This window comes from Callithrix jacchus, chromosome 2, assembly GCF_049354715.1.
Source record: "Callithrix jacchus isolate 240 chromosome 2, calJac240_pri, whole genome shotgun sequence".
Taxonomy (NCBI): domain Eukaryota; kingdom Metazoa; phylum Chordata; class Mammalia; order Primates; family Cebidae; genus Callithrix; species Callithrix jacchus.
In genome coordinates this window covers 73741766-73884969 of record NC_133503.1, presented here as the reverse complement: position 1 = coordinate 73884969, position 143204 = coordinate 73741766, and the positions used below count along the sequence as shown (strand labels likewise).

At 49.0% G+C, this 143204-nt stretch overlaps 1 long non-coding RNA gene and 1 pseudogene across 3 annotated transcripts; both read left to right on the top strand.

Moving 5' to 3' along the window:
- The first annotated feature begins 26279 nt into the window (after window positions 1-26279).
- On the top strand, window positions 26280-68665 carry LOC100399321 (potassium/sodium hyperpolarization-activated cyclic nucleotide-gated channel 4-like; annotated as a pseudogene). The gene is made up of 8 exons (XR_013532072.1): window positions 26280-27250; window positions 47948-48371; window positions 59226-59386; window positions 61678-61895; window positions 65746-65889; window positions 65996-66235; window positions 66928-67101; window positions 67242-68665. The product of XR_013532072.1 is annotated as a potassium/sodium hyperpolarization-activated cyclic nucleotide-gated channel 4-like (transcript).
- A 21373-nt stretch (window positions 68666-90038) lies between these two features.
- LOC108590080 (uncharacterized) lies at window positions 90039-133772 on the top strand. 2 transcript variants are annotated; one of them, XR_008479527.2, is made up of 6 exons: window positions 90039-90496; window positions 93364-93443; window positions 98855-98969; window positions 104405-104568; window positions 125745-125852; window positions 133438-133772. It is a non-coding gene; the product is annotated as an uncharacterized LOC108590080 (long non-coding RNA). The 2 variants fall into 2 exon arrangements; XR_004735793.3 differs by having other exon boundaries at window positions 98852-98969; window positions 133438-133560.
- The last annotated feature ends 9432 nt before the right edge of the window (window positions 133773-143204 follow it).

Here is a 143204-nt window from a genome sequence, read left to right as displayed (position 1 = left end):
CCTCCCTGGGTTTTTTTGAGCTGCTACTGAGATAGAGTCCATTTCTCATTAGGAGCTGAGGCTGTGAGGGGTGAAGTCCAGGAGGCATCTGAAGCTGATCTACAGTCAGAGAGGAGCAGAGACGGGATGTAGATGGAAGGAGGAAGACAGGTTCCTGGCTGCATTCAAGACTTGAGTTCAGCCAGGTGTGGTGGCTCATACCTGTAATCCCAGAACTTTTGGAGGCCTAGGCAGGTGGGTCACTTGATGTCAGGAGTTTGAGACCAGCCTGGCCTAAATGGTGAAACCCTATCTCTACTAATATACAAAAATTAGCCAGGCATGGTGGCGCACGTCTGTAATCCTAGCTACTAGGGAGGCTGAAGCAGGAGAATTGCTGGAACCTGAGAGGCAGATGTTGCAGTGAGCTGAGATCATGCCACTGCACTTCAGCCTGAGCAACAGAGCAAGACTCCATCTCAGAAAAAATAAATATGGGCTGCAGTGGCTCACACCTATAATCCCAGCACTTTGGGAGGCTGAGGCAGGCAGATCATGAGGTCAAGAGATCGAGACCATCCTGACCAACATGGTGAAACCTCATCTCTACTAAAAATACAAAAATCAGCTTAGCATGGTAGTCCCAGCTACTCAGGAGGCTGAGGCAGGAGAATCACTTGAACTGAGAGGTGTAGATTGCAGTGAGTCGAGATCATGCCACCACACTCCAGCCTGGCAACAGAGCAAGATTCCATCTCAACAAATAAAATTTAAAAAAAGAGAGAAAGTCTTGAGTTCAGATGTTCCTGGGGTCCAGCAGCAGCCCTGCTCTTCCCTATGTTGACTGTTCGACACTTCTAGTGGGATGTGCTGGTCAATATCCCATACTGACTCTGGCTGGCTCCTCAAAAAGGACAACCTGGTACAGCCACACCTACCAATAAGATTGTTTTTTGTACCCATAATTGGGTTCTGTCCCTTGCCACCAAGAGACCTAATCAATCCAGTCTGTCATCCATCACTGCTCCATGAGGGCAGACACAGCCAACATATTCCAGAAAGCTGGGGCAGTCAAGCCAACCAGAGGGGCCCAGGTGCCTGATGGTGACATGAGTCCACGTGTCGGGGAGGCTCAGGCCTGGAGCAGCTGGCCCCAGTTCTGGACTGCAGAGCCCTAGTCAGAAGACAATCTTCTGGCCAGGGCCAGGCTGGCTCCTGGTACCCAAAACAGAAGCCAAAGCGGTTGGGCTCAGAGGTGGCTACTCTAAATTTGTCATCACTCAGATGCCTGAGCCAGAAATGTTGCCTTTCCTCTGACCCTCAGGGAATCACTGAGGCTTTTCCTGGAAGTCCAGGGCCTGGTCAGATCATTCCAGAAACCAGCCAGATGTCCCTCCGAGCCATCATGGATTAGGGAGGGAAGAAAAGGTGAGAGGTAGAGGGACAGGGGAGGAGGGGGTGTGTAGGGAAATGGTGAAGAGGAACCTGCAGAAAAATCCGTCTTTTTATCTTTGTCAGCAGTTCCTACAGGGTGCTTCCCCCACCTCTTTCCTTCCTCCAGCAGAGATCTGGACTTTATTCTCCTTTCAAGAAAGATTTTCTGCTCCGCTGGAAGGAGTGGTCAGGAGTCCAGGGCTGATCAGCAAGATTCCACAAAGCTTCTGAGCAGCCCTTCTGGGGCTCAGCTACTCCCCAGGGGCTTCACGGTCCTGGCCAAAGATCCTAGAGGATGGTCATTTTAAGGTGGAGACAGCTGGACCCTACAACTATGCAGCTGGTCCTCCTGTCCACAGTGGAGACATGGCTGAGGACTCCAGCCCTCATTTGCTGCCCTGTTTGAGACAGGGGTGTAACTGATTAAGGTCCAACAGCGGTTGTGCTGGGAGACTCCGTTGGAGGAGGTGGGGAAGGCTGTGCCCTGCCATCTCCCCCACACTCACTACCCTACTCCCAGTGTCCTTTCCTTACTATCATCTCATGGAAGGGTCGTAAGAGTCCCTAGAGCAAGGTCAATGATAACCATCATCTCGGCATTCCTGGAAGGATGAGTACCAGAGTGGGGAGGCTCACCCACTGAGAGCCCCACAGCACACACCTGCAGAACTCGGCTCTGCTCACCGCACCACTCTGCCTTGCCCTGTAGCCTTGTTCCCTCCTCTGCACCTCTGCAGCTTGGGCTTCCATCAGCTCTTCTAGCATTTGTCCTGGGCTTTTTATACATTCTACTTCAGCCTGTTCAGGATGTCACCTAGTCGCTGTCACCATCTCTCTGTTCCACCTGCTTTCTGTCCTATCCCCGCTACTCATTCCCCTGGAGACAGCCCCTGCCTGAGAGACAAGTGGCACCCTGCAATATCAAGGGAAATGCAGGGTGACTGACAGGGCTTGCTGTGCTGTGCAAAGCTGCTTGTCCCTCCCTGCATCCCAGTCCCTCTTCCTTTCCTCTCCCAGCTTTCCCAGACACCTCTGAGGGCTCTTCAAGGCAGACCCAAAGCTGGCTAGTTCCCAGGGTGCTTGAGAGGTAGGGTGGGGAGAGGAAGCTGTTCATTAAAATTCACATCAAGAGAAATAACTAATCAGAAACGATTTGTTGCTTAATTGGTTTTAAACTTCAGGAAGATTCCTCATTAGCCTAGGGGTGACCTCTGAAGTCTGGCCCAACTGGAAAAGGAAAAATGGGAGGAGGGGAGCAGAAACCCCTTCCCATGCCAGCCTGCCCCCCACTCTCCAGCTGGGCCATCAGAGATGCTCCTATGCTTCTTGCTGTGGACTCCCAGAGCCAAGTTCTGGCTTTGTACTCCTCTTCTTCCTTCAAGCCCCCTCTTCCAGGAAGTCTACCACTATAGTCTCAATGTTTGTCCCCCAAAATTCATAAGATGAAACCAAATCCCCAGTGTGATAGTATGAGGGTGAGGCTTTGGGAAATGATTAGGTCATGAGGGCAGAGCCTTCCTGATTGGGACTGGTGTCCTTATAGAAGAAGCCCTAGGGAGTGTGCCTGCCTCTCCTGCCAGGTGAGGACACAGCTAGATGTTGGCAGTCTGCACACTGGAAAAGAGCCCTCACTGGAACTTGATCATGCTGACACTCTGATCTTGAACTTTCTAGCCTCCAGAACTGTGAAGTATGAACTGCTATTGTTTATAAGCTACCTGGTCCGTGGAAGTCTGTTGTAGCAGTAGGAACAAACTAACACACCTGCCCTGATCACCTGGGGCATGGTTCCCAGCACCACACTGGTTACCTTTCTTTTCTTTTTTGAGAGAGTATCTTGCTCTGTTGCCCAGGCTGGAGTGCAGTGGTGCCATCTTGGCTCACTGCAACCTCCATCTCCCAGGTTCAAGCAATCCTCTTGCCTCAGCTTCCTGAGTAGCTGGGACTACAGGCATGTGTCACCGTGCCCAGCTAATTTTTATATTTTTAGTAGAGATTGGGTTTCACCATATTGACTAGGCTGGTCTCAAACTCCTGACTTCAAGTGATCTGCCCACCTTGGCCTCCCAAAGTGCTGGGATTACAGGCTTGAGCCACTGCACCTGATCCACACTGGGTACCTTTTGATGTACTGATTGTGCTTTCCAGCCTGAGAGCTGAAGTTCTCTCCCCATTCCTCTCATTAACTTCCATTTCTCCCTCTTCCTCTGCCTCCCAGCTCCTCCCACTCTTCCCTCTTCTCTCCCTCCTCCACTTTCCCTTTCTCTTCCTCCCACCGACCACCACTTCTCCTTTCTCCCAAGTCAACTTCCCTGGTGGCTAAAAGAAATACCACATAAGTGGCTGCCTCCAAGGGATGCTAGAGCCCTCCATCATTTTCATCAGCATTCCAGTGATAATTCTGAAATCCAGGCCCCACTGCAACTTCTAATCACACTGCTGCCTTCTGCCCAGGAGTTTGGGGAGGGGTCACTGGAAACCCCTTGTACTCAGAGGGGAGAACTTAGCTTGGAGAAATGAAGACTGGGGAGGTTACAATGACTCTTCATATTTTGTCCTGTGCAGGCCAGAAGGACAGGGCCACGACTGGTGATAGACTGGATTTAAAGAAGAAGAGTAGTGAATAACCATTGTTTGCTCAGACTTCTAGAAACAGCATTTCTTTCTTTGGGGAACCTACCCTCCCACACTCCATGGGATTTCAACTCAGTGCATATGGTCTCCTAGCCTCAGGTCACGGGATAACACCTGGCCAGTCATAAATGCCCATGGCCCCGTCTGTGATGATTGGCTGAGAGATGGGCATGTGACCCAAGCCTGGCCTCTCTCAATCCTCCCTGAGATGTACATGTCCTCACTGGGAGTAAGAGTCACTTCTGGTTCCCCAAGCTGGGATGAGATCTGCTGGGAGTTGTTGGTGACTTTGTGCCAATTACATGGAGAAACAGAACCAGGAGTTGCAGGGAGAGAGCAGAAAAGTCCTGACAACGTTGTTTAGGTCCCTAGAGTCTTTGAGGTAACTTCTACTGCTACCCTTCCCAGTTTCTTGGGCCAATACACTACCTATTTTGGTGAGCCAGAGAGTTGAATTTCTGTCACTTCAACACAGAATTCCTGACTGACTTAAGAATTTTCTCACAGTGGGAGCTGTCCAAATGGGGCTAGACCACCTCAGGAAGTGGCAGCTTTCAGAAAGAGCTGGACAGCATCCTGCCAGGGACACTGGAGAGAAAATTTCTGGGTCCAGTTGTGCCAGATAACAGCTAATATTTATTGAATGTCTGGCATTGTATAGCCATTACCTTAATCCTCAAAAAGCCCCTGTGGGGAGACATTCACCCCATTTTGTAGACGAGGAAACAGAATCTCAGGGAGGTTCACTGACTTTTCGAGGTGGCACAGATCTAGGGTAAAGTGAAAATCTTTTTGACTCTAGAACTCCATCTCCTTAAGCCCAGAGATTCAGAGAGTTTCTCACACCCTTCCTCAAAGCCTAGATGTCTCTGGAGGGGGAAAATGTAGTCCTTGTTTCTGCTGTCAGCTCAGCAGCTCCTAAACAGGACAGTCAATAGAGGCATGGTGCTGTGTCCAGGTGAGCAGAGAAGCACATGGCCCCAGTTGGCTCTGGGGACAGGCTGCCTGCAGAAGCACAAGAGTGGAAGAAACCCAGTGGAGGGGAGGGGAGCCTCTTGGGAGGGGGCAGGTGAGCAGGAGGTGTCTTCCTCCAAAGACCTGGATGAGGGGTTCTGCACCTTTTATGTGTCATGGACACCTTTGGAAATCTGATGGAATCTGTGACCCTTCTAGAAACAAGGACATGTGCAAACATGCAATGTATTGCATACAATTTCGGGGGCTCCAGAGGCCTCCTGGAGCCATGCATGGAACCCCAGTAGCCCAGTTAAGAACTCCTCATCAAGAAGCATGAAAAGTGCCCAGGGGCTGCCCCAGGCTGATCCACAGTAGCAGTGAAATCTCAGAGAAACCAGCCTACCTTAGCTGATGATTTTAACCAGCACATCCAGTGGGGAAAGAGAGGGAGTTTCTTTGCCCCCTTTCTCTTAGGACCTTGCCCCCCAGCACCATACTGACCCACAGTTCTCTTGCTTCCATTTCCTGCAGGGTCTGACTGATACATAGGCTCCTGTCTGTATTAGCCCAACTGCTAGGACTAGGATGAGGGAGAGAAGAGGAGGATAGTGGTTGCTTCTGACTCCACCTCTGACTCTGCCTCTGTACTTCTCTAGAGGAGATTGAGTTTCAGGAGCTATCCAATGAAGGATGAAAGAAATGACTCAGGGTGGGCTGATGAGGCAAAGGGGTGAGTTGTCCATGAAGTTGTCCCATCAGCAGATGGGAGGAGGGAGGTGGAAAGGAGACCAGAAAGATGAGGGGTCTCCTAGGGAAGCTTTGGCCTCCAAACAAGACTGAGCTTCATGGTTGAAGAGCAAAACTCAACAGGCTGGAATGGCCTGCTGAGAAAACCCTGGAGGTCAGGCTTCTTCCTTTGAGTTCATACCATCCCACCACCCCCTATCCCTGTAAGTTCCTCCTTCCCGGGTCCTACCTCTGGAGCCTGACCCCCTTCTGAGGCTCCCTCTATCTGAACAGCCTGTCCTGCATATTTGTTCCCTTGGCCTCTGAGGTGTGACTTTTATCTGCAGTGCCTAGGCCTCTGGAGCCAGGCACTCCCAGGCAAATAGGAGACACATCAGCCAGGAATGCTGGGGGGCAGGGTGAGGGAACGCCTCTGAAAAGGCCCCCATGTGGAATGTCTGCTCTCCACCTCAAGCTTCTCCCACCTGACCCTTCACCCCAGGTCTGGGCTGGGCATTCCTGTTTTGCGCTCCCAAAGCTGGGTGTACTTTTCTTATTGGAATCGCCAGATTAATTGCCATCTCCTTTCCCATCAAATCAGTATCTGGTCCACCATTTTACCACCAGCATCTGACAACTTGCTTGGCATATAATAGGTACATTGTATGCAGTAGATGCCCAGCCAATATTTATTTATAAGGGAAACTAATTGCACACACCCTGCACCTGGGGAAAAGGCCCCCAGTGGCACTGTGAAAGTAGCATGAGGTGCAAGACCCTGGCAGGACTGGGAGGCAGGAGGCCTGCAGTTTGCTTAAATTCCACCAGCCGTGGCTTTGGACACTTCCTTCTCCTTCCAGGCCTGTTTTCTCATCTGAAACTTGGATTTGAATGGACTTGATAATCTGTGGTTCTAGTGCCAATGTAAGACTTTTTGTTTTTATTTGATTTTTAAAATTTAATTTTTTTTTTTTGAGACGGAGTCTTGCTCTGTCTCCCAGGCCAGAGTTCAGTGGCATAATCCTGGCCCACCACAACCTCTGCCTCCCAGGTTCAAGCAATTCCCCTGCCTCAGCCTCCCAAGCATCTGTGATTAGGTGTGCACCACCATGCCCAAGTAATTTTTGTATTTTTAGTAGAGACAGGGTTTCACCATGTTGGCCAGGATGGTCTCGAACTTCTGACCTTAGTTAATCCACCCTCCTCAGCCTCCCAAAATGCTGGGATTAAGGCATGAACCACCATGCCCGGCCCTGATATAAGACTTTTTAAAGTATCATGATTAATACATAAAAATTTTGACTCACAGTCAACAACCCTTCGCAACTTAGCCTTTCTTTTACTCATAGCCAGGTGCCATGGGTATTTTTATCTATATGTCCCTCGTCTAAAAAGAGTCTGTCTCCTCATCCAGTCATGTATTTGCCCACAGCCTCTGTGCCCACAAAATCAACTAATTACTTTGCTCTCTCATTTGTTCATTCAGCGAGTATTTATGGAATGCCTGTCATGAGTCAGAGATAATCTGTGTTTCCTTCACCATCTTTGTGAGAATCTTCAAGAGAGTGACTGGTAGGTACCAGGGAAGGCTCTTCACATAGAGAATCTTCACAGAGGCATGTGGTGGGTCGGGGGGGCCCTCCCTCTTCCCCTGCCCCACTTCACCCCTCCTGCTGTTCAGCAAAGGCCCTGCTCCTGGGCAAGATCATCCCTGTGTGCTGAGTAGAGAGGTCCAGCTGGCTAATGGGCTTTCCATGTGGCAGGTGGTGACATGTGGTGTAGGGATCTGCAGAGAGCAGAAAGGGGCTAGTGCTCAGCCAACTTCTGCACTCCACAGTGGAGACCTGTTCACACCCTCCAGCAACCCCCTTGCACACATCAGCTGAATATAGGTGGGAGGCATCGCAGGACCCCTTTCAATGACACTCAGGATGGGCCGATAGCTCCGGCCAGGACGAGTGAGCTGGCCGTGTCACTTGGGTGGATGCTGTCTAGGACTCATCATGGACTCCAGCTAGAGCTGCAAGGCCTTCCCTCTAGATGCCGGATTCTGGTCTGATTTGTGTGTTTCCCCACTGGCTGGCAGTGTCCTTGTCCTCTTCCCACCAGGGAGTGGAACAACCAAAGCTTTGTGCAGCACAGTGAACATGACAGGCATGTAACCAGAATCCCAGCCACAGCCACTGCAGTCCATTCCTTCCAGAACTCCTTGCTTATTTCAGCCTTCCTAAACCCTCATGAAAGAAAATAGATCTCACTATGCCACAGGGACAGTTAAGCTGGGGAACTGAGTCACACAAGTACTGCTTTCCTTTTGTTCCCAAACAGGCAGCTGTGATTTCACAACCCTGACAGAGTCTCATTTCCTCTGCTTCCTCCTTTCACATGTTTCCTTTCACTTATGTCAAATGCAGATTTACTCAGCACAAGATAAAGTGTCATTGACTTTTTCCTCTGCTTCCTTTCATGTATAAAATGTAAATTTACTGAGGCAAATCAGAGCCTCACAAGAACATAATCATCTGCCTCACAGCCTACCCTCGCTCCTTATTTTTTCCCTCCTGTTTGCTTTTTCCCCTTTAAATGTGAAAGTTCCCCAAAACTCCCTTTGGAAAAAGCATAGGTTACAGATGCTCCTGTGGCTTGAATTTCCCTACCCTCCCTCCCACCCTCCACCTGCAACCTCCACAGCCTATCCTTAACCTTGGCTAAACAGACCTCTACTTGATGGAAACCTACCTCAGTCACTTTTGGTTTACACCTTTATCTCTCCCATTTGGCCTTGGGTACAGATGGGCTCAGGATAGTTGTGAGCAGGATCAAGAGAAGGGGGAAGGTATAACTGATGCCATCTGTACTGAAGGTGCCAGCTCAAGGGTGGTCTATAGAACCCCAGATGCGGAATGTAGGCCATCTCTCCCCTCTAAGCGTCCCATGGGTGACCTCTGAGCAACACTGGGCTAGGTGCATAGCTAAATTTGGCCAAGTTGTTTTTCCCTTCAGTTTACACAGTCATGAGTTGTACCTGCTGAGTGCAGCTGGGGAGAGTAACCCAGGCCCAGGCACTGGCTTCTCAGCAGATTCCCCCTCCAGGCTCAGCTGGGGTCCTGTTACTGCTTGGCAATCATTTTAAAAAAGAACTTTGTTATTTAACATACTAAAAAGCCATATAAGCACCTTGTAGAAATTTAGAAAATTAAGGTAATTAAAAAGAAAAAACACTCATAATTCCACCACCCAGAAACAACCATTGCTAACAGGCATATATTCTAACAGTTTTATATCTTTCTATATATAGATCTATCACATATTCTTTTCAAAAATCAGATTATTATGTTCATACTAGTTGTTCAACCAATATTCCTGAGTATTTTTTCATGTAATCAAATGTTATTTTCCAACATATTTGAATGGCTGCATACATTCGATTATACTGAAATTGGGTTCTAAGTTAGACTAATATTTCATATCAACCATTTGTGCCTGTCTGAAGTAACAAGAAATCCAGCGCCTCTCTCTTGGGGACTTCTTCCACCCTGAACTGAAGGACTTCTTGAATCTGAAGGGCTGGTTTGTCCTTACAAAGGTACATGAGGAGAGTGCTGGAGCCTCCAACTCACTGTGGCTTTCACTGCCACCCCAAGGTGTCACAGCAGGACCTGGCCCCGGACTGTCTGAGCATACTTGGCCACCGAGACAGTGATGTTCTCACTGGTCCTGATTTCTACAGACACTGTGGTCCTTCTTCAATGGAGGAAGACCCCAATGTGCCAAAGTGCCTAGGATGGGAGAGGCTTCCAGCCCAGACACACCAGCCAGAACCCTGCCAGCTTAAAGTCTGAGCCTGGCACTGAGCTTACACCCTGGCTAGGTCCCCATCACCAGTGGATCTTATTCAGAACCATCTCAATCCATTAGAGGGAATCTAGCCATGTTAATTACTGAAGGAAAGGGGTTAAAGTCTTCTGCTCCTTTTTTTGGGGGGCTCTTTCCTCCAAAGAGATCGCCCACCTCCTCAGCAGCCATTCTTGAGACTCTATGAGTTCCTTCAAATTTCCTTTTCTGCACCTCAACTTTCTGCTGGTTTCCCATGCATTCTTTTATTTGCCTCTCTTATCCGGAACTGCCCTCTCCTTTCAGGTTAAGCCCATGTCCTCTATACACTGCTGATCTTGCCCCTGCCCTTCTCTATCTTCTCTCTGCATCGATTATCCCTTCTATATATCTTGCATCTGCTATCTCTCCCTCTTTACTAAGTCCTTAAACTCCCCCAGATGGACAAATCTCTCAAGCCTAGAAAACAGACAAGCAAATATGCCTGTCCCTTTCAACCTTAATTCCCCTCCATCTGCCACCCAACTTTCTCCTTATCTTTCAGGCCAAACTTCTACAAAGTGCAGCGTACCATCGCTGTCTTAACTCTTCAACCCACATCACCTGGGCACCTTGGGCATCCCTTCAATGAGAACCCTTTCTCAGAGGTCACCACTAACTGGGGTGGCCATGTGACTCAGTTTTCCAGGAAGCAGACTGCTTTGCCCCTGTTGTCCCAGAGTCTTCTCCAGCAGTCCCAGTTTAAACACTAAATGATAGGACCACCTCACCGCTGATCAGCCACGACCAACACAGTCATTCTGCATTCCATTGCAGTCATTCTGCACAACCTCCCTGCAACATGGCGCTCTGTCAACTGTGCTGGTCTTGGGCTTTCCTCCTCCTCTGGCTTATTTGACACCCCTCTCCTCGTGTCTCCCCTCGCCCCTCCATGTGCTTTCTCTTATCCACGTTCACAGCATTCACTTTACCCACACAAGCCAATGCTCTTCAAGCTTCAGTTCCTCTTCTTTAGCATTTAATCTCCTTCTGAATTTCACCCATGCCCTCAGCTTCACTCATCATCCCTGCCTTCACTCTCAATCCAGGGCAAATCTAAAGACTTTTGGGAATTGCCTTGGCTTAAATGCAGGTTTACAAAACTACCTCCCTGCCAAACTTCACAGAAATGAACAAAAGGAACAAAAATGAGAGAACAAGCTGCACCAGGGCTGAAGCCATGGCCCAATTCCTTCCAGACACAAAAGAAGACTTGAGTAGAGACAGACCTTCCTTTTGGAGGGGAAGAGGCAATGGCATCAAGATAATCTATTCCCTCTAAAATTCATTTATAATTCTGTAAAATCCCCAACATGTTTTTGTTTTCGTTTTTTTTTTTTTTGAGATGGAGTCTTACTCTGTCACCAGGCTGGAGTGCAGTGGTGTAATCTCTGCTCACTGTAACTTCTGCCTCCCGGGTTCAAGTGATTCTCTTACCTTGGCCTCCTGAGTAGCTGGGACTACAGGTGCATGCCACCACGTCCAACTAATTTTTGTATTTTTAGTAGAGATAAGGTTTCATAATGTTGGCCAGGATGGTCTTGAGCTCTTGACCTAGTGATCTGCCAGCCTCAGCCTCCCAAAGTGCTGGGATTATAGGCATGAGCCACCTTGCCCGGCCTATGATCTTTTAAAATATAATCAAATCATTTTAACTAGATAGTTAATCTGGTGAGAAATCCAGGAGAGAATTCTGAAAGAGATGAGTAATACAGGAGACAGACCTCTTAATATTTAAAGATAATAGAATGTTAAAGTAATTTGGGGGGTCAGAGTGCTATAGGAACAGGAATAGAGAAGTAAGTCAATGGAACAGAGATAGAATCCAGAAATAGACAACCGTGTATATACAGAAATTTAGTATATGAGAAAAGGAGGCATTGCTAATTAATGGGGGTAAGATGAATTATACATGTATATAAACATTTATTTATAGGAAGAAAATTTAAGTGAATATTTCTTGAGATGGGGAGGAGCTCTTTAAGTTTGATATCTAAGTCAGAGGTGGCAAAAGGAAAGGTTGATATACTTTACTATCAAAAGAAGGCATCATTTAATCATAAAAGTACTTTTTTACTTTTTAGTTTTATACTTTACTATAAAAAAGAAAATTTCTGCATGGCAAACACTGCATAACAAAAGTTAGAACAAATAACAAACTAGGGAAATGGGTATTTGTAGCAATACATGATAGAGAAGGGAATAGAAAGTGCTCCTTTAACTCAATAAGAAAAAGATGGAGGCTGAATGAAAACAGGGGGAGGGGATGAAAGCATCTGGACGTCGCTGTTTGCTTAATCAGCCACCTACTTGAAAAGGCAGGGAGGGAGCAGCCAGCTAAGGAGCACATCACAGAAATGTTATCAGACCCTCACAGTCTGTGGCTATAAATAAAGCTCCATTAACATTCATAACTCAAAGTTCCTCCTGTTTCTATTCTTGCGCCTGCAGGACCTCTGCCCTCTTCCTCCTCTGCCACAAGTATTTCTGGGAGTTCCAAAAAAGGGAGCACACATATGCTCAAGCATTGCTCTGTCAGCCTCGATCCCCATATAGCTTCTCTAGAATCCTTCCTCTCTGTTTCAGCTCAATGCCTACTGCCAGCAAAGCCACTGGAAGTAGCCTGAGCATGTCACTCTGACAGGGACCCATGTGTGACTACTGCTCTGAGGAGGTGTCAACTCCCGATGTTTCCAAAGCCACCATTCCCCGGAACCAGAGGGTGCCAGGCCCCAAGAACAGGTGAGGAGGATCGTCTTCTCTGCCACTGAGAGCCCAGCTACACTGCTTACCCCACAGCCTAACCCGAGGAAGTGAGGAGAGACAGAGAGGGAGGGTGGAAGGGAACTGTATTCATTTCCTATTGCTGCTGTAACAAAGTGCTGCAAACTTGGTGGCATAAAAGAACACACATTTATTATCTTATAGTTCTGGAGGCCAGAAGTCTGAATTCAGTTTCACTGGGCCAAAATCAAGGTGTTGGCAGGGCCATGCTCCCTCCAGAGGCTCCAGCACAGAATTGGTTTCCTTGCATCATCCCACTTCTAGATGTGTTCCTTTGCATTCCTTGGCTCATGACCCCTTCCCCCATCTTCAAAGCCCACAGTGTAGCATCATGCTTTCACGGTCACTTTGTCTTCTTGTTGTGGGTCAAACCCTCCCTCTGTTTTCTCCATCTTCTAAGGACACCAGTGATTGAGTTTAGGGCCTACCCATATAATCCAGGATAATCTTCCATCTCAAGATCCTTAATCACCTTGGCAAACTTTTTAATTTTATTTTATTAGTTTATTTTATTTTGTCAGGCAAAGTAACATTCATAGGTTCCAGGAATTGGGACCTGGTTCTCTTTGGGGTCCATCATTCTCCCTACCACAGGGGCAGGTAAACACCTTGTGATCATGCCCCAGCCAGCTTATCTCCATTTTTTCCAGCTCCCAGCTACCTTCCCCAGTTTAGGAAAGCAGCCTCCATGCATATTCATAGATGCAAATAAATGCTGGTACTGAGGAGGGATGTTGTCTGTATCAGAAGTGTCAGAGCCTGAGCCTGGCAACCAAATGCCCTGTGTTGGTGGTCAGACCACCGGCCCTGGATGTACATGGAAAGTTGGTGACAGGTCAGCATTTCAGAGCCAAGCCTCTGAGAAGGTCAAAGCAGCACCACCAGCTGATCACTGCTGGACTCAGTAGGACTTGGAACCAGCACCACCTGGCTGGACCTCCCAGTGGCTCCTGTCCTAGGGTCCCAAGGCAACTTTGTCTGTCTCCCCAGTGAGTGCTGATAGCAGCAGGATCTTCATGTTTATCACCATCACTGTCCCGTCACCAACATGCTGGGCTCAATTCAAGGCTGGAAAGAGATGAACGTTGGACATAGGTTCAGGCTGGTAACCAAGAGTCAGTGTGGGAGCTCGCCGGGGCCCCAAACAGAGGGCCCTAAAGCAACCCTGGATGGAGATGGGTCTGAGACGGGCATGCATAATTAACCTTCCAGGAAATAGGAGCAAGGAATATTGGTTGGATGAAGTCAGCCTCTGAAGATTGCCTTGAAAATGTGGTGGGCAGTGGTTTAAAGTTACCACTACAATCACCCACAACTAACATCTTATCGCTTCCACAGCCATGGATGACATTGCCACCATCACCACCAGCAGAAAGCCTGGGGACATGCATGAGCACACAGTGCAAGGGTCAGGAGGACACTGGTAGGAGGGAAGGCTGAGGGAGCAAGGGCAGCCAGACTATCGAGCAGCTTACTTGCCAGTGGAGTTTGGACTTTATCCTAAGGCCAGGGATGTTTATTAGGAATTTTAAGCAGATATGGCTAGATTTACCTTTGAAAAACCACTCTGGCAGCAGCATGGACAACAGGTTATAATAGAGCAAGGCTGGAGGCAGGGAGGCCAGTTAGGAAGCTATTGCCCTACCCTAGGCAGAAATCATCTGAAGTTGTGTCAGTGCATATGGTAAGAAGTGTACATAGTTGAGAGATGTTTACAAAGGAGAAATAAGACTTTTGTATTGATAGGGTGTTGGGGGCAGAGGAAGGAGTCAGGAAAATGCCAGAGTTTCTGGCTTCAACCATGGGATGGTGGTGATCTCATTCATTGAGCAGAGGGTCTTTGGAGAAGAGAGTGAATGCTTAGAGATTTGGAGTGTGTACTGCTCATAATACATCCAAGAAGCAAAATAAGCAGGTCTGGAGCCCACAGGAGAGGTCTGGACTGAAGGCATGAATGGTAACTGATGCCAAGGGCTTGAATAAGAGTGTTCAGGGAGAGAGATCCTGTGGGGGAAGAAATAAAAGAGCATACAATAGAGTCAGAAATACCATCCACATGTGCAGAGCCAGTAGAGAATGGGACACAAAGGATTCTGAGGACTGGCCAGAGATGTAGAAAGAAATCAGAAGAGTGTGTCACTGAAATCAAGGGAAGTGGGTGTTTCAAGAGGGGGAGGCATTCAGAAGCATTGCATGGTGCTTCGAGGTCAATAAGGAAAGGAGTAAAAGGACTTTGTACTCAGGAGGACATTTGTGGTCTCCTTGGGTAGTGAAGCCTGACTGCATGGCCAAGGAATGAGTGGGAGTTGAGAAAGGAAGGCAAATGAAGCCCACCCTCTTGAGAGGTTTAGATGTGATGGGAGGGAGAGAAAGAGACTGTGAAGTTCAAGGAGGACACTTTTTTTGGTAGCAGAGATTTGATCAGGTTTATATGTTGATGGGAAGGATTCTGTAGGAAGATGCTGAAATTTGGGGAGAAGTTTTAATTGGTTGCTATGGTTTGAATGTGTCCCTGTCAAGTTTGTATGTTGGAAACTTAATTGCCATTGTATTAAGAGGTGGGGCCTTTAAGAAGTGATTAGGTCATGGGAACTACTCCCTCATGAATGGATTAATGCATTATTGCAGTACTGGGCTCCTGATAAGCTTGGTCCCCTTCCTCTCTCTGTTTCACATGCTTGCCTTTGCCCTCCACCTCTCTACCACAGGATGACCATTACCAGATGCTAGTGCCATGCTCTTGGACTTCCCAGCCCCCAGAACAGTGAGCCAACTAAATCTCTTTTCTCTATAAATTTCCTAGTCTGTGGCATTCTGTCATAGTGACACTGTGCAGATTCAGACACTGATGGAACAGAAGTGAGACAAGGTAGATAAGGAAAACACAGTCAGATCACCAGGCACAGAGGCACATCAGAGACAATGAACAAATCTGTGTGGCTGTGTGATTTTCTCTGGCTGCCTCTCAGGCCTGCTGTAGCTGGTGTGCCTGCAAAGAAGGTCAGAGCTGGAGTTTCTAGGTTGACAGACAAAAAGAACCATGAGGCAAGGAAATTGAGGACACTGGCAAGATAAGGTTATGTTGGTAGATCTTGGGATCTAAACTGAGAAGGGAAAGGACTGAAGGCAGGAGGGGTGGATGCACAGAACTTGTTATTGTCAATGGTTAACAAAGCTGGCAGATTTTATTCGATGAAAACTACTGCAAGAGGGAAAAGGGTTCTGCATGAACTGAACTCAGCTTCTTCAAAACAAAAGGGAAGAGACTTTTTAAAGTGGGGTGAGCCAGGCAACAAGCACTGAAGTGCAAAAACAGGGCTTTGCTCTGTATAACCAGGCAAGCTAGGTTTTGTGACTGGCACTTAACTTTGTTTACTCCCACAGAGACTCCTGTCTCCCACGAGACTGGGAGATAGGGGCCCTCGATTGGAACAAACAGTACATTCTTTTGGTCACCTTGAGCTTTCCCAGGCAGAGACTTTAAGGGGCTGGAGTCGTCATCTAGTGATGCTGCTTTGAGCTGTTAGAAACTATGCTAGTGTTTATTTAAGTCTCTGGTTCAAGGGTTCAGAAGGAGTCCTTCTGTGCTGAGAGTTCTTTTGCGGCATTCACTGCCCTTGATGAAGAAGGGAGGGCCCAGAGAGCAGGTGGAAGGAGCAGAGGCTGAGGTCAGCCTAAATTTTAGATTTTAGAGGTAGGGCATCTCTAGGTTGAGGCCATGGGAGTGGGTGGCTGGAGTTGAGAAGAAGGCCACTGAAACCAGAAGCCAGGGCTGAGGTTCAGGTGGAGCCCCTCCATGAGGGCAGGATTCAGAAGGAAAGATGGCTAGGTGACAGCCACAAGGTGACTGGCTGTGGGAGCCTCAGAGGAGCAGGTGGGTGAAGAGGTTTTTGTTTTGTTTTGTTAGAGACTGAGTCTCAATCTGTCCCCTAGGCTGGAGAGCAATGGCTCACTGCCACCTCCTCCTCCCAGGTTCAAGTGATTCTCTGCCTCAACCTCCCAAGTAGCTGGGATTACAGGCATCCACCACCACACCCAGCTAATTTTTGTATTTTTAGTAGAGGCATGGTCTCACCATGTGTTGGCCAGGCTGGTCTCAAACTCCTGACCTCGTGATCCACCCGCCTTGGCCTCCCAAAGTGCTGGAATTACAGGCACGAGCAACTGCCCCCAACTAGGTGAAAAGTTTTATGAGACGGTAGAAGAGAGATGGTTTGGGAGGAGCCATAGGGATTTCCCACCTCACTTCCTGATCAAGGAGCATCTGGGAGAATGAGAATCCATCCCTCAAGTACAGGATGGGGCGAGGGCCTTCTCTGCCCGAAGTGAGATCCTGACCACAAGGTACAAAAACGACCACAGTTCCTGAAATCATTACAGCTATTGTGTGCTCTCTTAGGGCAGAAAATCATATCCTGCTTATCCCCAACTTAGTGCCTCAGGGAGGGCAGAAAGAAGACAGAATTCCAGAAATGCCAAAAGTGGCCGCGGACTGAAGGAACGCTTCCCTGCAGGTCCCAGCCAGTTCAAGTGCAAAGGCTCCTTTTTCAGTGAAAACATTTTTGACTTTGAAATTCAAATGTATTTGCCACAGAAGTTGTGATTCAAGAGAGTTGCTCATGGTGTGAGGATAGGAGCACAGACTGGGTTACACAGAAGCGTCTTCAGACCCTGGCTCTTCCTCTAGTCTTGGGAGCTTGGGCAACTCAGTCAGCCTCTTTAAGCCTCAGTTTAATCATCTGTAAAATGGGGAAAATACCACCTACCTGACAGAGCTCTAGCAAGGATTACAATGAGCTAATCTGTGCTAAATATTTGGTGTGGTACCTTGCACAGAGCAAGCGCTCCATAAATGTTAGTTCCCATCATGACTATGAATTCTCTTAGATTTTAAAACAGATTTGTGTTTCGTTCTTCACAAGAGCACTGCACACATGAGGGAGATGATTGTTCATATGTGTGGGAGGCGCATTACGGATTCAATCAGCCGGCTGTGTCTGGGGAGGCTCTGGAGATTCAGAGACCCCTGACAGTAACTTGGGACCCTAAGTCAGTCCATGTGTGCACTTAACACACTCTAATCTGATCTGTCCTTATAGTAAGCATTATCAAGGAAACTGAGGCCCAGAGAGGGCCAGGAACCTGCCTGTGGACACACAGGCATCCGTGGCAGAGCTGGGTGGGTGCCAGCTTCACTCACCTCCCTCTCGCTGTCTTCCTGCAGCAGCTTCAGCCTGCTGGCATCCCCATGAGTGCCTGGGCCTGGCTGGGCCTATGTGTTTGCTGTGTTGCTGCTGTCACCGCCAATTGCTCTGTCGACTGCAGTTGGGAGTGTGGGCCCAGGCTCCAGGAACTGTGGTCCCAACTCTGAGTGTGGTTCCAGACTTAGTCACATTTCTGTCCCAGTCTCCATTGCAGTGCCTGTCACTGGCCCTGCCAGAGTCTCTGTCCCCAGTCTCTGTCACAGCCCCATCACAATTCCTGTTACAGTCCTGTCAAGTCTTTGTTACAGCTCTTGTCACAGCCTCCATCACAGCCTCTATCACAGCCTCCATTACAGCCTCCATCATAGCCTCCATCACTGCCTCTGTCACGGCCTCTATCACAGCCTCCATTGCAGCCTCCATCACAGCCTCTATCACAGCCTCCATTGCAGCCTCCATCACAGCCCTCATCATGGTGTGTGTCACAGTCCACCCCACAGTCTCTATCACAGCCTCCATCACAGCCTCTATCACAGCCTCTGTCACAGCCTCCGTCACAGCCTCTATCACAGCCTCCGTCATATCCTCCATCACAGCCTCTGTCACAGCATCTTTCACAGCCTCTATCACAGCCTCTGTCACAGCCTCTATCACAGCCTCTATCATAGTCCCTGTCACAGTCTCTATCACAGCCCTCATCTCAATATGTGACACAGTCCACCCCACGGCCTCTATCACAGCCTCCATCACAGCCTGTCACAGCCTCTATCAGAGCCCTCATCACGGTGTGTGTCACAGTTCACCCAGCAGTCTCTATCACAGCCTCCATGACGGCCCCTGTCACCACGTCTGTCGTAGCATATGTGGCAATCTCCATTGCTCTCTCCCTGGCTCTGCCTCTTTTCTGGGTCCTGCAGGGTGACCTGGGGGAGCACCTCTCATTACACAGTGGAGCTGTCTCTTTTTGGAAGGCATCCAGCCAAAGGCTAATGTAATGGCAGGTTACCCTGAAGCATGGGGCTTGTGGGAGGGAGGCTGGGCCATGGAGCCTGTACAAAGATGTGCTTTGCAAGGAGCCAGAGAGAGCAGCTCTCTCAAACTCAAGCCCGGCTGTGGCTCAGTCCCTGTCCCTTTGGCAGTCAGGGGTCCAGGCCTCTGCTTCTGGCAGGATGACTTGTTTCACAGCATCACTTTCACCTCCGTTACCCCACTGTGAGCTTCCAGGGGTGGGGACTGTGTTTTATTCTTTTCTTGCTCACTCTGAGCAGGGCCGAGCACAGCACTGGGCTCCCAGGGCACAACGCAATGGTCCTCCCCAAAGTCCTGGACTGTCTGCTTCCAGAGCCGACCCACCCTGTGTCCTCGTTCTCCCCATGTCTCAGCTCCCCGGGACTGTGGTCTCCCAGAGAGCTCACCCACTTGAGGGCAGGGGCTTCCGTTGGCTGCTCTTGTGCTCACACTGGGCCCTGCACCTGGTATGCTTCACCTCCCTGCCTTCACTTCTCCAAGTCACACCTTCTTGCTCCAAGACCATTTCAGACATGAGCCTCTCCCCTGCTCCCTCCTCATGCTCGCCCTCCTCCCTGCCTGGCTCTGCAGCCTCTTGTCCACATCCTTGGCTTTCTTATGTGAAGTCTTGAGTCTGTCTTATCCTTGCCACAGCCTGGAGTTGCCTGGAGATTAGGGACTGGGTCATATAGCATCAGATAAAAGATACTTCACACATTGAACAGAGAAAAGGGATGATGTGAAATTGAGGGAGAAAGAAAGCGTAGATAAGTGGGAAGAGGACTGCAGGCATGGCAGAGAGCCTGAGCAAGGCTGGGTGGAGCGGAGAAGCCCAGTGTTAGTGAAGGACTGTGTCAAGTTCAGTCCCTGGGCCATCTCAGGGTCCCAGGAAAACCCTCCCTTCTCCTGTCCACCGCCCCTCCTTCTACTACCACACCCAGCCCCATTGGCAGAGCCTCTCCCCCTCTCACAGTCCATTCTGTCTCTTCCTTCTTTCCCTCCCTGGTGCCTCCAGCCCAAGCTGTGAAACCACCCCCAGAGGTCCCTGTGTGAATCCACTTTAGCCCTGATATATCGTGAATTCCAGACTTCGGACAGAGGAGTCTCTGGTACTTATTTCTTGGCAGCTCTGCTCAGTTGGTACCTCGGCGCATCCCCCTCTCAGTGCTCCCCTCTCTGGCCTGGCTCTGAGTCCAGGTGGCCCAGACATCCTGGAGCCCCAGCAGGACACAGAGACACAGTCCAGACCTGGCTGAGCTGTCAGCACATCTTTCTCCAGGCTCCCCAGGGTGAAATGGGGAAGAGGTACCACTCGGTGCCATGGCAGAGTTCCCAGGGAACAGCTGAGTGTGCAGGATGCTGGGGAGGAGAGAGATCAAGGGCAATGTGTCCGCGGGGCTGGCCTGGAGATGAAAGGGCTTTGGGCTGTGCTGGGGTCCAGGTGCTCAAGGGTGGAGTCCTGCACAGAGGCAGGGGATAGAGAAGAGGACAATACCATAGCTCATGCTCCTAGATCCTAAAGAAACCAGACAGAATGGAAGAGAAAGCAGATGGCAAGCACAGTAGGAAGTGGAGCCTGCAGGGGTCTCTTGTTCACTAACATCTTCATGTGATGGGCATGTGGGCTCCCAGTGCTTTTTTATGGCAAGTGTCTGGGGGTGAGGGTGCTGGGAGGGGATCAGAAGGACTGAGTACAATACAGAAGGACTTTCTCATGGGGCTAGCTTAGGGCCACAGCTTAGTGGCTCCCTAAATTGAACACCTGTTCCTAGCCCTATCCTTGATGACCCCACTATGAGAATGCTGCAGGTCTTATCCATGCCAGGCTACTCCATTCACTGTTTCCTCCATACTAAGCATGCGCCCACACACACACACACACACACACACACACACACACGTGCACACACACACATACGCACGCACACAGTAACTGCTTTCCACTTCCTCCAGGAAACCCACCTTGACTACTCAGAAGCATCATTGCCCGGGGCTTCTGAACATTCCGTCTGAACCTTGACTATAAACCTCTGGGATGGTCTTTTGCCACTTTGACCAGACCAGGCACCGCCCAAGCTAGGGCCTCTCTCTGCCTTCTTGGCCTCCATCCATGTGTAGCTGTGCAAGAGTTGGGCACCCAAGGGCTTGGTCCAGACTGGCTGGTTGGTTTGTTTCCTGGAACATCTATATCCAGTCTGTTTGCTCCCTGCATGCCCCCCTCCCCTTCCAGTTTCTTTCTTTCTCTTTCTTTCTTTCTTTCTTTCCTTCTTTCTCTCTCTCTTTCTTTCCTTCCTTCCTTCCTTCCTTCCTTCCTTCCTTCCTTCCTTCCTTCCTTCCTTTCTCTCTCTCTCTCTTTCTCTCTTTCTTCTTTCTTTTTTTCAGACAGAGTTTCACTCTTGTTGCCCAGGCTGGAGAGCAATGGCACGATCTCAGCTCACTGCAAACTCTGCTTCCTGGGTTCAAGCAATTCTCCTGCCCCAACCTCCTGAGTAGCTGGGATTACAGGCATGTGCCACCACTCCCAGCTAATTTGGTATTTTTAGTAGAGACAGAGTTTCTCCACGTTTGTCAGGCTGGTCTCGAACTCCCTACCTCAGGTGATCCACCCGCCTCTGCCTCCCAAAGTGCTGGGATTACAGGCATGAGCCACGGCACCTGGCCCCCTTCCAGTTTCTTTATCAGAAAGCCTCAGGACAGAAAACCTAAGGGCATGGTGCTGGTCCAACTATTCTTTCTTGGAGGCCTTGTCTCCAGGTCAGGACTCCCAGCAGGAAGTCTATAATCCCTGATCCCTGTCCAGCCCTACAGAGCAGATCCACATTGGGGCAGAGGAGGGCAGGACTGTATCTACACTGAACAAAAAGATGAAGTGCCATATATGTATGGATACCACTCCCCACCTCCCCCTAGACCTTCTCAGAGGGTCTTGAGCACAGGGTCAACTGTGTGGCCTCTGAGTCAGCGGCTGCCTATGCAGCAGAGGTGTCCAATCCCTTGGCTTCCCTCAGCCACACTGGAGGGAGAATAATTGTCTTGGGCCACGTATAAAATACACTAACACCACTGATAGCTGATGAGTCAAAAAAAAAATCCTCGTAATGTTTTAAGGAAGTTTACAAGTTTGTGTTGGGCCACATTCAAAGCTGCCCTGGGCTGCATGTGGTCCGCAACTGCGGGTTGAACAAGCCTGCTGTAAAGCCTGGGAACAGAGCAAGTTCCTGTCCCAGAGAGAAGGAAGTCTGCCTTCTGGAGACCCAGCAAGGGATTTTCAGGGATGGGTTCAAAGTAAGAAATCTTGTATAAAACATCCCTTTCATCCTGACAGGAAGTTTTAAGATGACAATATGACCTAAATTGGATTCCCAAGACCAGGTGCCTTCCTCTCCATTGGGCAATGCAGGTTTCATGCCATCATTTCATCATTCAGTGTTTACAGAGAACTTACTACAGATGAGATGCCAAGCTAGGTGCATTCATTTTCTCATTTAGTCTTAGCAATAACTCTTGAGGTGCATATCATTAAATCTATTTTATACATGAAGAAGATTGAGGCATACACAGGCAGTAACTGACAGAGAAGTAGTTAATCCTCCAGCTTTTTTTTTTTTTTTTTTGGTCTCATACTCTGTTGTTTACAACAGGGGTTCCCAGACTTTTGGAACTTACAGACCAATAACATTTCAATAATGATTTTTGGAAAGAAACACAGAACCCAGTGCCAACTTTTTATTTAGCCAATGACATTGAAAAAACACCATCTTCCAGCACCAGGATTTCATAAAAGGGCATTTTAACACAGAAAATGTGGCGAGGACATAAGCTTAGAATAAAGACAGCCTTCTAAGAAAGGACAGTTGGCAACCTTACCCTAAAATAGCCTATATTGTTCTCTCTCTCCCTCTCTGTTTTTTTTTTTCTTCATTTCATTTCAAGCAGAACTGGCCAAAACTTTGGCATTGCAGGGTGTGGAATCCAATGCCCTACCCCAGAGCTACCTCTTCAAGCAAGAGCAATGTCCTCTGCCCATAAGCAAATAAGCTTCCAGAATTTCCCATCCCCCTCTGCCCATCTAGCTCCTACCCAAATAAGGCCTGAGGTTGATTTACACAATCAGCTACATTCTCCACATCTACTCCCAGCAGGTCTTCTAACTTGCCCTGATATCCAGTGTTCCTTCCAGGGAAGGAAACCCATCCTCCCCAATCCCCTTCTCTCTTAGACTCAGACATTTTCTAGGTTTGCATTTCAGGAATACCCAAGCCCACTGCAGCAGGCCATCTGTCTCCAAAGTTCCCTAGTCCCCACCCATGGTGAGAGTAACAGGTCTTCTCCACATTTCAGTCCTTCCCCTTGCTGGGGTCCCCAGGTCCTGGCTACTGTGTTATCAAAGGAACCAGAGCAGACCCCAGGCCTTCTAGGCAGTGCTGGAAAGGAGAGGGTCTGAGACCCGGGTGGAGCAATAGGGGGATTACAAAATGTGGGGGTCCTATTTTTTCTCTCTCCATTCTTCACCTCTCTCCTTCTTCCTCCACCTGTGCCTGCCCCCACCCACCTGCATGAGCAGAAGGGAAGTAGAGCACAGCCTGCCCTGTGGAGCCCTTCGTTGGAATTCCAGCTTCACCATTTTCTTGCTATGGGACATTTGGCAAGTCACTTTACCTCTCATGCTTTAGTTCTCTTGCCTGCAAATGGGAGTAAGAATGTTAGGTTGACCCATGTGAAATTGCCAAAATTTGACAATTTTGGGCTCACAGAAATCAAAATTTCATGTGGTTTAACAACAATAAAAAGGTGAAAACTGTAGTGCTGGATATATATCTCTCATCAAGTCTGGTCCCCTCCTCCAGGAAGCACTCCCTAGCTATTCCATGGCCAGCAATAGCTCCCTCTGAAATCTCACCTGGTTGGGGGCATGACTTAGTACACATTTCTTTCCTGTCTTCAGTTTTCCTTCTCTGTTTTCATGCCCTATTTCTGAGAATGAGTCTGGCTTCCTCACAACTTAAAGCCCACCAAGGGCAAGAATGGGGCTCCTCCTCGTCTGTCCCCTGGAATGCTGACACACCACCAGTGTCCTCTCTTAGGGCTTCCACATAAAGGACACAGGAGAAGCCAGACCTCATCAGTTTACCAAGGGCCTGATTTATCTAATATTCATTGTTGCACCCAGAGTTGGTCCTAGATGGTCGTGAATGGGTGCCATTAATGAAATTGAGGGTGAGTGAGGTACTGGTGGGGAGAACTTGAGAGACCCTGACCCCTGGCCAGCCTGTTGCAACAGTATCCCGGGAAGCAGAATTTTGGTCTTATCCTCCATCTCCTCCAAGCTTCCCCTCCAATGCCATTAACTTCTAGGGTCCCTCACTCATTGGTAGAGTTGGCACTTATTGATCTGCTTTCTGTCCACCCTTGTGTTGGTGAGGAGGTCCCTGAGATAGGGTAGACCTGCTTTACCATCAGGGTACAGACTACACTGTGTAATCAGCGCTCAGGGTCACAGGAGCTAATGGGCCATGGGAACCAAAGGTAGGGACGTGACCAAGGTTTTGGTGATTAGGAAAGGGTTGCCAGAGGAGGAGATGTCTCTACCGTAGGTCATGGGAAGGCTGTATGGGCCTCCAGAGCGGAGTTAGGGCAGACTAATTCCCAGCTAGACAAAGCCCAAAATGGAGGTCTTCTCTCCTGTGGCTGGTGGGCCAGGGAACCCAGGCCAGGGCTGGGCTCACAGCTCTTTAAGGACACTCCTTCTCAAGAAGACCCAAGGACACTCAGGGATTAGGCCTCCAGCATCTGTGCAGAGAACTGTCAGCTCAGAGCTGCTCAAAAGTAAAAATGCCAGCTACCAGGGATGTCATCACCCTAGTCATTCCTTCCCCTGTGGGAGGTCCTGTGGTCCATTGATGGAGCAGAAGAACCCCTGCTAGGCTGCCCACCCGGCATCCTGCCTTCCAAATTCCTACTCTGCATGGAGGAGAGGGAAGTGATCACATTGGGCTAATAATGAGAGTAAAGAAATCACTTGGAAAAAAAACTTGATGTTATTTCTCAGAGAAACGGCAGAGCCAGGCGAACTTTTTGCCTCCTTCCTGTGATACTTCGCTGTGGGTCCGCTCCAGCATTAATCCCGCCTCCAGCCTTTCCTGGACAACCCCCTTCCCTTAAAGCCCAATGTATCCTCCTCCCCATTTCTGAACTACTCTGGGGTATCAGGCTGTCCTGGCTGTTGGAGAGGGCTAGGGAGCCCAAAATCTGTCCATATGTACACTTGGGAGAGACTGGGAGAGGACATACAGCTGGATCCTTGGCTAGGGGTGGGGGGCTGGGCTGCAGACTCGAACGGAGTGGGGGCTGTGCAGCTGCTTGGGGGTGGAGGTGGGGGGTCTGGGTGGAGCAGAAACCCTCCCAGCGTGGGTCCACATAGGAGGTGTCATAATTTGGATGGGAATACAGGGAGAAGGGGCTCCAAAGCCAGTTACAGAGTGCCCGGGGCGTTCGAGGAGCCGGCCAACCAGCTCCCTACTGCAGCCGGCTCCTCCCTCTCTGGGAACAGCCCCGGGAGAGGCGCGTGCGAAGATAGGCGTTCGGATCTCGCTTCCGTGACTGTTGCCGGCGCATTTCCTCGAAGTCTCACCTCGAAGGACTGGGTCCCACCCACGCGCCCTGTGCGTGTCTCCCTGTTTCCCCATGCCCTCTTTGCCTGGCGGCTGCGGGGGTTTGCCCCCAGCCCCTGTCACTGGAAAACCCTAGGAACCTCCCCGACGCAGTGCATTTCCCGGAAATCCCCTCTCCAAGCGGGTTGCGGGAAGGCCCGGACTCTGCGTGCAGACGACCAGGTAGCCTCCCAAGAGGAAGGTCGGGGTACCCAGAGGAGGAGCAAACCTGCCAGGGAAAGGCGAACCTAGAGCTTGGTGATGGAGAAATTGGGAAGCCATCCCGTCCCTTTCAATCTTGGGATGGGGAATTCTCAACTGAAGCCAGAGCTCTAGACTTGGGGCGCACTCCCGGCTTGGTCCTGGAAAGAGATTTAAGGGCGCAGGAGTGAGGAGGCCTCTCACCCCGGCCCCGAAGGTCTAGCGAGGGTCTAACCCGGGCCCCTAGCCAGGCCCGCCCCCCCGCCCCCTCCCAGCCCCCAGCCCTTGCGCAGCTGCCCCTTTAAGAAGCCCAGGTAGGCAGGCCCAGCTGCGGGAGCCGCTCCTCAGGCAACCCGCGAGCTGCGGCGGCTTCATGAATATTCCGGGGCGCGGGAGCCCGAGCGCTGCGGGAGGGCGCTCCGAGGGATGCGGCCGCTGATGTAAGCCCGGTGGGTCGCTGGGCTCCGCTTGGCTGCTGCAGTAGCCCCAGCACTGACCGGACGGGCCCGGGCGGAGGACGGGAGGCGAGCTCGCGGGTGGCCGGCCACAAAGCCCGGGCGGCGAGACAGACTGACGGCCAGCTCTCCCGCGGGACGCACGCCCGGGAGTCGCGCGGGCCTTGCGCTCTGCGCTCCGGAGAGGTTCCCCGGGCGCCGCGGCCGCAGCGCCTTTCCAGCCGGCGCTCATTGTTCCTCGCGGGGACTGGGCGCCTGGAGCCGGGCCGTTCGCCAAGCCCCTGAACGCTAGAGGGAGGGAGGAAGGGAGGGAGGGAAGGAGGGAAGGCGGGGTCACCGCGCCCAGCCCGGCCCGGGAGGAGGCGCAGCGCGGCGAACCCGGTGACTCGGAGCAGGACTGGGAGCCTCCCCGCGGCGCGCAGCCTGCCCGAAAATGGGCGCCTGAGGTGGCCCCGCGCCGGCGGCGAAGGACGCGTCCCCACTGGCGGACTGACCGGCGGGCGGATCTGGATCCCGTCCGCGGCGCCGCGCCCCCGCCCCGGGTCTGGCCCGGGTCCCGACCCCTTGCGCCATGGACAAGCTGCCGCCTTCCATGCGCAAGCGACTCTACAGCCTCCTGCAGCAGGTGGGGGCCAACGCGTGGACCATGGACTTGGAAGAGGACGCCGAGGAGGAGGGGGCGGGGGGCCACCAAGACCCCAGCCGCAGGTGCACCCGGCTGCGGCCGCTGCCCTCGCCCTTGGCGGCCGCGGGGGGCACGGAGTCCCGGAGCTCGGCCCTCGGGGTAGCGGACAGCGAAGGGCCGGCCCGTGGCGCGGTCAAGTCCAGCAGGAACGGCGACTGTAGGCGCTTCCGCGGGATCCTGGCCTCTCTGGGCAACCGGGGCGGTGGCGGCGGCGGCACGAGAAGCGGCAGCAGTCACGGACACCTTCGTGACTCCGCGGGGGAGCGGCGGCTCATCGCCTAGGGCGACGCGTTCCCCGGCGAGGACAGGACGCCCCCAGGCCTGGCGGCGGAGCCGCAGCCTCGCAGCCGCAGCCCCAGCAGCCACCGCAGCCGGCCTCCGCCTCCTTCGAGCAGCCCTAGGCAAACACCTCTATCAAAGTGGAGGGAGGCGCGGCTGCCGGCCACCAGATCCTCCCGGAGGCCAAGGTGCGCCTGGACGAGGCCAGCTTCATGCAGCGCCAGTTCGGGGCCATGTCCCAACCCTGGGTCAACAAATTCTCCCTAAGGATGTTGGCAGTCAGAAAGCCGTGGAGCGTGAGCAGGAGAGGGTCAAGTTGGCGGGATTTTGGATTATCCACCCCTACAGCGACTTCAGGGAAGGGGCCGCGGCGATGATCCTGTGGGTGCCTCCTGCTGACCCTGTCTCTCAGCCGGAGTTAACTTTCCTTCCTTGCGCTGCGAGCTCCAAGAGAAGCAGGGCGCCTCTAAGTTCTGAGACATCCCTAGACCCCCCCTGCACCTCGCTGGGAACTTTGCTCTGTGTTGGGGCACCGGTCTTCTCCGATCTGTGCTGCATTGGAGACAGACTGAAAAGGTGTTCTGAGCCTGGCCTAGCACTGCCGGCAGCCAGGATAGGGCTCTGCCACCTTAAGCCACACATTCCTCCTCCCACTTCAAGGCTGCAGTCAGGATGACCATCCTAGAGGCAGCTCCGGGTCATTCAGCCTGCAGAGCAGGGCCATGAAGAGAGACAGACCTCTTAGCAACCGACCAGCTCCTTGGGTACTGACAGCAGGCATTAATATCTACCTTCTGGTGCCTTAGGAAGCTGTGGCTGGATCTCTGGAGGACAGAGGTCGCTGGGGCCTCAGGCCAGGGTGTAAACCCCCTGCACCCACTGTAACCCTGAGCTCAGCCCCCATGCTGAGTGGTGGGCCAGGAGCAGGCACCCTGGGCAGCTGGCATCAGGAACGGCAGGGCAAAATGACCTTGCTCATAGTGATGGGTGAAGATGCCTGGTGTTCTGACTGATGAGCAGCTGTCCTGTGCCCCGTGCTTGTTCAGTGGCCTCTCCATACCCCAGAGACCCAAGCTCCAGCATCTGCTTGGTCTCTTCATGGGCCACTGGTCGGTCCCCAAACAAGGTATGACTGCCAGTCAGGGAGAGGGACCCTGCCCCCCTTCCACATCACCTGAGTCAGATGTCACTGAACAGCAGACACCACTGGGAGCTTGTGGGCATATTTGTGTAAAAAGAGGGATTGTTGGTTGTCACTACGGTTGGGATCAGGGATGCTTTTACCTAAGTCTAGGTCCTGAGGTCCCCTAGTGTCCCTCTGGGCTTACGCGATACATAAGACTGAGATGAAGGTCTGGGAAACAGTTTTCAAGCTGGGTTTATTTCTCTCATTCTCTCTTTCTCTGGGCCCTGCCTCCTACTCATCTCCATTCCTTGCCTACCTTGCTTGACTGCCTATAAAAATGAGCATTTTGCCAACCCAGAGCCCTCTTTGCAATCTCCAGGGAAGCTGGGATTGTAATGAGAGCAAAGCCTTTTTCCATTCAATAAGAGAGATTTCTTGTGCTGGGAATGACCAGTCAGACAACACTCGGTGGGTTAAAATAGGTAGTGAGCAGAACCCCTCCCCCACTTTTTCCTTTGGGAGACAGCTTTTCCTAACTCTAATACCTCCAGGGTTCCCATTCCCAGAGGATTAGGGAGACCATAGGGTAGGCTAAACAGACAGCCATAGTCATCAAATTGTGTGAGCAAATGTGGGACCCTCCCATCAGGAATGGTGACTGGGTTCCCAGTGCCAGCTTCCTAAAGAGTGGACTTGCCTCCGGGTGGTACTGGGCCCTGAGGATCCCAGGCTGAGCTAGGGAGGCATGAGCAGGAGCTCTGTTTCACCTCCCTGGGTGTCCTTGGCTTTTCCTCCTGTCTCTGAACTTTTTAGTAGTGGTGACAGGGAGTTCTAGTACCAACCACTTGGGTATTGAAGGGCCCTCGTCTCCCTTGCCCAGGTCCCTGCTGTCTTTGTTGTCAGAAAGCATCTGTTCAGGGTTCTCATCACCAAGCCCATTGCCTGGGGAGCCTATAAGAGGCCAACCCCTGGCATGCCCAGCCTCCCTCAACAGCAGGCATTGACTGAGGACCTTCTGGATGCTGGGCCTGGCCCTTCCTGTCTTCCTTACCTTGGATGGTGAAGAGTTAGGACTGGGTCAATTTCATCAAATAGGATCTTTTCCCCCTTCCTGGTCTTACTCCCACCCATTCTGGTATGTCTGTCTGCAGTCCCCATGCTGTAGAATCTCCCACTAACTGCAGGCTGCCTGGGACATGGCTGCAGGAGAGGGTAGTGGGGATAGGGAAGCAGGGATGCAGCAGGATTTTTAAATGGGCAACATGAAAGGGGTTGGAGTGGGCTTTGAATCTGGGTTTGTGCAACAAGCAACAGAGACTGGTGGCCGCAAGTGCATTTCTTCTTTGCACAGCCTTGTAACTGTCTGGAGCTACGCTGGGTGTAAAGAAAGGAATTGAACAAAGATCATCTGAGTGTGTCTGGAGGAGCTGTGGCCATGCCATTCCTGCTTTTAGGCCAGAACAGCTAGTCTCATCCTTAGAAGATCAAAGAGGCAAGAGCCTAGCTAAGTCTTCTAAGCTTAGAAAACCCACCACTCAACCCCACCTAACCCATCCCACTCCTATCAGCACCCCCAGCCCCGGTCTCTAGAGTTTCAGCCACCGGCCTTGGGCCTCTATGTATAGCCAATTGCCGTTGCCCATCTCAGGCTTCACAAGAGCTTCTGCAAGCATTGCTCAGGCTAATCGAGGATTTATTCGTCATTTTGACAGGCAGGAAGCATTGATCTAGCAGAATTGGTTTAATAAAGAATCACCAGCAAACCATGATAGACTGAGTTTGCGGTTTGGAGTTCAGGGCTGACCGTGATGGGCTGCTTCCAGCATCTCCCATTCCTGGGGGAGGAAGGCTGCATACCTTTTCCAGGGCAAGGGTGGGCTGTGCTTTGAGGGACCAGCATAACCTGGGCCATGGCTAATAATAAGCTTTTCTGGGCTGCCTCTGCTTCTCTTTACTCTCCCTCACCTTGATCCCACCCTCCAACAGAAAAGAAACCATGCCCCGGGTATCCCTATGGCTCTCCCAGGCTCTCTGGCCTTTCTGCCTTCCCCTCCCCTCCAACTCCCCATTTGCCTTTTGAAACTTGTATTTGTGGTGTGTTAAGGGAAGAGGCCAGGATGCCACAGCCCCTGAAGACACAGCTTCCTGGGTTCTTGCCCGAGGCTGGCTGGACTCTTGGGTCCTGGATGGAGCCTTCCTTCCACAGAAGCTGTGTCCTGGAGAACCTGGAACAAACAAAACATAGTACCTGGATAATCTTGTTTTTCTAAGAGGAGAGAAAGAAAATGGAACTCCGAGCGCAGGTGTAGCTGGTTGTGTTCCTGGAAGCTGGTCAGGCTTGGGGAGTCAGCCTGGGTGTGTATATCTAGGTGTCTGTCTGAGCTGGTGTCTGGGGGCTCTGTGGGTGGATGTGGAAGCTGGTGGGGACCTCCCTTTGTGGAATGTGAGTTCTGGGATTGCTGCTGTGTCCCCAAAGCTGGCTCAGCCTTGAGAATGGAGGCAGGCAGAAGCTTGGCCTTTCTCATCCATCCCCTGTCCCTATCCTGTCCTAGACCAAGCCTCCTGAAGCCTTGAGGAAGGGAAGGTACGCGGGGGTACTTAAAGTATCCTTTCCTTGGGGCAGAAACAGCTGGGCTCTGAAATCTTGGAAACTAGGCCAGTGGCCTAGCAGGTCCCAGGGGTAGCCTGAGCTGACTTCCTGCTGCTGGTCACCGGCACCCCATAGCTGCCATTAATCACCTCCCCAACCCTGACTGCTATGGACTGCGTGCATTACAAGCCTTTTTTGAGCCCCAGTTTTCCCGTTTAGACAATGAGAATCTTGTCGCCTATAGTCATGTCAAACACAAATGGTACAACTGTGGTTGCCCTGCAGAGGTGAGAAGCTGCAGTGAGCTGTCACAGGGGCAGTGATGCTGTTGTGAACTACACCTCCCCTGCCCTTACTACTTCCTCTCCTAGGTTTTGGGAAGATCACATGGGCCTCTGTCCTTGGCCTGAGCAGGGGTTCTAAACTTGCTTGGGGTCTGAGGTTTCACTTCAGAAAGATGCCCGGGCATCCAGACACATACACTGTGGCACTTAATTTCTGGTGTTTGTGGTCCCCTAAGTTGAGGACCATCGGGGGGCTCAAGGTTGTGAACCCCTCTCTAGGCCATCCCAGAAGAGAGCCTGGGCCTGGTGAGAGGCAGGCACTCACCTTCTCTGGAGCCTGGCAGTGGGGTCCCACTGCAGTCTAGGGCTTGGGCCTCCCATTGCCAGCAGAATGGAAATGAAAACAAGGCTCTGAGTTAGATAGCTGAGGAAGGAAAGGGGTTCTTCCTGGGGACTGTTTTTTTTTTTTTATTTCTTCAGTCCTTCACCCTCCCACCTCTCTCCCTTTGAGTCCTGGGAAGGACTGTTCCGGCAGGAGGTGGTGAGGAGGAAGAGGTGGCAGCCTGTCTCTGGGTCTGGGGGTTCCAAGGCCCCTTCTTTGCTGGGATTTCCTGGGACCATTGCCCAGGAATGCTGTTACAACTCTTAGTGTGCAAATCCAGGTGGAAAGGAGCCGCAGGCTGTGCTGGAGGGGGAAGGGTGCTTAGTTGCAGAGGCGAATTCCAAGGTGAGCTGCCTGGGCTGTGCTATCATCTGGCACAGTGGGCAGCAGGGCTCTCTGGGGATGAGATGTGTCCCACCTGACAAGGCAGGGGGCCCTTGGTGGCCCCAGGATGCTGGGTGCACAGAAACCTGATAGGGGCAGAGGGCCAGGACCTCTACTGCCTGGCTAGAGGTGCCTCAGCACCAGGTTCTCCCTACTGCACGGCTCAAGTCCCTGGTCTGGTGGCTACATGATAAGGCTGGGGGTTGCTTTCTCCCCATCTTGGCCCTGCCACACTGGTTCCCTTAGCTGCTGTGGGCATTCAAGATAAGACTAAGCAATACTTCGATCAGAGGTTGCCAAGCAGCATCCTTTGCACCAAATATAGCACCCAGATATGTTCTGTTTGCCCAGCATAGTGTGTCATGACAAATCTGAGCCAATGTTTTTTTAAATGGAAAGATATAACAAAAATATGGCTTTTGGGCTTCTTTTGTAAAACTGGAAACTCTGGCAGCCCTGACCCCATTTTCCCACTCCACAGCGGGGAGCTGAAGGAGACACCAGAGGCTGCTTCCTTTACGTTGGCTTTTGCTCTGCATTGCACACGGTCCCCAGCGGTTGATAAGGCCACTGTCTTACACCCAACCATGTCATTCTTGCCATTTAGCTGCCTGGACCCTGTAGGCTTCAGAGTTTACAGCCCTAGACTCAAATCAGCAGAGACTAAAGCCAGGTGGGTTCACAGATCCGTAACCACCATTTTACAAAGCATTTACCGTGTACCAGGCTGTACTAGGAGCTCTCTATCTCCCATTTAATTTATTCTTCACAATGACCCCCAAATAGTTTTATATCCCCAATTTACAGATAAGGCTTTGACGATGAAAAGAGAGAGAGAGAGAGATCCCCCAAATCATGCAGTCATGAATATCAAAACTGGAATTTGACATTCCTCTTCCTTTTATATTAGCGTTTTAAAAATTTAATTACACAAGTCATTCAAGAAAACATTCTCCTGAGAATTAAAACATTGAGGAGGGGCTCAGAAAGGGATAGTCAGAAGGCACAAGAAATCTATCAGGTGTGAGAACACAAGACCTGGAGAGGCCTCAGCAAGCCGCTGGCCTGGAGCCTTTGTTTCATAGATGGGGAGCAGAGGAGCAAAGAGGGGGAGCAACTGGCTCAAGGTCACAGAGTAAGTTCATGCCCAAGGCAAAACCAGAGACCAAGTGGGCTGTGCAGTGTCTGCCTACAAAGGTCTTTCAAGCTTAAGTCCACCCCCAGCTTCCCAGCCAGAGTGTTTACAGCGAAGGCTTTTCCGGAATGGTCCTGTCAGTTGGAGCTTTTTCTTCTCACTCTAGCTCCATACCTGCCTTTCTGGGATGATAGGTATTTTCAGGATTTCATTGTCATTTAGGCTGCTCCCATGAGAAGGAGTCTCCCCCTTTCTGAAGGTGCAGATTCTGGTGGCTGCTACATGCTGTCCTGATGTCAGCTCTGGGGTTGCTGTTCCTGGGGATGCTGGGCTGGGATGCCTGCCCACCTCCTCTTTCCGGGGCAGGTCCTGACTGCTAGAGACCTTTGGGGCTTGGGGACTATATCCAGGTGCCATTGATTCTCCTGTTCTTGGATTGGGGTGATTGGGGTCCAGAGGAGAAGGGGCCAGTGGTATATTTCTCTGATCCACCAGAGAAATGGTCATGTGATGTATTCACTATATACTTCAGAAAAGTCAGGAAGTGGAGTCGATCTGTGGTTTAGGACCCAGCGTGTGACGAGAATCAGGGCTCATTCTGTGACCATGGCTAGAACTCAGTCTCTGACAAAGGTTGGGAAGGGTTTGGTCCAGGGTCAGGAACCGGCGTCCTTGTGCAAAGCCTTTGAGCCAATTTCAAGGCTGAGAAGAGAGCAGAGCTAATTGGTCAAATAGGTATTGAGCCCTGAATCCTGACCCCATTAGCGCAAATTTAACCAGCAGGGCAGAGACAGTGCTGCCAACCAGCAGAGCTTTTGAGAATCTCCCTCCCTCTTTCTGGCTGCATCACTGAGGTCCAGCCAGGCATGATCCTGGAGTTCTGCCACTTCTGGGGGCCAGGGACATGTGAGAGATCTCTTACCTAGGGGCCTCATTTTGTGGAGGCTTTGCTGGCCCTTGTCCTGGGGAGCAGGGCTGGGGGTCTTCCTGGCATGTTGTATCATATTGGTGAGGCTTCTTGAAGGTCCTCCCTCCCTTAGGTCATGGCCCCCGTGGAGTGGAGGTCAGGCTTTCTTTTCTTTGTTTCCAAGGCATCCTTCCCAGGGAGGGATGCAGCAGGAGCTTAATGAAAATGGACTGAAATGCCTGCCTGGAAAGGGCCTCAACCATGCTCTCCTCCCAGCCTCCCCTCCTACGGAGTAGTCCGCTTCTGAAAGCCCAGACCTGGTCTCAGAAGAGCTCAGGGTGTGAGGACCCTGGTGCAGACTACAGGGCCCACTAGATGCCTGTCGGGGAGGGGACCTGTGGGACAGGCCAGCAGGATCATCAACTTTGGGATTGGCAGAGGAAGTCAACAGGAAAAGCTGTTCAACATGTCCCACAGGCTCTGGGACATCCTTATCCCATTGGGTTGTTCTGCAGCTGGGGACAGAGTCTAGGGGACAAGCCTGCGAATCTTGCCAGTAGAAGACTTAGCTCTGTGCCACCCAGCTGTATGGACTCAACTGAGGCCCCACCTCTCTGGGTCTTGCTTTCCTCCTCTGAAAATGGGACTGGAGGGGGTTGGGTGTTAGCAAGATCCCAAAGCCTAAATTGGCAGCTGCTAAAGAGTCACCTGGGCGCTTATGTGATCGCGGATGCTTGGGCTCCCTGGGTGGGGCCAGGCACGTACAGTTTTAGGAAGCACTTAGGTGATTCTGCATCCATCACTTTGGGAGCCAATGAGCTGGGCATCCCTAAGACCCCATCTGTGCTAACAGCTGCAGTTCTCTGATTGCATTGCATTTGCTTTAGTCCTTCAGTGGCTCCCCAGAGCTTGGGGTAAAATCCTGCCTTCCTAGCCCAACATCCAAGCCCATTGGTGATAGGCCTCCCTCTCCAGGGAGCTTTTACTCCCTCTTTTTCCTTGTGGGTTGAGAGGAGTCAGAATCATAAAATTCTGAGGCCAGGAGGGACCTCAGAGAACACGGCCCCTGCTCACCTTCTTGTTAGACTGTGTTTTCCTGGAGAGAAGGCAGCGTGTTCCCTCCAGCTCTTTCCCCAGATGCCCCAGTGAATCTTTGTCATTTGACTGGCACTCAAGCTCCATTCCATCAAAAGGGGGCAGTGTAGACCCTCCTGGAGTCAGTATTTAGCTACCTTTTATGGGGAAGCCTTCCTATGGCCTCCCTCATAGCCCCTTCCATGACCAGTGCTACCTGCCTTAAAAAGTTCTGGCCCAGGCCATGCACTGTGTCTCACTCCTATAATTCCAGCACTTTGGGAGGCTGAGGCACTAGGATCACTTGGGCCTAGGAGTTCAAGACTAGCCTGGGCAACATGGTGAGACCCTATCTCTTCCAAAAAAAGAAAAAGAAAAAAGTTAGCTGGGTATGGGTATGGTAGTGTGTGCCTGTAGTCCCAGCTACTCCAGAGGCTGAAGCAGAAGGATGGCTTGAGCCCAGGGAGGTCGAGGCTGCAGTGAGCCAAGATTGTGCCACCACACTCCAGCCTAGGCTACAGAGTGAAATACTATCTCAAAAAAAAAGAAAGAAAGAGAGAAGTTCTGCCCCACATCCATTTCCCGTGCTGCATGCTGCCACTCAAACCCGTTTCCTCCCACTGCTGGCAGTGCCTTCCTGCGTGAGCAGGTGAGCTCTCCCACATGTTTCCCTAGAGGGTGTGCTCCTGTGCTACTCCACAACAATGCTCTATTTTTTGTTCCAATCTCCTGAGTGGGAGGACAGAAGTTTCCTGGGGGAGTGGTGTTAAAGCCTTCTTTGATTTTTGTAAGCTGTACTGAACTCTCCAACCGCTGGTTCCCTCCCCGATTTTCCCTGGTGGTCTTGTCAGCTGGGTGAAGCACAGAGAGGTTAGGCTCTGGCCTGAGGGAAGATGTATCTGGGTGGCTTGGAGCACTATGGAGCAGATGTCCTCTGCTTTGCAGTTTGGGGGTATATGTGTGCACCTGCATGTACATGATCACTGATGTGTCTCTGCATGTATAAGCGTAGGGTCTCCAGAGGAGGAATTAGCCCATCAGATAAATAATGGGTTTCTATCTCAAAGTGTTTCTTTTGCCCAAGCCTGTCTTCACTGTGCTGTTGAGAAGGTGTGGTTGCAGTCCCTTCCTCAAGGAATTCCCTCCCTCTCTAACCTTCCCAGCCCCTCATGTACCCTGGAAAAGCTCTGAGTTCTCAAGCTGGTATGCAGGATGTCTCCCAAATTCTCTTCAGAGCTGGGAGCTGAGGTGTCAGGGTTCCCTGAGATGCACGTTCTTCCATGAGTGAGCTGATGATCTGGACGGCTGCCCTTGGCTGACCTCTTTAGCCTCTGTACTGCAGAGATTCATGGAACTCAGCATATCTTTAGAGATGTCTAGCTCCATTGTTGCATTGTGCCAATGGGGAAACTGAGGAAGGGGCAGTGAGAAGAAGGGACTTATTCAAGGTAGCACAGCAAGTTAGAGACAGAGATGGGACTAGAACTTGAGACTCTCAGGCCCCTGACCTGGACACCGTCTACTCCATAGCATGGGCCTCCTTCCTGTGACCCCTGGGCTGCAGCCACAGTGCTGTCTCCTGATCAGTGGACCTACCTGGGCACCTGCCTGCCTCCTCTTTGAGGCTTTAGTACCCAACAGGCCATGCTGTCCCCTGCTTCTTTCTGGAGCAAGCCTGGCTGAATTTCTCCTGCCCTCTGGCCATCCCCAGCCTATGGGACAGAGTCAGAGATTCTGCATCAACCCTCTTATTCCCTTCCTTTGGCTCATGGCTCCATCTGCCCATGGAGCTGGCCTGGATTTTCAGCTCCCTTGTGGGGTGGGTCTGTCCATCCTCTAGACTGAAGGCTTCTTGAGGTGGGATCAATTCGTGTCTCTCAGGGTCCTCCTAGTTCTCAGGCCAGGACCTGCATCTTAATGGCTATAGAATAATGATGATGATAATGATGATGATGATGATGATGGTGATGGCCAACTTGAATTGAGTATTTATACCATATAGCATATCGTCAATATTTATTTATTTATTTATTTAAACAGGAGAAGGAGAAAGAAAGAAACAATTAACTCTCACACTGAGTGAGAGAATCCAGAAGGATGGAATCCAGGAGAGGAAAACAGCTTCCATGCTGAGTGGAAGGGAATAGAGAGAGATGAAGTTTAGGAGGGGAAGACAGGCTTCCTCGAAGGGAGTGTTCATGGCAGGGGACTCCAGAGGGGAAATTCAGCAGAGAGAAAGATGGCTTCCATGAAGGGAGTGTTCGTGGAAGGGGATCCAAACGTGGAGTCCCGCATATCGCAAATACTATCTCATTTGATCCTCCTAGAATCCTGTGAGGTGGGGCTTAGTATCCTCATCCTGCATATTAGAAAACGGGCTCAGAGAGGTTAAGTGATTTGCCCATGGCCTCATAGCAGAGCACCTAACCACCATACGTCTGCTATAGCCTGGCCAGACAGAAATGGGGTCCCTGCACCAACAGCCTCAGCATCACCTGGGGGCTTGTTAATAGTGCAGATGTTGGTCTCACCCCATACCAACTGAAGTCCACCAAATCTGTAGCTCAGAAAGATCCCCAGGTGATGTGTGTGTACATTCCAGTGTGAGGGGCACTGCACTGTATGGCTGAAGGATTGCAGACCAAGAAGAGAAGCCCAGGTCAACTGTAGCCCTTGCACAGCTTACCTTCTCCTTGGGGAGAGGCTGAGGCCAGCTCTCACTGCATCATGAAGGCAGGACCTCAGCCCAGGATGAGGAGATACCTTAGAAAAGGCAGGGGTAAAGGGTTATCACTGGGTTTTAAGAAAACAAAACAAATAAAACCAACTTTGTTCCTCAAGTTTGATAAACGTAGAAAACTTGGAAAATAAACACACACCCAAATCCAAACCACTCACCTGTAAACTAAGCCCCGGATGCCCTTGGCTCTGAATTGGACTGTGCTGAGGCAGCCCTCGGCAGCCAAGGGAGCGGCTACCTGGAAGCCTGTGATTCTGAGTAAGGGATTTTGAGGTGGTTTAAAAATAGAGCCCTGGTGGCCAGGTGGGGGTGGGAGGAAGATGGCAATTTATCTATTGTGGTGGGAAGACCCTGGGTACAGGGAAAAGCAATGAGGGGAGGTTGGGCAGGATGGAGGCCATGGGTGGGGGTATATTTTTCTCCAGAGACCTGAGCAGCTGAGCACCCAGCCTGACTCAAGAAGGCTGTGGGAGGTGATTTCAACCTTGAGGGTATGGTGGGGAGACTAAGATGCCAGCCCCAGGACACAGGCAGGGAGAACTCCTGCTCACTCTGTGACAAAACACTCCCCACCACCACCAGAGAGGCAGCTCCTTCTAGTGTATGGGATGATGAAGGGGCTAGCAGTGGCTCTGCCTCAGAAAATGTAAAGAGGAGCTAGACAGGTATGGGTTGTGGAGGGGGAGTAATAGGTGCTTTCAAACAGTTATCAAGGTGTTGGGAGGGGAGACAGGGAAGGCATCTTCGTGTGTGTCGCATGTGTGTCATGGGCTGGCACACGTGATGTTAAGCTAGCCTCCTCTGCCTATTACACTTGCTCTTCAGATTACTGCCCTCTCTCCATCTTCATCACTGACCTCCTCCAGAATGTCTTCTCATCCTGACCTCCCAGTCACGGCAGTGACTTTGCCGCCTATTTCTGCTGATGATGTAGGAGCTGTCTGGGGACCAGGGTTGTGTCTGTCCCCTGACATATGTTAGAGGACCCCTCACAGCACAGGGTGCTGGCCATTGCTTAAAGGTAGATGAATGTTTCTGATTATAAAGATAATATCTGCCTGTTATGGGGAATGGGGGAAAAGTAGAAAGGTGGAATGGAAAAACTCAAAGTCACATAATCCCATACTTAGAAATCATCAATGTTAGTGATTTAGTGAATTCTTTTTTTGTTTTATTTTTGGCAGTCTTTTCTTCCTCTGGCAACAGGCTTCTATCCATCCAACCATCCATCTGTCTATCCATCTATCTGTCCATCCATTTATCCATCCATCCATCCATTTAACAAAAAGATAATGTTACTGAGACTCCTCCCCACACCTTGCCCAGCTGCGTGTTCCCATCTTAGAAAAGGGAAGAAAAATTATCTCTGCTCTTGGGGAGCTCACAGCACTGGGAGCCCTAAGACTCATCCTGGGTCTATCTGGTTGGGGGAAAGAAGGGGGACTCCAGGAGAGCAGTGAAGCTGCCTCCTTCATCCCTTCCCCAGGGCTTCTGGGTCTTGGTGCTAGGCCTATTTGGGAAGAAGGGAGAACCTTTAAAATACCTTGTGGTGGAGGTGGTGTGTGTGGGAGTATCAAGGAGGCATACCCATAATGCGGAGGCTTATTATGGGTGGTTGGTTCTGCCCCCACCACCTGCACAGCTCAGGCCGGAAACAGTCTCAGCCTTGGTTGCAGTCTTCAGCCACAAGGTCCCCCCACTAGCTCTCTCTCATCCCATCCTGTCAGAGACCCCAGACCCCCTGTTTCTTCTGGCCTATGTCTGTTCATCTGCCTTCTCCCCCACTTTCAATGCCTCCACTCTTTCTCTGCCACTTTTCCACCATGATCATCAGCACCAAGTGGGGCCGCCTGCTGAGGGCTGTTGCTGTGAGTATTCGGGTTTGGATCATCAGAGGCTTGTGAAAGCCTGGTGGGAAGGAGTCTGTTTCAGAGGGCTGCCTGCGTCACGTGGCTTCTGCTGGGCTCCCTGCCACTCAGCCTTTGGCACACACTCCTGAGACATAAATGGCTTGCACTCATCTGTTTACCCACCCCCATCCACTCATTCATATGTTTTCACCCGTTCACATTATTTATTAGGACCTACCATATAAAAGGTACTGTGCTGACTTCAGAGAGTCAGTGATGGCAAGTTAGACAGTCACACACACAGTTTCCTTATAACATGATGAATACTATATGAGGGCAGTGCCTGTGAGGGGCAGCTAACCAGATTTCTAGGATACAAAAGCTTCCCAGGAGAAGTGATGCCTCCTGTGAACTAAGGGGGATAGGTGGGCGCAAGTGGGAAGAAGAGTCCCAAGCAGAGATGTCAGCATGTAGGAAAACCCAGAGGCAAAGAAAGCACCATGCACTGGGGACACCAAAGGCTGCTGAGTCTGTCTGTAGCAGAGCGTACAAGGAGAGGAATGGGGAGCTTCAAGGCAGGAGAAAGAGTCAGAGTCCAGACCAGGAAAGGCCTTGGGGACGACAGTGAGGAATTTGGATTTCAGTTGGGGGATGGTGGGGAACACAGAAAGATTTGGAGCTTGGCAAAGTGTGGAGAGTGGATTGGAGGAGGGTGCTGGCCCCAGCCCTGACCCTGAAGCATGTGAGGTCCTGGGATGGCCAGGAGCTCAGCTGGGAAGCTGTTGGAATAGTCCCCATGGTGGCTTGATGGGACACATTGGATCCAATGTGATGAAGTGTTAGAAGGCAAGGGAAATGGAAGAGTTGAGAATAACTCTGAAGTTTCTATGATATGCTTTTGAGTGCCTGGTGGTACCATTTTCTGGAAGCACATGAGTGTGAAGGAAGCTGTGAAGCTCTGTCTGAATATGGCCAAGGTGAGGTTCCTGTGGGACATCCAGGTGTAGACATAGTCAGCAAGTCGATGCATGACTGTAGAGTTCAAGAGAGGGGTCTTGTTTACAAGGCAGCAGAATAACAAGGGTCTGTGAAGTCACCTGGGAAGAGTGCATAGATAGGGAAGAGATGAGGGCCCCAGGGAGCAAAAACATGGAAAGGCCATGCCAAGGAAAAGGAGACAGTTCAAGGGAAGGGAAAGGAGAGGCAGCGAGAACAGAGAAAAGCTAGTGGAGTGGGCCACCTGGGAAGCCACGGAGGAGATTGTCTGCAGGGCAGAATGATCTATGGGCCAGATGATGCTAAAGGCCAGGGAGGAAATGGACTGGAAAGTGACCATTGGATATAGCAGCAGGGTGCATATTGGTGACATGCTGAGTAGTCAATGGCAGAATCACTTCTCAGCCTTTGGCTAAGATCAAGTGGAGTGGAGAGGAGCATTGGGTGAGGGACATGAAAGCGAGAGTGTGGGGATGGTGACACCTCCTTCAAGGAGCCTGGGATGAGATAAGAGAGCAGGGGTTCAGGGAGGGATTTTTTTTTTTAAGTTTTGAGAGCTTCAAAGGAAAAGCTGATGGGAAAGGATCAGTGGAGAGGGAGAGATGGAAGAGATAGGTGAGAGAGGGAGAGATGGAAGAGATAGGCGAGAGAGGGAATTATCTGTAGATTAAGGTCTGGGGAGGAAAATGGTGATGGTATCAAGAGGGCAGGCAGGTAGAAGAGCCACTCATTCTCTTGTGACTGGGAGGAAGAGATGGGATGGGGGAGATGCTGCAAGGTGGCAGAAAGAGGAAGGGGACACTGTGGCGGCTTTTTTTTCTCTGTGGCATAGAAAGTGGTGTTACCTGCTGACACTGAGAGAAAAAGTGGTGACTTCAGAGTTTTGGGGAGAGAGGAAATAATTTGAAATAGCAGCTGTGTGGGATGGGCAGGAGTGTTTACTAGGGTCTCCTGGAAGGATGGGGGACAGAGGTGAAGGTCGATAATGAGGCCGTGATGAGGATATTGAGGTACGAGGAGCTAAGAAATTTGGATATTAGTAGGACTGCTCTGAGGCTGTGGGATTCTCTACACAGCCCCCATGTGAATGTGCAAAGGGTTGACAGTGGGCTGGGATTTCATGAAGCTGTCAGAAGGAGTGGCATGGGAGTAAAAGGCACTGGTTTTAGAGAGGCAGATGAGCTGGACTGTCGTGTCTGGGGTCAGGGGTGGTTGGAAAGATGTGGGAGGGTTCTGATGGGAGGATCAGAGGAGTTGGCAGACTAGATATTCCCAGAACACTGAAGAACAGGTGCAGCACAACTGAATAGAAGAGCCAGGAGGAAAGCAGGGCAAGGAGTACTTGAAGATGGCAGAGATGCAGCAGTCGGAGGTGGTGGCATGGTCAAGGGTGCACTTTGGAATGGACCATTGAGGTGGGATTGTTAGAATCAGGGAGGCAAGCTACCAAGAGGCCAGGGTGTTGTCTGGGTCGATGATATGGAGTAGAAGTTACCTAGGACAATAGGATTTGGAGTGGAATGGGAGGTTGTGAACCAGGTGCCAGCGTTGCCAAGGTCCTTGAGGGTGGCAGATGGATGCTGGAAGAATGGCCAACAGATGACAAGGATACCCAAAAGGTCTTGTAGACATTTCTACAACAGGTAAGAGGTAGCAGCAGTAGGGAGAGGGGAGGATGCTGACTCACCCCTTACCCTGAGGTATGAGGAATTTGGGAGAGTGAAGTCCTTAGGACACAACTAGGGTTTACTTAAGTGGGGAGGCAGAGGGGTCTGGGAGTGAAGAAGTTAAGGATGCAGGTGCCATGGGAGAGAGCACAGAGGAGAGAGCTGAGAGGGAGACAAGGAGTTGGGGGAGGCACAGAGTTCAGGAGTAATAAAATACCACCAGCCAGATTGATGTTTCTGTAGAGTGGTTAGAAAGTAGGCCTCTGGAGTTAGGCTCCTTAGGTTTGAATACTTGGCTCACCATATATAGCAAATCTCTCAACTTCTTGTAACTGTCTCCTCGTCTGTAAAATGGGCATAATCATAGTATCTACCTCATAGGGTTGTTTCTGTGGATTAAATAAAGTAATCCAGATAAGATGCTCAGATTAGTGCCTGGCAAATGGTAAGTGCCCAGCAAGTATTGACTGCCATCCTCCTTCAGGCTCACTGTCTTCACTGTCACCTTGGACAGGATCTTTGCTGGGTCTGGAAAACCTGGGGAATGGGAAAGATAACGTAGAGATCATATGAGTTGGAGGGGCAGAGAATGGAGGCTGGAGACCAGGAAGGACGTGGGGGCAAAGGTCCAGGTGATGCAGAAGCCATCACAGATGCAGCTAGACTAGACATGGTGACTTCTGGGGGTATTGCTGTAGGGGTGAGTAGGAGGTAAGAGGCAGCAGTAAGTGATGGCTGTGAGGTTTTGAGCCTAAATGATTGAAATGCAGACTGTGCCATTCAGCTTTGAGGAGGAGGATGCTTAGTTCAACTCTGGACTTGTTGGCTGTAGGAGACAGCTGGCCCTCCAGGTGGCTGCATTTTGCAGGCAGGTGAGAATGCAGGTCTGGTGCTGGGAGTGGCGCTGAATGGGAGCCATCTGCAAAATGGCACTGAGTGTGCTGCTCACCTGGGAGAAAGCATGGAGACCTACAGGCTATAGTCAGCACTGCAGGGACATGGGTGTCTGAGACAAGGCCCCTGTCCTCCAGGAGCCCATGGTGTTTTAGGAGAGCCAAAACCAAGGCTCAGGCTGTGCAGAGGCTTCAGTGGTCAGAGTTGAAAAGGTAGTTTGAAAGGTGGAAAATATTTTAATGACAAAACAATGACATTCTTCTTCTTCCAGCTGACAGGATTCCCAATGGATATAATTTGTGCCAAATGTATGCAAGAAAGTATGTATGTGTGAAAATGGATGTATGTAGGAGGGCAAAGACAAGAGTGTGTTTACAAAAAATGTATTCATGGTATTGCATGTCTGTGTGTATGTGTGTGCATGTGTGCATGCATGCTCATGTCTGTGTTTGTGCATGTGCACATGCACAAGCATGTATATATGTGCATATGTCCTCAAAGGCAAGCACTGGTGTGTGTGGACAAGAAGAGGCTGAAGGAGGTCATCCCTATGTGGGACCTCCACTTTTCCTACTTTCATTCTGTCACTGTTACCATCCTCTTTGGCCTCCAGGGAAGGAGAGGGTCCTTGGTCTAATCCTTGAGTCCCTGAGTTCAGGGTCAACCATCTCCTATCATGTATTCCTCAGCTCCCTTGAGACTATGAACTGCCTCTTACACCAAAACATGAAATTTCCAGATATCAGTGTAATGGGCTGCTTGGCTTTTTGCCATAGGGATGACTTCCTTTCTACATATGGGACCTGCCCCTCCAGTGTCAGCCTATAGGCTGCCTGTTCCTGCTGAGAGGCCACCTGCCTGGGTGGACCCACTGGTCCAGGTAAGGATTGAGAGAAGACAGGTCTGGGAGCCTGGAGCTGAGCCTGGGCTGGGGCTTGCAGAGCCTAGTTGGTGTCTTGCTGTCCAGACTCCTGTTAATTTAAAGAGCACTGGGCTGGACGATTTGGAGAGACTAGGGATTTGGAGAGACCAGGCCCCCTAATTCAGGCTTGTGCCAACTCCAGGATATCTGAGCATGGCTGTGCCTTGCTTCCCTGCTAGGGCATGACACTCACCAGCATGGATTTACACCCTGGATTGTGAGATTTATTTATGAGTGATTCTAGGGGTGTCTGGGTGATAAGGGAACATTGGACATTCAGCTTGAGGCTTTGGAAATAAGGCTTTGGAAATGTTACTCTTCCTTTCTTCTATAAGACATGTCTGACCATGACAGACTGGAGATAGCCAGGGTGCATTTAGCACTTGAGAGATGTGCTACTTCCTCTACATCAGAAAGCCCTAACATCAGGAACATAGGGACCCCAGATCTCTTTGGAGTCTTCTCTTTTTCTCTTTTGTCTCTGGGGCAGGGGCTGCATCTGCCGTGGTAGGCTGCCTTTCCATGGTGATGCAAAAGTGTCAGAAAAGCATGTCTGCCTCCCACATCCCCCTAGGGTACCCACAACTCCAATAACTCAAACTCTGGAGTCCCAGAAACTTCTCCTAATATTGCTTGTATCCCTCACTAGCTGTCTAGCCTAGGGCAGACACTTATCTCTGAGCCTCAAGATCATCATCTGTAAAATAATAGCAGCCACAGTGCTGGTGTAAAGGATAAATGAAGTAACGCATGGAAAACACAAAGTAAGTACTGTATACATGTGAAGCGTTTTGGGGTCTTTATGAATAAAGTCTTTTCAGTCACCAAGGAGCTCCCAATAAAAATGCCCAAAGATATCAAGAATCACTTGAGATGCTTCTGACAGCAGGATTAGAAATAAAGAGAGGCCAGCAAGCTGAGCATGCCAACGCAAAAGTGATTGGCGGCTTCTCCTCGCTAAACCCATTGAATGGAGCTGGCGGGCGTGCTGGGCGCTGTCTGTGGTGCTGAACGCCCCATTTGGCTCTGGCAGGCCCTGGCTTTCGGAGATCTGTGCAAGTATCTGGCAAGGAGTAAGGAAAGTTGTCCAGGAGGTAAAGGGCAGCCTCCAAAACCCAACTCCTCTCACCTCCTTCAGAAGCACTTTCCTGGGCTCACCCTTATAAGCTACTGGGATCCTGTTTTTACAGACACCTGGGCTCCTTGGGATGGTTCTTACATCATTGCCCAATTATCTTCTCTCCAAGCCTTGTCCTCTGACCAGACCATGAGTCTCTGGAGGTGAGGGCATCTGTGTGCTGAGGCAAATAGGTCTGTCATCTGATTGCTGTGGGGACTCTGTAAGCTAGCCCTTGCCTCCTGCTACCAGCTCTCCTGGGTCTATTACAGGCTCCTCTGTGAGCCCACTCTCAGCAGATGTGTTGCTTTGGCTCTTCTCTAGGAGATTTGATCTCTCTATTACCTCTTTCCTGAAAATTTATTTATTTGAATGATTTATTTACTCATTTCATAATATAGTTGGGCATAGGTCAGAGCATTTGACAGAAATCAATTGATTTCCTCTTTATGACAGTGCTGCTGGTCAGGTACTGTGGTTATCATCATTGAACAGATAAGAAAACAGGCATGGCATGGTAAAGTGACTTGCTAGTAAACAATGGAGCAGGAATTAAACCCAGGTTGGCTGGCTCCAGGGCCCACCCCTCCTCCAACCAGCTGTCTCTCCAGCAGCTCTCCGATATTCTGGGGTAGTGGTTTGTGGGGAAGAATGCTCCAGGACCCCAACCCCAGCCCAGATCAAGTGCTGGAAATATCCCTGAGCATCTGGAAGCTGAAGATTGAAACCATTAGTCAGAGTGTGAGGAAATGGGTGTTTTTGCCTTATGCAATTTAGTTTTATGAAGACCACTAAATGCAAACATTCTCCTGTTAATTACTGTCTCAAATTTGAACTGTAATTGAGGGAACTAGAGCTGGGGAGAGCATAGAAACCCATTGCAGTGATAGGCCTGCCCAAGTCAGCATTCCCAGAAGCCTTGCACCTGCTCTGTTAATTTTAGAAACTTCTCCAGCCTGGGTGTATTAGCTTTATATACAGAGGGCTACGTGGCCTTCAGTGGCCTTTCTATGCACAGTTTTAGAAATTTGTTTTCTTTTATTTTTCCCTAGAGATTAAATGAAGAGAGATGACAGCAGAGTGTATAGAGGGGTGTTTGTGCCCTGTGCATGTGAATGGGGATACCTGTGTGTGGTGTCTAATGAGTGTACACAGTTGTCTTTGAGTGAGTTTCATGTGACTGGGTAGAGCGTGCATGGCTCTAGGGTACCCCATAGATGCTGAAACCATTCTCCTGGGGTCCATGACTCATTAGCAGATGTGCTGTGTTCTTTGTAGTGAAGTGTGAAGCTGAGGGTGTGTCCTCAGGCCTTAGCTGGGTTCTCTCAGCTGGCATACAGGTACTGAGACCACAGGAAGGAGTGGTAGGACAGGGGGTAGAGAGGAGATGAAATTGGCCTCTTGGCATCTGGCCTTATCCCCCATGAGGCCCTGTCTTGAGGCCCTGAAGGGCTTGGCTTTAAGCAGAGCTGTAGGAAGCTGACTCTCTGGAAACTGCCCTTCACCATGTAGGGTGATGTAGGACAGCCGTCTCACCTACCTTCAGTGAAAGAGGCCCTACCCACTCCTTGGCTCACAGCCCCTACCCCCTCCTTGATTTACAGCCCCTCCTCGACTCACTTTTGAGTCTGGTGAACAAACAGACAATTTGCTGTGAAGTAATTTCTTTGCAAACCTGGAACTGTGTAGGCAGGGGCACTTTGGTTTACGGTGGGACCCTATGAAGACTCAAGGAAAGCTTATCTCTTTCTTTCTCACTTCCTCCTGACTTCCCTGCAGTAAAGAATCAAAGGTGGCAGAAAGGTCATTTCTCCTGGGAGAAGACATGCTTATTTCTGCCTGACTTAATACCTTTATCTGGTATTGTGTAACTGTCTAAATTAACAGCAGAAAGAAACAGCTCTGCAGTGCAAGTTCTTGGTCTTGGGGCCAGCCCTAGGATGGGTGGTACCTGGTTCCTGGGAATAATTGGCCAAGCCTTCTGGATTGGGCCTTGGCTACCTATGGTGTTTTCACACTCCAGAAGGCCCCCTGCATGGTGAGTTGGGAGAAACCCAGCATAGACCTGTGAGTTGGTGTTGTGCCTCCTTCTCATGCTGCTCAACCTCTCCGAGGATTTGCCCTGAGGCTCCCTCTGAGAAGGAGTTGAAGGTGTCTGAGGCCTTAGGAGAAATGATTCTGGAAGCCGTGGGCTGGTCTCTTTCCATTGCATTGAGTGGTACCTCACTGGTGCCTGAAATTCCCCCATTAATTCTGCTTTTGAAGTTCTCTCTCCCCCTCCACACCCCCATGTCAGGATGCAAGCCTCTGAGGGAAGGAGAGGGTTAGACATTTTCTGATTATAGGGGTTGGACTAAAGGAGGTTGCTAGAGAACCAGTGTGGGAGTGGGCCAGATCAGAATGATAGGACTAATTGCACAGTGGGGAAACTGAGACTCAGAGTAGGGGGGCCCCACCGGATGTCATGCAGCATGTTGATGACAAAGCTGTGGCTGGAGCCTGGGCCTCATGTCTCCTAGGCACCTGCTTCCTGTCTGCACCTCCCCTGCTCTTTCATCATGGTCTGTGGCATGTCTCCCTGACAGCCCATCTCAAGCCACAGCTAACCCTCAGGGAGAATAGGGCAGCCTAGCCTGAGCCTGGGGTGGTGCGGGGTGAGCTGCTTCTTTTCCTAAAGCAGCCTCTTGCTTCTCTTTGAGTGTGACTGATTGGCTTTTCAGCCTGACTCTCACCGTGGGGTGGGGACAGGAGGACGAAGCTTGTCATTGGGGGTCTGGGGAACTCACAGAAGGGCAGCACGGAGGGTATCCTTAGTGAATGAAGAGCCTCTTACTGTGTCATTCCCTGTGCCAGTCTCCATATCTTGCCCTGGTACCCTTGTGCCTATCTTCCTGTCTTGGAACCTCCCAAGACTTCTCTCTCTCAGTTGCTGTCCCTCAGACCTTCCTCCCTTAGTCTGTTACCTGTCCTCTCTCTCCTCCTGGTGACCGACCCCTGTGTCTCTGGGCAGATTTTACTGGGACCAGACCATGCTGCTGCTGATGGTGGGAAACCTGATCATCATTCCTGTGGTCATCACCTTCTTCAAGGATGAGAACACCACACCCTGGATTGTCTTCAATGTGGTGTCAGATACATTCTTCCTCATTGACTTGGTCCTCAACTTCTGCACAGGAATCGTGGTGGAGGGCAACACAGAGATCATCCTGGACCCACAGCAGATTAAGATGAAGTACCTGAAAAGCTGGTTCATGGTAGATTTCATTTCCTCCATCCCTGTGGACTACATCTTCCTCATTGTGGAGACGTGCATTGACTTGGAGTTCTACAAGACTGCCCAGGCCATTCTCATCATCTGCTTCATGAAGATCCTCAGCCTCTTACATCTCTTACACCTCTCCCGCCTCATTCGATGTATTCACCAGTGGGAAGAGGTGAGCAGTCAGTGTACATCTCTTGGGGGATGGGCCATCCCCTCCAGAGGGGTGAGGAACTGGCAGGGAACCTCAGATCATTGGGCATGGGCTGTCAGATTGTGGCAGACACACTTGCTCCAAGAGGACAAATACTAGTAATTTCTTGACCTCTTATCATGTGCTGGATACTTTACATGCAGGATCTCAATGAAGTCCATAACATCTATAGAGGGAACCATATAGGTACATGTATATACTCATTTTTCACATGAAGAAGCAGAGAGACAGAAAGCTTAAGTGACTTATACAAGGTTGCACAATTAGTAATTTGTGAACCTGGAATGTGAACTTAAGCTGATCACCTCCAGAGCCCACCTTGTTAACCACTGCATTATGTTGTGGGGTTTGTAAACCTATAAGCTTGTTGGGGACAGGCAGGGAATGGGGATGGTTTGAAAGGGCCAGTTGGGGGACAGTAGACAGTGTGGTGGATGAGAAGAACTAGAGAACATATCCTCCATCTGTATTGGGTGGCCTCTATGCAGCTCCATCCAATTTTTATCAAGTAGGAATGGGCCCAGGGGTGCTAGATCTACAGCATTATGAGAAATGGAAGTCTGGATTTTTGTACAAATTTTGTTGTCAACTATCTTAGCTTGGGGTCTTCCTGAGCAGACCCTGAGACAAAGATTGGCATGAAAGTGATTTTTTGGGGACATATTTTCGGGAAAAACTGGTAAGGGGCTGGCAGAGAGGGACATGGACAGACAGGAAGCCAAGCAATGGTTGGACATTGTTGGAGGGCATCCTGTGGAGGGCAGTTTGGCTCAACCCCATGGGGATCTGGAGATGGTGTGCACCACACCTTGGAGTTGCCCAATTAGGGCAAGGGAGTTGGGATTTTTCTATCTCCTTACCTGTCAGTGATTGGTTCAGGGCACCACCCTCCTCAGCACTCACAGCCAAAGCAGTTTCCAGCAGCCTCTGACAAAAGGTGTGGCCGGCTGGCTGTAGAGGGTAAAATCATGTGGGCAGGCTGGAGTCCTGTGCTCAGAAACTGTAAAGGATCCTGCGGGCTGTGGACACTGGCTACAGGAGGAAAATAAAACATTGAAAAAGAACTGGGTGGGCCAACTCCATTCTGAACAAACCTCACTCCATCCATGGGCTGAAGAGATAAGGGCCGCACTGGGAGGAAGAGCGGCTGACCTTGCCAAGTGCTTCGGTCTGTGTCTGCCACCCACCCAAGTTACACGACTTGGCAGCAGTGGCAGGCCAGCCTGGAGGCCCCACTGCCTCTGTCAGGCAGCCCACCTTAGGGTTGGGTGGTCTGTGGGCTGGACAAGCTTCCATGGGGGGGCCATTTCCCACCCCATCCCTGTCCCACATGACTGAATTCCCAGCCTCCAGGACCCTGGTTGCCTGGGCAGAAGTTCCCATGCTCAAGACATAAAAACCCCCACCCCCATCCCCAGCAGCAGCCTGGGCCTTGGCTGGCAGTACCCATGGCTGATGGTAGAGGCGTGGGCAGATTCAGGTTAGAGGTGTCATGAACACATGTGCCATGGGAGAAGTGTGTGCACTAGTTTGGCAGTGTCGCTCCATGGCAGAAATTCTCTTTGGCTTGGAAAATTTGCATTACTTATGCTGACAGAGAGGGGCCACAACTTCTCCAAGGTTATGCAGTTAGACCTCTGGTAGAACTGGGGCAGAATCCAGCTAGCTCTCTTGGTCCCCAGAATATAGTGTGGGCTGTCCCTGCCCAGTGAGTGGAATAGCACATTTAAGACCCCAGTTAAAATCCCACACTGACTAGCTTGTAGCTTCGGGTCCACTTTGCCTCTCTGTGCCTCTCTTTATCTGCAAAATGGATATAAATAGTACCTGATGTTTATAAAGCCTTAGCATGAAGCCTAGTGCAGGACTGTTTAATATATGTCCCTTCTGGCTGGGTGTGGTGGCTCACACCTGTAAATCTAGCACTTTGGGAGGCCAAGATGGGTGGATTGCTTGAGGCCAGGAGTTCAAAACCAGTTTAGCCAAAATGGTGAAACCCTGTCTCCACTAAAAATACAAAAAATTAGTTGGGCCTGGTGTGGGTGCTGTAATCCCAGCTACTCAGAAGGCTGAGTGAGGTGTAGGGAATTGCTTGAACCCAGGAGGTAGAGGTTGCAGTGAGCTAAGATCGCACCTGCACTCCAGCCTGGGCACAAGAGTGAAACTCCATCTCAAAAAAAAAAATGTGTGTGTGTGTGTGTGTGTGTGTGTGTGTGTGTGTGTGTATCCCTCCCCACCCAGTTGTCTTAGTAGCATTTCCTTGATTCCTCACACTTAGCTGGCAAGAGAAACAGGGCAAGATTAATTATCCCTATATATCAGAAAGGCCAGCTGTTCCAGCAGTAGGACTTTTGGCCTAGGCCTCCTGTCTCCTGGTTCCATGCACTTTCCACTTTCTCAGATGGAAGTGATTCCATTACTGGTCCCTGTCATGGCTGGGGTGCCTCCATGGGACTGGACTTCCTTCAGTCCAGCCAGTGCTTGCTGGGCACCCACCTGTGCTGTCCTGGATAGGCTCTGGAATCAAAGGACGAGGATGACTGCTGGCAGAGAGTGGGAGGCAGCGGCTGGGCAGATCTGTGTGACAAGTTGAGTTGGAGATGCCTGTGGGACAGAGAAGTACAGAGATGTGGCAGGTGTTCTGAGGTGAGAGCTGAGAGGGGACAGTGACTCTGGAGGGTGGCAACTGGGTCCACTCTGAGGGGCTGTGAAGGAAGGATTGAGGCATGTTTCCCGTCATTCCCTAACACACTTTTTTCCTTGTTTCCATCGCAGGTGGAAATGTAAGACCAGGTTGGCTCCCTTAGACCCTGAGAAACCCCCAACCTTCTGCGTATCTTGGACCCACAGCTACACCACCATGAAAAGCAGAGGCATGCCAGCCCTTTCCCTCCTCTGGCATCCATTTGTGTCTCCAGGCCTCAGCCCCTGCAGGGGCCGACCTTAGTCCTCCAGGGCCTGGGGACTGTGGGCTTTTGTAGGAGTTGGCAGAGATGCCAGTGGCTGGCAGGGTGAGTCCTGGGTGGAGCTAAGCTTGTCTTTCCTGTCCCCACATTATGCCTCCTGGGAGCTCAGGCCTGGGGCTCTTGTCCCCACTGCCACCCTGGCCTGGCAACCCTGTGGGCCACCCAGAACTGGTCAAGCACCTGTCTTGGCCTTTCTCTGGGGGAGGCAGACGCCCCAGGAGGCCTTGGGTCAGGCCTGTGAATTGGACGTGCTACCCCATCTTGTGGGCAGGAAGGAGATCCCAGGAGGCCAGATGGATGACTCTTGCCCTTCCACACACAACCTTCTCTCTCCTGCCAGCTGGGGAGAAAATTGCTTTGAGCTAGTTTCTGATGGGCATACTGCCCAGCCTAGGGCTCTCACTGGACTCCTGGGATTGGGCTGGGCCTAGGAACCCTGTCTCCAGGACCATAACAGGCCACTCCAGCCCAGGGGTTTCTCCCCCCTCTGCTAGGTCCAGAGGCAGCAGGAGAAAGACCCTTGAAGCCCCAGGTACACATAAGCACTGGGGAGAGAAGTATTTAGTACAGAAAACCCTGCCCTAATCTCCTCTTTCAAGTCCCTCTGTGAGTCTCTTTCCTCCTTTGGGCCTCAGTTTCCCCACTTGTCAGGTACATGCTGATGTCCTCTGAAGCTGTGGCTCCCTGGGGTCCAGTCTCCAGCACCCATCTCCCTTGGCAAGGTTTATGTTAGCTGATCCTGAAGACCTTGTGGTAGCTCACAGGGTGGAAGGAGCATGCCCTGGGGTGGGATTGGGGAGCTTACCTCCCACAGACTGGGGAAAGCTTACCCTAGTCTGCCTGGTGAAGCTGCAAAAAGCTAGGTTCTGACCCCAGGCTTCCACTGCCTCTCCCAGCCAGGCCTAGACTAGGTAGGCCCCCAGGAGATCTACTAAGTGCTGGTGGCAGTCAGGCAGTCTTGTGAGTCAGCATAGCTGGAGTGGTCTAGGGCAGGTATGGACCACCATCTTGGAGGATGCCAGCCTCTGCCTCCATCCTGGGTGATCTAGGTCAGCAGACTCCGTCCTCAGCCTTTCCAGCTGTGCCTCCTCCCACCCTCTGGGGTGTGAGCCTGTTCTACGCACAGAGGCTATTGTTAGAAACCATGGTTACCCCTCTTTGGATGTTACCCTGCAAGGTCCAGCGGGCCTTAATTGCCTTATCTCAGAATCTGGTGCTTGGCATCTGAGAGAAGTGGAGATGATGCAGAGGAGTGTTCCTGGGGCCTGGGTACTGGCCCTGTCTCCTGCACCCAGGAAGGGACCCAGCTTGACCCTCAGTGCAGCTGCCTTCAGGCTCCACCCAGGATGCATATGCACCAGCTGCCCTGCCAGGCCTGGGATTGCTGTCTTCAATGCAGACACTTGTTCTTGGGACACAGGTGGAAGTTTCTTGTTCTTCCATGAAGAGAAAACAAATCCATAGGAGGGGATTCAACCAGGCCCTAGGAAGAAGCCTTGGTGGAAACAGCAGCAGCCTGACCTCCAATTTCTGGTCTCTTCTCAAGACTGAGAAATCAACTCTTTGTTTGGAGGGTTGGGAAAGACAGGGAAGGAAAGGAACCAACATGTCCTGAGTGCCTACCATGTGCCATTGGTGGCTATGATCTCACCTGACCCCCATGATAGCCTTGAGAGCTGGCAATTACCGACCCATTCCACAGATGAAGAAACTGAGGTTTGGGGTGGAAAAGGCAGTATACACCCACAGTGGAAGATGTGTGGCTCTGTCCTTGCACTGCAGTTGAAAAACTGCAGAAAGACTGAGAGCAGGGCTTCCCCAAGTGCCATGTATGGCAGAGTGAGCTGCCCAGACCGCCTGCCTGGCAAGGCCTGAAGGGGCCTGGAAATGAAGGTGCTCAACCCCTGCAGTCAGAACCAACATCATAAGAGGGAGTTTTAATGAAATATAAAGAGCAAGGCAAATCTTTGCCTGGTGCAACTGACTCTCAGGTAGCCTGTGGCCACAGCCAACATTGACACACCAGTATTTAGCAGCCTCTCCCAGCAATGTCCAGCCTTGTTCTCAGCACCATGTTCTGGGTGCTGCAGAGTAGTGTAGGTGAGTTGAGTGTCCTCAAATCTAGGCACCCCCTAGCCTGAATGGATGTGCCCCCACCAGCTCTTCCCAGGCAGCTCAGATTGTGCTGTGTTGGTGCTCTAGCTTTGTGATGTCTAAAAACCATCTGTAACATGCCCCTATAGCCCTCCCACCTGCACCCACCCAGTGCCCACAGCCCTCCTCACTGCAGTCCCAGGCTTTACCACCACTATGCTCTCAGTAGGACACGGAAGTCTGTGTCCCCTGCAGGAGAAGGCACTTTTCTTCCCACAGAGACAAGGGCAGGTTCCCTGTGGACTGCATCTTCCAGAGTGGGTGCCTTTTAGTTCTTCAGATATCTACGCTAGCAGGAGCCCTGACTACCACCATTCTCTTCACTGTTATCAACTTCACTTTCATCGCAAAGCCCTTCTCAGTTCCTGAAACCTTACCACATGCTCTGTGCCACGTTCACTGCTGAGATCATGATAAAGGCAAAATTAGACAAGGATCCAATCTTGGAAGAAAAGGAGTGATGAAAAACAAAGGTGATACAGAAGGAAAGGAGGCCATTGCAGGAAAATGCGCCCCTCTCAATGCTCTGTCTTTAAGGCCCAGGGTGATCTGTCCAAAGAGCAGCCATTGTGGCCTGTGACAGTCTGGGACTCTTTCTAGCCATGGCCAGAGGCTTTCTTGAGCTCCCGTATGGTACCGACTCATTCATTTAGACATATGTGCATTTTTTCATGCAATCAGCAGATACTTCTGATGCCTGCTTGTGCTTAGTGTGGAGTAACACAGAAGTGAGAAATAGAGAAGAGCCCTGCTTTGCTCAGCAGCACACGTCAATGAATGTCATTTCAGATGGTGAGAACTCCAGGAAGGAAATACATCAGGGCAGAGTCATGGTGAGAAAGGGAAGGGAGGGCCCTTGGCTGTGTGACACACAGGGATCCAGTTTCCTTCCTTCCCATGGAAGTGGCTTTTGAGCCTAGACAGGATGACCAGAAGGAGCTGGAGGCAACACGCAGGCAGATGGAAGAGCAAGCCCAGTGCTGAGGCCCTGGGGCAAGCGTGAACTGGCCTGAGGCATTAAAGACACGAAAGAAGGCCACTGTGGCCAGAGATGGCCTGGGGCAGAGTCAGGGAGGCCAGTAGTTGGGGACCAGGATGCCGAGGGCCACAGTCAGCAGTTGGAGTGTATCCACAGGTGCAGTGGGAAGTCATTGTAAGGTTTGTGGTAAGAGGGTGATATGGTCTGATTTATGTCTCCAAGAGGTCTTTCTAGCTGCTTGGTTGAGAATGACTTAGAGGGCTGGAAAGCTTCATCAAGCAGTTGGGACCATTATCTTTGGGGTTTTTAGATTGGAGTCATATTGGGATTGGAGGGAAGTAGATGGCTTTGAGAAGTCCACTTAGGCAGCAGAGCCAAAAGGACCTGGATTGCTGGTGGGTGGGATGTGGGGAGGTGTCAGAGACTCATGGCTGGCTGGTGGGTTTTTGTTGCTCAGCCTCATGAAAGGTGACACCAGTTGTGAGATGGAAAAGGTTTTGGATGATGTGTCCACGTAGAGATAGACCGAGACAGCTGGACATGTGAGCTCATTTGTGTCACTCTTAAAGTCTACCTGTGTGTCTCAGGCATGACAGAAGCAAGGAACTGGAGGTGTCCCAGGGCTTGAAAGAGGAGCACAGAGAAGGTCGCCTCCATCAGAGGAGAAACATTGCCGATCTCCACAGCCCCTTGTGATGGGGCAACACAGTTGCATCCTGGGAGCTCCTCAGCCAAGGGGACCCCACTCAGGGTGCTTCCAGAGATGCCCTAGACTTTGATACCCTCAGCAGCTAAAGAAACCTTCAGCAGAATTCCTGCCACCCTGATGAGCCAGTGGTGGAAGGAGAACAGCATCCTTGTGGCTGTGGGCTCTACCACCAGCTGTGCTGTCCAGCCCCACAGCAACATCTAGGCTGGAGGTGCTCAGAGCCTGGACCAGCCTTTCTACTGACCTTGCCCGTGTGCCCTCTTTGCCTTCCTCTGTTGCTGGGTTTCTACGTACCCATTCCCAAGTCTCTTTTCTGGGTGTGGCTTCCTTCCCCAGCCAGACTGAGCTCTGGGCAAACAAGGGCAAGATTTTCCTCCCTGACCTCCATATGGAGGGGGGCTTTTTTGGGCACTGACACAGGCTGACTTCCAGGGGGCATGGCATAGACATTTGGGTCCCTCTGAGGGTACTGCCCCAAGACCCAGGGAAGAAGGGCCCTGCTGGCCCACACTCCAGAGGGCTCCTCTCCCCACAGTGAGGAGTCTGGGTGGGGGGGCTCTTTGCAACTCTTGACCACACTTGGGTATCCTGCATTCCTGGCACAGTCACCTCTAAGCTTGCTGCCAGGGCCTGAGCAGGCCCCTTCCCAGGCTGCATCCTGAGGGGACCATCCTGCCTCTGTGCCCACCCCTTGACCCACTTACAAGTGGCTGTTCACAGGAGTGGCATGGATGTAGCTTGGCTCTGGGCTAGGGTCCCCTGGTGGGAGCACAGTCAGGGAAGGAAAGGGAGGTGGGGTGTGCTCAGGTGTGGTTTTCTAAGATCTCTCATTTTAAGCCTGGCCCTCCAGGGCGTTATGATGGTATCTTCTGTCAAGGTAGGAGGATAGAATATATTTTCTTTAACAGTCTGTTGGCTTGACTGATGACTTATCCAAATCTGTGGCTTGTGGAACTTGATTTGCCTCTTGTCCTGGACTCTTCAATGCTGGGGCAGGCCTGCCTCATTACCCCAGCTCAGCACTGGGCCATGTGCCTCAGGGAGGCTGCCGTTCTTCCCCTACAGGCCCTCATCTGTGCCTCTAGTGCCCTTGGCCTCCTGCACTGCTTTTCCCTCTGTGGCAGACGGCTGGGTTCTGAAGGCTGGTGTCTCAGCCAGCTCAGCCTGCAACAACATAAATACCAGAGGCTGTGGGGCTGAAACAACAAACACTACTTCCCACAGCTCTGGAGGCTGGAAGTCTGGGTTGAGAGTCTCAGCACTGGGGCTTCTGGTGAGGCCTTTGTTTTCTGACTTGTAGATGGCTGTCTTCTCCCTGTGCCCTCATAGGACAGAGTGACCGTCTCTGTCTGGTATCTTTATAAGGGCATTCATCACACTCATGAGGGTGCCAATATCATGACCTGATGACTTCCAAAGGCCTCATCTCCAAATTCCATCACATCAGGGGTTAGGAATTCAACATAGGACTTTGGGAGGGACACAGATAAAGTCCCAGCAGCTGGGAAGTGAAGGAGCATAATAATAGTGACCCCACCCTTGTGTCTATGGTGGGTGTGCCCAGAGCACTTTCTTAGCTAGTTGAAGTCACAAGCAGCCTTGCAAAGCCAGGGGAAGATGTCTAGCTTGTTTGAGTTGGGGGTGCTGAGGTGGTGTGGTAGGGAGGCAGGTGCAGAGGATGGCCGGCTCTGAGACTATTAATGGTGTTGTGTTGCTTGCCTTCCCCAAACCCCTGGTGTCTTAACTCATACACCAGGGTGTTGGGTGAGCTGGGGAGCTAGTGACATCCTGGTCAGCCAAGACAGAAAGGTTAGGATTTGTCCAAGATCACAGACATGTCACGTTCACCTAAGTGTTAAGGAGGCAAAAGTGGGATCTTCCCCCAGGCTTGTGCTGGGGGCTCTGGTTCTCAGGGATCTCTGAGGAGAGCCTCAGGGCCTCAGGATCTAGATCCCTGAGTGCAGCCGCAGAGAATGGACCAGAGACCCCAGCTTCATACTCAGATCTGCTCTGCGTCCCAGCCCCAGGCCCCAGCCCAGCCACAGACCAGCCTGCTCTCCAGCACCCACCATTCCTTCCAGGCAGTGGCAGAGGATGAGTGGTGTCAATTCAGTCAGGAGCTCAAATGCTGACAGCCCCAGAGCTGCTCTGTGCCCCAGTGGTGTTGGGCTGCAGGACACACAGCACTGTCTAATCATCACACTATGTGCAGGGCCTGGGGAGGCGAGAAGCTGGGAAGTTCTCTGCCTGGCCTTGGGTACAGCTTGCTCTGTGAATCTGGGGACATCATTCAGCCACTTTAGGTTTGAGTTGTTTTATTCACAAAATGGAACTACGGAGAGCTACCCTTTCCTCACTAGGTCAATCTAATACTCTCACATGGTGGCTACAGGCCTCAGAATCCGGCAGCCCTGGCTCCAACATCTGGCCCTTCTGCTGCCACTGTCATCTTGGGCAAGTTCCTTTACTTCTCTGAGCCTTGGTATAAAATGGATGAACAAGATCTTCAGCAAAAGATTTTTGTGAGTTTAAATAGAGGGTGGCTATGGAATTTAATGTCCACAGTCAGGTGTGGCACTGTCACCAGGGCCATGGGGAAATGATGGGGCAAGTTTAAGCTACCAGACCCCATGAACCTTTTGCTGTCCACTTCATCCTGAAAAGACTACCAGATTTGCAGCTGGAAAATTCAGGGTCATGCCCTTGATGGGGGCCACAGGTAGGTATGACTGCAGGTGATGAGCTGTGGACAAAAAGTGTTCATCTTTGGTCACTAGTATGAGAATATCCGGTCACTAGCTACAGGTCTGGAGCTGGAAGACCAGTAGACAGTGGCTGACATATCTAGGCTCTGTCTCTTTGGGCCTAGTTTATACATCTGAAATGGGCTTAAACTAGGTGTCTGTGGCATTTGACTCAAGCCCCCCTCCAATAGGGCTGTCTTTGCCTGAAAATAGTATGGAGGGATCAGAATGGGGGTTAGGTGGCTAGACCCATTCCAAAGTCTCCCAGGCCACAGAAGCAAGGCCAGAACTTCCAGAGACTTTCCTCTAGACTTGCCTCCACCTCTCCATCCCCCATTGACATGTCACCAAGGAGACCCCAGCATGGTAGCTTTGGAAGTGGGTGGGGATATGCCTACTTTGGCCCTGCCCAGCTACAATGCAGCCCCCACCTGAAGCTGCAGGAGTGGAGAGGTGCTGGTGACAGCAGCTGGTGTTGAGGGTGCTGTAAAGGAGAGCATTACCCCAAATACATATTAACCAGTCATGAAGATTAATTATTAATCACAACTTAGCAATTAATAATGGTTTATAATTTATTGATCACTCTTCTACCCATTACTAAGCACTTCGTATATATAATTTAATCCTTAGACAGCCCACTCAGATGAGAATTTTTATCACCATATTCCAGATGAGAAAACATGATCAGAGAGGTTCAAGGTTACAGAGCTAGGACCTGGGAAAGACCTGGGCTTGGGATAAAGGTCTGCCTGAACTTGGGACCTGAGCCTGTGCTGCTTCCTCTGCAGTTCCATGGCTGCCCTGTGTGGGTCTTGAGAATTTAGTGATAGATTTAGGGAAATAATCGCTGGCGTGTCTGCAGACCTTGGTTCCCTGAGGAGCCTCAGGCTGGCAGGCTTTTCTCCCTGGTGTCCTCACACTCCAGGCACACTGAGGAAGTGACTTCTCTGCTCACTTCTGGGCTGCATGGAGCTCTAGGTGTCCTTCCACATGTCCCAAATGTTTAGACCTTCCAGGAAGACCCCCTCATCTGTACAGATGTCAGGAGATGTCCCTCTGGGACCCTGCAGCCTGCAGCCTTCCTCTTCTGAGGCCTGGCCTGATGCCTTTCCACCCCACCCCCAGCCTGGACTCGCACCAAGTGGGTGCCCTGCAGAATCCGTGTAGAGCAGTGTCCACCAGCAGCTGCAGGGAAGTGAAAGGGGCCACTGCCCCTCCTGGCTGATCACCTATCCCGGCCAACTTCTCCTCTGCCAGCAGATCTTCCACATGACGTACAACCTGGCCAGCACCGTGGTGCACATCATGAAACTCACTGGCATGATTCTCCTGCTCTGCTGCTAGGATGGCTGCCTGCAGGTCCTGGTGCCCTTGCTGCAGGACTTCCTGATGACTGCTTGGTGTCCATCAAAAACATGGTGGTGAGTGCGCCCTACCTGGCCCTCTCTCTGGGCCATAGCCAGGCTCTCCAGAGGTAGGGAAGCAAGATGTGGACTTGGAACTTCTGAGTTCCAGCATGTATGAGCCTGAGTGCTGCCTGGCACTGAGGGACACGTAGCTTTACCCAGTATAAGCCCAATCATGTGCGGCTAGTCCAGGAATCCATTCACAGCTCTGGGTTGGGAGCTGGTCACTTCACCTTCTCACAACCTCTATTGCAACTGGGAGCTTCAGTACTTGGCCTTGACTTTACCCAGGATGACTAAGACCTGGCAGTCTCAGGTTGTACCAAGTGTGCCAATGCTGGGCTGGCAGCTCCTGCCCTCTTGCCTCTGCCCCCTAGAAGCTAAGTCCTTAAAAGCTGAGCCTGGGGCTGGGTGCAGTGGCTCATACCAGTAATCTCAGTGCTTTGACTACTTCAGCGCAGGAGGATCACTTGAGCCCAGGAGTTGGAAACCAGCCTGAGCAACACAGAACGTGTGCCTGCTACACAGGAGGATCCCTTGAGCTCACTTGCACTCCAGCCTGGGTGACAGAGCAAGATCCTGTGTCAAAATGAATAAAAAAAAAAAAGTTGAGCCCAAGAAAACAGACACCTTCGAGGGTACTATTCGCAGCCCACGCAGACTCCCAGAACATGCGTGGCCACTTGCTACTCCAGCAGCAAAGCTGGGATGCCCCAATTCCCCAGCATATTCTGCTTTCAAGTGGAGTCCCACAGGCGACAGCAGGCTGGATGGAGCCTGACTGCAACCTATCCCTGCAGCCTTTTGAGTGGGTCAGGGTAGGGGAGAGAAGTTGGACTTGGGACCTCAGAAGCCACAGGGCAGTTTCCAGTCCTCCTGTAGATTAGGTGGGCTCCAGGCTGGATGGAGGACCCCCTGGAGCTATGAGCCTTTCTGGGTCTCTGGTGAACCCCTGCCTCTCCCAGGCTCCCTCCCAGTCAATTTGGTCTGAAGGCAAATTCCCTGGGCCCCAGGGTAGGAAGAATCAGCTTTTAAAGAGGCAAAAGAGACCCTGAGGTGTCTTTCAGCATCAAACAGGCCTTTACAAAACAGCCTTTTGATGAGCTAAGTGTAAATGAATCAGCCATATGGATTGAATTCCTTGTTCCCAGAGGCTCAGCTGTAAAGGCCAGGAGTGCTGACTGGAGGCTGCTGGGGGCCTGCTCCTGTTCCCCAAGGCTGGGAACCCAGGCTCCTTCCACCATTGGGGATCAGCCCTGCTGGCCCCCACTCCAGTCTAGACCGAGCCACCAGACCCAAGGAGCCAGCTCAACTCTGCTCAGGGCAGTCTGGTTGACTCATGGCTCGAGGCTCATGGGCTCCTGGGCCTTCCCCAGGGACTGGGCCTCCGGCAGGTGCTCTGTGGGCCTGGGTAGGTTTCTGTACTGTGGCTCAGGCATCTGCCCTATGAGCAGAAAGACACCAGGAAGGTGGCTGGTGCTGGCATCTGTCTGGTTCAACTGGCCTTCATTTGGGACAATGTTTTCTCTGTGTGAGGATGGCAGGCCCACACATGAACTAAATTCAAGAGATGGCCCTTCTCATCCCAGTGTTCCCACGTTGAGCCTTCCTTGAGACACCGGCTGGCTTTGTAGACAAAAATAGCCAAGAGCTTCCCTCCTCCTGTTCCCACTCCTTGTGTGTTCCAGAGAGTTTGCCTTGGGGGTAGTGGGAGGAGAACTGGTGGCCTCAGCCCTGGCAGAGGTGGGTAGGGTTCCTGCAGGAGGCCAGTTAGCTCATAGCTTTAACTTTTGCTCACCCGAAATCAGGACAGTGTTTTTCAGCTCAGTCTGCCAGAGCTTGTCTCCCTGGGGAAGCATATCTGGTTTTAGAATTGAGGTCAGTGGGGAAATGGGTTTCACTTGACAGCTGTTTAAGGGGTAGGAGTGGAGCTGTTTTAGCAAGGGAAGGACAGCAGGGTGGCTCAGCCCCGGGCCTTTGCTATGCAGCCAGGAAGCGCCAAGCTGCCCCATTGGGGCTGGGGGCAGGGCCGGGGCTGGCTCCCATACTTTCAGTGGCGCTTCCAGTCTGATCCCTGCCCCCATTGCAAGAGGAAGGCTCAAGTGGGAGACTAGCTGACAGCACAGGCTGCCTCTGTGGGCCTCCTGCCTCTCTCCCAAGACTTTCAGCCAACAGCAAGGTTGGGGAGCCCTGGGCCCAGCCACTGAGAAAGTTAGATTGAGGGGAGGAGTTGGCAGGGACTTTTCTTGCTAGTGAGAATGACCTTCCCTCTTGTTCGTTGCCACCACCCATCTGTCTGTCCATAGAACAATTCCTGGGGGAAGCAGTACTCCTGTGTGCTCTTCAAGGCCATGAGCCACATGCTCCACATCAGCTTTGGGCAGCAGGTGCCAGTGGGCATGTCTGACGTCTGGCTCACCATGTTCAGCATGATCGTGGGTGCCACCTGCTATGCCATGTTAATTGGCCATGCCACTGCCTTCATCCAGTTCCTGGACTCCTCCCGGCACAGTACCAGGAAAAGGTAGGTCCACCCAGGGAGAACCTGCACATTGGTGTCTCCCAGTCACCACACCCTGGAGTCCCCAGTGGCCAGGCCTCCACCCCAGACCCTCCTTCTGTCTGGGCCCCAGTGCTGTGGTTTCACCACCTGGCCCCACAGGCTCTGTGTCCATCTTTGGGAAGTGGGGCCTGCATGGCATCAGCAGCCCCACCTCCTCTCTCAGATCCAGGCAGTTTATTTCATGCCTCCCTGTACACCCAACACCCCTCACACCCAGCCCTCTCCACTCCAAGCCTCTTATCTTCCAGACACCCAGGCCAGACTAAGAGCCTCTCTGTCATCAATGCCTACATCAAAGCCACAGCTCCTTCTCTGCATCCCAGCCACCCTCCCCAGTCACCAGCTTTCTCTCTCCCTGGGGTCTCAACAGCAGCTCCCTCACCACAGAGAATGAATCCCATGGCCTGGAGTCAGGCCGCCTGGGTCCTACCCCAGCTTCTCTGCTGCTAAGCTGTTTGAGTGTGGGCCTGCACTTCCACAGTGTGGGGCCCTGTTTCCTCATCTGCAGGGCGGGGCTGGTGCCTGGCGTCAGGCCATGGGGGTTGTGAGTAAGCTCCCCCAGGTTTATCAGCCAAGCAGGTTCTGCCCTGGCACCTTCTACTGCATGCCTCACACAGCAGTTGGAGCAGCATCTAAAATATATCAGCCTGATACTATTGCTCCTCTGCTTAAAACTCTTCAGGGACTTCACGTTGCTCTGAAGATGTAGATTAACTCCTAAGCATGTTTTCCCAGCCTGGCATCTGAGGGGCATAACCAGGGCTCTGCTCTCATGCTCAGCTCCCGCCCTGGGCCCTGCACCCTTTATTACAGCCTGGCCAGACCTCTCTCCCCATGCCCGCTCCTGCCACAGGGCCCAGACATGGGCTTTCACCCGCAACTCTCTTCCCCGCTCTCCACCTGACACCCTCTGCATCCAGCCTCACCTCTTGGAGAAGCCTTCTATGACCCAGCCAGCCCCTCACTCTGGCCCTGGCTCATGGGAAGAGCAGAGGCTGGGAATGGAGAGGGCTGGGCAGATTTCTCATGTGACCCCATGGCACCCTCTCCTCCTTCACCACAGTTGACACTCCTGTAATGATGTGATTAACCATAGGCAGCCAGCTGCTAAAAGTCCGCCTTCCCTCTCCAGGCCATGGCTCCATGAGAGGAGAACCCAGTGTGTCATTCTCCATTTTATGCCCCATGCCTGGCACATAGTAGGGTCAGCATTTGTGGATTCATTGCCTGCCTTCCCCAGGCACTGTCCCTTGGTGGGGTGACTGACAGGTTGTGGCCACCCAGGTGTGGAGGTCCAGGTCCCATGATGCCAAGAAGAGAGCTCAGGAGAGCCTACAGAGCTGGGAATAGAGAAGAGCTCACCCTCAGGAGGCAGAGGAAGAAGGTGGAAGGTGGAAGAGAATTCGAGGCCAGGCATCAGGACGAGCATGAACATAGGTGTGGTGGCAGAGAAATTAGCCTGGCTAGAATACAGGGTCCTGAGTTAGAAGGAAGCAGATGATGGGGAGGTAGAGAAGGCATCAAGCTACAAAGGTCAGGGTGTAGGCCAGGTGAGGGATTACTCTGGAGCCAGCACCAGGGCCCAGCCTGTGACTAGGGTGAGGCTCAGCCTGTGAGTGGGGTCAGGGCTCTGTGTGTGACCAAGGCTAGGGTTTAGTCTGGGGTCAGGATCACGGATTTAGAAAAAGCATCTGGGGTCAGGTGCAGTGGCTCATGCCTGTAATCCCAACACTTTGGGAGGCTGAGGCAGGCAGATCACCTGAGGTCAAGAGTTCAAGGCCAGCCTGGTCAACATGGTGAAACCTTGTCTCTACTAAAAATACAAAAAAAAAAAAAGAAAAAAATTAGCTGGGCATGGTGGAAAACACCTGTAGTCGCAGCTACTCGAGGAGGCTGAGGCAGGGGAATTGCTTGAAGCCAGGAGGTGGAGGTTGCATTGAGCCAAGATCAAGACACTGCACTCCAGCCTGGGTGACAAAGGGAGACTCCATCTCAAAAAAAGAAAGAAGAAAGAAAGAAAGAAACAGGAAAGAAAGAAAGAAAGAAAAAAAGAAAGAAAGAAAGAAAGAAAGAAAGAAAGAAAGAAAGAAAGAAAGAAAGAAAGAAAGGAGGGAGGGAGGGAGGGAGGGAGGGAGGGAGGGAGGGAGGGAGGGAGGAAGGAAGGAAGGAAGGAAGGAAGGAAGGAAGGAAGGAAGGAAGGAAGGAAGGAAGGAAGGAAGGGAAAGAAAGAAAGAGGAGAAGGGTCTGGGAGGCTGGGAGGGGTGGCTCATGCCTGTAATCCCAGCACTTTGAAAGGCTGAGGTGGGCTGATTTCTTGAGCCCAGGAGTTTGAAACTAGCCTGGTCAACATGGCAAAACCCTGTCTGTACAAAAAATACAGAAATTAGCCAGGCATGGTGGCATGCACCTATAGTCCTGGCTACTTAGGAGGCTGAGGTGGAAGAATCACTTGAGCCCAGGAGGTTGAGGCTGCAGTGAGCTGTGTTCACATCACTGCACTCCAGCCTGGGCAACACAGCAAGATCCTGTCTTAAAAACAAACAAACAAAAGCATCAGAGTTCATTTTAGGGCCAGAGTCAAGTTGCCTGTGGCTTTTCATTTGAGACTTTAAAATGTTTATTCTTTGGCTAATATCTAAATCTGCCCGATACATTTCTCTTAAATGTCCTCCCTCTCCTCTATCCCCATATCTGTCTCTCACCTGGACCACTTCAACCTCTTGCCCCATGTTCAGACCCTGCCTCCCCATCCCTACCTATTCTCTGGGGATCAGGGGAAGAATTATCTAAAACACCAGGTATTCTGGCTGCCTCTGCCCCTATAATCAGCCAGGAGGTCACTGTCCCTGGGACTTCGTATAATTTCACATAGAGGCAGGGTGGCTGGAAGGAGTTCGAGAAATGTCATTTCTCAGCCCTCATTTGCCTGTGGGTACTTCTCTGCAGCAGTTCTGTGTTTTCATCTCTTTGGGGCACACATAGATGCAGACAGGCCACCCCATTTCAGATTGCTGCTGGGGTTATAGGGACTTCCTCTACTTCCCATGCAGGAGGGGTCTATGTGGCTGCCTAATCAATACCTCCCATCCCTCGTCCTGCTCTTGAGAATCCCACTGTCCACTCACAATCTAGGATGGTGGAGCAACATCCACTCTTCTCAGTGAGGGTGGGCAGGATAGTTTCTTAATGTTTGAGACCCAGGGACTCACAGACCTTTTATCCCCGAGCCTCTATTTGAAGGTCTCCTCAAGTCAGTCTACCCTGCTCTTTCCTTGCCTGGAGTTGCTCTCAAGGAAATGACCTGGGGTCTCAGCTGAGGCTGGGTTTGGATTCATAGCATAGAGCAGCCAAGCATCCTTGCTTCTGCCTCTGAGCATTCTGACCCATCGCAGCCTCAACTCCTGACTGCACCAGTCACTGCTGGGAGGAAACAGTTTCCCTCCTCCCAGAGTTGGTGAGACCTCCCTGTCACCAGTGTAACATTCCAAGGAAATGTGATCGACTTCCCCGATGATACAGTTGATATGTCCTGTCACTGGGCTTTGGGCAATCCCTGCTGCCCCCCACCCACCTCCTTAGTGTTGAACACAGTGAGGACCAGATGCCAGCAGGGCCCCCTCCTCCACACCAAGCAGCTGGGAGCTCTGGCAGTTGTTTTGAGCACAGTGAGGTCATATCCACACCATTGACTTCAGGTCTTAAGGAACCAACTTTGGCCAAGAAAGCCTCCAGGATGGGTGCCTGGATGTGGTGCCTGATGGGGTGGTGTGGCTGGCTGCACGGAACTCACATCCCCTTTTCCCAGCCTCAGTATAAGCAGGTGGAGCAGTACATGTTCTTCCACAAGCTCCCACCTGCCACGCAGCACCACATCCACGACTACAAGCATAGCTACCAGGGCAAGATGTTCGATGAGGAGAGCATCCTGGGAGAGCTGAGTGAGACCCTGTGGGAGGTGGCTGTGCAGTGGCCTGCAGGCGGTAGTGGGGGAGCCAGACCTTCCTGGCAGCCAGCTCCCCTCACCTCCTCCTTCCCATATTCCAACTCACCCCGTCCAGCAGGAGATCATCAACTTTAACTGCTGGAAGCTGGTGGCCTCCATGCCACTGTTTGCCAATGCGGACCCCAACTTTGTGACACCCATGCTGACCAAGCTGCTTTTTGAGGCCTTCCAGCCTGGGGACTGCGTCATCTGGGATGGCACCATCAGCAAGAAGATGCACTTCATACAGCACAGTGCTTGGTCATTGTGCTCACCAAGAACAACGAGACCAAGCTAGCTGACAGCTCCTACTTTGGAGGTGAGGCAGCCCTGGACCCTGGGGGACAGTGTGGCTGCTCCCAGAGGATAGGCTGAGGAGACACTAAGGGTACAGAGGCAGTGAGTACCCTTCCTGGCCACAGCCTGGAAGGAGGTGTCCGTGAGCCCAGGAGAGGAGGTCTTAGTCTGGGCTCTTGTAACAAAAGTGCCATAGACTAGGTGGCTTGTAAACCACAGGAATGTATGTCTCACAGTTCTGGAGGCTGGCCCTCTGAGCTGAGGGGGCCAGCATGGCTGGGGCTGGTGAGGGCCCTCTTCTGGGCTGCACTGCTGGCTTCTCGCTGTGTTTCCATGTGGCAGAAGGAGGGCGAGCCAGCTCCCCAGCCTCTTCCTATAAAGGCACTAATTCCATCCACGAGGGCTCCACCCTTATTATCTAATCACCTCACTAGGCCCCGCCTCCAAATACCATCATGCTGGAATTAGTTCAGCATATAAATTTTGGGGGAACACATGCGGTCCATAGCAGAGAGCATATCCCAAAGAAGGGAAAGACTGTCCAGCCCCCATTTGGTGGGGAAGAGGCATCCGATGTGGCCACAGTCTAGGGCAGAGCCTTGTGAACCTGCCAAGGCTTCTGTGCCAAGCTGTCAGGACCAAGGTCAGGGTGGGCAGTCCCTGTGGCCTGGGTGGGCTGTGTACACCCCACCCTGAGTCCTGATGTCCTGGCAGATATCTGTCTGCTTACCAGGGGCCGGCACACAGCCAGCGTGAGGGCTGACACCTACTGCCACCTCTGTTTGCTGAGCATGGACAACTTCAACAAGGTGCTGGAGGAGTACCCCATGATGCAAAAGGCGTTTGAGACTGTGGCGCTAGACCGCCTGGACCACCTGGACCACATCGGTGAGGGGGGTGGGCCACAAGTGGGCCGAAGGAGGATTGTGGGTAGTGGGGAGGGCTTAGGCAGGGCTTCCTATGCCTAAGCTAGGTCTGCACCCTATCTCCTTCCCCACTCTGCTCTGAATGCCTGCTCTCATTCGAAGGCCCAGGCAAGAAGAACTCCATCCTCCTCCACAAAGTCCAGCATGACCTCAACTCTGGCATCTTCAACTACCAAGAGAATAAGATAATCAAGCCAATTGTACAGCATGACCAGGAGATGGCCCACTGTGCACACTGCATCCAGGCCACCACCTCTGCCACCCCAACCCCCAGGCCTGTCATCTGGACCCTGCTAATCTAGGCATGGCTGCAGACCATTGCCCTCACCCACCACCCTAACCTGCTTGCTGCCATCTGCTGCCCTCCCCTAGGATCTGGGCTGGGCAACCTCAGGACTGGGAAGACACCAAGGCACCCGAAGTGGCTATAATCCCTGATCCCTTCTGCGCTGGGCTCTACCTCACCCACCAGCAGCCCATCCCAGGTGGACATGCCATCTTCATCCTCCTTCCACATCCAAGAGTTGGCTGGATTCCCTGCCCTTGCTGAACTGAGCCCACTCCTGCCTTCATCCAGCTCTTCCCCACCCCATGGGGCCTGCAGCCTCCCCCTCTGCTCCCACACCACCAGCTGCTGCAGCTGCCACCACCACAGCTGGGTTTGGCTGCTTCCACAAGGCACTGGGTGGCTCCCTGTCCTCCTCTGACCCTCCCCTGCTTACCCCACTGCAGTCAGGCACCCACTCACCCTAGGGTGCCCAGTCACCTCCTGCACCACCTGGGGCCTGGGGAGAACTGGGACTCCCAGAGCACTTCCTGCCACCCTCACCTTTCTCCAGGTCCCTGTCATCTAGCCCTGGGCAGCTGGGCCAGCCTCCAGAGAACTTATCCCCATGTCTGGCTGCTGATCCACCAAGCACACCGGAGACACTCCCAGGCCACCATCCCTTGTGGCAGGGGCCTCTGTGGGGGGCTTCCCCTGTAGCCTTTACTCCCCAAGGAGGTCTCACCTCCCCCAGCCACAGCCCAGACCCCCCAAGAACTTTCCTGAGTGCCCCACCCTGAGCCCCTGGCTCCCACAGCTCCTTGCTCCTGCCACCCGCATCTGGCCCCTGCCACCCTAGGTACCCCAGCACTGGGGCATGCTCTCTGTCAGCCCCAGCTGCCTCACCCAGGACCTCAAGCTCATCTCCACATCTCACCCAGCCCTGCCTCAGGATGGGGCACGTACTCTCCACAGAGCCTCCCTGCACTCCTCGGGGGAGTCCATGGTTGCTTTCACACTCTTCCCCAGGGCCAGGGGTGGCAGCAGGGGCCTCAGGCCCTCCTGGGAGGCCCTATGGTGCCATCCCTCTCTGGGCCTGAGCCACCCACCTGAGACCTGAGAGAAGGGCCTGGAAATGTGCTCCAGTGCTCACTGGGCCAGGAGGGAGTGGAGGCACCAAGGGCTTGTCATCTACCCAAGAGATGGGACAGAAGGTGCACAGATGGGCCAGGTGGACAGGGTCCTCTCCTGAGACCAAGGCAGAGTCCCCGAAGCAGGAGATGGTGACCCCCATTTAAGGAGATCACAAGGGAGGAGGAGAAGGGCAAGATGGCAAGTTCCTGACCCCTATGACTAACCCACCCAGGGAGAACTGTGTTCCAGAGCTGGGTGGTTGCTTCTGTGTGCCAAAACCTGGAAGACACAGGTGCTCCATGTCCCTGCTCAATCTGTCCCCACCAGCCACAGGACATGCAGCCAGTCAGCCAAGCCCTACATAGGGATGGAACCAGGTACCTGGACCTCAGCTGCAGCAATGCTCAGCTTAGGGGCTCTAGGTCAGGGCCAGCATCCTCCTCCAGCCTCCATTGCTCCCTGGCACAGGTCATCAGGGACTTCTGCCTGTGCAGGGACCCACCAAGGTCAGCACTGGTCCTTTGTGGGCCTTTCCCTGATGGCTCACCATGGCGAGGAAGCCCTTCACAGGACCTCACCCCATAAGGTCTGTGCCTCCCTGTGGCACTGCCCCAGCCTCCCTGAAGTCAGGCTGGCATGCATCCTGTGTGCATGTGGGAGCCTCCCAGGCAGCCCCAGCAGCCTCCAGCCTACTGTGGGCATTGAGCACCTGCGGGAGCTGGCCATACTAGGGACAGGCTTGATACCCCAGCTCACCCTGCCCTGGCAGGAAGCAGTGCCTGGCCAGCCCTCTGCCTCTGCCTTCCAGACTCTCCAAGAAACTGAGTTGCAGCTAGGGGTGGCTTGGGGTGGCCCAAGCAGGAGGCCTCCCTGGGCAACAGTGGAAGACATGTTTTTAGGGTCCGCTGTGTTTTTCATAAGAAAATACTTTTATGCCAAATTCATCCTAGGCAACAACATGTGGCTTCTAGCTAATTATGCAATTAATCATCAAGGCTGGGATGGTGTGGGAGAGCAGGTGAGGAGCATGCCAATGCCACTCCACTGATGGGGACACACTCAGGAGGGCCACAGCCACCGAGAGCATGGAGCACACTAAGTCTGGGGTCCCTGCCACCTCCCTCACTCAGGCTAGCTTGGCCCCAAGCCTATAGGAAACCTGAGCAGTCTAGCGAGGGATAGGAGACTTCCCCACAGCTGTAGATCCTTTCAGAGAAAAAGAAAGGTGCAGTCATGTGGAGAGGGCCGTGCCTCTCCTGGGAGGTGAGACATCCAGCAAAAGACTGAGCCCTCCTGCCCCTTTTCTCTGGGGCCACCGGCAGTGTGCTCCTGGCCACGTGGAAGTCATAAGTCTGGGAGCCAGTGCTTGTTTGGTAACCTTATGGGGCCCAAAGGTCCAGGGGCACAGCACTCAGGTATGTGGGTCATGCCTTGTGAGACGGGGGCTGTGATCCCTCCAGGAACAGCCCCCAGCACCAGACCCTGATATGCCCTGACTCAGGGTCACCATCTCTTTCCAATTCATACAAAGTCTCCATAAAGGCATCAACAGTTCAAGATTGTTCCTGGCTAGCCCTGCTGAGCCTGTGCATGTTGGGTGAAGTCGCACCCAGGCAAACGGTGCAGGCTCCTCACCCAAAATTCTCCCCAAGGAACCCCTGGCACACCCGAAATCAACCAGGTTTCCTCCTGCAGTAACCCCCATGGGGCACTCTCGAAAAGGCAATGAGACAAAGCCTAGCTTCTGGCTGCTTCAGCTGCAGCAGAGAAACCCCCCTGAAATTCAGAGACAGAGCCTCACCTCAGGCCTTCACAGCCCCGACAGGAATCATTGGCTCCTGGAGTCTGTCCCAGGTCAGTACCCCTTGGGGCAATTCTCTCCTGTTTATTTTTCTTCCATTAGAAAGTTCAAATCTCCACCGCCAAAGCCCTTCATGGCACCCTCTACAGCTTGCCCCATTCCTGGTGGCCTCACCATCCTCCCTTTTGTACCCCAGAAAGCCTCAAATCATCCTTGACTCCTCCTCATCCTTAAGTCCATGGGCACCAGCAACCTTGCTGACTGCCCTGCCCACACAGAGAATCCTCTCTCCATCCCTGTGCCTACAGTCTGCCACCACTCAGGTCCTCAAGTGGCCTCCTGCCCCACCTCCCTCCTCCAGTCTTTGGAATCAGTCGGTACTTTGAGGAAGTCCTCAGCATGGAGGTCCCTTCCCAGGGAAGTGACAGCTCTCCCCAGGCTTAATAAGTGAGGTCAGGAGTTCCATGCATGACAGCTGGGGGCTGCCTCCCAAGCCCAGTCCTGGTGATCGGCTGCAGGGCCTTGCCACGGAACCCTCAGTACTTCGTTTTCCCTTGATTGTGACGGAGAAACAGCAGGGCCTTGCTGGAAAGGGTGCTTGAGCTTTCAGGGAGGGAACAGCAGTATTCTCCCACATGCTGCCCTCAGCCTGGTCGAGCACAGCAGGTGCTGAACAGAGCTGAAGACCAGCACTGCGACAGGTCCAGAGGGGTCTGTGGAAATGGCAGAGCAGGCCTCAGCCTGTGTGTGCTGTGGGCTGAGTGTGTAGCTCCCTGAAATCCACAGGTTGAAATTCTCCCCCATGTGGTGATGGCATTACGACATGAGGCATTTGGGAGGTGGCAAGGCAACAAGGGCAGTGCCCTGGTGAATGGGATTGGTGCCCTTACACAAGTACCTCAGAGAGCTGCTTTGCCCACCACGTGAGGACACAGGAGATGGCACCAGGGATGAGCCAGGAGAGGACTCATGCACAGTGGATCTGCCAGTGATTTGTGTGGCCCTCCAGCCTTTGGAACTGTGAGATGTTTGTTGTTTCAGCCCTGACTCTATGGTACTTTCTAATAGCAGCCCCAGGACTAGGACAGTTGGAGACTTTCTGCTTATAGATATTCTTCCTTCTTGTTGAAGAGCCAAGAAAAAAAAACAAAACAAAACAAAAAAACGAGTAAACAAGACCTGACTCTATTCTGAGTTTAAAGGGGATACACATTTTGGAACAAAACGACCCATGAGTCAAAAAGTACCTGGCGTTGCTCAGCAGACAGCAGTTCCTCACCACTGAGCTGCGGCCCAGGCCTTCCCTCCACCTGGTTCCCACTGGCAGGCGTGTCCCTGGCCTGGGGACAGCAGCAGGCTGAGAGAGCAGGCCTGGCTCAGGACAGGGAGGAGGGGGATGCCTGCAGCCAGGCCTGCCCTACCTGTGAGCTCATGTGGCTCTGCTCATTTCTGCAGTTGGGAAGGAGACTGGGAGGGGTCACTGGTGTCTTTTCTGTTTTTCCCTTTTGCTCCCGGCACCTAATAAGGGGGCATTTAGACTTTTCTCAAAAGATCTCTGTTCAGAGGGCATCATTCAGCTGCAAGAGTGGGGATTGCTGAGACAGAGAGGGTAGAACTGGCTGAGAGAGGGTGTCAGCCTCCTGCGGTGGGGCGCCAGAACCCTGAGTCACTGTTAGGTTCCACCGAGCAGGGGAAATCTCTTGCTTGCAAGGTACAGAGCAGCAGGAGCCAGGGAAAGCAGAACTCCCTAGCCTGCTCGCTGCCCTGCACCAGGCTGGTAGTCACCTTGCTGCTCTGCCACTGTGTCCCGGGTGAGCCTCTCTCCTCCCCCAAAAGTCCCAGAACCTCCTGCCTTTGCTTCTGCCTCTGCCCAGCGCCACTCAGCCTGAAAGGCCCAGACCACTGACCCCTCCTGGTGCAGCTGTCCCCAGATCCCAGCCCACCCTGATACACTGCCCTCTGCTGTGTGCAGTTCCTCCCCCAGTAGATGTTTGCTTTGACACCTGTCCCCTCCCCAGCCTGTGTTACTTGGGACCTGATTTCCTGCTTAGGCCACTCTCCCTGGTCCCAGGGGTCCTCCTACTGCCCAAAGGCTGGCTGCCCCTGGCATGGCCGGAGTGGGCCCAGCCTGGCACTGTGCCTGGCCCAGCTGGGGTAGGTGGGTGCCATCACTCATGCCCACCTGCTAATGCAGCGGTCCCACAGCCTGACCCAAAATAGCCTGGGCTGAGAAACCAGAGTAATGACAAGGAGGAGGCAGCCCAGATGTTGGGAAAGCAGCATCCTCACCTCCTCTTTGCATGTTCAAATCGAGCTGGAGCCTCATTTCTCTGGAGAGGTCTCTGTGCAGCCTCCGCCCTCCACGTGGGCTCCTGAATGTTTGTGCCTGTGAGGCAGAGGGTCAGGGGAGGATAGGGGTGTTGCTGCGGAAGAACAGGAACAGATGAAAGGTGCTGGTTTCAGAATGGAAAAAGCTGAACCTTAGCTGCTGCCAAAGGGTGGTCCTGGCATCAATAAGAGAAGTGAGTGACGCCCCTCGGCAGTGGGCTCTGAGTGGCAAGGGGGGACTCATCTGGCTTTCCCCCACCCACGTCAGCTCCTTCACGTGGGCCTCAGGACAGCGAGTTCACTGCCAGGACTTTGGGCTTTTGCCTTTCTGCTTGGATGGGCTCTTCCTCTAGGAGCCTGCAAAGGCCCTCCTCTCCCTGCAGGCCCCAGCAAGTTATTCTCCTCAGGCCTCCCTAGGGCACTCTTGCTCATGGCACCCAGTCTGGGGCTCCTCTTTGGTGTTTATCTCCGGAAAATATGCCTGGACTTATTTCTTATTGGGCTCCCAATTCTCAAAAATGGAACCTTCTCCAGGGCAGGACCATGTTTGTTTTTCCAGTGCTGTGTCCCCAGTACTTCAATAGTGCCTGGTGCACACTGGATGCCAATAAGCATTTATTTCATGGATGGATGGCTAGAAAAGGGTCGGATTCAGCTGTGAAAGGCATTTACTTAGCCATGTGTTAAAAATAAAACTTTAAGTTGGCCCAATATAATGATCTAATTCCATTGGAAGGAAGTGGAGAGGGAAGGATGTATGGGGGGAGGCAGTGGGTGGGGAGGTGGTGAGAGGGGATGTAAGGGAACAGGACTGCCATTTACCCTTAGAAGAAGTCCGTCATTCAGTTCATGCCTAAAATGGAAAACCAAGAACCAGCAGTGTGAGCATTTTAACTAGAATCATAAAAGTAAATGTGAGAAGGAACAGCCCACAGACTCACATGGAATGCTTCTAGGGATTTTCTGTTATTTCTGTCATTTTCTTTATAAACCTTGTAATATGTTGAAATGTTTTAGACAATGTCTACATATTGCTTGGATGAAGTTTAACAATTAAGTAATAAAAAGATATCTCAGGCAAACATCAATCAAAGGAACACATCCATCCATGAACTCCAAGAGAAGGTATAGGAATTATGTAATCTGAACAACAAAGATACAATAGACTGAAAATGAAAACAAAAAGAACAATCCTTCAGAAACCTGTGAGACTGTAACAAAAGATCTGATTCATGTTATTGAGTCTCAGAAGGAGAGGAGAAAGAGGAGGGCCCTAAAAAGGACCCAAAGACACAATGGTTGAAATCTCTAAATCTGGCAAAAGATATACACTTACAGATTCAAGAAGCCAACTTACTCAAATAGGACAAACCAAATTCACACCATGACATATCATGGTTAAACTCCTGAAAGATAAAAACAAAGAAAAAAATCTCAGAAGCGGTTGAGAGAGAAAAGACACCTTCCTACCTGTAGGGAAAAAAGTAAGAATGACAACAGATTTCTCATTAGAAAGCACAGAGGTCAAAAGTGACTCATTTTTCAAATGCCGAAAGAAAATAGTTATCAACTCAAAATTCTACTTCCAGTAAAATATTCTTCAGGAACAAAGGAAATTAAGATATTCTCAAATGAAGGAAAAGTAACAGAATTTGACAATAGCCACTTAGCCTAGAATAATTAAAGGAAGTTCTTGAAACAGAAAGAAAATACTAAAATAAGGAATCTCAAAGCATCAGAAAGGAAGAGAAAAATGGTAAGTGTAAAAAATATTGGTCAATATCTCCTTCTCTTTGTCAGTTTTCTGAATTATGTTTGACAGTTGTCACAAGAATTACACTGTCTGATGTATTTCTGTATGCATGTTGAGAAAATATTTAAGACAACTGTATTATAAATATAGGAGGGTAAAGTAGCGTGAAGGGGTATGAGTTTACTATACTTAAACTGGTAAAATAGTAACATCAGTACACTAAATTATGTATATATCATGTAATATATCAAATAGCAATTTAAAAAGCTATACAAAAAGATACAACCAAAACACTATAGACAAACCTAAATGGAATTCTAAAGAACTTTAAATAACCCATAGGAAGGGGAAAAAACCCCCGATAAACTAAAAATAGAACAAACAAAATAAAAGCAAAAAATAAAATGGACAACTTAAACTCTAAACATGTCAACAAGTACAAAAATGTAAATAGTCTATACCAATTAAAAGATAAAGTTGGACAGAATAAATTAAAAATATGACCCACCTATATGCTGTCTATAAGAAACTCACTTCAAATATAATGATAAGGGCAGGCTGGAAGTAAAATGATGAAAAAAGATGTCTCAGGCAAACATCAATCAATAGAAAGAAAGCAGGAATGATAAGTATATTAATACCAGATAAAGTACATTTTAGAGGAAAGAAATTTACTGGGGACAGAAAGGGACATTATATAAGGATGAGTGGGTCACCCACCAAGAAGACATAGCAATTCTAAACTTGCATGCACCAAACAACAGAGATGAAAATTATGTGAAGCAAAATTTGATCAAACTAAAATAAGAAATATATAAATCCACACCTCTTTTAACAATTCATAGAACTACTGTTTCAACACAGAACTACTTTCAGCAATTCACAGAACTACTAACAGAAAATCAGCAAGGATATAGAACAACACCATCAAAGAACACTATCTGTTCAACAGATGGAGAAAACCCATGCAACAACAGTAGAATACACATTTTTTCAAATGCCCATGGAACCTATTCTAAAATAGACTGTATATAAACCTTAAAATAAACCTCAAAACTTTAAAAATAATTGAAATTATGTAGCGCGTGTTCTCTGACTGCAATGAAATCCAACTGGAAATGAGCAATCAAAATATAATAGGAAAATCTCTAAACAATTGAAAGCAAAAAAGCACGTTTCTAAATAATTTAAGACTCAAAGAGGAAATCTCAAGGGATATATAAACATGTTGGACTAAATGAAAATGAAGATGCAAATGAAAATTAGTAGGACACAGCTAGAATAGTGCTGAGAGGATGGTGGATAGCACCAAATGCTTATATCACAAGGAAGTACTTACTCATCCTGGCCAACATGGTGAAACCCCATCTCTACTAAAAATACAAAAATTAGCCGGGTGCGGTGGCATGTGCCTGTAGTCCCAGCTACTCGGGAGGCTGAGGCAGAAGAGTTGCTTCAACCCCAGAGGCGGAAGTTGCAGTGAGCCAAGATCATGGCATTGCACTCCAGACTGGGTGACAGAGCTAGACTCCATCTCAAAAGAAAAAAGTTATTCCATTTGTCAGAGGAAGAGACCGAGGGTTAGAGTGGCTTTCACAGCCAGGCATAGAATCTGCCCCTCTTAATTGCTTTAGTATGATTTTTCCTAAGGCGATTAAGTCCACAGTGACTGAACTTTGAACTTTGCACCATTTCCATTTTTTGCAGCACGTGCTGCCTGCCTGGGCAGGGGCTTCCATGGATCATTGTTCAGAAGGGGAGCTGTTGAGTCCAGAGTGTGTGGATGCAAATCTGTGATTGGTCCCATCGGGTGCCATCCAGAAAGGCCAGGCTGTTCGCATGCCATCACCCCTAAGCCTTGCAAACCCGCAGAGGTGGCCAGCCCCCATACTACAGGCCTTGTCTCTGGCCTGTCCGATCTGGAGCTGAGATGAGCTAACTCTCACTCTTCCCCCAGGACCCCTGCAGAGCGGGAAGGAGGCTGACCCTGCAGCCCCAATGCCCGGTGCCTCCTCCCTGAGCCACTGGGTGCATACCTGGATAGTGATGACAACAACAGTAGCAACTGAGCCCTCCTAGGACCCCCTCACCAGGTCAGGCTCACAAGACCAGCTTCAGCCACATGGAGGCCAGCTGGTAGTCAGGACAGGAGGCTTGGGCATTACTGGAGCCCTAAGGGACAAGCGCCAGTGTGCTCCAAGGGCATAGGGCCAAGAAGGGCATCAGCCCCAAGATGTTGCTTCTCTCTGCCCTCACCCACCTCTCAACATCTCGGGAACCCCTGCTCCTCCTGCCCCCACTTGTCACTGTGCTCAGGTCTGTGACATCCCTGGGGTCTCAGCTTTCAACACTACTTCAGGGTGGTGATGTTTGGGGCTTGGGGCAAGCCTGCTAGCCTCTAGATGACCTCATCTCTTCCTTCCACAAGCTGTCTGGAACCAATAAAAGGAAACCTGCCAACCAGCCTGCACCCCTTCTCTCTCCCAGAGTCTGATGAGGAGGCCCCAGGACAAGGCCTCTATTAGCATAATTCAAGGGTTATTCCACAGAGGCTTTCTTTCTTTTTTTTCTTTGAGACAGAGTCTCTCTCACCCAGACTGGAGTGCAATGGCGCCATCTCAGCAAACTGCAACCTCCATCTCCTGGATTCAAGTGATTCTTCTGCCTCAGCCTCCCAAGTAGCTGGGATTACAGGTGTGTTCCACCATGCCCAGCTAATTTTTATATTTTTAGTACAGACTGGGTTTCACCATGTTAGCCAGGATGGTCTAGATCTCCTGACCTCGTGATCCACCTGCCTTGGCCTCCCAAAGTGCTGGGATTAGAGGCGTGAGCTACCACACCCAGCCCACAGAGCCTTTTTCTTTTTTTGAGACAGGACCTCACTCTGTTGCCCAGGTTGGAGTGCAGTAGCACATTCTCCACTCACTGCAGCCTTGAACTCCCAGGCTCAGGTGATCCTCCCTGGATCCACCTCAGCCTCACGAGTATCTGGGACCTCAGGTGTGTATCATCATTCCTGGCTAAATTTTGTATATTTAGGAGAGACTGGTATTCATCATGTTGCTCAGGGTAATCTTGAATTCATGGGCTCAAGTGGTCCTCCTGCCTCAGCCTCACGAAGTGCTCAGCCTCACACAGGCAGGAGCCACTGGGTCTGACCCAGATTTTTAGACTTAGTTGTCGGCTAAGTGTGCCAAGGCTTATGGTCTAGGCCTTTTTTCTTTTCTCTTCTTTTTTCTTTCTTTCTTTAAAAAGAGCAAATTGAGGCCCCGTGCAGTGGCTCATGCCTGTAATCCCAGCACTTTGGGAGGTCCAGGTGGGTGGATCACGAGATCAGACGTTCGAGACAAGCCTGACCAACATGGTGAAACCCTGTCTCTACTAAAAATACAACAAACTAGCTGGGCATGGTGGTGCATACCTGTAGTCACAGCTACTCAGGAGACTGAGGCAGGAGAACTGCTTGAACCCAGAAGGCTGAAGTTGCAGTGAATCGAGATCATGCCACTGCACTCCAGCCTGGGCAATGGAGCAAGACTCCACCTCAAAAAAACTAATCCAATTGAGAAACAGGGTCTGCCCATATTGCCCAGTCTGGACTTGACATCCTATCTTCAACCAGCCCTCTTGCCTCAGCCCCCAAAGTCCTGGCATTATAGGCACATGCCACAGCTCCTGTTCTAAACCAGGCTTTTTTTTTTCTTCCTTTCAGGCAGGATCTTGCTCTCTCACCAAAGTTAGAGTGCAGTGATTCAGTCACAGCTCACTTCAGCCTCAATCTCCCAGGCTCAAATGATCCTCCCATCTCAGCCTCCCAAGTAGCTGGGAGGCAGAGCCACCACACCTGCCTATTTTTTTTTTTTTTTTTTGGTAGAGAAAGAGTCTCACTATATTTCTCAGGCTGGTCTCAAACTCCTGGCCTCAAACAATCATCCTTCCTTGGCCTCCCAAAGTGCTGGGATTCCAGGTATGAGCCACCACACCCAGCTAGGATCTGGGCTTTTGAAGCACAGCATACCATTCCATTATTTATACCAGAGTTCAGCCTTCCCCTACTGGGGACATTGGGTTCATTCCCCATAATTTTGCTGCTAAACAAAGTGTCAGAACAAACCTCCTCATCAGTGTTTCCTTATGAATGTGGGCCAATACCTCTTCAGAACACCCAGCCAGAAATGGAACTGCCTATTCAAAGAAGGTTCATATTGTTCTTTTTAGAACATTCTACAGGCCAGGCACAATGCTTCATGCCTGTAATCCCAGCACTTTGGGAGGCCAAGGTGGGTGGATCACCTGAAGTAAAGAGTTCAAGACCAGCCTGGCCAACATGGTGAAACCCCATCTCTACTAAAAATGCAAAAATTAGTTGTGTGTGGTGGGCACCTGCAATCCCAGTACTTGGTAGGCTGAGGCAGGAGAATCCCTTGAATCTGGGAGATAGGAGTTACAGCGAGCTGAAATCATGCCACTGCATTCCAGCCTGGGCAACAGAGTGAGATTCCATCTCAAAAAATAATTATTTTTTTAAAAAGAGATATTACAATTTGCCTTCAAAGGGACTGAGCTCTACATACTCAACAAGGGTGGGACTTGACTGCTTTATCAGTAGAAAGCTCTGGCTGGGAAGTCCCTCCTCAGAAGGGGTAGCACAAGGAGTTGGCAGGGGGAAGGAAGGAACCTGTGTTATCAGATGTTCCCTGAGCACTTGGCAGGAACAAAGTTGAGCTCCCACTTCTGACACTCCCTCTTACTTTAATTTTTTTTTTTTTATGACAGAGTCTCACTCTATCACCCAGGCTAGAGTGCAGTGGCATGACGATCTTGGTTCACTGCAACCTCCACCTCCCAGGTTCAAATGATCTCCTCCCTCAGCCTCCAGAGTAGCTGGGATTACAGGCACACACCACCACACCCAGCTAATTTTTGTATTTTTACAAAGTGCTGGAGTCACAGGCAGGAGCTACCAGGCTTGCCTATGACTGACCCCAGCACTTTGTCAAAGTAAAGAGATGGGGTTTTGCCATGTTGCCAGGCTGGTCTCAAACTCCTGACCTCAAGTGATTTGCCCACCTTGGCCTCCCAAAGTGCTGGGATTGCAAGTGTGAGCCACTGCACTAGCCAAAAAAACTTTTATGTACATGAATAAAAGTTTTCTTTGGGTCCTCCAAAAGAAAGAAAGAAAAAAACCTTGTATGTATTAACTTTTACAAATAAAGTTAATGTACACCAAAGGTGGTGATGACTACAATGAAAATAAAGCAGGTAGGTGAGTTCTAAGGAGAGGAGGGGATCCCTTGGGGGGTGTTCATCTCTCCCTCTGTTTTCTGGTGCTGCATAACAAATTATACCAAAATTTAGCAACTTAAAAACAATAGCTCTGGGTGTGATTTCATCAGGTCTTCTGCTTCAAGGTCCAGCAAGAATGCTATCAAGACAGAGGCCAGGCCAGGTGTGATGGCTCATGGCTGTAATCCCAGCACTTTTGAAGGCCAAGGTGGGCAGATCACTTGAGATCATGAGTTCGAGACCAGCCTGGCCCACATGGAGAAACCCTGTTTCTACAAAAAATACAAAAATCGACTGGGCTCACACCTGTAATCCCAGCACTTTGGGAGGAAAAGGCAGGTGGATCACCTAAGGTCAGGAGTTCGAGACCAGCCTGGCCAACATGGAGAAACCCTGTCTCTACTAAAAAAATCAGCCAGATGTTGTGGCAGTCACTTGTAATCCCAGTTACTCAGGAGGCTGAGGCAAGAGAATCGCTTGAACCTGGGAGTCAGAGGTTGCAGTGAGCCAAGATCACACTATTGCACTCCAGACTGGGTGACAGAGCGAGACTCTGGCTCAAAAAAAAAAAAAAAATACAAAAAGTCGCTGGGTGTGGTGGCGTGTGCCTGTAATCCAAGCTACTTGGGAGGCTGAGGCTGAGACTCAGGCTGGGGTGTCTGCAGGCTCAACTGGGGAAGGACCTGCTTCCAAACCTTTATGGTCGTTGATAGAATTCAGTCCCTCACAGCTATTGGCCAGAAGACAACTCAGTTTCTTACCTACACAGACCTTGCCAGCAGCTTGTGTCTTTGTCCATTTGTGCTGCTTTCACAGAACACCACAGACTGGGTATATTATACACAATAGAAGTGTATTCGGGCTAGGTGTGGTGGCTCATGCCTGTAATCCCAGGATTTTGGGAGGCTGAGGCAGGTGTATCACCTGAGGTCAGGAGTTCAAGACCAGCCTCGCCAACATGGTGAGATCCCATCTCTACTAAAAATACAAAAATTATCCAAGCGTGGTAGTGGGTGCCTATAATCCGAGCTACTCAGGAGGCTGAGGCAGGAGAATTGCTTGAACCTGGCAGGTGGAGGTGGCAGTGAGCCAAGATTACACCACTGCATTCCATCCAGCTTGGGTGACAGAGTAAGACCCCATCTCAAAAAGATTGGTGCCTGCATCCCAGTACCCCAAAACCATCTGGCATGTTGTGGGTGTTCACAAATGGGCTGAGTGGTCACTCCATTCCCTTTTGAGGAAATGGGCTCAGGGAACCCCAGGTTCTACCTCCTCCCCCCGACACACACCCACTCTTTCATATGCCACTGGAATTTTATTTCTTTTTTTTCACCCTGGGAATCTTTGTTTTCTCACCCTGTGTTTCGTTGGCAGTTCTGCTCTGGGTCCTGAGTTCCCGTGGGGGTTCCCAGGGCTGAGGGAGTAGAGGAGCAGGCACAGCCATGCATTGGGCTCTGTCCCTGATGATCAGGCTCATCCTCTGAAGCCTGCCCTTGCCCCATCCTACCGACAGTACCTGTTCCCCACCAGCCCAAGTCTGTCATCCTGTCTTGGGAGCCATCAGCCCTCATCCCAGCTCTCCTCCATCAACTCCTCCTGGGCTGCCTGGCTGCCAGAGCACATCAGAGGGACGGGAAGGAGGGGTGATGGGGGCACCTCCTGCTGGAGCTGGCTGCTTGCCCCAGCCTGGGCTTACAGGAGAAGAGGGGCCATGCCATTTCCCCAGTTTTTGTCAGTTCCAGCATGTGGGTAGGGTTCCCTGAGCCTGTTTCCTTATCTGGTAATGGGGTTACACCCACTAGGTCCACAAACACCCCTCAGGCACATGCTCTGTTGCTGCCCCATCTACAGATAAGGGAGGCTCCCCAACCTCCAGGGTGAGGAAAGGACAGGGCTGGGTTTGAATCTCAAGGCTCCAAGGATACACCTTTGGTCACCAGGCTCCACTGCAACTCTAAGAGCTGGGCTGTGCCTGTGTGTCAGACTGGAGTCCTTGAAGGGTTGGATTGTGCCTCCCCCATCAGATAGGGGCACTTAAAAGGAAGGCTGGACTTCGAGGAACCCTATGAGGAAGGTGGAGAGCCACTTGGAGCTGGACCCCGCGGGCCCAGGGGACTCCAGGAAGCCCGGAGATGCCAAGTATGGCTTTCCCAAGCACTGGCTCAACAAGGTGGAGGCTATGGATATGGCCAGAGCTAAGTCCCTTCTAGGAGGCCTGGGGGAGGAGGTGCTTGGCTGGGTGGCCCGGAGAGATGGGTGGAGAGGAGGCTCAGGTTAGACTCCCTGGATAGTGGAGAGCTTGTTTTATGTGTGATCACAGAGAGGACAGAGGCACCAGACAGGCCCTTCCCAGTCCTCCAGACCTCCACCTGTTTGGGGAAGGCTGTTCTTTTTTTTTTTTTTTTTTGAGACACAGTAGGGTTTTCCTCTGTTGCCCAGGCTGGAGTACAGTGGTGGGATCCTGGCTCACTGCAACCTCTGCCTCTCAAGTTCAAGTGAATTCTCTCACCTCAGTCTCCCAAGTAGCTGGGATTACAGGTGTTCACCACCATGACTGGCTAAGTTTTGTATTTTCAGTAGAGCCGGGATTTGACTGTGTTGGCCAGGATCATCTCTAACTCCTGACCTCAGATGATCCTCCTGCCTGGGCCTCCCAAAGTGCTGGGATTACAGGTGTGAGCCACCGCACCTGGCCGATATCTGTCCTCCTGCCTCTCTGACCACCCTGCTTGATCTCCAGGTTTTCCTCCTCCATGGCCATCCCCACGGCCCTCCAGTCCTCTCTCCTTAGCACCTCTTCCTCTCTGAACCTGGTGGGACCTTCCTAAAACAGATCTGAGGGAGTGGCTCCCCCACTGGGCACATAAACATCCTCCCTGTGACTCTGCCCTTCCAATCACTATGTTCCCATTTTGCAGAAGTGGAAATTGAGGCTCACAGAAGAGCAGTGACTTCCCCAAGGTCTCATAGGGTTCTAGCTTACCAAGATTTGAACTCAGGCCACTGGGAGCAGTAGCTCATGCCTGTAATTCCAGCAGTTTGGGAGGTTCAGGTGGGAGGATTGCTTGACTCCAGGAGTTCAAGACCAGTCTGGGCTAACAGAGTGAGACCTTGTCTCTCCCCACCAAAAAAAAAAAAAAATCAAAACATTAGCCAGTTGTGATGGTGCACACCTGTAGTCCCAGCTACTCAGGAGGCACAGGCTTGAGGATCACTGGAGCCTAGAAGGTCAAGTGGGTCATGATTGAGCCACTCCACTCCAGCCTGGGTGACAGAACAAGACCCTACATCAAAAAAAAAAAAAAGAAAGAAAGAAAAATTCCAGGCACGGTGACTCACACCTGTAATCCCAGCACTTTGGGAGGCAGAGGCAGGCAGATCACATGAGGTCATGAGTTCAAGACCAGCCTGGCCAACATGGTGAAACCCCTTCTCTCCTAAAAATACAAAAATTAGGCATAGTGGTACATACCTGTAATCCCTGCTACTTCGGAGAATTGCTTGAACCTGGGTGATGGAGGACAATAGGTGCATCCCACTGAGCCTGGCTAATCTTTGTATCTTTAGTAGAGACAGGGTTTTGCCATGTTGGCCAGGCTGGTCTCAAACTCCTGGCCTCAAGAGATCCACCTTTGTCTCAGCCTCCCAAAGTGCTAGAATTATAGGCAGGTATGGGTCACCACACCTGGCCTTTTATTACTTTCTTTGTTTTTCGAGATGGAGTCTTGCTCCATCACCCAGGTGGGGTTCAGTGGCACCATATCAGTTCACTGCAGATTTTGCCTCCCAGGTTCAAGGGATTCTCATACCTCAGCCTCCCGAGTACCTAGGACCACAGGCACCCACCACCATGCCCGGCTAATTGTTGTATTGTTAGTGGAGACAGGGTTTCACCATGCTGGCCAGGCTGGTCTTGAACTCCTAACCTCAGGTGATCCACCTTCCTCAGCCTCCCAAAGTGCTGGGATTACAGGCTTGAGCCATGGCACCTGGCATTTTTATTTTTTGAGATGGGGTCACCTAAGCTGGAGTGCAGTGGCACAATTATGGCTCACTGCAGTCTCCACCTCCCAGGCTCAAGCAATCCTCCTGCCTCAGCCTCACAAGTAGCTCGGATTACAGGTGTGTACCACCACATCTGGTTAATTTTTGCATTTTAGGTAGAGATGGGGTTCTACTATATAGTCCATGCTGGTCTCAATCTCCTAGGCTCAAGCAGTTTATTCACCTCAGCTTCCCAAAGTGCTGGGACTACAAGTATGAGCCACTGTGACTGGCCCTGGCTAATTAAAAAAAAATTTTTTTGAGACAGACTCTCGCTCAGCCACTCAGGCTGGAGTGCAGTGGCTCACTCTTGGCTCACTGCAACCATTGTCTACCAGAACAAGCGATTCTCCCATCTCAGCCTCCTAAGTAGCTTGGATTACAGGTGAACACTCCCATGCTCAGCTAATTTCTTTTTCTTGCTCTGTCACCCCGCTGGAATACAGTGGTGTGATCTTGGCTCACCACAACCTTCAACACCTGGTTTCAGGCAATTCTCCTGCCTCAACCTCCTGAATAGGTGGGACTACAGGCACATGCCGCCAAGCCTGGCTAATTTTTTGTATTTTAGTAGAAACATGGTTTCATCATGTTGGCCAGGATGGTCTTGATATCCTGACCTTGTGATTCGCCTGCCTTGGCCTCCAATAGTGCTGGGATTATAGGCATGAGCCACCACACCTGGCCTAATTTTTAAACGTTTTTCTGTAGAGATGGGGGTCTCACTCTGTTGCCCAGGCCGGTCTTGAACTCCTGGCCTGGAACGATCCTACAGCCTCGGCCTCCCAAATCACTGGGATTAGAGGTATAAGCAACTATACCAGCCACTGCACTGCTATTTACTGGATTTTGGTGACACAGGAGCATCAAGCCCTGGGAACTGTGGGAGGTGGCTTTGGGGTGGTGGCTTTCTGGGTAGTGGTCTGAGTGGCTCAGGAGGCCCTTTCTCCCTCATCCCCCAGGAGCAGCCAGGGGTTCCTGCACCTGAAGTTCTCGAGGACCCCAGAGAACCAGGTGGTGCTGGGAAAACACAGTGGGCCCTTTCCCAGCATGCTGGAGCTGGTTCAGGCCCCCTGCCAGCATTTGGCTCTGCTATACCTCACAGTCATGCCCCCCTGACAGTGACACTCAGCCCCCTTTTGAGTCCTTGGGCCCAGAATTGTATCCCAAAGCTCTTCCCTGGCCTAGAAAATAAATAAGTTATTGTTTGTCTTAGTTTCCTTTCTGGGCTGCAGAGGGAAGGGGCGGTCCTAAGGGGTCCTGGAGAGGGGGATGATGGGGTAATAGAAATGCTGGAGGAGGCTGGGCATGGTGGCTCATGCCTCCAATCCCAGCACTTTGGGAGGCTGAGGTGGGTGGATCACCTGAGGTTGGAGTTTGAGGCCAGCCTGACCAAATGGAGAAACTTCATCTCTACTAAAAATATAAAATTAGCCAGGTGTATGGTGAATGCCTATAATCCCAGCTACTCTGGAGGTTGAGGCAGGAGAATAGCTTGAACCCAGGAGGCGTAGGTTGTAGTAAGCTGAGATTGCACCATTGCATCCCAGTCTGAGTGACAAGAACAAAACTCCCTCTCAAAAAAAAAAAAGTGCTGGGGGCAGGTGGCTCTGTAATCCCAGCACTTTGGGAGGCTGAGGCCAGCAGATTGCCTTTGCTCAGGAGTTCCAGACCAGCCTGGGCAACACGATGAAAACCCAGCTCTACTAAAATACAAAAAATTAGCCAGGTATGGTGGCATGCGAGTAGTCCCAGCTACTCGGAAGCCTGAGGCAGGAGAATTGCTTGAACCTGGGAGGCATAGGTTGCAATGAGCTGAGATCACACCACTACACTACAGCCTGGGGGACAGGGTGAGACTCCATGTCAAAAAAAAAAAGATTAAAAGAAAAGGGGAGAGAGAGAAAAGAAAGAACTAAAGGAAAGGAAGAAAGAAAGGAAAGAAAGAAGGAAAGGAAAGAAGAGAAAGAAGAAAAGAAAGAGGAAGGAAGGAAGAAGGAAGAAAGAAGAAAGAAAGAAAGAAAGAAAGAAAGAAAGAAAGAAAGAAAGAAAGAAAGAAAGAAAGAAAGAAAGAGAGAGAAAGCAAGCCTCAAGGGCCAAGGACATCCCCTGCTCTTTGTTTTGGGGACAGAGTTGGAGTTGGAGACTGAATCTCTCATAGGGAGGGACCAGAACACAGCAAGAGACAGAGCAGAGTCAAGCAGATAAAAACCACATACCAGTCTGGGCACAGTGGCTCACGCCTGTAATCCCAGCACTTTGGGAGGCTGAGGTGGGCGGATCACAAGGTCAAGAGATTGAGACCATCCTGGCCAACATGATGAAACCCGTCTCTACTAAAAATAAAAAAAAATTCACCGGTCGTGGTGGTGCGCACTTGCAGTCCCAGCTACTAGTGAGGCTGAGGCAGAAGAATCACTTGAACAGGGAGGCAGAGGTTGCAGTGAGCCGAGACTGTGCCACCGCACTCCAGCCTGGTGTCAGAGTGCGACTTCGTCTCAAAAACAAAACAAAACTAAAGAAAAACAAACAAACAGACAAAACAAAACCCCAGTGCATGCCATAGAAGCCGGCAGATGCAAAAATGCAGAAACTGAGCAGTGCCAGGCTCTCAGGCCAGCTCTGCTCCCTCCTCCTGGCTGCAGGGGCTTGATCTGCAGAAAGGATATCTGTCTCCATGGAAACAGCAGAAGCAGGGGAGGGGCCTAGCTGGTAACAGTCAGGCAAAAGCATGGGGAGGGGGACTTCCACCAGGAAGCCCCTGACCTCACCCCTCCTCCCCCCTTCTCCTCCTAACTCCAGGCCTGCCTGGGGGCGATGCCAACGGTAGAGGGGGTCTTTCAGGGCAGGGCACTGTGTGGAAACCAGAGCACCATTCACTTTCTGCTCCTTGGATTTGTCTCTACAAATATAAGGTGGAAAGGGGGTTTTGAGTTGTCACAAAGTCGCTTGGCAACAGTGGGCCTCTCCAGCCACCCCTGGGAGCTCTGGGACCCCCAGATGACCCCTTAAATCTTTTTTTTTTTCTGAGATGGAGTGTCGCTCTGTGCCCAGGCTGGAGCGCAATAGCACAATCTTGGCTCACTGCAATCTCCACTTCCTGAGTTCAAGCAATTCCCCTGCCTCAGCCTCCCAAGTAGCTGGGACTACAGGTGCCTGCCACCACATCCAGCTAATTTTTTTTTGTATTTTTAGTAGAGACGGGGTTTCACCATGTTGGCCAGGATGGTCTCCATCTCCTGAACTCATGATCCACCCACCTCAGCCTCCTAAAGTGCTGGGATTACAGGCCTGAGTCACCACGCCCAGCCCCCTTAAATCTTTTTGATTTAAAAAAGCCTCCTGGAAAAAAAAATGTCAGTCGTGGTGGCTCAGGCCTGTAATCTCAGCATTTTGGGAGGCTGAGGCGGGTGGATCACCTGAGGTTAGGAGTTCAAGACCAGACTGGCAAACATGGTGAAACCCTGTCTTAAAAAAATAATAAAAATTAAAATTAAATTAAAAAATAAAAATAAAAAAGCCTCCTGGGTTCAAGCAATTCTCCTGCCTCAGGCTCCTGAGTAGCTGAGATTACAAGTGTGTGCCTCCATGCCTAATTTTTTGTTGTTGTATTTTTAGTGGAGATGGGGTTTCACCATGTTGGTCAGGCTGGTCTTGAACTCCTGATGTGATTCACCTGCCTCAGCCTCCCAAAGTGTTGGGATTATGCGTGTAAGCCACCTTGCCCGTTTTTTGTTTTTTGTTTTTTGTTTTTTGTTTTTTTGAGATAGGATCTTTCTCTGTCACCCCAACTGGAGTGTACTCTCTGTTACCTAGGCTGGAGTGCAGTGGGGAAACCATAGCTCACTGCAGCCTCTACCTGCTAGGTTCAAGCAATCTTCCCACCTCAGCCTCCTGAGTTGCTGGGACCATAGGCATGTGTTAGTGAGCCTGGCTAATTTTGTTGTTGTTGAGATGGAGTCTCACTGTGTCACACAGGCTGGAGTGCAGTGAGGCAGTCTCAGCTCACTTGAATCTCTACCTCCCCAGTTCCAGTGATTCTCCTGCCTCAACCTCCCGAGCAGCTGGGACTACAGGCACAGGCCACCATGCCTGGTTAATATTTGTATTTTTAGTAGAGATGGTTTTGCCATGTTACCCAGGCTGGTCTCAAACTTCTAAGCTCAAATAATCCTCCCATCTCTGACTCCCAAAGAGCTAGTATTACAGGCGTGAGCCACCATGCACAGCCTAATTTTTAATTTTTTGTAGAGATGGGATCTTGCTAGGTTGCCCAAGCTAAGAGCTTTGGCTCTATTTCTGAAAACTATGGGTATAGGACATAGGAGCCAGGCTTCCCCTGCCTTCATCCCTCCTCCCTCCGTCCTGGAAGCTGAAGCTGGAGCGCAGATGCAGTGGATCTTTGTCAAGGAGCTGCAGTTCCTGCCGCCTCCACCCCGCCCCACCTTACCTGGGCTGTTACCTGAGTCCCTTTGCTGACAGCGGCCGGTTGCTACAGAACCAGGCGCCCAGCACCATTGAGGCCACACCCACGCTCCCCACCCCCAGCAGCACGAAGAGGAGTCCTGGGTTGGGGGAGAAGGGATGGTCTAAGTGGGAGGGTGGGGGAGGTGATGGGGGAGGAAGTCGCTGCGTGAGGAAGATGCTGGGGGAGGAACACGGGGCAAGGCCCACCTGGGAAGTTTGGGGTCGGGTTTCTGTTCTGTTGGGGGTCATCTACAGATAAGAAATCTATGTTCTGGGAGGGCATCAGGCTCCTGTACTCTCCAAGGACAGAGCTCACAAAGGGGGACGTAAGTGTTCCTCCTTCTGCCAGGCTTTGTGGTTTCGGGCAGGTGTTTACTCTTAACGTCAGTTTTCTCTTCTGAAAAATGAGGCTCAGCAGGGCACGTGACTCACGCCTACAATCCGAGCACTTTGGGAGGCTGAGGCAAGAGGATCACTTGAGGTCAGGAGTTTGAGACTAGCCTAGGCAACATGGTGAAACCCTGTCTCTACTAAAAAGATAAAAATTAGCTGGGTGTGGTGGTGTACACCTGTAGTCCCAGCTATTCAGGAGGCCGAGGCAAGAGAATTGCTGAAATCCAGGAGGCAGAGGCTGCAGTGAGCCAAGATTGTGCCACTGCACTCCAGCCTGGGTGACAGAGTAAGACTCTGTCTCAAAAAAAAAAAAAAAAAAAAGAAAAGGGGGCTGGGGAGTTGGGGAGAGATAGCATGGGGAGAAATGACAGATATAGGTGATGGGGAGGAAGGCAGCAAATCACACTGCCATGTGTGTACCTATGCAACAATCTTGCATGTTCTTCACATGTACCCTAAAACGTAATATGCAATAAAAAAAAGAAAGAAAAATGAGGCTTATGGTCCCTGTCTGGTTGGGTAATTGTGGAAAACTGCCAGCTCGGACTTGTTATCATGAGCTCCGCCATCTTTGTCCTGGGGCTCCTGTTTAGTTGTTTTTTGGTTTGAGCATGAACTCTGAGCCACACCATTTTACAGATGGGGAAACTGAGGCTCAAAGTGCCTAAGTCTCTTGGAGAGGGTCCCCTACCCAGGAGGTAGACAAGACCAGCTTTGAACAAAACCCTTTCTCACTTGAGCTCAGAGAAGGTAACACTTAGGTTACTTGAGCACTTACTATGTCCAGTCCCTGTGCTAAGCACTGCTTTGTTGTTGCTGTGTGTTTTTCTGGATACAGGGTCTCTCTGTGTCACCCAGGCTGGAGCGCAGTGGCAAAATCATAACTCACTGCAGTCAACAAATCCTAGGCTCAAGCAATCCTCCCACCTCAGCCTCTCAAGTAGCTGGGACTATGAGTGCATGCCACCATGACTGAGTAATTTTAGAATTTTTTGTAGAGATGGGATCTTGCTGTGTTGGCCAGGCTGGTCTCAAACTCCAGGTCTCAAGCAATCATCCTGCCTTGGCCTCCCAAAGTGCTGAGATATCAGGCATCAGCCACTGCACTTGGATTATAGTACTTTAGCTATAACCCCTCTAAAGTAACCTAGCCTGATGAGGAAACACTATTCACTGTATTTTGACAGCAGAGGGATCTGGCACAGAGAGGTCAAGTCACTTGCTCAAGGTCACACAGCGAGTAAATGAAACAGAGGCTTGAATCCAGGTTTGTATAATTTACAGGAACCCCAGCCTAAAGGCTGTGAATGCCCCAATTAAGATAAGATCCATCACCCCAACCCCCTCCTCTTACAGCTTCTGAGGTTGGGAGGTGATCTCTGGGGGCTACCAAGCTTCTGTTCAGGGTTGGAGGGGGTGGGGAAGCCAGCTGTGTGAGGCTGGACCCATGCAGGCTACCTGCTCTCTCAAGCTGCCAATGCACAGCCTGATGCCTCCACCACCCTGCCTCCTCTAATTGCTAATTGGCCCCTTTGACATTGGCGGGGTGGGGAAAGGTAGGTAAGGCAGCCATAACACACCCCCTCCAAGATGGAGAAATCCCATTTCTACTAAATATACAAAATTAACTGGGCATGGTGGTACATGCCTCTAATCCCAGCCATTTGGGAGGCTGAGGCAGGAGAATCTCTTGAACCTGGGAGGCGGAGGTTGCAGTGAGCCAAGATTGTGCCACTGCGGAGCTTGGCGCAGCATGGCCAGACGGCTGGACCTGCAGCAGGAGCGTAACTTGCCGGAGCTCATCTAGAGTGTCGCCAGCCTCCAGGACGAGACAGACCCCAACTTCCAGCTCGCCCTAACTTAGCCTGGTCCAGCTTAAGGTGCGGGGCACGGTGCGAGGCGGAGCGGGGGGACGCGGGGCAGTGCGGCGCGGGGCTCTGCGTGGGGTCGCAGCACAAGGGGTCGCTGGCATGGGGCTGCGGCGTGATGCTGGGGGATCGCGGGGCGGAGCGTGCAGGGGGGGGATCATGGCGCGGGGCTCGCGATCACGGCGCAGAGGGGCGCGGATTCCCTGGAACAGGACGCGCTGGGGCGGGGCACGGGGCTGAGGTGGAGGAGGCCTCTGGGCGCCGCCCGCTCGATGCTGACCAGGCTCTCGGGGTAAGCGTGGAACTGGGTTCTTTCGGGCCGGGGCGCGCGCCTGCAACCCCAGGGCTCTTGGATGCCCAGGCGGTACTTAAGGCCAGCCTGGACGATATAGCAACTCCATCTCTATATAAATTTTTTTCTTTTTAAGTAAAGAGATTGTATTCTCACTGATTCCTGCTCCCTGGTCAGCCAGCACAATTTCTCTCTCACTCTGCTTTCATTTTTCCAAAACACATGTCAGGACACTGATTTAACCTGTCATTACTGTCTCCTCTACTTCCACTCCAGCTAGAATGCTGCATCCCTGCACAGCTCCTGGCAGGTAGCACGGTAAGTCACCTTAACGGAGACCTGTGGGGATTGCTCCCGTGTGAGGCCCCTAGGAAATGGGCCTCGCCATACGGTGAGCTTGAGCCCTGACACAGATCCCCGGTTGGGGGAGTCCAGCTGAGGGAAAGCAGGAACCAAGAGAGGGACTATGTTATTCTAAATAATTAACAGACATTACTTTATGGATATGAGGACTTGGGAGGCATTGTGTCTACTTTCGGATTGTTACGGTTTATTGCTTGATTGTGTCCATTTTGGACCTGTGTTACTTACTTACCGTAACTTACAGGGCGTAACTGTAACTTACTTACCATGACTTACGGGGCGTGACTGTAATCTACTTACCTTGACCTATTGGGCGTAACCTACTTACTGGAAGAAACCTACTTACTGGGCGGAGCCTACTTACGGGGCTTAACTTACTTACTGGGTGTAACTTGCTTACTGTAACTTAAGTACGTTAATCTGGTGTAAACAACTTTAACTTCAGAAAAGTATATAATGAAACACATTGCAAAAATAAAATTGCTGCATGAGCATAGCGCATGTAGCCCTCCAGACCTCGCCTTTTCTATCTCCTTTTTTTCCAGCGCGGGCTCTCTTCCAGGTTTGGGACCCTCTCGCTGGACGAGATTCCCGGGCTCGCGTTCAGTTCACAACAGCTGGCGCCCAAGGTGGGGCGAGTCAGTTCGCAACATCACCTAGTACAATTGCTAATGCCGTTTCTCTTGTAACTAATTTCTTGTTTCATTGGTTGGTTGGGTTTTTTTTGTTTTGTTTTGTTTTTGAGACAGAGTCTCAAGTCTGGCTCTGTTGCCTAGGCTGGAGTACAGCGGTGTGATGGTGGCTCACTGCAACCTCTGCCTCCCTGGTTCAAGCGATTCTCCTGCCTCAGCCTCCCCAAGGCACGTGCCACCGTGCTTGGTTTATGTGTGTGTGTGTGTGTGTGTGTGTGTATTTTTTTTAGTAGACATGGGATTTCACTGTGTTAGCCGGGATGGTCTCAATCTCCTGACCTCGTGATCTGCACCCCCTTGGCCTTCCAAAGTGCTGGGATTACAAGCGTGAGCACCAGGCCTGGCCTCTTGTAACTAATTTTTAAAGACTTACAGAGTTTAGATGTTTAGGTGGAGTGAGATGTCCTATTTTTCCTTATGGGAGATGTAAATTAAACAATATTTTAGTTCGTTACTCATAATGAAGTTATTAGTAAAAGAATGTTAATGTTCTGCCTGTTTAATTTCAGTAAAAATCTTCTTGAATAATGATTAGGTTTTCAAAACCTGTAATCTTAGTTACCTTAATGATCATAGCCCTAAAGTGTCTAGTTAGTTGGTTTATAATAGGAATACAGGGCTTTCAGATTCTTTTAAAATATGCCAAGTTTCCAAAGTAATAAACTGAATTCTTAACTGTAACTTATAAAAATATACAATGTGTGAAATAGGTTATACAATACAGAAATGTAAATGCTGAATCCCAAGTTATTTTTCTATTAATATTTCTAAATGACAGTAGGCAGATGTTCATCATTTTAGAGCTGGGAGAGACATTAGAGATTACTATTTACCTTCATAAAATGGAACTCTACATTACCTATACCTAAATTATAGGTAAAGTGGTGTTCCATTCAGCCATTTACTGGAATAGAATCAGATGTGGTTTTCAGTAGTGAAATTTTATTTCTTTTAAGTACAGATTGCTGGCTGCAATAATAAAAAAGGCAAAACTTTTTTGCATAGGCTATTATTTATATATATATACATTAGTTGCATAGGCTATGCTCTAATGTTATGATGCTTTAAACCATCAGAAAAATGAATAGTTCATGTTTGCATTTTAAAAAATTGTGGCCATTTAGAATTCTAGGCCCTAGAAATTCAAAAATGAGTAAGTTATAGCCTCCATCTTTAAGAAAGAGACAAAAGTTAATCACAGTATAATATATGATAGGGATTTTTATAATTCAGATATTTGTTAATTTGGATGAGGAAAAAATTGTACTAATCTCTAACTGAAAAGTAGCATCTCCTTCCGTTATGAATGAAGACAGAAAACCATAGGGGAAAGAGAACACTCACCTTTGAGAATGAGTTAATTAAAATGTTAAATGTTTTAGAATATCAATTTAATAAATGTTTCAATATTTTTAAATTTTTATCTGATTGTATTTTATTTTGAGTCTTGTTAGTCTTTTTTCCTTTAGTTTTGATATTTTTTTCAAAGATAGATACAATAAAGCTGATGAAGTTCTTCTGTCACATTTTAGAAAAGACAGATGATTTAGATTCGGGAAAATACTTGATGGAAGGTGAAGAAACGGACATTGTTCCAGACATGGACACACCAGTAAGTGACAGTAGTTTTGCTATTAAAAATTTAAATACACACCAGGTGATAGAGATGATTGTAATGTGTCTTCCACCCTAGGTCAACTAAGCTAAAACAGGAACACTTTTAACTAATCTAGAATCATTTATCATGGAAGTCTGGTTAGGAATTTACACCAAATCACTAGTATTAAGAAGTTACAAGGGGGTGGGCATGGTGGCTCAGCACTTTGAGAGGGTAAGGAGGGAGGATTGCTTGAGCTTAGGAATTTGAGACCAGCCTGGGTAATGTAGCGAGAGTTTGTGTCTATTTTTTAAAAATAGATTTTAAAGAAAGACATTGTTTGGGCACACTGGCTGACACCTGTAATCCTAGCACTTTGGGAGACCAAGGCAGGTAGATCACTTGAGGCCAGAATTTCGAGAGAAGCCTGGGCAATATAGTGAAACCCCATCTAGTAAAAATACAAAAAAATTAGCTGGGCATGGTAGCACACACCTGTAATCACATCTACTCGGGAGGCTCAGACATGCGAATATCTTGAAGGTCGAGGTTGCAGTGAGCTGAGATCATGCCATTGCACTTTGTCACCTGGGTGACATGTCACCTGGTTTTCATGTTACAGAAAAAAAGAAAAAATAATAATTATATTTCCATTCCTATAATAGGCACTTCCAGGAGATTTAGAAAAAAAAATTCATTTGGTTTTTGTTTTTCTGTTCCATGTTGCTTCAAAAAAAAAAATCCAGCTGGAATTTTTATTGGGATTGCAGAGAATTTATAGATCTAACTTGGGGAGGTTTGATTACCTTAACATGTTAATATCTACATTTATTGTAACTTTATCTTTTACTAGATCTTGGAAATCTTCTTTTTGAAGATCTCCAGTGTTCTTTTGTTAATTTCTATATCTGTTACAGTTTTTATTTTTGTGAGTGATACTTCTTTTATTTATTCCTGATGTAGAGGAAATAATTCTGGTTTTCTTATATGCCACCTTTTTGTTGAATTCTGATATGAATCATAACACTTTGTTGATTCCATTTGGTTTCTTATATAAATGATTAGTGTCATCTGCAATGATTAGTATCACCTAGGTGACAAAGTGAGAGACTGTCTCCAAAAAAGAAAAAAGATAAGTTAAAAGGGTTGAGTATAAGTATCTCTTAAGGACCTGTGATCTTGAGACTTTCTGCCACCAAAAATAATTCCATTCCTTATTGTTTTCATGTTACAGAAAAAAGAAAAAGTAATTAATTATATTTCCATTCCTGTAATAGGCACCTCCAGGAGATTTAGAAAAAAAATTCATTTGGTTTTTGTTTATCTGTTCCATGTTGCTTCAAAATTTTTGCTTTTCTTCAAAATATTCTTAGTCTTTTAATATGAATAGATTTAAGTGTTATACTCTGTAAGGCTAAAGTGTATTTATTTTTTAAATCAGAATTGGTCTGAAGAAAGTGTTGAGGAAAATGATTAACAGCCATTAAGCAGAGAGGACTTCATAAAACCATTTTTAAAACGATTAGAAATCTTTTCTATATGATGCTTAAGTAGTAGTACTGTAGAATTAATGTTGAATTAATGCATGCAGAGTGTAATTTTGTAATTGTTTTTCCTATAGTTCTGAGAACTTTCTTAGGCCTAAATGTTTCCATTTTTTTTTTTCTTGGAGAAGGACCAATTTTGCTAAGATTGTGCCACTGCACTCCAGCAACAGAGTGAGACCTTGTTTCAAAAAAAAATTAAAATAAAAAACCATAAGGGAGGATATGCATAGATTATATGCAAACACTATGCCATTTTTTATCAGGGACTTGAGGACCTACAGATTTTGGTGTCTGCAGCATTCTTGCAATCAGTCCCTGGTGGATATTGAAGGTCAGCTGTATTTATTCCAGACTTTCTCATCTGTGCTCTTGCTGTCAGTGTGACCTGAAAACAGACAGACTGTTATTTATGTGGCTTTATAATATTATGTTTTAATACATAGATGGCAGGTTTCCTCTCAGCTGCTTGGGAGGCAGAAGCAGGAGAATCACTTTGCTCTGTTTTTCTTTTTTGGAGGCAGGGTCTCACTCTGTTGCCCAGGCTAGAGTACAATGGCACAATCTTAGCTCACTGCAACCTTTGCCTCCTGAGCTCAAGCAATCCTCCCACCCTAGCCTCCTAAGTAGCTGGAACGACAGGCGAGTGCCACCACACCAAGCTATTTTTTGTAGAGACAGAGTTTCACCATGTTGCCCAGGCTAGTCTCAAACTCCTAGACTCAAGCAATTCACTCACCTCTGCCTCCTAAAGTGCTGGGATTACAGGTGTGAGCTACTGTGCCCAACCCACTTTGCTCTTTTTCTTTTCCTCCCCATTCAGCTTCCCCAAGTAGCTGGGATTACAGACATACACCACCACACTCAGCTAATTTTTGTATTATTAGTAGAGATGGGGTTTCACCATGTTGGCCAGGCTGGTCTCGAATTTCTGACCTCAACTGATCTACCCACCTCTGCCTCCCAAAGTGTAGGGATTACAGCTGTGAACCACTGCCCACTTTGTTCTTTTTCAAAATTGGCTTAGCTATTGGTGAACTTTTATTCCTCCATAGACATTTTAGAAGCAAGATGGTAAACTTTAAAATAAAAAAAGGCTCACCTGGCTGATGCCTGTAATCCCAGCACTTTGGAAGGCCGAGGAGAGTGGATCACTTGAGATCAGAAGTTTGAGACCAGCCTGACCAACATAGTGAAACCCTGTGTCTACTAAAAATACAAAATTAGCTGTGGTGCCTACCTGTAATCCTAGCTACTAGGGAGGCTGAGGCAGGAGAATTGCTTAAACCAGGCAGGCAGAGGATGCAATGAGCCACAATCATGTCATTACATCCTGGACAACAAGAGCAAAACTGCATCTCAAAAAAAAAAAATCCAGCTGGAATTTTTATTGGGATTTCAGAGAATTTATAGATCTAACTTGGGGAGGTTTGATTACCTTAACATGTTAATATCTACATTTATTGTAACTTTATCTTTTACTAGATCTTGGAAATTTTCTTTTTGAAAATCTCCAGTGTTCTTTTGTTAATTTCTATATCTGTTACAGTTTTTATTTTTGTGAGTGATACTTCTTTTATTTATTCCTGATGTAGAGGAAATAATTCTGGTTTTCTTATATGCCACCTTTTTGTTGAATTCTGATATGAATCATAACACTTTGTTGATTCCATTTGGTTTCTTATATAAATTATTAGTGTCATCTGCAAATATTGTTTTTTATATGCAAATATGGTTTTAGTGTCATCTGCAAATATGGTTTTATGTCCTCCTGCTAGTTCTTATGCCTGTGTCTTCTCTGTGATGTTGTGATCTAATCTCTTTTCTGGCCCAGCAGCCAGCCCTCTACTCCGTAGCGGAAGCAACAGCTCATAGGAGTGGGCTTCCTGGACAACTAGGTCTCATCCTCAGTGGGGTTATACCTGAAACTCCTCCGTTAAGTGCGATGGTTGTTTGGTATTAGTTCAGGGTATGTAGTCTTTAAAAAATTAAGATAATATTCTTGTATTCCTTTTTTTCTACAGACTTTAATCATAAATAAATGTTGAATTTTTATTAAATGATATTATTTATCTGTGAGATAATCTTAGAACTTTTCTCTTTTATCCTAATAATACATTGATAAACTTTCTAATATTGAATTATCCTTGAAATCTTCACCTAAACTTGTTTGATTATGTTATTTTTTAGTACATTATTAGATGGGGTTCAATTTTGGATTCACTTTTTTTTTTTTTAAAGACAGAGTCCTGCTCTGTCACCCAGGCTGGAGTGCAGTAGCATGATCACAGCTCATTCCAGCCTCAACCTCCTGGGCTCAAGCTATGCTCCACCTCAGCCTCCTAAGAAGCTGGGACTTCAGGTGCATGCCACCACACCCAGCTAATTTTTTTTTTTTTTGCTTTTTTTGTAGAGATGAAGTTTCACTATGTTAGAGACCAGCCCAGGCTGGAATTGCAGGTGTGAGCCACTGAGCCCGCAGGTTAGCGATTTTTTAATATAAGATTTTTCATCTTTATTCTTTGATGAATTACTTTATCATGTCTTTATCTGGTTTAAGCATCACTGTTATATTAGCCTCATAAAATGTTACGTGGCTTTCTCTTTTTTTGCTTTTTCAAATGACTCATGTAAGATAAACATTATCTAATCCTTCAGAATTTAGCACCAGTGCTGAGGTTTTGGGAGTGGTTGGGAAGGTCTTTGGTTACCATTTTAATTTCCTTGATGGTTATTGGACTATTAATATACACCATTGTGGGGGTCCGGCACGTCTGCCGGGGGGCTTCTGACCAGCAGAGAGCCTCAGCCCCACTTAGGTGTTCTTAACCTGGAAGAGGGAGTGCACGGAAGAAAAGATAGATAAGAGAGTGGGGTCTGGAGGACTGCCAGGCAATGCTGGAGCAATAAGTGCCAAGACAGCAAGTTTATTTGTGCAAACTACAGGTTATATACCTTTCAGTGTTTGAGGAGTGACGTACATTCCATTGTATCTTGAAATAAAATCAAGAACAAAAAATCACAAGAAAAGGGGTACAGAAAGTATGACTCTTAACCAAAGGGTGTACAGCAAAGGGACAATAAAGCTTGCAAAAAGGGGATCATAAATCTAAACATGTGTTTTTCTAAAATCAGTTAAGCAAGCAACTAAGATTGTTAACAAGGTATAGCTGGACCTTTCTAAATGTCATTCTAACCTTGCCTATTCATATAGGATCATATGCAAACAATATGATTGAGTTAGCAGAGGTAAATGAAGTCATACAGTTATTGTGCAGAGAAGGAACTAGAAGGCACACAATGTCTACCCATACAATGTCTCATTAGACCACAAGGCCTGAGCTCAGCCATTCTGTTGCAAATGTCAGAGGCAAAGATTGATGTTTGTAAAATCAGTGCAACCAGACTTCCTCCTTTCCCTTAGCTCAACAGCCTCCAGGAGAGGAGAAACGTGTATGGGCTCAAGCTCAAGATGGCGAGGGTTCTGTCAAGGGCCCTTCGCAGGAGCAATCCCCACACACCATTTACATCTTTTATGTGTGGGACAATTTTTTTAACTTTCTAGTCAATTACATTAATTAAATTTAGTATGTGTTTCTTTCTAAATGTGTTGCTGGTCTTGAACTCCTAGACTGAAGTGATCGTCCCATCCTGGTTTCCCAAATGGCTGGGATTATACATGTGAGCCATAGAACCCAGCCAGTATATGTGGTTTAAAATAAATGATTATATGTAAGTAAATGTTGTTAGGTCACTGTTATTTTTAAAAAGCCATTTTCAACTATACATTTGAATGGATCTGTAAGTCCAGATATTGTGACCCAGTATTTATTGTTGTTGTTAACTATTATAACTCAAACTTACTACATTTCTTTCAAGCAGATGAGCCAGATGACTGAAGCTGGCTGGAACATCATGTGGTCCATCAGTGCTGGACAGCCAGGCCTTCCCAGTTTCCTCATAGCTTACTTTTGCACTCCAGTTTAGCTGCTGTCTGGTAAGAAGCTAAAGTTTTCATTTAATGTGATAATATAAAAAGCTTTGATGTTTAAGCATTTGGCTTTGATTTATGACTTCAGTTCCTCTGTGAAATTTAAATTTGTTTTGGTTTTGACAATTTCTTTTTTGAACAGAGTCTTACTCTAGTTGCCCAGGCTGCAATGCAGTGGTGATATCTCAACTCACTGCAGTCTTCACCTCACCCAGCTGATTTTTGATTTTTTATTGATTGATTTTTGGTGGGGGGAGAGAAAGTCTCACTCTGTTACCCTGGCTGGAGTGCAGTGGCATAATTGTGGCACACTGCAGCCTCTGCCTCCCTGGTTCCAGCAGTTCTCATGTTTCAGCCTCCCAGGTAGCTGGGATTATAGGCACACATCACCACACCCAGCTAATTTTTATATTTTTTAGTAGAGATAGGATTTCTCCATGTTGCCCAGGCTGGTCTCCAACTCCTGACCTCAGGTGATCCGCCTGCCTCAGTTTCCCAAAGTGCTGGGATTACAGGCGCAAGGCACTGCACCCAGCCATAGTGTTTTTAATTATCACAGCATAACTTGAATTTAGGTTCTATCATGTCATCTACAATGTAAAAATCTTTGGAATCTAATTTTGAGAGTCCGTCCTAGGCACAGAAAAGCAGTAATCTGCTGATTTTAAATGTGGGGACTGGGAACCAGATGTTATTAAAAATGTAAGGAAGTGATCTCGGAATATGAGTTGCCTGGTAGATCGTCTCAGTCCGTTGGTCAGGATCCATTTGCTGCTAACTTCTTGCCTTATGCAGAGCTCAGGGCAGGAGCAACTGAACCTTCACCATCTAGAGGCAGGACTGGAGTATCCAACACCCATCCTTGCAGTGCTCTTGAAGAACCAGGGTTGCAGGTGAAGGGGAGTGGGGTGCTGGGCTGTGGAGCATTTAGGGCCATTTTCCCGAGCAAGCCTGAGAGCAGCTCACCCTGCTCGGCGTTTCTGTGTGAGGTTTGGCCTTTCACGATTGTTTCCTGGGATGAACTCACATCAGGTTTTCCTCTGTCCGCCCTTCCCCAGGTGTGCCTGGGTCTGCTCTGGCTCCCTCAGGTGACCAGGCCGAGGGCCAAGGGTTCCCCAGGTGGGCTCTGACCTCCCAGCCCTGGAACCCACCTGCCCAGCACAGGTGTGCACCTCCTGCCCGGGGCGGCCCCAGACAGGTGCCCTGGGTGTCCCTGAGCCTGCTACCCAGCACAGTCTGCCCCCGCGCTGACCCCATCCCCTGCCCTGACCCTGCATGCTCCAACCCAGGACACAGTTCAGACCCCATTACTCCACTTCCTGAGCCAGACTGACCAGCAGCCTCTCTCCTCCTCCCTGCTCCTGCAGCCACCTGTCTTCCTCAGTCCTGCTCCTTTGCCTTTTCCAGAGTGTCACATGTGGGCTTGGAGTCTGGCTTGCTTCACTTAGCATAAGGAGTTGGAGCTTCAGCCATGCTCTGATTTGTCTCTGAAGCGTAAAGATACTAAGGTTTTAAAAGTGTGGCTCTCGGATACAGCCTGAGAGAGAGACTAAAATGATAAAGTGATGAGAAAAATTTTGAAACTATAGTTCATTCAAAACATTAAATAGTATAGAACTGACATGTATGCTGAAAGTGAAATTCCCTTGGTACTTTTAAGTAGTATACAGTGTTTGCTGTGCATACGTAATTTTTTTATAACATAGTGAGAGCATATTGCATATGTTTATCATCATACATTTTTCACTTAATGATGTTTGGTTATTTAAACATCTTAGCAATCTTTATGTGTTGATCTACACAGTGCATACACACAGATTTCCCTTAGTCTTTTAAGTGATTGTATAGGTTTTTTTTTTGTTTTTTTTTTGAGGCAGAGTCTTGCTTTGTGGCCCAGACAAGAGCTCAGTGGTGCAAACTCGGTTCACTGCAATCTCTGCCTCCTGGTTCAAGCAATTCTCCCATGTCACCCTCCCAAGTAGCTAGGATTACAGGCATGCACCACCACACCTGGCTAATTTTTGTATTTTTAGTGTAGACGTAGTTTCACCATGTTGCCCAGGCTAGTCTTGAACTCCTGATCTCAAGTGATCTTCCTGCCTCAGCCTCCCAAAGTGTTGGGATTACAGGCACAAGCCACTATGCCCAGCCAGATGACTACAGTATTCTGTAGTGTGGATGTTCCATAATTCTATCAGCCTCCTGCTAATTGATGTTATAGTTGTTTACTGTTTTACAACACTGCAATCAGTGCTTGTGTCTGTATCTTTGTGCACATACATTTATCATGCTGAAGGTGACTTTGGGTTTAAATAATAGTTAACATTTCATGAGTACTTCTCATGCTCCAGGCATTGTTCTAAGCCAGGGTTACCTGTCAAGGTCCAGGTAGTGACTGCTGACAGCTGTGCAGGCCATGTCATCTCTGGGCTGTAGCACCCATGCAGTGTGGACATTAAGTATGGGGAATGAGTCTGGCTGTGTCTCATAGAAACCTCTGTATGGAAAGAGGCAGTGGTCTGTAGTTTATTGACCACTGTTCTAAGTCGTATACATCCTAATTATTCTCATATTCCTCCAAGGGAGGTGCATTACTATCCCCACTTTGTGAATGAGGAAACTGACACACAGAAAGGAGGAGTCCACGGTGACATGGTTGATCAATGGCCGAGCCAGGCCGTGACCCATCCATTCGACTTGTGGGCTTCAAGTTTAAAGGTTAGAAGGAAGCTGCCAAGTGTCTTCTCCTAAATGTTAGACCTGGTGGTGGGACCCTCAGGCACCTGCTGAACCAGTGGCCTCTGGTTCTTTGAAAGCCATGGTACCACTCTGGGCAGCTTTTGGATGCTGGATAGGCCAGCACCCTCTCAGCACCTCTCATTGTGTGCCTGTCTATATTCCTGCTTTTGATAAATGTTTCCCCAGCACCAGCCTAAAAAGAAGTCAGCACAGCTGGTGCCTGGGACTATCCATCTGGCAGGCAGGAGGAAAGATAGACTTTTCCAGCAGGTGAGATTAAGTTGGGTGCTGGCAAGGTTAACTTCCTTTGATGTCTGCTCCAGAAGGAATCACCTGAGCCCAGGTCGGCATGTTGCTTGGGTACCATGGCCCATTTTCCTTCAGTAATGTGGAGCAGGCAGGGGGCTCATGCCTGTAATCCTAGCACTTTTGGAGGCTGAGGCAGGGCGAATCACTTGACACCAGGAGTTGAAGACCAGCCTGGCCAACATGGTGAAATCTTGTCTCTACTACAACTACAAAATTAGCCAGGCATGGTGGTGCATGCCTGTAATTCCAGCTAGTTGAGAGGCTGAGGCAGGAGAATCACTTGAACCCAGGAGGCAAGGTCACACCACTGCACTCTAGCCTAGGCTGAGTGAGACTGTCTCAAAAAACAAAAATTGTGAAGAATAAATGAGATAATGTATAGAAAAAATACTGCAAGCTGGGCGCAGTGGCTCATGGCTGTAATCCCAGCATTTTGGGAGGCCGAGATGGGTGGATCATAAGGTCAGGAATTCAAGACCAGCCTGGCGAAGATGCTGAAACCCCGTCTCTAATAAAAATACAAAAATTATCCAGGTGTGGTAGCATGCGCCTGTAATCACAGTTACTTGGGAGGCTGAAGCAGGAGAATCACTTGAATCCGGGTGGCAGAGGTTGCAGTGACCTGATATCACACCACTGTACTCCAGCCTGGACAACAGAGCAAGATTCCATCTCAAAAAGAAAAATACTGCATAAGAGATACTGTTTATGCTATGTTTTCTAAAGATTTTATCTTTACATATTTTATAGTGTAAAGTTTTAACTAACATGTCCAAGCGATTTTCATTGTTTTCCCTATTAAATACTATTTAGCCAAATTTTTGGTTATCCTTAGGTATCTTTTATTGGTGGCAGCAGTAATGAAATAGCTTTCTTGAATTTTTATTATGAAGGAATGTTGAATTTTATGTTTTTCTCAGCATGTACTGAAATGATTATATGGTTTTTCTTCCTTGATTTGCTGAACGGATTGTAGCACATTTATATATTTGTGTTTATTGAATCATCTTTATATTCCTCAGATGAATCCCACTTCGTCATGGCAGATAATCCTTTTATTGTCTTGTCAAATGCAGTTTTCATGTATTTTGTTGAGAACTTTTTGTATCTGTGTTGAACAGGATATTTGCCTGTCTTTTTCTTTTTTGAGTTGTGTTTTGGTCTGGTTTTTGTACCAGGGTAGTGCTGGCCTCATAGAACAAGTTTGGAAGTATTTCTTCCTCTTCATTTTTGGGGAAATATTTTGAGTAAAATTGGTATTAGCTCTTTTAAAAATGTCATTGAATTCATCAGTAAAACCATGATTCTTGTGTTTTTCTTTGACAGGAGACTTTTTATTACTACTTTAATTGCATTACCCATAATTGGTCTGTTCATGTTTCTTACCTTTCTATCATTCTATCTACATGAGCCCAGGGATTCAGGGGAGGCCTCAGCGAGTGGCCACAGTAGCTGCTCCCTTTCTCTCTGGCCAATGACACATCTGGTTCATTTCAGCATCCCCAGGTGTTCTAAGGGGGCAGAGTGTAGCCTGCCCTGGCTTGGGAATGCACAAACACAGGGCCCCTGGGTGATCCTAGAGCTGAGGCTGTAGCTAGACAGGGCAAGAGAGGCCCCTGACTTCTCACTTTCTGGTCCCAGTCATGAGGTTTCAGGAGTGGGGCCAGAGTGGGAACATTCAATGTTGTGTAATGACAGGACAGAGAAGGCAGCAGCCTTTGACACTTCACATGAAAATGTGGCATGAGAAGAACCACTGATCAATCCAGTCTTGGCCAGAAAGTCATTGCCCTTGGCAAAAGAGCCAGTGTCTGAGTGCCTGTAGCTATGTATGTATGACCTATATACATATACATATGTAATGCTTCTTGGCTTATAGTGTCTAAATATTTACCATCTAATGCATCAGAAGAAGTGTTTGCCTTTCCCAGTGCTAACTGATAATGGCTGTGCATGACCCTATAAAAATTTAACCACTTTTGATAACAATAAACTAATATTAGCTGCCATTTACTGAGGCTCAGAAACGTTAAGTAACTTGCCTAAGGTCACACAGCTAGTAAGTGGCAGAGCAGAATCTTACAGTGACAGTTTGGAGGGAAGAAGAGAATAAGTGGTGGACTTGATTCTGACCATGCAGATGCAGGTGGCCCCCTGGACTTCAGCTTCTCCAGGGCCAGGCTTAACTCCAGAACTGCCAGGCAGCTCTGTGACCCCATCTCTCCTCATGAGCTTGCTTTGGGATAGCTGCCAAAGCTACTTTTTAATTACAATCCACGTGAGAACACTCTGGCCAGAAGCTTCTATCTTCCTGGCATTTTCCTTCCTGTGGGGCCTCCCAACCCCAGCAGTTCCTCTGTAACATGGCTAACTCCTCTCTTGTTTCCTCCTAGACTTTCCCTTGTGGGTTCAGAGGGGAGACTGATGTTGCTAAGCCTTGCTGAGCATCATTTCTGGTGTGGCAGAGTCAACAGGCCTCCTGCTTCTTGACTACTCCTGACTCATCTCTGCAGAGCAGACACACCTCACTTCTTGGACATCACTGAAGAATGTTCTGGTAAGTAAATTTTTCAGGAATGAAAGCTTACTGCTCAGAACACTCAACTTGAGAAACCTGGAACTATTTTGCCCATTAATCTTTTTATATTTCGGAGCTGGAGTCTGGCTCTTGTCACCCAGGCTGGAGTCCAGTGGCACAATTTCGGCTCACTGCAACCTCTGCCTCCTGGGTGCAAGCAATTCTCTTGTGCTAGCCTCCCAAGTAGCTGTGATTGCAGGTGCCTGCCACCACGCCCAGCTACATTTTATATTTTCAGGACCAGGGTTGGGGCTGGACCAGGACTGTGACAACGTAGGGTCATGTCAGGGCATGACCAGAGCTGGTTCATAGAGAAGGCAAGGTCAATACTAAGTTAGGGCCAGGGCTGAGGCAGGGTCAGTGAATATTGAGGGTGGGACCAGGACTAGGGCACAGCCAAGGCAGTGTATGTCAGGGCATTGGTATGATGGGGATGTTGCAGTGTCATTTCAATGCCAAGACAAGGCAGAACAGGGAAAGACGATAGTAGAGCCAGGGCAGGGACAAGCCAAGGCTGGGCCAGGTCAGGTCAGGGCCAGGATACCTCCAAGTCCAGTTCAGGACCATGGCAGGTCCAGGGTTATTGCAAGACAAAGTTTAGGACCAGGGCTAGGTCTCAACTAAGGCAAGGTCCAGCACAGGGCCTAGTCAAAGCTAGGTTAAGGACCACGGTAGGGACAGGTTAGGGTCTAAGCCAGAGTAGGCCAAGGGCAGGGCCAGGGCAGGGTGAAGACACAACCAGGGTATGGCAGGGAAGGGTGGTTCAAGACAAGGGCTATACCAGGACAGAGCAGGACCAGGACCATGGCAGAGTTAGGGCAGGTTCTTGGCAGGGCCAGGGACAAGGTAAAGGTCAGGGTTAGGCATGGATAAGAGCAGGGTTACGATCAGGGATATGGCAGGGACATGGTAGGGCAGGTCCAGAGCCAGGTCATACAGAGAGTAAAGAAAAAGCCAAGGTAGTAGTAGGATAGGCCAAGGTAATGACACTACTGGGCCATGGCAGGGCCATGTCAGTCCTGGGAGAGAGCAGAACAAGCAAGGCCATGGTAGAGACAGGGCAGGGAAGGGCCAAGGCAAGGATGAGACAAATCAGGCCAATGACATGATTTGTCATCAACATGTTCTATTTCCAAGTACAGGTCATAGAACAGGACCAGGACCATGACCATTGGCAACCCTGGGGTCATGTCAGGACCAAGGTCAGGACAAAAGGCAGGGTCATAGTGAAGGCGTGGCCAGCCCAGGTCCAGGGAAGGGGTAGGGCATGCTAGGGCCAGTGTAGTACAGGGACAAGAAAAGGGAAGGGAAGGTAGGGTCAGGGCAAGGTCAGGGCTATGGCAGAGCAGAGACAGGGAAGGCCAAGGGTAAGGGAAAGGCCAGAGAAGGGCCAGAGAAAAAGCAAACCAGGGAGGGTCCAAGGCATGAATGGCCAATTCAGAACCTGAGCCAGGGGAGGCCAAAGGCAGGACCAGAACAGAGCAAGACCAGGACAGGGAGTGACATAGCAAACAAGGGTAGGATCAGGGCAAGTTTAGGGACAAGATAGGACTAAAATAGCACAGGACCAAGGTAGGATTAGTGCCAGGGCATAATCAGAGAATGACAGGTCCGGGTCAGGGTCAATTCAATGGCATGGGCAGTGTCAGCATCATGCTATGGTCAGGGAAGGTAAATGCAGAGCCAAGGAAGGGCCAGGGTCAAAGCAGACATAGGGTGGGTCCAGTGCCAAGGCACAGTAATTGCAGGGCGAGTACTTTGCCAGGGCAAGTTTAGGACAAGGTCAAGGTTGGGTCAGGGACAGTGCCAGAGCAGGTCAGGGCCAGTCAGGGTCCAGGACCAGGGCAGAACCAGGACCAGGAGAAACCAAATGTAGGGCCAGGGTAGGGTAGGGCTAGGGCAGAGTAGGACTAAGGTAGCACAGGGCCTGGCCAAAAGCAGGGTAGGGCCATAGCAGGGGAAGGACTTGGATCAGGGCAACAGCAAACACTGGGCCAGGGTATGGTGTGACCAGTACAGGGCCAGGTTAGAGGATGACAGGTCAGACCAGGGCAAGACCAGGGAGAAGGCAGAACCAGGGCCAAGGTCATGCCAATGCAGAGAGGGCTGATGAAGGTTCAATGCAGGATGAGGGCAAGACCAGGACATGGAAGACCAAGGAAGAGCAAGGGAAGGACCAGTGCAGGGCCAGGGTCCGGCCAGGGCAGGCTCAGGACCTGGATAAGGACAGAGCCATGGCAGTGCTGGGCAGAGCTAGAGCACAGCTATAGAGAGGGCAGGACAAAAGTCCAGTCAGAGTCAGGGAAAATCCAGGAAGGGTATAGGGCAGGCCAGAACCAGGGAACTTCCAGTGCAGGATAAGACAGAATAATGGTATGACTAGGCCATGGCAGTGCCAGGAAAGGGCAGAACAGGCAGGGCCTTGGTGGTTTCAGGGCAAGGATAGGCTAAGGCATGACAGTGACAAATCAGACCCTGGACATATGCAAGTCCAAGTAAAGGCCAGAACAGGACCAGCACCATGACCATTGGCAGGTCTGGGGCCATGGTAGGACCAGAGTCAGGATGAGGGGCAGGGTCAGAGCCAATGCATGTTCAGGGCAGGGACAGGGAAGCACATTGCCAGGGCAGGACTAGGGTGGGGCCAGAGCAGGGAAGGTCCAGGGAAGGGGCAGGATCTAGTCAAATGCCAAAGCCATGCTCAGAGCAGATCCAAGGAAGAATCAAGACCATTGAAGCAGATGGCCAAGGAAAGACCAGAACAGGGAAGGGGTCAGCACAGGGCCAGAGTGAAAGCAGTGACAGGGTCAGAAGCATTGCAAGACCAGAGGAAGGGCAGGACAAAGGCCACGTCCAGGTCAGGGCTATGGCTGGAGGATTGGGTAGGTTCAGGACCATAGCCAAGTGAGGACCATGACAGAACCAGGGCTGGGTCAGGACCCTCATATTGGCAATCAGGGCAAGGAAAATGGCAGTGCCCAGGCAGGACTATGCCAGGGTAGGACCAGAACTGGGCCAGGGCCAGAGCAAGGGCAGAATGAGGGCTGGGTCATGGCCAGGAAGAAATCAGGGGCAGGGTCACAGCCGGGGACATGACACGACCAAGATGAGGGCCAGAACTGAGCCAGAAATAGGACAGGACCAGGACCAGGCAGAAACATGGTAGGGCCAGGGCTTGGGACAGGGCAAGTTCAGGATCAGCACAGGCCAGGGCAGGGCTACGGAAGTGCAGAGCTAAGGCACGATGGGGTCATTGTAGAGCAAGGACGTGGCCAGACAATGGCAGAGTAGGGGCACAGAAGGCCATGCTGAGGACATGAACCAGGTAGGGCCAACCACAAGGCTGGGCCAGAAAGGGGCCAGGACAAGGGAAAGACCACTGAAGGGCCAAGGAAAGGGAGGGCCATGGAGGAGCCAAGGCAAGGACAGAGCCATGTGAGAACCAGAGTCAGGGTAAGGGCAAGGCAAAGGGAAGGGTGGGCCACAGCAGGCCAGAGTAGGGCCAGGGTGAGGTCAAAGCTAAGGCAGGCCCAGGATAGCACAGGGTTAAGGCAGGGCCAGTGAAGGGCAAAGCTATGGCATCACCAGGGCAGAACCAGGGCATGGTCAGGTCCATGGTTTGAACAGTGCCATGGCCAGGTTTAAGACAAGGCTGGGCAGGACCATGACAGGGACAGGACCATGACAGAACCAGGGTTAGGAGCAGGGGTCGGTGATCAAGGTCAGGGCTGGGGCCAGGTCTGTGCTAGGGTCAGAGTGAGGGCCAAGGTAGGGCAGGGCCAGATCAAAGGGCCAAGACCAGGACCAGTGTGACATCAGGGTCAGGATAGAACTAAGATTGTGCAGGGTCAGACCTAGGCCAAAAGCAATGCATGGTCAGGGTCCCAGACATTGTGGCCAAGTCTAGGCAAGGGCCAGGACAAGAGCAAATGCAGAGCCAAGGAGAACACAGGAACATGGAGGGTCCAGAGGAGGGCAAGATCAAGACAGAACCAGAACCAGCATGAAGCAAAAAAAAAAAAACAGGGAAAAGGCAGTGCAAGACCAGGTTAGGGCCAGGTCCAAAAAAGGACAGGGCTAGGATAGAACAAGGCATAGCAAAAAGCAGAGCAGGAGTCATAGCTGGGTTATGACTAGGAACAGGACCAGAATATTTTGGGGCCATTACAGGCACGTAACAGAGGATGACAGTGAAAGACCAGGGCAAGGAAGAAGATAGGGACAGGGCCAAGGCTGTGCCAAGGCAGAGAGTGCCAGAGCAGGGTCATTGCAGTGTGAGGGCAAGACCAGAGAATGGAAGGGCATGGAAAGTCCAGGCCAAAGCCATGGTCTAGGCAGGGCAGTGTCAGGGTCAGGGCCTGGATAAGGGAAGGGCTAGGGCCAGGGATATGACAGGACCAGATCGGGCATGGCAAAAGTCAAGGTAGGGGGAGGGCAGGTCCAGAAAGGGGCTAAGGCGGGGTAAGGCCAGGGCAGAAACAGTGCAAGGTAAGACAGGGCAATGGCATGACTGGTTCATGGCAGGAACAAGTACAGCATAGCAGAGGGCCAAGGAAAGGCCATGGCAGGAAAGAGCTGGGGAAACATCAGGACCATGACAGTGCCAGGGCCAGAAGTAGGGCAAGACCAGAGCCAGGACAGATCCAGGGACAAGAGAGGGTCAGAAACATGGCAAGACAAGTGGCAGGGTGAGGGCTGTGGGCAAGTCAGAGCCAGGGTACTGGGTAATGCAGTGCCCAGTCATGGGTCGGCTAGGGCAGAGCCAGGACTGGGGTCAGGCTGGAACCTGGACAGAACCTGAGCTGGGTCATGGCCAGGGAGAAATGAGAGGCAGGGTCACAGCCAGTGTCATGGCAGGACTAAGACCAGGATCAGGACACAGTCAGAAGCAGGGCAGAACGAGGGCCAGCGCAGGGACAATGCAGGTCCAGGACTTGCAACGGTGAAGGTAAGGACCAGCACAAAGTCAGGGCAGGGCAGGGCTAGGTTAGCACTGAGCCAAGACAGTGTAGGGCCAGTGCCAGAGCAGGACCAGGAAAGGGCCAGGCTATGGCAGGACAGGCACATGGAAGCCCAGAGTCGTTATATGGACAGAGCAGGGCCCACAAAAAGATGGTGCCAGAAGGGGCCAGGACAAGGTTACAGCCAGAGAAGGGTCAGGGGCCAAGGCAAGAGTAGGGCTATTTCAGAACCAGAGCCAGCACAGGATAAAGGCAGGGCTAGAGCTGGGCAAGACCAGGGTGAGGAAGACCAGGGTAAAGTCACAGCAAGGTCAGTGCCAAGGCAGGACTTGGATACATAGTTTCAAGGCAGGCCAGGGAAAGGTAGTGCCAGGGTATTGCCAAGGCAGAACCAGGGCATGGCAGAGTGAAATCCATGGAATGGACAGGGCATGGTGAGCACCATGTCATAGCCAGGGAAGGTCCAAGGATAATCCTGGGCCAAGAGGGGCTAGGGCCAAACAAGCATAGGATGGTTCCAGTGCCAAGGCACAACCAGTGGGGGCCAGGCCATTGCCAGGGCCAATGTAGGGCCAGGCCAAGTTTGGGTCAGGGATAGAGCCAGACAAAAGGTAGTGCCAGGAATGTTCCAGGGTAAGGGCAGGCCCAGGACAGAACCAGGACAAGGCAAAGTTAGGGTCAGGACAGGACACTGCCAGTGTAGGGCTATGTCAGAGCAGGAATAATGTAGCACAGGGCATGGCTAAATGCAGGGGAGGGCCATTGCAGTACAGGCTAGGAACAGGGTTAGGCCAAGCAGAGGGCACAGTGTGTGGCAGGGACAGGGCAGAGGAGGTCAGGACCAGGTCATGGACAGATTAATCCTGGGATAAACCCAGGGCAAGACCAGAGCCAATTCAAGAAGAAGGCAGAGCCAGGGTCAAGGCAGAATCAGGCTAGAAGAGGACCAGTGCAAGACCAATGCAGGTTGAAGGTGAGATCAGAGCACCGAAGGGGGCAGGACCATGGTGGGTCAGGGCTGTACAAGGCTAGGGCCCAGCCCAGGAATATTGCAGGATCATGGCCAAGGCAGAACCAGAGCCAGGCCACAGATAAGGCAGAGCAAGTGCCAAGGCAGGGCCAGGTAGTTCCAGGATTGAGTGACAGTGAATCCTATGTTCTAGGGCTGAGGCAGTGTCAGGGAAAATCCTGGGCTGAGTCAGGGTTACACCAAAGACAAGGCCATGGAAGGACCAAGATTATTCAGGGTCAGGGAACATCTAGGACAGGGTCAGGCAGGGCAGTGGAAGGGCCAGCCCATGGTAGGGCCAGGTCAGTGCTGTGACAAGGCAGAGGCAGGCCAGGATAGCACAGGACAAATGCATGGCTGGTCCAATGAAGGGACAAGATCAAGGCAAAGAAAGATCAGCACCAGGGCAATGGCAGGACCACCAACAGAGCTAGGGCCAGAAAAATGATAGGGCCAGGGTGGAGGCTAGGGCCAGAACAGCACATCAGAGTAGGGCTGGGCAAATAAGAGCCAGGTCAGGGTCAGGGTCCATGATGGGGCCAGGGCCGGGGCAAGGTCATGACCAGGTCTAGGACAAGGCTGAGGGAGGGCTATGACAGGGCCAGTGCTATGGCAGTTCCAGGGTCAGGAGCAGGGGTCAGGCCTGGTTTAGGGGCATGGTGAGGTCCAAGGTAGGACAGGGCAAAGGGGCAAGACCAGGACCAGAGCAAGATCAGGGACAGGGCAGGACTAGGTAAGCTCAGGGCCAGGGCCATGCCAGGATCAATGTAGGGTCAGGGACCAAGCCAGGACCAAGACTGGGCCAGGAACAGCCAGAGCAAGGGTAGGGCCTCAGAGAAGGCAGGACTAGGGAGAGTCCAGAGCAAGGGCAGGGCTAAGGCATTTCAGAACCAGGACAAAGCAAAGGCAGGTACAGGGAAGGCAAAGACCAGGTAAGTGATAGAGCAGGGTTAGGGTAAGACGAAGCATCACTAGAAGCAGGGCAGGGCCATAGCAGGTGCAGGACTAGGAGCAGGGCCAGGAAAAGCAGTGGGCCACGGTATGGTGGTGCCAGGACATTGGATGACAGAGTAGGACCATGTCATGGACAGGATAGTTCCAGCACTAGCCTGGGGAAGGGCCAAGGCAAGGTTAGGGAGAAGGCATGGCTAAGACTGGGCCAAGGCAAGGTTAGGGAGAAGACATGGCTAAGGCCATGCCAAGGCATAGACCTCCAGTACAGGGTCAATGCAGGGTAAGACCAAGACCAGAGCATCGAAGGGCACGGGAAGAGCAAGGGAAGGTCCATGGTAGGATTATGGGCAGAGCAGCATCAGTGTCTGGATCAAGGATGCTCTAGGGCCAGAGCTATGGATGGGCCCTGGCAGGGTGCTGGCTAAATAAGAGCAGAGCCGAGGCAGATCATAGAGAAGGCAGGGCAAAAGCCAAGGCAGGGTCAGAGCACATCCAGGGAGTGGCTAGGTCTGGGCAGGGTAAAGGCACAAATAGTGCAGGGTAAGACTAGGCAATGGCACACAAGGGCCAAGGCAGGGTCGGGAAAGGGCAGTATAGCATGACCTTGATGGACCAGGGCAGAGACTGGTCAAGGCATGGCCGGGACAAATCAGGCTCAGGACATGTCCAAATACAGGTGAGGACCAGAACATGACCAGGACAGTGGCCACTTGCAGGCCTGGTGCTCTGACCAGAGTCAGCAGGAGCAGCAGGGCCAGATTCAAAGGATGGCCAGCACAGGTCCAGGGAGGGGACAGGGTAGCACATGGCAAAGACAGGGCCATGTAGGGTCAGGGAAGTGGGTAGTGTAGAGTCCAGTCAGGGCTGGACCAGGTCAGGACTGGGACTACGTCATGGCTAGGGAAAAACCAAGGGCAGGTCAGAGCCAGGGACATGACAGGATGAGGACTAGGGCCAGAAGAGGGCCAGAAAGGGCAAAACATTGACTAGGGTAGCTATATGGCAGGGCCAGGAAACGTTCATGGTCAGAGAAGGCATAGGAAATAGACAGAACCAGGAAAGGGCCATGGCAAGGGCAGGTACAGGTCAGAACTAAAGCCAGGATACACCAAAGGGAGGACCTGGGTAGGGTAAGGGTAGGATAGGGAGGAACGTGGTAGACCAGTATAGTGTAAGTCCAAGACAGAATTATGGCATGGCAGAGGAAGGGCAGGACAGTGTCAGAACAAGTGCATGGACAGGGCAGAGCCAGCATTGCACACCCAGGACAGGTCCAGGGACAATGTAGGGCCAAGGAGGGGCCAGGGCAAAGGTAGGCAAAGAGTTGGTCAAGTGCCAATGTATGCCTGGTGCAGGGACAGAGTATTCCCAGGGTCAGGGTATTGCCAGGGTGTTCTAGGCCAAGGTTGGGGCAAGGGCAAGAGCAGAGCCAGGGAGGACCCAGAGCAAGGGCAGCACGAGGGTAAAACCAGGCCCAGGATAATTCAAAAATAGGACGAGGGCAGGATATGGCCAGGGTAGTGCCAGGGCAGAGGAGGATTAAGGTAGCATGGGGAATGGCCAAAAGCAGGGCAGAGCCATAGCAGGGGCAGTACTAGGAACAGGGACAGGGCAAGCACTGGGCCCAGTGCATGGCAGGGACAGGGCAGAGGAGGGCAAGGTAGGACCAAAATTTGTCACAGATGGAGTAGACTTGGGGTCAGTCTAGGTCAGGGCCAGGGAGAAAGCAGAGCCAGGGTCATGGCAGGGCCAGGGTAGAGCAGAACAAGTGCAAGACCAATGCACGGTGAGGACAAGACCAGGTAATAGAAGGGAAAGACCATGGAGGGTCAGGGTAAGGACAAGGGTAGGGGTATGGCCAGGAATGTTCAGGACCACAGGAAGGTCCAGAGATGTGCCAGAGCAGGGAATGGCAGAGCGGGACTAGAGCCAAGTCATAGAGAGGGCAGAACAAGTGCCAAGACAGGGCTAGGAAGTGCCAGGGCAGAGTGCCAATGAGCCCTGAGTGTAAGGGCTGAGGCTGGGTCAGGGAAGGAAGGTCTAGGGCTGAGTCATGGTTAGATCTGAGACAGGGCTAGGGCAGGACCAGGGAGGGGTCAGAGCCTGAACCTGTCCAGGACACAACCAGGACAGAGTTGGGCAGGGCAATGGGAGGACCAAGACATGGCAAAGCCAGGTAAGCACCACCACAGGGCAGGGCCAGGCCAGGATATTATAGGTTAAAGGCAGGGCAGTTAGGCAGGGCAGTTCCAGTGCAGGGTCAGGGTCCAGAGCAGAGCCAGAGAAGCTCCAGGGCAGGACAGGGACCAGGACAAGGAAAGAGAAATGTCAGTACCAAGGCAAAGACAGAGCAGGACCAGGACCCGGGTTGTGGTAGGACCAGCCACAGAGTTAGGGCCAGGACAGTGATGGGGCCAGTGTCAGGGCTAGAACCAGAACAGCATACTAGGGTAGGGCCCAAGAGGTTAGAGCCTGGACAGGGTCAGATCCAGGGCTGGGTCAGGGTCAGGATAAGGCCTTAGTCAAGGGAAAGGTCAGTGCCAGGGTCCATGCCAGGGTCTGAGCAACAGCAGGGTCATGGCAGGATGAGGGTCTGGAACAGGGATGGTGGTGGGCCAAGGTGGGGGCTGGGGCCAGGTATGGGCTAGGGACAGGGTAATGGATGGGCAGGGCCAGGGCAAAGGGTCAAGTCTAGATTCAGGGCAAGGTCAGTGCCATGGAAGGACTATGATAGTGCAGGACCAAGACCAATTCAGGACCAGTGCAGGACCAGGGACAGGGACAGAGTAAGGGCCAAGCCAAGGCAGAACTAGAACTGGGACAAAGCAAAGACAAGGCAAGGGTAGGTAACAGTCAGGGCTGAGCTACTGTAGCACAGGGTATGGTCAAAGTCAGGACAGTGCCATAGCCGGGGTAGGACTAGGAACAGGACCAGTGCAAGCACTGGGCAAGGATCTGGTGGGGCCAGTTCAGGGCCAGGACAGAGGAGGACAGGACAGGCCAAGGAGCATGTTATGTACATGGTAGGTCCAGGGCAGGGCCAAAGCCAGCTGAAGGCTAGGGAGAAGGCAGAGCTAGTGCCAAGGCTGTGCCAAGGCAGAGAGGGTCAGTTCAGGGTCACTGCAGGGTGAGGGAAAGGGCAGTGCAGTGAAAAGGGAAGGGCCAGGCTGGACCAGGGCAGGAAAATGGAAGGGCAGGGTAGGTTAGAGCCCATCCACGTCAGGGCAAAGACAGTGTTAGGTCCCAGATAAGGGCAGGTAGGTCCAGGGTTATGACAGGAACAAGGCCAGTGAAGTGCCAGAAACAGGGTAGATCCATGGCCAGGGCAGAGACATGGCAGGACCATGGGCTTGGGCCAGGGAAAGTTCAGAACTATCACAGAGCACAGCCAGTGTAGGGCAAGGACAGGACCAGGTGATGGCAGGGCATGGACAAGGAAGAGCAGGGCCAGAATATGAACAGAACATTGCTTACAACAAGGCAGGACCAGAGAGGGGCCAGGGTCAGGGTAAGGACAAGGCAAGAGAAAGTCCAGTGAAAAGGCAGGGCCATGTAGGGTCCAAGGCAAGGACAGAACCAGGGAAGACCAAAAGGAATGGCAAAACCAGAGCAGGGAGGGTCATGGAAGTCCAGGGTATGGCCAGGGTAAGTTCAGGAGCGATGCAGGACAGTGATGACACAGAGCCATGGGATTGCTGGAAAAGGGCAAGGTCAAGGCAGAACCAGGATATGGCAGAGCAGGGTTAGGTCTTTGGCATGGACAGGGCAGGGTCGGTGCCATGCTATAGCCAGGATAGATCCTGGTATAATGCAGGGCCAAGGGGGGGTCAAAGAAAAGGCAGGTATAGGGTTGGTCAAGTGCTATTGCATGCCTGGTGCATGGCCAGGATGTTTCCATAGCCAGGGTAGGGCCAAGCCATGTTGGTTCAGGGATAGGGCCAAGTCAAGGGCAGTGTTAGGAAGGGTCCAGGGAAAGGGCAGGTCTAGGGAAGAACCAGGACTAGTATAGTGTAAAGGCTGGTCCAGGGCAGGGTGTGGCCAGAGTAGGGTGAGAGCAGAATAGGACTAAGGTAGCACAGGGTCTGTCCAAAGGCAGGGCAGGACCATAGCAGGGGCAGGACTAGGAGCAGGGCTTGGGCAAGCACTGGGCCCAGGGTATGGCAGCTCCGGAGCAGATGAGGGCACAGCAATGACAGGGTCATGAGATGGACAGAGTAGTCCCAGGGCAAGACCAGACATATCCAGGCCCCGAGAAGGCAGGACCTGAATGAAGGAAGTGCCAGTGTAGAGCAGGAACAGTGCAAGAACAATGCAGGTTGAGGGAAATGCTAGGGCACAGAAGGGCAGGACCATGGTAGGTCAGTACCAGGACAAGAGTAGGGATAGGGCCTCAAGTATGGCAGGACAAGGGAAAGGTCCAGGGTTGTGCTAGGGCAGGTACCAGAGAAGGGTCATTGAGAGTATATGGTGGGGCAGTACAGGGCCAATTCAGCATCAGGGCTATAGCAGGACGAGTGGGGTAAGTGCCACGGTAGTTTCATGTTGTTCTAGGGCTGAGTGACACGGAGCTGTAAGTGCAAAGGCTGAAGAAGGTCCAGGGCTAAGTGAGGGTTAGATCCAGGACAGGGCTAGGGCAGGATCAGGGAGGGTTCAGGGACATGGAAAGACCATGACAAACCCAGGTAAGGGTTGGGTAATGCAGTGGAAGAACCAGGTCATGGCAGGGCCATGTCAGCAGCAGCACAGAGCAGAGACAGGCCAGGATAGTACAGGGCAAAGACAGAGCCTTTCCAGTGCAGGGCTAGGGTCCAGACCAGGGTGAGAGAAGCACTGGGGCAGGGGAAGGACCAGGACCAGGAAAAGGAACAGGAAAGGGCACTGTCAGGACCAAATTAAGCCACAGAAGGGCCAAGGCAAGGACAGTGACAGTGCCAGTTTCAGGGCTAAGGTTGGAGCAGTGTACCAGGGTAGGGCCCAGGCAAATCAGAACCAGGACTGTGTTGGGGCCAGGCTAGGGTCAGGGTAAGGACATAAGCAAGGAAGGGTCAGTGCCAGGGTTTATGCGAGGGCCAGAGAAGGGGCAGATCCATGGCCAGGTCTAGAACATGTCTGGAGCAGGGCAATGGCAGGACCAGAACCATGACAGAACCTTGGTCAGGAATAAGAGCAGTGGCAGTCAAAGGTCAGGGCAGGGGCCAGCTCTTGACTAGGGAGAGAGTGAGGGCCAAGTCAGTCAGGGTCAGGGAAAAAGGGCAAGACCAGGAACAGGGCAAGATCAAGAGCAAGGAAGGACTAGGATAGCACAGGGCCAGGCCAGGATCAATACACAACCAGGGGCCATGCCCTTGCCATGGACAGAGCAGGTCCCACAATAAGGCAGGGCCAGAAATGGGCCAAGGCAGGGACAAGGCCAGAGAAGGACCAGGGAAAAGAGGGGGCCAAGATTGGTCCAGGGACAGGACCAATGCAAGGGTAGAGCTATGGAAAAGGCAGGACCAGGGAAGGTACAGAGAAAGGGCAGGGCCTGGCAGAACCAAAACCAGGACAAAGGAAAGGTAGGGACAAGGCAGGAGAAGGACAGATTAGGGCCAGGGACAGGGCAGTACACAGCTAGGATAGCGCAGAATATGGCCAAAAGCAGGGCAGAGCCATAATGGGCAGGACTAGGAATGGGGTCAGGGTAAGCAGTGGGCCAGGTTATGGTGGGGCCAGTACAGTGCCAAGATATAGGATGATAGAATAGGGCCAGGGCCAGGGCAAGACCACTGAGAAGACAGAGTCAAGGCCATGTGAAGGCAGAGAGGGCCAGTGCAGGAATGCAGGGTGAGGGCAAGACCAAGACATGGAAGAGCAAGGGAAGGGCAAGAGCAGGTTCAGGGTCAAGGCTTTGATAAGGGCAGGGCTAGGGTGGGGCCAGAATAGGGCTGGGATAGAGCAGGGAACAGTAGGCTGGGCCAGGCCCGGACACTGCAGGGCCAGGCCTAATGCCAAGGGCATGTTCAGAGCAGGGTCAGAACAGAGGCTGGGCCAGGGAATAGCAGGGCCAGCATAGCAGGGGGCCGTGGGAAGGAAAGTGTAGCTAGGGGCCTGTGCAGGACCAGGACCAAGACAGAGTCAGGGCCAGAGCCAGGGCAGAACCAGGACCAAGTAACGGTCAGGGATATGACAAGACAGGTGGTAGGGTAAGGGCCATGGCCAAGTCAGGGCCAGGCTCAGGGCAGGACCCTCACATGGGGAGTGTAGGGCAGGGCAGGACCAGAGTAATGGGTAGTGCAGTGCCCAGTCTGGGTTGGGGAAGAGCAGGACCAGAACTGGGCAGTTTCAGAGGCAGGACAGGACTGGGGCTGGTCATGGCCTGGGAAAAACCAGGGGTAAGGTCACAGTCCAGGGATGTGACAAGACCAATTCCAGGAGCAGACCCAGGATCAGGCAGACTCAGGGTCAGGGCAGGAACTTGGCATGGCCAGTACAGGGCCAGGGAAGGGAAGGGGTAGGGTAGCTGACAGCCAAGGCAGGACAGGGCCAGTGAAGAGTAAGGACAGGGCCAGGGGATCACAGTGTAGGGACATTGAAGGTCCCACAATAAGGCAGGATCAGAAAGGGGCCAGGGCAAGGGTAAGTCCAGAGAAGGGCCAGGGAAAAGGCAGGGTCAGGGAGTGGCCAAGTCAAGGGTAAGATTAGGTCAGAACTAGAGCCAGAGCAGGGCAAGACCAGGGTAGGGAGGGACATTGCAGCCCAGGGTAGGGTCTGGGCCAGGTCAGGGGCAAGGCAGGACTAGGATAACAGAGGTCCAGGGCAGAACCAGGGCATGGTAGTGCCAGGGCAGAGCATGATCAGGTCTATGACAAGGGCAGGGCAGGGTGAGTGCTGTGCCATAGTCAAGGCAAGTCCAGGGACAACACAGAGCCAAGGAGGGGCCAGGGAATAGGCAGGTCTAGGGTGGGTCCTGTATCAGTGGATGCGCAGTGTAGGGCAAGGGCATTGCCAGGGCCAGTGTAATGCCAGGTCAAGGTGGGGCTAGTGAGAGTTCACAGCAATGGCACAGCCAGTGCAGAACCAGGACTAGAAAAAGTCAAAGGCTAGGGCCAGGGTGGGGTAGGGCTAGGGCAGAGCATGACTAAGGTAGCACAGGGCATAGCCAACAGCAGGGCAGAGGCATAGTAGGGGCAGACTAGGAACAGGACCAGGGAAGCACTGGGCCCAGCGCATGGCAGGGCCAGGGAAGAGGAGGGCAGGGCAGGGCCATAGTCGTGTCATAGACAGTGTAAGTCAGGTGTCAGTCCAGGGCAGTGCCAGGGCAAGGCAGAGCTAGGGTAGTTCAGGACCAGTTCAAGGCCAGTGCAGGGTGAGGTCAAGACCAGGACACAGAGGGAAGAGCCATGGTAGGTCTAGGCCAGGAATAGTGTCAGGGCTAGGAATATGGTAGGATCAGGACCAGGGCTGTGCCAGGGAAGGGCAGGACCAGAGCCAGGCCAGAGGTGGCAGAGCAAGTGCCAAGGTAGTGCCAGGACTGAGTGACACTGAGCCAAGTGTAAGGGCTGAGGCAGGGTCAGGGAATGTCCTGGGCTGAGTCAGGTTAGATCCAATACAGTGCTTGGGCCTGGCCAGGGAGGGTTCAGGGCCAGAATAGGGTTGGGGAGGGAAATAGGAGGACCAGGACAAGGCAGGGCTAGGTCAGCACTGGCACAGGGCAGAGCCAGTCCAGGATAGCATAGAGCAAAGGCAGGACAAAGGAAGTGCATGTGCACTGCAGGGCCAGGGTCCAGATCAGTTCCAGTGAAATGCAGGGTCAGGGACAAGACTGGGACCAGGACCAGGAAAGGGCAATGTCAGGACCAAGGGAAAGCCAGAACAGGGTAAGGGCTACGGCAGGACCAGCAACATGGTTAGGGCCAGGCTAGTAGACAGGGCCATGTATGAGGTTAGGACCAGAACCATGTACCAGGGCAGGGTGCACACAAATGGAAAACGATTTGTTCTTCTATAATAGGGATGTGGCATTTTGGAGTCCTAGCTAGGCTGGGTGGGCCATTAAGATATATAGAGTTTGCTCTATAATTTGACTTTGACAAAGTTATGTAATTATTTTACTAATATCTTCTTGAAAGAGTTATAGGGTTTATGGGATTGGCTTGAAACCAGTTTCTGGAGATTTGAATCCTTCCTTTTTTGTTTAAGATTTTACATAGGCTGATTCTTTGAATGTATAATAAAAGAGGGACAGCTGTAAAGTCATTCTAAGTTGTTATTTAATTGTTCAATGGGAAAAAACTTTCATTTTGAGAAAGAGGCTTCTCAGACTATAAAGGCTATCAGTACCTCTGCAGTTACTGAGATGAATAAGCCTGTAGATGAAATAATATCTCGTGCAGTGATGCATCAGGGTAATTGGAGTATCATTGAGGTATTCCAGATAGGCTGAGAACATGTTGTGGGAAGAAAATTAAGTTTATATCTACAAATATAATGGTGAAATGATTTTTAGTTTAGGTTTGGTTAAGTGTAGCCTGAAAATAGAGGGAACCAGTGGATAAAGCCTGCTGTAATGGCAAACACTGCCCCTGTTGATAGGACATAGTGGAAATGGGCTACTATGTAATGTGTGTCATGTAGTATAATGTCTAATGATGAAATGGGTAATACATACAATTCCTGTTAAGCCACCTACTGTGAAGAGAAAGATAAAGTCTAGAGCTCAGAGTATTGCAGGAGATCATTTATTGTTGCCTCCGTGTGATGTGGCCCATTGGCTAAAGACTTTTACTCTGGTAGGGATAATGATACTTATAGTGGTGGGGGAAAAGTATGCTTGTGTATCTGTATCTATTCCTACTGTAAATATGTGGTGACCCCATATGATAAAGCCTCAGAAACCAACTGATATTATAGCTCATACTATACCTATACCCAAATGGTTCTTTTTTGCTGGAGGAGTATGTTATAATATGAGAAATCATTCCAAAACCTGGTAGAATAAGAATTTAGACTTCGGGGTGCCCAAAGAATCAAAATAAATATTGGTATAGAATAGGGTCACCTCCACCCAGGATCAAAAAAGGTAGTATTGAGGTTACGGTCAGTTAGTAATATAGTAATATCAGTGGTTGGAACAGGGAGAGAAAGAAGTAGAACTGCTGTAATAAGGATGGATCAGACAAAAAGGGGTGTTTGGTATTGGGTTATGGCTGAAGGTTTTATATTAATAATTGTGGTAATAAAATTTATGGTTCCTAGGATAGAACAAATGCCTGCTAGGTGGAGAAGATAGTTAAATCTACAGAGGCTCCTGCATGTGCCAGGCTTCCTGCTAGGGGAGGATAGATTGTTCAACTGGTACCAGCACCAGCTTCTAGTATTGAGGACGCAAGTAGGAGTAGAAGAGATGTGGGGAGAAGTCAGAAACTTATGTTATTTATTTGAGGGAATGCTGTATCAGGGGCACCAATTATTAGGGGGACAAGTCAGTTGCCGAAGCCTCCGATCATGATTGGTATTACTATGAAGAGAATTATAATACATGTGTGAGTGGTGACAATAACATTATATGGTCGTCTCCTAGTTGGGTTGCTGGCTGGCCTAATTCTGCTAGAATTAGGAGGCTTAGGGCTGTGCCTGCTATTCCTGCTCATGCACTGAATAGTAGATGTAATGTTCTGGTATCTTTATGATTAGTTGAAAATAATCGGCAGTTGATGAACATAGGTAGAAAAAGGTAAAATGGCTGAGGAAGTGTTAGACTGTAAATCTAAAGACAGGGGAATAGGCCTCTTTTTACCAGTCCTGAGCAGATACTATCATATTGAATTGCAAATTCAAAGGAGCAGCTTCAATCCTGCTGGGGCTTCTCCTGCCTTTTTTTTCTTATGTCTGGAGAAGTAGATTGAAGCCAGTTGATAAGTTATTTAGTTGCTAACTAAATTTTTGTGGGTTAAAGTCCCATCAATCTAGGAAGGGCTTGGTTTAATGGATGTAGTTGATTTGTGTTCAACTGATGCAGAGTAAAGTTTTGCAGTCCATAGAATTGATACAGAAATTAAGTATAATTTACTTCCTGAGGGCTTTGAAGGCTCTTGGTTGTGATTAATATTGACAGGGTTATATGTAGAAGGAGAGTGGCAAAAAATAATAAATGGAGGAAGGAACAGTATGGGTTTTATGTTTTCAAATTGTCATTCTATTTTTATGTTGTTAGATGTAGGAAATATTGTTCCTGAAACAGAGTAAATTAGGTGTATGTAAAAGCATAGGTTTAATAGAGTTATTCTCACTATAGGAATTGGAATAATTGGGCTATCGTTTTTGTAAACTCTTGTTAGATTGCTCATTTAGAAGAGAATACTATTAATGGTGGTAGGCCTCCTAGGGATAATAGAATTAGTGGAATAATAGGTATTAATCATGTTAGTTTATGTCAGGTGTGGGATAGTGACGGGTTTTAGTATTCAAGTTTAAGTTAAGTATTATGGATATAGAAGTTAGAATATAGTAGATAAGTAAATTTAGGATGGTGATGTTTGGGTCATAGGTTAATACTGCTATTATTCATCCTATATGGGTAATTGAAGCATAAATTAGGATTTTACATAGTTGTGTTTGATTAAGTCCTCCTCAGCTGCCTATTGTAATGGTTAAAATTGAAATTAATAGGAGGTTATTTGTGTTGAATAATGGAAAGGTTTGAAGTTATATGAGATGGGAGGTAGTTTTTGTCATGTGAGAAGTATGGCGGGTATTAGGGGGGTTTCTTGGCTTACCTCTGGGAGTCAAAAGTGAAAGGGGGCTATTCCTTGTTTTATTGCTAGAGCTATTATTATTATTATGGATGAAAGGTGGTTAATGTGGGGTGTAACTGTTAATTGTCCAGAGAGCAGTTTGTTAGAAAGAATAGCTATTATAAAAATTACGGATGTTTGCTTGTGTTAGGAAGTATTTGGTGCTGCTTCTGTGGAGCAGTGGCTTATGTTTTTTATTAGGATTTGCAGGATGGCTAATACATTTATTTCTGAACCTGCTCAGATGAGGAATCAGTGTGAGCATAATATTATAATGAAAGTTCCTGTAAAGATAGTAAGGGAGATGGTGAGTTGGGCTAGTGGGTTAATTAGTACAGGAAGGATTAAACCAACATTTTGGGGGTATGGGCCCAATAGCTTGTTTAGCTGACCTTACTTTAGTGCGAGGTGTAATACGTAGCATGGAAAGTTTTGAATTCTCAGGTGTGGGTTCAATTTCTATAGCCTTAAAAATAAGAGGATTTAAAACTCTACAATTTACTCTATCAAAGTAACTCTTTTTTTTCGGACGTATTTCTTGTGTTTGGGGTGGGATACTGGATGTTAGAATAGGTATTGAGATATATAATATGCATAGTGCTAGTGTAAGTGATAAAAAAATTTTCATAATAAATATATTAGTTGGTCATAGGACAATTGAGGATTCATTCAAATTCATAAAAATAGGGTGGTTAAGAGAAGGGTTTTCGTGATTAAATTTATTGTGTAAAGTTCTGGTAAAATTATGGTGTGGGGTGTTCCTAGAAAAATAGTGGCAGTTAAGGCATTTGTTATAATAATATTTATGTATTCTGCTATAAAGAAGAGTGAACGAACCTGCCACATATGTTCTGATTCTCCTTCTGTTAGGTTGAAAGGAGCTCAGTTGGTTTCTGCTAATGTGGAGATAAATCATATTATGTCTAGGAGTCGTGGTGGTAGAAGTCAGAAATGTTCTTGTGTTGTAATGAGTGTATATAAATTAAATGAGCTGCTGATTAGTAGGGCTGATAATGGAATGATGGCTAGGGTGACTTCATGTGAAATTGTCTGGGCTACAGTTTGTAATGCACCCGTTGGTGCATAGTTTGAATTGGGTGCTCATCCTGATCATAGAATGGAATAAATGGCCCGGCTTGATGTGGCTAATATAAATAGAAGACCTAAGTTGAAATTGATTGGGGGATCTGGTATGGGGAGAGGAGCTCATAGGAGGAAGGCAATGGAAAGGGCTAAGCTTGGAGTGGTTATGGAAAGGGTTATAACCACTCCAAGTGGATGTGGAGGGTTGTAAGGATTCTTTTATGAAAAGTTTTATTGTGTTGGCAAATGGTTGAAGTATTGCATAGGGCCTATGATGCTGGGCCCTGTAAGTAGTTGTATAGAGCCTAGAAATTTTTGTTCGATGAGTGTTAGAAATGCCGATTAGGGCAGGAATAATTAGTAGGAGGAAGTTAATCATGAACATGCTATTAAGAAGAAGAATTGAACCTGTGATTATAAAGCTTTGAGTCTTATTTGGGTACCAGGCTCTGCCATCTTAATGAGCCCTGTTCTCAGGCAGGGAAAATTGTTTGTTAGATTGAGATGATATGATCTGCTGCATTAGGGCGCTTTGTGAAATAGGCTCTATTTCTCTTGTTCATTCGTAGTGGGAGAAATATTGAATAGATAAAAACCGACCTGGATGTCTCCGGTCTGAACTCAGATCATGTAGTACTTAAATCGTTGAAGAAACGAACCTTTAATAGTGGCTACACCATTGAGATATCCTGATCCAACATTGAGGTGGTAAACCCCATTGTCAATAGGAACTCTAGAATAGGATTTTGCTGTTATCCATAGGTTAACTTGGTCTGTTGATCAAGTTATTGGGCCAATGTGTGTTAATTTAGTTAGACTAGTATGGTCTTAGTTTATATTGTTTGGAGGTTATATTATACACCTAGGTCACCCCAACCAAAATTTTTAATGCATGGATGATGAATTAATGCCTGTAAGTTTTTGAGTGTTGTTTGTATTAGGAAGTTGAAGCTCGATAGGATCTTCTCATCTTATTTGGTCATATCCGCCTCTTCAGGGATAGATCAGTTTCACTGATGAAAAATAATAGACAGTTAGATCCTCATGTGGCCATTCATACAAGTCCCTATTTGGGGAACAAGTGATTATGCCACCTTTACATAGTCGGGGTACTACAGCCATTGAACATGTGTCACTGGGCAGGCAGTGACTCTAATACTGGTAATGCTTGAGGTGATGTATTTGGTAAACAGGTGGGGGTAAGGTTTGCCGAGTTCCTTTTACTTTTTTAAATCTTGCCTTAAGGGCATGCCTGAGTTGGGTTAACAGTTTAATAAGGTGTTTAGAATATAAGTTATTGTAATTGGGCTGTTAACTGGCAATAGTTATTCCAGTCTGATATAAGCTTATGCAGGAGAGAATGCTTTTGTTACTTATACTAACATTGTTGCTTCTATTAATAGATTAGTCCAATGTGATGTTAGGGTTCCAGTAAAGTGAGTAGAATTGAAATACTTAAATATTGAGCTTGAATACTTTCTTAATTGGTGGGAGCTGTTACGTCAACTATGGTAATGAAGTTTCTTACTCGCTTTGAAAGGTTATTTCCTAAGGAGAGAAGAGCTGTCCCTCTTTAACAATTAAACTTAACCATTGGTCAGACCTCCTATAATTGGTCCAGATATACCAAGAGGCAATATTCCTGTGCTTGAATCATCCCAGAGCCATGAACCAGGTAACTAGGGATGATCCCTGTAGCCCAACGCCTACTAAAATTGTTCAAGCTAGCCAATCCCAATCTTGCCCTGCTTGTCCTTTCCTATAGAACCCCCAATAAAGGCAGTGGCCTAAACGTTCTTGCTCTTGTCTTCTGCCTCCTGACCACCTTAGTGTCTTTCCCGTGAGGTCCTGTGTGGCATGCTGTGCATCTTGTTTCTTCAGCAACTCTGAATATTAAAAATCTCTTAATGGCATCAGACTCTCCATGTTATCCCTCAGTCACTCACCTTTGTAAATTAAGACATGGGCACAATAAAATTTGAGATTTAACCACTATTTGATTAATTAGAAAAGGACTACCCAAAACATGAATATTCCTATGTTTCCCTTTAAAAATTGCATTTAATATAGTTGTTGCTTTAGAAATAACTATATGTTTAGTCAAAAATGAAACAATCTACGTGTACTAATGGAAAAGCTTAATGGAACTTAATCTGTTTGTTCCAGTTGTAAAGTTTGTGACTCTTACTCAGAAGTAGACACAGAGATAATTTGGAGGATTTTTCCTCTCCTATGTGTGTCTGAAATTTAATTTTTTTAAGGAAAATCTAGACGTATAATCAGCCAGCTGATTATAAGAGCTGGTCAGCATTGCTTCACACAGAATATTTTTTTTTTATTGTAACTTTAGTTTTTTTTTCCATTAATGTTTTATAGATTTTAATGTGTAGAAGTGTTACCTCGAAGAACCCTATAATGGGAGAACTCAAGATGGCGCTGTGAGAACAACCCAGGATTGAAGCTCTCACTGGACGCACGGAGAGGGTGAGTCAGGGAAGCATTTCCAGACGGATCTTAGTTACCCACAGAACGGGAAAATTCCCAGGTATAAAAGACACGTGGGATGCCAGGCAGAGGTCTCCGCTGGCGGAGCCAGCAGCCGGTGCAGCTCCGGCCCACGCCGGAGTGCAGAGGCGCTCCACAGCGCTCCATACAAAAGCGCACTGTTAAGGGTGCCCTGTTGAACCGGCAAACTAAAACCCGAGAGGGCTGAACTTGAGACTGAACGGGTCTTGAACTGTGACCCAGCCCAGGAAATCCCAGGGAATCAGCGTTTGGGGGAGCGCAGTGCAACAAACAAAACGGCGATTCCAAACGCTCCCAGTGAATAGGTTTTTTTTTTAAGTGCAACTCCGTGGGGGAGGGGCGTCAGCCATTACCGAGGCAATCAGCCCCTACTGAGGTACACACCGATTGCTGACGCAGCCTGCCGCTGCCCAGGCAACCCGGTACAACAGAGAGACTCCACCGCAGGGTGTAGCCCGAGGCAACAGGGCGGAGACCACAGCAGAAGGGCGGAGCCTTCAGGAAAAGGGCGAACCTCACACCAGCAGAGCAGACCCTCGGCAGGCAAAAAGTGACTAGACTGCCTCCTAGCTGGCCAGGACAGTGAGGCGGACACTCACAAGGAAAGCCCCAACCCCCACCCCAGACAGAGCATCTGAGGAAAAAAAAAGGGGTTTTCTTACGAGTTAGGTTGCAGCAGAACTAAACATAGCAGCCTAGCAGCCCTGAATGAACAACAGAGCTCACAGCTCAGCACTTGAGCTCCTACAGACTGTCTCCTCAAGCAACTCCCTGACCCCTCTATATCCATAAGACTGACATTCGGCAGACATCATCCTGGGACAAACATAGCAGAAAAAGAAACTGGTAGCATCCCTCGCTGTTCCGCAGCCGCTACAGGTGCACCCCAGACAAGCAGGGCCTGGAGTGGACCTCAGCGGTCATACAGCGAAGGGGCTAGACTGATAGAAGGAAAACCAAGTAACAGAAATACTCCATCATCAACAATCTGGATGTCCACTCAGAGATCTAATCAAAAAGTCAGTAACTACACAGACGACAGGTGGATAAATCCACAAAGATGGGAAGAAACCAGCGCAAAAAGGAGGAAAACACCTGAAACCAGAACACCTCGCCACCTAGAAAGGACCAAAACTCCTCACCAGCAAGGGAACAAAGCTGGACGGGGAATGACTGTGACGAAATGACGGAATTAGACTTCAGAAGGTGGATAATAAGAAACTTTTGTGAGCTAAAAGAACATGTTTTAAATCAACGTAAAGAAACTAAGAACCTTGAAAAAAGATTTGAGGAAATGATAACAAGAATGGATACCTTAGAGAGGAATATGAATGAATTAAAGGAGCTGAAAAACACAATACGAGAACTTCGCGAAGCATGCACAAGTTTCAACAGCCGAATTGACCAAGCAGAAGAAAGAATATAAGAAGTCGAGGATCAACTCAATGAAATAAAATGAGAAACCAAGATCAGAGAAAAAAGCGCAAAAAGGAATGAACAAAGTCTCCAAGAAATGTGGGACTATGTGAAGAGACCTAACCTACGTTTGATAGGTGTACCAGAATGTGATGAAGAGAATGAATCCAAGCTGGAAAATACTCTGCAGGACATTATCCAGGAAAATTTCCCCCACCTAGCAAGATAGGTCAACACTCAAATGCAGGAAATACAGAGAACACCACAGAGATATTCCGCAAGAAGAGCAACCCCAAGGCACATAATCGTCAGATTCAACAACATTGAAATAAAGGAGAAAATACTAAGGGCAGCCAGAGAGAAAGGTCGGGTCACCCACAAAGGGAAGCCCATCAGACTCACAGCAGATCTCTCGGCAGAAACTCTACAAGCCAGAAGAGAGTGGGGGCCAATATTCAACATCCTTAAAGAAAAGAACTTTCAACCCAGAATTTCATATCCAGCCAAACTGAGCTTCAGAAGTGAAGGAAAAATAAAATCCTTTGCGAACAAGCAAGCACTCAGAGATTTTGTCACCACCAGCCCTGCTTTACAAGAGCTCCTGAAAGAGGCACTACACATAGAAAGGAACAACCAGTACCAGCCATTCCAAAATCACACTAAATGCTAAACAGCATCAACATAATGAAGAATCTACAACAACTAACGGGCAAAACAGCCAGCTAGTATCAAAATGGCAGTGTCAAACTCACACATAACAATATTAACCCTAAATGTAAATGGACTAAATGCACCAATCAAAAGACACAGACTGGCAAATTGGATAAAAAGCCAAAACCCAGCAGTGTGCTGTATCCAGGAAACCCATCTCACATGCAAGGATACACAAAGGCTCAAAATAAAGGGATGGAGGAAGATTTACCAAACAAATGGAGAGCAAAAGAAAGCCGGAGTTGCAATCCTCATCTCTGATAAAATAGACTTGAAAGCAACAAAGATCAAAAGAGACAAAGAAGGCCATTACATAATGGTAAAAGGATCGATACAACAAGAAGAGCTAACGATCCTAAACATATATGGACTCAATACAGGAGCACCCAGATACATAAGGCAAGTTCTTAACGACGTACAAAGAGACTTAGACTCCCACACAATAATAGTGGGAGACTTTAACACTCCACTGTCAAAATTAGACATATCAACCAGACAGAAAATAAACAAGGATATCTAGGGCTTGAACTCAGACCTGGAGCAGACAAACCTGACAGACATTTACAGAACTCTCCACCCCAAATCCACAGAATATACATTTTTCTCAGCACCACATCATACCTACTCTAAAATTGACCACATAATTGGAAGTAAAGCACTGCTCAGCAAATGCAAAACAACTGAAATCATAACAAACAGCCTCTCAGACCATAGTGCAATCAAGTTAGAACTCAGAATTCAGAAACCAACCCAGAACCGCACAGCTTCATGGAAACTGAACAACTGGCTCCTGAATGTTGACTGGATAAAGAACAAAATGAAGGCAGAAATAAAGAAGTTCTTCGAAACCAATGAGAACGAAGACACAACATGCCAGAATCTTTGGGACACATTTAAAGCAGTCTCTAGAGGAAAGTATACAGCAATAAGTGCCCATATGAGACGAATGGAGAGATCCAAAATTGACACCCTATCATCAAAATTGAAAGAGCTAGAGGAGCAAGATCAAAAAAACTCAAAACCCAGCAGAAGACAAGAAATAACTAAGATCAGAGCTGAACTGAAGGAGATTGAGACACGAAAAACCCTCCAAAAAGTCAATAAATCCAAGAGCTGGTTTTTTGAAAAGATCAACAAAATAGACAGACCGCTAGCCAGATTGATTAAAAAGAAAAGAGGGAACAACCAAATAGATGCAATAAAAAATGATAAAGGGGAAATCACCACAGATTCCACAGAAATTCAAACCATCATCAGAGAATATTACAAACAACTCTATGCGCATAAACTAGTAAACCTGGAAGAAATGGATAAATTTCTGGACTCCTGTGTCCTCCCAAGCCTAAACCAGGAGGAAGCTGAAACTATGAATAGACCAATAACAAGGGCAGACATCGAGGCAGCAATTAAGAGCCTACCACACAAAAAAAGCCCAGGTCCAGACGGGTTCACAGCCGAATTCTACCAGACACACAAAGAGTAGCTGGTACCATTTCTTCTGAAACTATTCCAAATAATCCAAAAAGAAGGAATCCTACCGAAATCATTCTATGAAACCAATATCATCCTGATACCAAAACCCGGCAGAGACCCAACAAGAAAAGAAAACTTCAGGCCAATATCCATGATGAACATAGATGCAAAAATCTTCAATAAAATATTGGCAAGCCGATTGCAACAGCAAATCAAAAAACTTATTCATCATGATCAAGTAGGATTCATCCCGGGGATGCAAGGCTGGTTCAACATACGCAAGTCTATAAATGTAATTCACCACATAAACAGAACCAAAAACAAAAACCACATGATTATCTCAATTGACACAGAGAAGGCATTTGACAAAATTCAACAGCCCTTTATGCTAAAAACCCTCAATAAACTCGGTATCGATGGAACGTGTCTCAAAGTAATAAAAGCTATTTATGACAAACCAACAGCCAATATCATACTGAATGGGCAAAAACTGGAAGCATTCCCTTTGAAATCCGGCACTAGACAAGGATGCCCTCTGTCACCACTCCTATTCAATATAGTACTGGAAGTTCTAGCCACAGCAATCAGGCAAGAAAAAGAAATAAAGGGTATTCAAATAGGAAAGGTGGAAGCCAAATTGTCTCTATTTGCAGACGACGTGATAATATACCTAGAAGACCCCATCGCCTCAGCCTAAAAACTCCTGAAACTGATAAGCGACTTCAGCAAAGTCTCAGGATATAAAATCAATGTGCAAAAATCACAAGCCTTCCTCTACACTAATAACAGACTTAAAGAGAGCCAAATCAAGAATGAACTGCCATTCACAATTGCTACAAAAAGAATAAAATACCTTGGAATACAACTCACAAGGAACGTAAGGGACCTCTTCAGGGAAAACTACAAACCACTGCTCAACGAAATCAGAGAGGACACAAACAGATGGAGAAACATTCCATGTTCATGGTTAGGAAGAATTAATATCGTGAAAATGGCTATAGTGCCTAAAGTAATTTACAGAATCAACGCTATCCCCATCAAGCTACCATTGACTTTCTTCACAGAACTGGAAAAAAACACCATGAACTTCATATGGAACCAAAAGAGAGACCGCATAGCCAAGTCAATTCTAAGCAAAAAGAACACAGCAGGGGGCATCACACTACCGGATTTCAAACTATACTATAAGGCTACAATAATCAAAACAGCATGGTACTGGTACCAAAACAGAGATATATATCAATGGAACAGAACAGAGGCATCAGAGGCAACACAACATAGCTACAACCATACAATCTTTGATAAACCTGACAAAAACAAGCAATGGGGAAAGGACTCCCTGTTCAACAAATGGTGTTGGGAAAACTGGCTAGCCATGTGTGCAAAGCAGAAACTGGACCCCTTCCTGACACCTTACACCAAAATTAACTCCAGATGGATTAAAGACTTAAACATAAGACCTGGCACCATAAAAACCCTAGAAGGAAATCTAGGCAAAACCATCCAGGACATAGGAGTAGGCAAGGACTTCATGAACAAAACACCAAAAGCATTGGCAACAAAAGCCAAAATAGACAAATGGGACCTAATGAAACTCCACAGCTTCTGAACAGCAAAAGAAACAGTCTCTAGTGTGAATCGGCAACCAACAGAATGGGAAAAAATTTTTGCAGTTTACCCATCTGACAAAGGGTTGATATCCAGAATTTACAAAGAACTCAAACAGATTTACAGGAAAAAAACAAACAAGCCCATTCAAAAGTGGTCAAAGGATATGAACAGACACTTTACGAAAGAAGACATATATGAGGCCAACAATCATATGAAAAAATGCTCATCGTCAGTGGTCATCAGAGAGATGCAAATCAAAACCACATTGAGATACCATCTCACGCCAGTTAGAATGGCGATCATTAAAAAATCTGGAGACAACAGATGCTGGAGAGGATGTGGAGAAAAAGGAACACTTTTACACTGTTGGTGGGAGTGTAAATTAGTCCAACCATTGTGGAAGACGGTGTGGCGATTCCTCAAGGCCTTAGAAATAGAAATCCCATTTGACCCAGCAATCCCATTACTGGGTATATATCCAAAGTACTATAAATCGTTCTACTACAAGGACACATGCACACGAATGTTCATTGCAGCACTGTTTACAATAGCAAAGACCTGGAATCAACCCAAATGCCCATTGATGATAGACTGGATTGGGAAAATGTGGCACATATACACCTTGGAATATTATGCAGCAATCAGAAATGATGAGTTCGTGTCGTTTATAGGGACATGGATGAATCTGGAGAACATCATTCTCAGCAAACTGACACAAGAACAGAAAATGAAACACCACATATTCTCACTCATAGGCGGGTGATGAAAAATGAGAACACATGGACACAGAGAGGGGAGTACTAAACACTGGGGTCTATTGGGGGAAAAGGGGAGGGCCAGTGGGAGGGGGAGGTGGGGAGGGATAGCCTGGGGAGAAATGCCAAACGTGGGTGAAGGGGAGAAAGCAAACAAAACACACTGCCCTGTGTGTACCTATGCAACTGTATTGCATGCTCTGCACATGTACCCCAAAACCTAAAATGCAATAAAAAATAAATAAATAAATAAAAATAAAAAATAAAAAAAAAGAAGTGTTACCTCCTTGGTTAAATTTGTTCCTTAGTATTTTATGTTTGGATGCAATTGTAAATGGGATTGTTTTCTTAATTTCCTTTGTGGATAGTTCATTGTGTATATAGAAACACAACCCATTTTGTGTGTTGATTTTGTATCTTGTAACCTTACTGAATTTGTTTATTAGTTTTAGTAGTTTTTGATGGAGTCGTTAGGGTTTTCTATATATAAGAGTGTGTTATCTGCAAATGGATAATTTTACTTTTTAATTTCTGATTTGCATGCCTCATATGACTTTTTATGGCCTACTTGCTCTGGCTAAGAATTCTGGGTATAATACTGAGAACTGGCGTGAGTTGGCTTCCTTGTTTTGTTCCTGATCTTTGAGGAAAAGTTTTTAACTTTTTAACATTGAGTTTGTTAGTCTATAAACTTATCATCTATTGCCTTCATTGTGTTGAGATACCTTCCTTCTGTGTTTCATTTGTAATTTTAAAAATTATAAGAGGATGTTGAATTACATGGAATGCTTTTTCTCATCTATTAAGATAGTTATATTTTTATCCTATATTCTGTTACTTTGACATGTGAAATTGTACATATTGAACGGTATTTGGTACATATACAACCATATTGTACCTCAGAGATAAATCCCACTTGATCACAGTATATAATTGTTTTAATATGCTGTTGAATTAGGTTTGCTAGTATTTTGTTGTGGATTTTTGCATCTTTGTTTACCAGGGATGTTGGCCTGTTATTTTCTTTTCTTGTAGTGTATTTGTCTGCCTTTGGTATCAGGGTGAGGCTAGCCTTATAAAATTAGTTTGTAAATGTTCCATATTGTTCAATTTCTTTTGGAAGCCTGTGAGAAAGATTAACAATTATTCTACTATAAATGTTCATTAGAGTTTGCCAGCATATCCATCAGGTCCTGAACTTTTTCTTTGTTAGGAGGTTTTGATTATTGATTTCATCTCCTTACTCTTTATTTATCTCTTATTGGTTTTATTTTTTTCATGGTTTAGTATTGTAGGATGTATGTTTCTGGGAATTTATCCATTTCTTTTAGGTTATCCAATTTGTGCATAATTGTTCATAGTAGTCTCTTATGATCCTTTGTTTTTCTTTGTTACCAGTTATAATGTCTTCTCTTACATTTATAATTATACTTATCTGAGTCATCTCTCCTTTTTTTCCATCATGTAACTAGAAATTTGTCAGTGTTTGATAATAGACTGGATTGGAAAAATGTGGCACATATACACCATGGAATATTATGCAGCAATCAGAAATGATGAGTTTGTGTCGTTTGTAGGGACATGGATGAATCTGGAGAACATCATCCTCAGCAAACTGACACAAAAACAGAAAATGAAACACCGCATATTCTCACTCATAGGTGGGTGATGAAAAATGAGAACACATGGACACAGAAAGGGGAGTACTAAACACTGGGGTCTATTGGGGGGAAAAGGGGAGGGCCAGTGGGAGGGGGAGGCGGGGATGGATAGCCTGGGGAGAAATGCCAAATGTGGGTGAAGGGGAGAAGCAAAGCAAAGCACACTGCCATGTGCATACCCACGCAACTGTCTTGCATGCTCTGCTCATGTACCCCAAAACCTAAAATCCAATAAAAAATTTAAAAAAAAAGATTTGTCAGTGTTATCTTTCCAAAATCAAATCCTAGTTTTGTTGATCTTTCTATTGTCATTCTAGACTCTATTTCATTTTTTTATGCTCCATTCTTTTTTATTTTCTTACTTCTGCTGACTTTGTATTTAGTCGCACTTTTCTAGTTATTTGAGGTATGACATTAGATTGTTCATTTGAAATATTTCTCTTTTTTAAAATGTAGGCACTTGTCACTATAAACTTCCCTTTTAGAACTGCTTTTACTGATTCTCATAAGTGTTGATATGTCGTTTTTCCATTTTCACTTGTGTCAAGATACTTTTTTATTTTTTTTTATTCCTTCTCTGACTCAGTATTCAGGAGAGTGTTGTTTAATTTCTATGTATTTGTAAATTTCTGATTTTCTTTCTGCTATTGATTTCTGGCTGTATGAGGTTGCTTAGGCCTCTAATCCTAGCACATTGGGAGGCTGAGATGGGCAGATCCTGAGGCTGGGAGACCAAGACCATCCTGGTTAGCATAGTGAAACCCCGTCACTAGTAAAAATGCAAAAACTAGCTGAGTGTGGTGGCACACACCTGTAGTCCCAGCAACTCGGGAGGATGAGGCAGAAGAATCACTTGAACCCAGGAGGTGGAGGTTGCAGTGAGCCGAGATCACACCACATCCTTAGCTAACTTCTTAGCTTTTCTGGTGGAATATCAATAAACATTGTTTAAAATTAAAATAAAAAGTATAGAAGTAGCAAAATGAACCTTATTTGGGTTTATGAAGTTGTTGACCTAAAAGGAAGAAGCTGAGGCACAATTAATGTAAATAAGAAAGTTTATTTTGACCAAGCTTGAGGATTGCAACCGAAGAGCATAGATTCAAGTTGTCCTGATTGTACACTGATTAGAAGCAGTTGCAAGTGGATTTTTAAAGGCATTCAAAGAGGGCAGGGTGTGGATTGATACAAAGTTATTTGTCAGGAAGTCTCATTAGTTTACAAAAATAACATTGATTGATGATTGGCTATACAGGCAGTTTCAGGAAAGGACTACATAGCTCAAAGAATGGAGTAGGGCATGATTGCTGTCTCATTTTCATATCTCTCTGGGCCTGGTAATTAAAAGCACTTTACATTCTTCAGATAAGTGTTTTTTTCTTTCTTTTCTCAGAGTTTATTGTTGAGAGTACTTTTCTATAGGACTTGTGAAATGTAGTGGGAGGAGAGGACAACTGTTTCTTTGTAATATAATTTTATAAACTATTGGATCCTTTAAACTATGCGATGATAAGCAACCTCAATAAATATAAAGATAATGTAACTGAAATATAAGGAATATTATAACACATATAAAAAAAGATAAAATTGTTGTTTTTGGTATTACAGATTCCTAATCTGAAAATCTGAAATTCATAGTGCTCTGAAATCTGAAACTTTTTGCACCAACATGACACCACATGTAGGAAATTCCACTTGTGAGTACTTAACACAAACTTTGTTCCATGCGCAAAATTACTTAAAATAGTTTATAATATTAACTTCAGGCTTTATGTATAAGGTATCCATGGAACATAACTGAATTTTATGTTTAGTTTGGGCTTCCATTCCCAAGATACCTCATGTATATGTAAATATTCCCAAATCCGAAAAAAATCAGAAATCCAAAAACACTTCTTGGCCCAAGCATTTTGGATAAAGATACTCAAACTGTCATTTGAAAATAAAATATTTTTCTTTGATAGTTCTACATGCCACAAATTTTTCTGACTCCAAACAAGCCCATGTCACTGTCACCTCAGAGATGTGTGATTTGAAGCTTAGCAGAAAACCTGCCTCCCGCTTTTTCTGGATTGTTTTCTAGGTATAATGCAGATAAAAGACAGAAATTGTAAACTCTTTAATCTTGCTTCTGGTCCTATCCAAACATGACTCAAGGGCAATCTTAGACAACTTTTAACAATCTGTAGCCTTCCTTTTCTCCTTTTTGATGGTCATCTACTTTAAAACTACTTAACTGTTTTAAAATCAACACTGAAAAACAAAATTGGGAGGCCTAGTGGGTAGCAAATGGTTCGAAAATGTTGGGAAGGAAGGTAGAAATGTAAGTGGCTATGTTTGTAGAAACCATTTTCCCATCGAATTATATTTTATATAAAGCAATGTATGAGGCCTCTTTATCAAGTAGCTACAAGTGTACTCATTGAAGAAATAGGTAGGTTTTGATGATCCTAACAGTTTTAGGTTTTGGATTGAAAGGATAATATAAGTATCACTGGTGCCATTGACTACAGAAAAGTATCATGGTTAGCACTAAATAGTGACTTGAACTTTTTTCTTTAGATTTTTCAAGATTTATATGAATTTATTTTGTATCTCTGTATTGCCGAATTTAAGATAAAGCTGACACACACTCCTTGTTTTAAAATGTGTTATTAAAATATATATTTCATGCTGGTCTGTTACATTTTCAGTAGCTTCCAGTAAGTTATGGAAGGTCCCATTATTTAGTTATAAGTAAAATTTTATGGAGATATTTTAAAGACATTTCTGACTACATTTATTCTGAATTATTCAGCTTTTTTCTCAAAGTACTCTCATAGGGAGCATAGTACTTAGGTGCTGTCTTGTATTCCCTTGTTTATTGCCACTCCTGTTTAGGAGTATACAGTCAACTGTAGAGGCAGTGGTGACAAAACACACCACATATAATGGCACTAAGTAGATATTAGCCATTACCCACCGAAAAAAGCTTCTCTCATGAAAAGGCAGAAGACTATTCAATTGAAAGAAGTATTTTATAGGGTATTTTCCTTTCCCATCTCTCCCCTTCCTCACCTTCGATGTGGCTTACGAAACACAGTTGTGTGAGGATGCAGTAAAGAGGCTAACCCTTAAATATCACTTCGAAAATAACGTGCTAGGGTGTAATATATAACTCCTACCTGGGCAGAAGCAAAAGGCACAGGAAAGAACTCCAGGTTTAACTCCTAACTGGCGTACTCATCCTTGTCTCCAAGAGAAAAGCCAAAAGTGTGTCCCTCAGGTGGATGGCTGGTTAGCCAATGACAGGTGAGATGCTCTGAAAGCTGAGAGCAACCTAAGACAGGCACAGCTGCAGGGAGGCCAGCAAAGGCTAAATTCATAGCAAAAGGCAGTCTGCTCCCATGAAGGAACTGAGCAGCACTAGGTGCAGGTGCACCAGCAGCATCATTCACAGGCAAGCAAGTAAGTTGCTTGTGTGCCGTCAGGTGGATGGCTGGTTAGCCAATGACGGTTGAAGTATTTGGGTCGAGTATAAAATTATCAGCCAAGACAAAAGTATGCCAAATTGCAGGGTTTTTACTGCCAGCGACCACAGAGGACTCACGTCTCTCCAACCCATGGCCCCAACCTCAGGGGGATCAGGGTATTTAAGCTGAAAAACCACATCCCTGGTTTTGGGATTGAGTGGATGCAGGACAAGCAACTTTATAGAAGCTTATTCTGGTAACTACTCTCCATTGTGTGTCCAGGGGGGCAATCTTGACATGTGAGTGGTGGATCCAGGCAGGCAGTCCATCCACCTTGATTGCCATGGGGGTGACCAGGATCATGGTGTAGGGTCCTTTCCAGCGAGGAGTTAGGCCAGAGGCAGTGAATGTCTACCAGGACTTTGTCCCCAGGCTGGAAGGAGTGTACCAGCTGGTCAGTGAGGTCCACTGGGGTAGGTCAAATTCCCCTGATGAGCAGGCACACCTGGGACTGAACAGGCTGGAGTGCCTGCAAGGACTTGAGGAGTGTATGGTTATGGACTTCAGCATGTATGGTGTCTGCAAGTTTGAGGAGTAAGGGAGGGGGCCTTCCAAACATAATTTCAAAAGGAGTGAACCCTTTCTTATAGGGAGTACATCGGGTATGGAGGAGAACAAAAGGAAGCAGGTTGACCCAGTTTTCACCGGTCTCTAGAATAAACTTTGTTAAAGTCTCCTTTATGGTCCGGTTTATCCTTTCAATCTGCCCTGAACTCTGGGGGCAATAGGCACAGTGTAATATCCAGGATATGCCCAGGGCCTTGGCCAGGCCCTGAGAAACCTGTGCTGTAAATGCAGGGCCATTATCTGATCCCAGTGTCGGGGCAAGCTGAACGGAGGAACCAGGTTTTGTAAGTCTCTTTGTTACTACCAGTACGGTTTCTGACCTAGTAGGAAAAGCCTCGACCCATCCAGAGAAAGTGTCTACAAACACAAGGCGGTATTTATAGCCACATTCTGGGGGCTTTATTTCAGTAAAAGCTACCTCCCAGTGTTCCCCTGGGCTAGTACTCCTAAGTCTTATCCCTGCCTGACTAGACCTACTGCCCCCTGGATTTACCCTGGCACACACATCACATCGAGTAGTAGTTTCCCTAACAATGTCATGTAAATTTGGAATGTAGTATCTGGCCCAGTAGCTCAGTGAGTTTTGTTTGTCCTAAGTGAGCGGCTTGGTGTGTGTCCTTAACTAGAGTCCATTCTAGAGCTTTGGGGAGCACAATCCTTGTGTTTGATAGAATCCACCATCCTGTGGAATCTTGTCATGCTCCCTGTTCCTTAGCAAAGCTCTCTTCATCAGGTGAATACGTAGGGATAGGGGGCAGGGTTGGGGCCGGCAGAGTTATAAGAAGAATCAGGTTTTACTGGTCCCAAGGCTGCCTGTCTGGCTTGTAGGTCAGCTGCCCTATTTCCCCTTGCCTCTGGTGAATCTCCCTTTTGGTGTCCTTTGCAGTGTATTAATGCCACTGCTTTGGGTTTCCATATAGCCTCTAGTAGGGCTAGGATTTCCTCTTTGTTTATGATGAGTTTTCCCTCTGAGGTAAGTAGTCCTCTTTCTTTATAAATGGCTCCATGTACATGAGCCGTAGCAAAGGCATATTGGCTATCAGTGTAGATGTTGACAGTTTTTCCCTGTGCCCAGTCCAAGGCCTTTATCAGAGCTATGAGTTCTGCCTTTTGGGCTGAGTTCTGTGTGGGAGAGCCTGGGCCCAGATAACCCGCTCTAGAGTGACCACAGCTGCTGCGGCATACCTGACTCCATCGACCATGAAACTGTTGCCATCTGTATACAGTACCTCTTCTAGGTTCTGCCGGGGGACGTCGGTGAGATCCGGTCGTGCAGCGTGGAGGACATCTATTGTCTGTTGGCAGTCATGTATGGGCTCCTCTAGCTTGCTGTCAGGTAGCAATATGGCGGGGCTTGGAACTGTGGTTTTTGAAAACTTTATTCGGGGCTGGTCCAAAAGTAAGGCCTGATATTGGACTATGCAGGCATTAGACATCCATTTTCCTAGAGCTCCACAGAGTAGTGACTATGCTGTGTGGGATGCCACTAAGTTTAACTCCTGCTCCAAAGTCAGCTTATCTGCTTCTTTGGCTAATAGGGCTGTGGCCGCCACCACTCTTACATAAGCTGGCCATCCATAGGCTACAGGATAAAGTCTTTTAGAGAGATATGCGACTGGCCGGGACCAGGGTCCCAGAGTCTGGGGGAGTACCCCTTTAGTGACCCCCTCTCCACAGCTGTGGGGAGGGCAGCAAAGGCTAAATTCATACTAAAAACTAGTCTGCTCCCATGAAGCAAATGAGCAGCACTAGGTGCAGGTGCACCAGCAGCGTAATTCACAGGCAAGCAAGTTGCCTGTGTGCCCTCAGGTGAATGGCTGGTTAGCCAATGACAGGTAAGACTCTGTGAAAGATGAGAGCAACCTAAGACAGGCACAGCCACAGGGAGGCCAGAAAAGGCTAAAATCATAGCAAAATCTAGTCTGCTCCCAGGAAGGAAACGAGCAGCTCTAGGAGCAGATGCTCCAGCAGCGTAATTCACAGGCAAGCAAGTGGCCAGTGTGCCCCCCGATGGATGGTTGGTTAGCAAATGATGGATAAGGCTTTCTGAAAGATGAGAGCAACCTAAGACAGGCACAGCCACAGGGAGGCCAGGAAAGGCTAAAGTCATAGCAAAATCCAGTCTGCTCCCATGAAGGAACCGAGCAGTACCAGGTGCAGGTGCACCGGCAGCATAATTCACAGGCAAGCAAGTTGCCTATATGCCCCTAGATGGATGGCTGGTTAGCCAATGATGGGTAAGACTCTTCGAAAGATGAGAGCAACCTAAGACAGGCACAGCCGCGGGGAGGCCAGCAAAGGCCAAAGTCATATCAAAAGCCAGTCTGCTTCCATGAAGGACACCAGCAGCCCTACGAGGAAATACACAGGCAAGGTAATTCCCAGGCAAGCAAGTTGTCTGTGAGGAGACTTGAACTCTGCATTCTGTGTATAAAAAGGATGCAAAAGCTTTCTGGTAATAGTATCTAGATTTTAAAAGAAAGCTTTTCAAGGGGGTAAATGTGGAAGGAAACTAAAATGAAATAGAATAGAATGTAGTTTAAATAATAAGCATATAAGTGGTAAATAAAAGCAAAAGAAAAGCAGACTGGGAACCCTTCTCTTTACATAGATAAGCATACCAGAACACATCTTTAGGTTTCCAACCAGCACATTCCTGCATTTCCTGTTCTTCTGTTCTCCCTGGATCACCTCTCCCCACCTTTTTACCCCTTACCTCAACTGCAAGGTTATAGAGTCAAATGACCAGGAAGCTGAATTTTGTAAAACCTGATTGACTATCTTTGTCTGAAACCCACTTCCTGCCTCAATTTTCCAGCCTCAAACAGCATATAAACTGAACTGCCTTCTTTGTTACTCTCCCTCACCCTTTTAGGCATGAGCCTTCTGCCATCCTGGGCGCCCAGGCATCCAAAATAAAGTTATCTTCTGTCTCAAAAAAAAGAAAAAAGACTAGTAAACTTTTATATATCCAATACATCTAGATTCAACAGTTTTCATTTTGTCATATTAGTTTTATCTATGTCTGCCTCTCTATCCATCTTTTTGACTGAACCATTTAAAAATAACTTGCAGTTGCAATAAAATTTAATTTTTAAAGATGTCAGGATGTATATTCTAAGAATATCAACTTCAGTTTTGAAAGAAATAAAGACCAAATGTGTTTCACTTAGTGATATAGGTAGGCTGTATTAGACCCTTAGGTTGCCTGATGGTCAAATGCACTCCTCTTTCCTCCTACCATGTAATACCTTCCATGTTCATATTTGATATTTATTGCTTGGAGCATTCCAATGTATAAACTAGATTCATGCAAATAAAAACACTCAAGTATAAAAGAGGCCTACTTAGGTTTTATGGAGAGGAAGAGAGCTAAGAAAGAGGATGAATGGAAACAGAACAGTGGAGCAGAGACTGTATTTGCATAGAGGAAATTTAATGATTGGATTAAGTGGTCCTTAGTGTGTCTGACCCATAACTGATCATATGGTCTTGGAAATTAGGTAGTAGGCCAAGATCATGTTCTGAGATGGACTTTATGGACCAGTTCCTTTATTTCTTATAACATCCACATCTTCCACTGAAAAAAGCAGTATTTCAGGTTGTATATGCATAATATGATTGTGATATTATTTTACTAATAACCTAGTACACACAGACATACAATTATGAGATCATGGTAGATAGGGGATTTAGGTGAACATACAAGGTCTGTTTCAAAGTAGAACGGATTTCAAAATCTCCCTGTATGCTCTTATTGGGTTAAAATTGTGTTATTAAAGTGCTTTGCAACTTGAAAGCACTATTGAGAGACTAAAGCTTGTTATGAGAGATCATTGCAGCTCATGGTTGTTAATGTGACAGTGGAGAATATGGCCTTTTGGGAATGGGCTTCCAGGAACCAATGTATGGTATATAAGTTTGAAATAGGGAAAAAAATCCACAAAGTATTCAAAGTTGCAGGACAGACTGTTTTAGTTGTAATATTTTTAGTGTATTCACGTTTGAAATTTGTTTTATATTTTTTGTCATAGATGGGTTCTCATTCTATCACCCAGGCTGGAGTGCAGTGGTGTAATCATAGCTCACTACATCCTTGAACTCCTGGGCTTGAGCATCCTCCCACATCAGCCTTTTGAGTAGCTGGGACTACATGCACGAGCCACTGCACCTGGCTAATTAAAAATTTATTATAGAGATAGGTCTCACTAGGCCGGGTGCAGTGGCTCAAGCCTGTAATCCCAGCACTTTGGGAGGCCGAGGCGAGTGGATGACGAGGTCACGAGATTGAGACCATCCTGGTCAACATGGTGAAACCTTGTCTCTACTAAAAATACAAAAAATTAGCTGGGCATGGTGGCACATGCCTGTAATCCCAGCTACTCAGGAGGCTGAGGCAGGAGAATTGCCTGAACCCAGGAGGCGGAGGTTGCGGTGAGCCGAGATCGCGCCATTGCACTCCAGCCTGACTAACGAGCAAAACTCCGTCTCAAAAAAAAAAAAAGAAAGAAAGAAAGAAAGATTGGTCTCACTATATTACCCAGGCTGGTCTCAAAATCTTGTCCTCAAACAATTCTCCCACCTCGGCTTCCAGCATGGCTGGGATGAGAGGCATGGGCCAGACACTTGGCTGTGTCTGTTATTTGGTGTTCATTCCATATAGTCTAGGTGTTTGGGGAATAAAAATGTGAATCACCTTAACCTTACAGTACAGGACATGGACTCCATGATGGATTTAATAGTGTCCCGCACCCACCCCAAAAAAAATTCCTATGTCCACCACACTGATATAAGAATATCAGAATGTGACTTTATTTGGAAAGAGGGTCCTTATAGATATAATTAGTTAGGTTAAGATTGTCATACCTAACCTTACAAGAAGAGAAGGGTTCTTACAGGAAGAGAAGAGGACACAGAGATTCGCGGAGGTGTAGAGAGAATGCCATGTGAAGACATTGGCAGGGATTGGAGTGATGTGCCTATAAGCCAAGAAACACCAAGGATTACTGGTAACCACTGGATATATATATAGAGAGAGGTATGGAACAGATTCTCCCTCAGAACCTCCAGAGGAAACAAACCTGCTAGTACTTTGATTTTGGGACTTTTAGGCTCTAGAATTTTGAGAGAATAAATTTTTATTGTTTTAAGTTACCTACTTTGTGATCATACATATTTTTATTTAACAAAATTTTTAAAAATTTGTACAAATGTATGGGGTACATGTGAAATTTTATTACATATATGTAAAGTATAAGTCATTCAAGGATATTTAGGGTGTCCATCACCGGAGGGCAATACATTTTTGTTAACTGTAGACACCCTATTCTGCCATCAAGGATTAAGTTTATTTCATTTACCATATGTTTGTACACCTTAACCCACTTCTCATCTTCCCCCTTTCTCTCATGTACCTGTCCCAATATCTGTTATCTCTTTCCACTCTCTACCTCCCATGAAGTGATGAAATGTTTTAGCTCCAACTTGTGAGAACCTGTGATACTCGTATTTTTTCTTTTTTTCTTAAGACGGAGTCTTGCTCTGTCACCAGGCTGGAGCACAATGGCTCAGTCTTGGCTCACTGCAACCTCTCCCTCCCAGGTT